The following is a 141,487-nucleotide window of genomic DNA, read 5'->3' as shown; positions in this document are numbered from 1 at the left end:
GATTAATGACAGAGGACTACTCTAAAAGGATAAAGGGATTTATATGAACAACTCTCTTAATCACAGAGGGACAGTAAAACTGAAAATAATGTTAAGGACATGCTAGCATGGCATATGATTTACAATGGTAGATAAGCAATAAAAGCAGTTAATACAAAAGTGAAGCTGAAGCCAGTAGCTCACCCTGTAATCCCAGCTACTCAGGAGGCTAGATCCGAGAATCACAGTTCAAAGCCAGTCCAGGCAGAAAAGTCTGGGAGATTCTTATCTCCAATTAGCCAGTAAAATCCAGAAGTAGGGGTGTGACTCAAGTGGTAGAGCGCCAGCCTTGAGTCAAACAGTTAAGCAAGAGCGTGAGGCACTAAGTTCAAGTCCTAGTATTAGGAGAGTTAAGATCTATTTCATGGCATTTCTAACCCCCATTTTTCATTTATTAAAAATGTTGGTTATAGACATGGTGCTGCAGCTCAAGTGTAAGAGAGCTAGCCTTGAGCTGAAGGGCTCAGGGACAGCGCCCAGGCCCAGAGTTCAAGACCCATGACTGAAAAAAAAAAAAAAAAGTTGATTATAAAACAGCAGCATCACATTTAAGCCAAGGATACACATTTAGCTTCGCCTGGTGAATCCAGGAAAGAAGAATCTAAACATGTGTAAGATAGCTGGTATGTGTGAGGTTGGGCATGACTGTAGTCCCAGCTATTCAGGAGGCTGAGACAGAAGGAGCATTTGAGCCCAGCATTTGGAGTCAGCCTGGGCAAGTTAGCAAGATCCGGTCTTGCTAACAAAAATAACAAACTTTTACTAAATCCTGAAAAAGTTTTCAAATCAGTCTTTCTGCTGGGCACTGATGATGGCTCACGCCTGTAATCCCAGCTACTCAGGAAGCTGAGATGAGGATTGAGGTTTAGAACCAGCCTGAAAAGGAAAGTTTACGGTACTCTTGTCTGCAATTAACCCCTAGAAGTGGAGCTGTGGCCCAAGTGGTACAGCACTAGCCTTGATCAAAAAAACTCAGGGATATCATCCAGGCCATGAGTTTGAGCCCCAGTACCAGTAATGAATGAATGAATCAATCAATCAATGAGTCTTCCAATATAACTGGATTTTCTAGCCTTCAAAAGATGAATGTAATGATTACAAATTAATGTTATTTTCTCAGATGCAAACATTATTAGATTTTTCACTAGTTGGTTTTGCTGTTATTTCAAATTAGGAATCCAGTCAGGCAAGCGGGTATGTTTTTTCTAGGGGACAATCTACTAAGATAAACCAACATTCATATCTGATAGTTTCTGGTAACTTACATCATCAACAGGAGACATTCACATTTTAAAATTGTACAGGTTGGCATGAGAGACGTGTGCTTGCTGAGGGAATTCATAAGCCCCCTGGGGGAAATTTTTACTTATTTTGTATTTCCAATGTGCACAGGAACTATTATTTTGGCCCATTTGTAAATAACAGGAACAAAAAGGCCAAGAGTTCCAAGGACTGAAACGAGAAGGAAGGTCCACAGAAACATCCGATCCAGAACTTGGGCTATGAATTTCCAGTCTTCTACTACCTGTGGCAAAAGTAAATAAAAGCACGTTAAATGCATAAATACAAATTGCGCCCATGTTCCAAATGGCATCGCACCGAGTTAGAACGTGAATCTGTGCTCAGGGTTCAGGGGCAGAGAACTATGTTGGCTCAAGCTTTAAAGACCCCTTAGAATTTCGTATTCTCCTGTCAGGGTGTAACTTTCATACTGTTGTTCTTTTGTGCCAGTCCTGGGCTTGAACTCTGGGCCTGGGCGCCGTCCCTGGGCTCCTTTGGCTCAAGGCTAGCGCTCTACCACTTGAGCCACAGCTTCACTTCCTGATTTTTCGGGGACGAATTGGAGTCTCACGGACTTCCCTACCCGGGCTGGCTTCGAACCGAAATCCTCAGATCTCAGCCTCCTGAGTAGCTGTGAGGACAGGCGTGAGCCACCACCGGGGCCTAACACCGGCCTCACCCTAAGGCCCGCTTCCTCTCCCCCGCCAGAAGCTCCTCCTCCCCCACCAGAAGCTCCGCCTCCCCACCAGAAGCTCCTCCTCCCCACCGGAAGCTCCACCTCCCCCGCCAGAAGCTCCTCCTCCCCACCGGAAGCTCCGCCTCTCCACCAGAAGCTCCTCCTCCCCCGCTGGAAGCTCCGCCTCTCCACCAGAAGCTCCGCCTCCCCCACCAGAAGTTCCTCTCCCCCTCTGGAAGCTCCGCCTCCCCCACCAGAAGCTCCTCCTCCCCCGCCGGAAGCTCCTCCTCCCCCACCAGAAGCTCCTCCTCCCCCACTAGAAGCTCCGCCTCCCCCACCAGAAGCTCCTCCTCTGCTGGAAGCTCCGCCTCCCCGCCAGAAGCTCCTCCTCCCCCGCTGGAAGCTCCGCCTCCCCCACCAGAAGCTCCTCCTCCCCCACTAGAAGCTCCGCCTCCCCCACCAGAAGCTCCGCCTCTGCTGGAAGCTCCGCCTCCCCACCAGAAGCTCCTCCTCCCCGGCTGGAAGCTCCGCCTCTCCACCAGAAGCTCTTCCTCCCCCACCGGAAGCTCCTCCTCCCCCACCGGAAGCTTCTCCTCCCCCACCGGAAGCGGATGTGCCCGCAGCCACCGACCTCGCGGACAGCGTTCTCCTTGACGACTTGTCTGGTGATGAACCGGATGGCGTCCAGGGCGGCTTCCAGGGCGTTTCCGGGGGCCCCGCGGCGGCGGCCGGCGTGGCGGGCGTCGGGCCGGGCGCGGAAGCGGTCGGCGTGGCTGCGCATGCACAGCACGCGGGGGAGCCGGTGCAGGAACACCCTGCGCACCCAGGGCGCCATGGCGGTGTGCGTGGAGGCCGAGCGGTGGTGGATGTTGATGGCGAAGACGGTGACCATGATGGAGAGGGTGACGAAGATCATGGTGAAGACCAGGTACTCGCCGATCAGGGGGATGACCTTGGAGGAGGAGGGGATGATCTCCTCGATGACCAGCAGGAAGACGGTGAGCGACACGAGCACCGACGTGCACAGGCTGATCTTCTCGCCGCCGTGCGAGGGCAGGTAGAAGACGACGACGGTGAGGAAGGAGAGGCCGATGCAGGGCGCGATGAGGAAGAGCGTGTAGAAGAGCGGCAGCCGCCGGATGACCAGCGCGAAGGTGACGCTCGGGTAGGCGCAGCAGCCGTCCCTGCGCGTCCCCGCGCGCCCCGTGGCGCTCACGATCTCCCACTCGCCGTTGTCGAAGAAGTCCGTCCTGTCCACGTCCGGGTCCTCCAGGACCAGGTCCACCTGCGAGCCGTCGTAGGTCCACGAGCCGAACTTCATGGAGCAGTTTTGCCGGTCGAAGGGGAAGAAGGTGACGTCGATGGTGCAGGAGCTCTTGTAGTTGGCCGGCTGCGTCCAGGTGACGCGGCCGTCGTGCCGCACCACCGTCTTCGTGCTGGCCCCTTCGAAGCGGCCGTCCGCACTAACACACACACACACACACAACGGTGAGAAACCTCATTAACACACACACACACAACGGTGAGCAGCCTATCAACACACACACACACAACGGTGAGCAGCCTTATCAACACACACAACGGTGAGCAGCCTCATAACACACACATACACACACACAACGGTGAGAAACCTCATCAACGCACACACACACACCAGTGAGCAGCCTCGTAACACACACACACACACATGCACTAACAGTGAACAACCCCATGCATTTTACCTAAAAGTACGCCTAGCCACATGCTGGTGACTAGTATCTGTCATCCTAGCCACTCAAGAGGCTGAGGTGTGAGGATTGCCATTCGAGGCCAGCCCCAGGAGACAAATCTGGGAGATTCTTATTTCTCATGAACCAGAAATGGAGCTGTGGCTCAAGTGGTAGAGCGCTAGCCTTGAGTTTAAAAGCTCAGGGGCCAGGCCCTGATTTCAAGCTCCACAATTGACAAAGAAAAAAAAAGTATGACCTCAACTAAAAATCAAATCCTCCCCCAAAAAAAAATCTGGAGGAAAAGGATAATCAGGTACTTCATACTGCCTTAAAGGGAAGCCCTGCCCTCATTGGTGAATGGACACATGGGCCAGGCATGTGACCCCGTGAGGCCCAATCACAGAGGCTCCTATGGGCACCGCCCTGCTCCTTGGTACCAGTTCACTGCCTATGGGGGCTGACAGGAGAGGCTGCCTCTAATTCCCACCAGTCATCTCTCCTTCCTTAGAACTTTCTGCACTTCTCAAATCTTTGGGTAATTCCACAAGTCATAGAACATTTTTATGATTAAAAAAAATAACTTGGGGCCGGGCGCTGGTGGCTCACGCCTGTAATCCTAGCTACTCAGGAGGCTGAGATCTGAGAATCGCGGTTCAAAGCCAGCCCGGGCAGGAGAGACCGTGAGACTCCTATCTCCAATAAACCACCAGAAAACCGGAAGTGGTGCTGTAGCTCAAGTGGTAGAGCGCTAGCCTTGAGCTGAAGAGCTGAGGGACAGCGCCCAGGCCCAGAGTTCAAGCCCCACGACCGACCAAAAAAAATAAATAAATAACTTGGTAAGTATTTGTTTTGGGTTTTGCTTTTGTCTTTTTGTGGGGGCAAGGAGGGATGCAGAAAGGGAGGGAGGGTGAACAAATGCAATCATCCTATTCAGTCTGTACTATGTGGAAAATGAACTTGAGGGTAGGGAAGGGTGGGGAAAACTGAGGGGACAGTGAAGGAAGGGGTAACATTGTCCAAAGAAGAGATGTATGCATTACCTGACAACACCTTAATAAAATTATATATATATATATATATTTAAATACACCAGAGCTGGGCACCAGTGGCTCATGCCTGTAATCCTAGCTACTCAAGAAGCTAAAGATTGTAGTTCAACCACCAGAAAACTAGAAGTGGTACTATGGCTCAAGTGGTAGAGCATGAGCCTTGAGCTGAATTGCTCAGGGACAGCGCCCAGGCCTAGAGCTCAAGCCCCATGACTGACCAAAAAAAAAAAAAGATCTTTCATGCGATTGTTTCTAACATATTTATAAGATTATAGGGCCTGGGAAGGTGGTTCAGTGGCAGAGTGCTTGCCTTACATGCCTGAGGTCCTGGGTTCGATTCCTCAGCACCACATAAGCAAAAAGAAAAAAGCCAGAAGTGATGCTGTGGCTCAAGTGGCAGAGCGCTAGCGTTGAGCTGAAGAGCTGAGGGACAGTGCCCAGGCCCAGAGTTCAGGCCCCATGACTGACCAAAAAAAAAAAAAAAAAGCAGTACCTCATAGGAATGCAAGTTTTCTTCTGGAAACTCAAAATTGTATTGAGAATATAACTTACTTATCAAACAAAACGATGTCGGGGATCCAGAGGGAGTCAGAAGGGACGCGGATGACTTTTATTCCACCGTAGTCAGCAGGATTCCACCTCAACTTCGCATCTACCCATTCCTTTGAAATGAAGAAATAAACCCCAATTCCAATAAAAAATAAAAATCAAAGAATAAAAAACTTTGTGTCAAACTCAGAGATTTTAGACATGAAATCAACTCCCGAGGCAACTACAGAAAGCCTACCTCCACTAGAGATAATGGAGAGAAAAGAGGAAGCTCTCAGAAAATATTAACTGAAACGGGGCATGGTGACACACCTGTAATCCCAGCACCCAAGGGCAATGCACACATGTATGGAATGTCACGGGGAATCCCATTCATTTGGACCCTTGATGTGCTAATAATTTAATGAAGTAATAATTACTAATTACATTCTTGCTCATCCATGAGCCAGGGCGGCCTATGAACCTCCACTCTACTGAGTTCCATTGTTTATTATACCCCATCTGCATAGCTCTCCTCCTAGCTCGTTCACCTTTGATCACGTTGGCCTGCTTATAACTTCTTAAAACACACTAGACACACTCCAGCCCCAGGGCCTTTGCACTTACACGCCCCCTTTCCAAACTTGGCCTGGCCATCAGTATGTTTTCTGACCAGTATTCTCCAAGCTTACCAGCTTCTAAGTTATAATGCCACCTAACTGTTCATTTTTCTCAAACTAGAATGAAGTTCTTTGAGGGCAGGCTTTTTTCTTGGCAGGGGGATTGGGGGGTGGGTGCGGGGAGCAGGTAGGAGTCAGTTGGCCTTGAACTCAGGGCCTGGGCCCTGTCCCTGAGCTCTTTTTGCTCAAGGCTCTACCACTTTGAGCCACAACTCCACTTCCAATTTTCTGGTGGTTCATTGGAGATAAAGAGTCTCACTGACTTTCCTGCCTAGGTTGGCTTCAAACCATGATCCTCAGATCTCAGCCTCCTGAGTAGTTAGGATTACAGGTGTGAGCCACCAGTGCTTGGCCACACACACATTTTAAATACAACATTAACTGTATGAATACAAGCACTCCAGCTACGCTCATCTCCCTACATTCTGTCCATCCACACCGACCTCTCCTGGGCCTTTGTGCTGAGGGGCCTTAATAAGTCAGCTGGGGATCCATTTTTTTTTGGGGGGGGGTCCGGTCGTGGGGCTTGAACCCTGAGCCTGGGCGCTGTCCCTCAGCTCTTCAGCTCCAGGCTAGCACTCTACCACTTGAGCCACAGCGCCACTTCCGTCTTTTTGCTTATGTGGTGCTGAGGAATCGAACCCAGGGCCTCAGGCATGCAAGGCAAGCGCTCTACCACTGAGCCACCTTCCCAGCCCCTGGGAATCCATTTGAATGTTGTACATACCTGTTTCAACCAGACATTTGTGGTCAGTAACTGATTTTTCTCATCCTACAAAATAAGAATAAGGTTGATTATATTTCAGTCCCAGGAGCAATAATTCTGTCAGTACAAATATTGACACCTCTATGTAAGTAAGTGGCATGTGGCCATGGCCTTGCCTCTGCCCTCTGCCCTCTATGCCAGCTCACCAGAACAGTCCTCTGGTACAGGCTTCTAATGCTAACCATCAACCCAGTTCCACCAACAGGCCGAGTCTCCCATACACACCTATGAGTGTATTCCATTGGTGTGTGTGTGTGTGTGTGTGTGTGTGTGTGTGTAGGGGAAGTTGCTCTGGTCCTGGGGTTTGAACTGACCCTGAACTTTTGTGTGCAAGGCTAGCACTCTACCACTTGAGCCACAGCTCCACTTCTGGTTTTTGGTGGTTCATTAGAGATAAGAGTTGCATGGACTTTCCTTCCTGGAATGGCATTTCAACTGCGATTCTCAGATCTCAGCCTCTGGAGTAGCTGGGATTACAGGTGAGCTACCGGCACCCAGCTTTGAATGCTATATATGTGTGTGTGTGTGTGTGTGTGTGTGTATATATAGGCTGGTGAGGTAGTTCACTAATAGAGTACCTGCCTGGCCTACCTGCCTCAGTACAAGTCCTGAGATCGAGTCTCAGCACTGAGAAACAAACGTGAGTATATGAAAATAGTTGACTATTCCAGAAATCCAGCATGGAAATAAACATTAACATCAGAAAAGGAAGAAACCAGTTTATAAAATCTTGTTGTTTTTACAATAAAAAAAAACATTAAAAAAAAAAAGATGTTGTGCAGGGCTGAGAATATGGCTTAGTGCTTAGTGCTAGAGTGCTTGCCTAGCATGCATAAAGCCCTGGGTTTAAAAAAAAAAAATAGGGGCTGGGAAGGTGGCTCAGTGGTAGAGCGCTTGCCTTGCATGCATGAGGCCCTGGGTTCGATTCCTCAGCACCCCATAAGCAAAAAAAGAAAAAAGCCAGAAGTGGTGCTGTAGCTCAAGTGGTAGAGCACTAGCCTTGAGCTGAAGAGCTGAGGGACAGCGCCCAGGCCCAGAGTTCAGGCCCCATGACTGGACCGAAAAAAAAAAAATCTTCTTGTTGTTTGCCAGTCCTGCGGCTTGAATTCAGGGTCTGAGCTTTGTGCCTGAGCCTCTCTGTGCTCAAGGCTAGCATTCTACCACTTGAGCCACAGCACCACTTCTGGCTTTTTCTGAGTAGTTTACTGGAAATTAGTCTCACCGACTTTCCTGCCCAAGCTGGCTTGGAACCGCAACCCTCAGATCTCAGCCTCCTGAGTAGCTGGGATGACAGGTGTGAGCCATAGGCACCCCGCAGAAATGCCTTCTTGACAATCCTGGTGCCAGTGGTTCATGTCCACAGCTATCCTAGCTACTCAGGAGGCTGGGATCTGAAGCTCCAGATACAAAGCCAGCCACGCAGGCCAATCTGAGAGATGCTTATCGCCAGTAAACCATCAAAAAGCCAGAAGTGGAGGTATAGCTTTGAGAAACACTTTATGGGAACCCAAGGGCTGTGGGCTAAGTCCCAGAGCTTGTTTTTTGTTTGTTGTTGTTTTTTTGGGTCTGGTTGTGGGCCTGAACTCTGGGCCTGGGCACTGTCCCTCAGCTCTTCAGCTTAACGCTAGCGCTCTACCACTTGAGCCACAGCGCCACTTCCAGCTTTTTATTTTCTGTTTATGTGGTGCTGAGGAATGGAACCCAGGGCCTCAGGCATGCAAGGCAAGCGCTCTACCACTGAGCCACCTTCCCAGCCCAAGAGCTTGTTTTTCTTCATGAGCTACACATGGAAAAAAAAAAAATCTCTGAAATGCTTTAGGTATATCCTGAGAAAATATTTATTTATTCTATCTCCAGATTTTCTAAAACCTTTTGATCTTTTTTTTTTTTTTTTTGGTCAGTCGTGGGGCTTGAACTCTGGGCCTGGGCACTGTCCCTCAGCTCTTCAGCTCAAGGCGAGCGCTCTACCACTTGAGCCACCACACCACTTCTGGTTTTCTGGTGGTTCATTGGAGATAAAGAGTCTCAGGGACTTTCCTGGCCCAGGCTGGCTTTGAACTGTGGTCCTCAGATCTCAACCTCCTGAGTAGCTAGGATTACAGGCATGAGCCACTGATGCTTTTGATCATATTTTTAACCAATAAAAGGAGAAACCTCACCAGGCACCAGTGGCTCATGCTTGTAATCCTGCTGCTCCTCAGGAGGCTGAGATCTGAGGATCGCCATTCAAAGCCAGCCCAGGAAGGAAAGTCCATGAGACTCTTATCTCCAATAAACCACCAGAAAGCCGGAACTGGCACTGTGGCTCAGATTGGTAGAGTGCTAGCCTTGAGGAGGAGCAAAGCTCAGGGACAGTGCCCAGGCCTTGCTGCATTCAACCCCAACACCGAGACAACAGGAGAGACTTCAACATACGTCTCAATGTCTTTAAACTCACTGAAGATAAACCTCTTGCGTTACTGAATAAGATCAAACAATTTCTAGAATATACCACAGTGTATAACCGCAGCTCACTGGGGTAGGGTAATTCTTCCCTGGTGAGCTGCTTGGGGAAAGTGGTACCAGCTGGAGCCTAGCACAGTTCCTGGCTGGCAAGGGACACCTCTACACTGCTGTGAACCACAACCCGGCCACAGACACACTTACCACATCCACTAACTGAGAGATGCCTAGGCCAAACTTGATTTTTATTTTGTCATTCAGCTGCTCCACAGGACGAACCCATCTTTCGTAGTCTTGAAATAAATCCTTAAACAAACGGTCTTCGTGTTTCGCCACCATGGAAGGCGCCGCTAATCCTATAGATCAAATATTTACAAGTTAATAGGCTGGCTTTCTCAGGCCCTGAGAGACATATGTGTTTTCTCTCCTATGTGGAAGTTAAATGTAATTTATAACTATAGATGTTAACCTATACAGGCTCAGATGCATATATAGCCACATATTAACTAAAACATGGTAGACATGGGAGAATTCCAATGGGATAACTTTTTTTTTTTGCCAGTCCTGGGGCTTGAACTCAGGGCCTGGGTACTGTCCCTGAGCTTCTTTTGCTCAAGGCTAGTGCGTTACCATTTGCACCACAGCACCGCTTCCAGCTTTTTCTGTGTATGTGGTACCGAGGAATCGAACCCAGGGCTTCAAGCATGCTAGGCAAGCACTCTACCACTAAGCCACCTTCCCAGCCCTGGTGTAACTCTTTTGAACAACAAACTTAAGAGTCTTAACGAAATGAATACCAGGAAGCTGGACCATGATATATCAGGAGGGAATGTGGTCGGGGGAGGCGGTGAGGAAGTTGGGGAGAACACAGTCACCATACTCAATGCGCCTGTGTGAAAAGGAGCCTAGGAAAATGAACAGGACAGGTAGAGTTGGGAGAAATGGGGGAGAAGGATGGAAGGGTGACATTGATCAAGACGTATAGTGCTCCTAAGCTGATATGCTGAATTGAAGCCCCTTTGAAAACCACTTAGTGATGAAATTACAATTAAAAATGAAAAGAGGTTGGAGGCGTGGTTCAGTTGGTGGAGTGCTAGCCAATGAGGGAAAGCATCAGTTCCAGTCCCAGTCTTGGGCCAAAAAAGAAAAGAAAAAAAAAAAATACAAATACTGAGACTTAAAAATTTCTATTTTATTAGTGAACTAATTAAAATGTAGACTATGGGGGTGGGAAGGTGGCTCAGTGGTAGAGCGCTTGCCTTGCATGCCTGAGGCCCTGGGTTCCATTCCTCAGCGCCACATAAGCAAAAAGAAAAAAGCTGGAAGTGGCGCTGTGGCTCAAGTGGTAGAGCGCTAGCCTTGAGCTGAAGAGCTGAGGGACAGCGCCCAGACCCAGTGTTCAGGCCCCATGACCAGACCCAAAAATAAATAAATAAATAAAATAAAATAAAATGTAGACTATTTTTTGCTTGTCTTTTTTTTTGTTCACAGACAATATGACCATCTATGTCAAAAAACCATAATCTATGAAAAAAAGCTGTAAGAACTAATCAGTGTATGTAACAAGGTTTCAGGCTACAAGATCAACGTACAAAAATAAGTTCCTTTTTTTTTTTCCAGTCAAACTCAGGGCCTGTAGTATTAGTAAGCTGGTAATAAATTATTTCAATGTCCAATTAAATTTAGACTATTATTAATGCAGCTTTTCTTTTTTTTTTTCAGCTCGAGGCTAGCACTCTACCACTTGAGCCACAGCGCCACTTCCGGCTTTTTTCTTTTTGCTTATGTGGTGCTGAGGAATCGAACCCAGGGCCTCAGGCAAGCGCTCTACCACTGAACCACCTTCCCAGCCCCTACTGTTTAATTTTTTTTTCAAATTAATTTTTTTTATTGTAAAGATACTATACAGAGGGTTACAGTTACATGAGTGAGGTAATGAGTACACTTCCTCTTGAACATTGTTACCCCCTCCATTGTTTTCCCCCTACCATCCCCTCCCTCCCTACCTTCCCCAAGGTTTTTTTTTTTTTTGATTGTGATTAAGTGATTACATAATTTCCGGAATTTCACAGTATTGTGGAATAATGATGCTCTTAATGCAGCTTTTAAGATGAACTGTTCAGCCAGGTGGGGGCCGGTGGCTCATGCCTGTGATCCTAGCTACTCAGAAGGCTGAGATCTAAGAGTCGAGATTCAAAGCCAGCCTGAGCAAGAATGTCCATGAGACTCTTCAATTAACCACAAGAAAACTGGAAGTGGTGTTATGGTTCAAGTGGTAGAGCGCTCACCTGGAGCTGAAGAGCTGAGGGACAGCGCCCAGGCCCAGAGTTCATGCCCCACAACTGACAAAATAAAATAAAATGAATTAACCAGGCATGGTAGCTCACATCTGTAATCCTAGCTACTCAGGAGGCTGAGATCTGAGGACTGCGGTTCAAAGCCAGCCAGAGCAGGAAACTATGATACTCTTATCTCCAATCAACTACTCAAAAAAAAACAGAAGTGGGGCTGTAGTTCAAGTGGTAGAGCACTCACCTTGAGCAAAAAACGCTTAGGGACAGTACCCAGGCCCTGAGTTCAAGCCCCCATACTGGCTAAATAAATAGCATCAAATAAAAATTTAAAGGCAGGCTGGGCACTGGTGGCTCATGCCTATAATAATACTAGCTATTTAGGAGGCTGAGATCTGAGAATCGTGGTTAAAGCCAGCCCAGGAAGGAAAGTCCATGAGACTCTTATTTCCAATAAACCACCAGAAAACCGTAAGTGGTGCTGTGGCTCAGGTGATAGAGTGCTTGCCTTGTGCTCAGGGACAGCACCCAAGCCCTGAATTCAAGCCCAGGAGCAGCACACACACAAAAAAAGCTTAGGGGCTGAGTGTGGCTCAGTAGTAGAGAGCTTGCCTAGCATGCATGAAGCCCTGGGTTTGATTCCACAGCACCACATACACAGAAAAAGCCAGAAGTGGTGCTGTGGCTCCAATGGTAGAATGCTAACCTTGAGCAAATGAAGCTCAGGGACAGTGCCCAGGCCCTGAGTTCAATCCCCAGGACTGGCAAAAAAAAAAAAAAAAATAGAGGGAGAAACTGAGCACTTGCCTAGGATCCCAAGGTCCTACGTTCAATTCCAAGCACTGAAAAATAGTTTAAAGGGATTTTTATGTAGTACAGGGATTTATAAAGTACTATGACTTTATGGCTATACGTGTCTGAAGCACAGGACATTACCAAGGGCAGTCAGCAGGGACCAGATGGGAACATACTGATGTGATTTGGGAGAATGGGGTGACAGGAGATGGGAAAGAGGCAGGAGGCTTATGTCTGTCATCCTAGCTACTCAGGAGGCTGAGATCTGAGGATCGCAGTTCCAAGCCAGCCTGGGCAGCAAAGTCCATAAGACTCTTACCTCTAATTAACCACCAGGAAACCAGAAGTGAAACTGTGGCTCAAGTGGTAGAATGCTAGCCTTGAGCAGAAAAGCTCAGGAAGAGCAGCCAGGCCCAGAGCTCAAGGCCCATGACCAACAAAAGAAAAAAGAAAAAAGAAGAAGATCCATCGAATTAAGGTTGGAAAACCAACAGATACTATACCAGAATCTAAGCATTCCTGGTATAAATAATTTTCCTCTTCTAGTCTCCTTGTATCTTTTTAACTTAACAGAAAGTGACTTTTGTTCTTTTTGTTTAAATAAAAAAAAATCCTCTTTGATACCATGCTAGGAAGGCTATTTTAAGCAATAGCAAGATAAAGCAGTGAGCTCTTCCCTAATAAGAGGAAATGAATGTGACCCGCAGCCAGCATCTTCAACCTGACACCTACATCTGCTCACTGATCATCACTGAGCTATGACAGCTGGAATGCAGGATTGTTTCCCCCCACTTCAGGATTTTCATTTTAGTTGATATTGATTTTTACCACAGAATGATAAGATAAAGTTACACTGTAACCGAACTGTCTTACTAAACTTAATTTAACATCTTGTTCTGACTCTCAAATAAAAAGGTGACCTAAGGTGGTGCTAAATTTATGTCTGGTCAATAGTTCCCAAGAAGGGAGAGAAAAAGAAAAGTTTAAGCATCATCAAATCCAGGAAATGTAGAGTTCACTGTCTTAATTTGGGATCACAGATCTCTCCCCCAAGCAATAAATATGCTTACAAACCAGAACATTTACCATGCCAGGAAATAAAACACCCAATGGCCCACAAAGGTGCAAATAAATGTCCTTGTTAAGCCACTTTCTGCTTTAGAACCGACCAATTATAAACAAACAAAGCTGGGCACTGGTGGCTCATGCTGATAATCCTAGCTACTCGGGAGGCTGAGCTCTAAGGATCACAGTTCCAAGCCAGCCCGGGCAGGAAAGTCTGTGAGATTCTTACCTCCAATTAATCACACAAAAAGCCAGAAGTGGAGATGTGGCTAAAGTGGTAGAGCTCCAATCTCAAGCCAAAAAGCTAAGGGACAGCTCAAAGCCCAGAGTTTGAGCGTCAGTTACCAGAGGTAGGAAAGGAAGGGTAGAATGAAGGAAGAGAGAAAGGGAGGAAGGGGTGGGCTTATTAGACAGTAGTACACATTTGTTTGGGCTTCCTTTCATGTGGCATGGTGGTGAAATTCAGTGGTAGAGTGTTTGCCTAGCATGCATGAAGCCCTGGGTTCAATTCCTCACTACCACATACACAGAAAAAGTCAGACGTGGCGCTGTGGTTCAAGTGGTTGAGTGCCAGCCTTGAGCAAAAGAAGCTCAGGGACAGTGTCCAGGCCAGTGCTCAGCATAAGACTGAGTTCAAAGCCCTGTACCTCCTTTGCCCCACACCCACAAAAGTCCCCCTCTTCTGATAATTGGACACCTCAGAGTTAAGAAACTCAGACACATGTTTCACAAATCAGACTCACAGTCTAGCTCATAGAGCATATTTAGCATTTGCTAGGAAATCAAAGCATCTTTAGTTTCAAAATAAATTGTGTGGAAAAGTGTAAGGACATATAAAAAGCTGGCCAATGGGCGCCAGTGGCTCACGCCTGTCATCCTAACTACTCAGGAGGTTGAGATCTGAGGATTGCGGTTCAAAGCCAGTCCAGGCAAGGAAAGTCCGTAAGACTCTTATTTCCAATGAACCACCAGAAAACCAGAAGTTGTGCTGTGGCTCAAAGTGGTAGAACTTTTTAGACTTGAGCAAAAGAGCTCAGGGACAATGCACAGGCCTTGAGTTCAAGCCCCATGACCAACAACAACAACAACAAAAAGCTGACCAAAGCAAAGCCAAGAGCCTCGTTGTATGTATTTCTACTAGCTTCTGGAAGAAAACAAGTTCAAAAAATGTCTCTCATCTCCCGTTTTCAATGAAGCATTTTATTTTTTCTTTCACTAAAGAACTCAGCCACTCTATATACTAAAAATAAAATGTCAAATGTCACCCAGCTAAGAAATATAACCAACTAATGAATATTTGATTTCCATAAATCAGTCACCGGTAGGTCAGTTTAAAAGACTTATATTATCTTAATGTACTAGTAAATTCTATTTTAGTACAGGCCAAATTGCCTTCTGGGCCTCTTTCCCCAGCTCCATGACCTTCTATCAGCAAAATAGATATAAATTTTGGCCGACAAGCCAAAAATTCTTTTTGCCTGGGAATTAGCTCACGCCTGTAATCCTAACTAGTTAGGAGGCTAAAATCTGAGGATCAAGGCTTAAAGCCTGCAGGAAAGTCCATGAGACTCTTAGCTCCAATTAACCAGCAAAAAAGCAAGAAGTGGAGCTGTACCAAATAATAGAACGCCATCCTTGAGCAAAAAAGCCATGCGAGAATACAAGACCCTGAGTTCAAGCCTCAGTATGACAACTAATTAACTAATTTATACACACACACACACACACACACACACACACACACACACACACACACAATCCAGCACTAGGGAAGCTGCAGCAGAATTTCAATTGAATGTGAGTTCAAGGCCAACCTTTGCTACATAGTGAAATCTTATCTTACAAAAACAAAAACAAAGAATCTAAGATGAATATGAAAAAATAAAATGTAAACAAAATGTAACGATTGAAAGGATATGTAATCATCTATGGCCTGTGTGTGTGTGTGTGTGTGTGTGTGTGTGTGTGTGTGTGTGTGTGTGTGTGTGTGTCTACTGGGGCTTGAACTCAGGGTCTTGTGTTCTCGCATGGCTTTTTTGCTCAAGGCTGGTGCCTGACCACTTGAGCCACAGCTCCACTTCCAGTCTTGTTTTGTTTTGGCCAGTCCTCGGACTTGAACTCAGGGCTGGGAACTGTCCTAAGCTCAAGGTTAGTGCTCTATCACTGGAGCCACAGCGACACTCGTGGCTTTTTCTGTGTATGTGGTACTGTGGAATTGAGCCCAGGGCTTCATGCATGCTAGGCAAACTCTACCACTAAGCCTTATTCCCAGCCCATCCACTTCCAGTTTTTTTGCTGGTTAATTGAAGGTAAGAGTCTCATGGACTTTCCTGCCCAGGTTGGCTTCAAACCTCATTCCTCAGATCTCCCAAATAGCTGGGATTACAGGCATGAGCCACCAGTGTCCAGGCACCCTTCTGTGTTGATGGGAGAAATAAGGAATCAGCCAGATCAATTCACCTGCCCGAAAAAAACACAGCAAGTTTGTAGCGGTCTCCTAATACCACGGAGTACTGCCAGCCATCCACATTCAAAGGTGTACGTAAAAGCAAATTAACATTTAGGAACAACTGGGCAATGAGCTCACTTATTTAATATCATTCTTCAATACAATCACTTATTAAAGCACACGGGAAGGCTGGGCACCAGTGGCTCATACCTGTAATCCTAGCTGTTCAAATCTGAGGATCATGGTTCAAAGACAGCTTAGGCAGATAAATCTGAGAGATTCTTTTTTTTTTTTTTTGTCGGTCGTGGGGCTTGAACTCTGGGCCTGGGCGCTGTCCCTCAGCTCTTCAGCTCAAGGCGACCGCTCTACCACTTGAGCTACAGCGCCACTTCCGGTTTTCTGGCGGTTTATTGGAGATAGGAGTCTCACGGTCTCTCCTGCCCGGGCTGGCTTTGAACCGCGATCCTCAGATCTCAGCCTCCTGAGTAGCTAGGATTACAGGCGTGAGCCACCAGCGCCCGGCAAATCTGAGAGATTCTTATGTCACATTAACCAGCCAAAATCCAGAAGTGGAGGTGTTGCTCAAGTCATAGAGCACCAGCCTTAAGTGAAAATGCTTACAGAGAGCACCCAGGCCCTGTGTTCAAGCCCCAGGACCAGTATGAAAAAAATAAAAAACAAAAATTAAACAGTGTGGGGGCTGGGAAGGTGGCTCAGTGGTAGAGTGCTTGCCTTGCATGTTCGAGGCCCTGGGGTCGATTCCTCAGCACCACATAAGCAAAAAGAAAAAAGCCGGAAGTGGCGCTGTGGCTCAAGTGGTAGAGCGCTAGCCTTGAGCTGAAGAGCTGAGGGACAGCGCCCAGGCCCAGAGTTCAGGCCCCACTACCGGACCCCAAAAAAAAAAAAAAATTAAACAGTGTAAGAACAATAGTTCTAGCCAGGTGCCAGTGGCTTGTGTCTTGATCCTAGTTACTAAGGAAATAGATTGAGAGGACCTCCATCTCCAAAATAACCAGCAAAAAGTAGGACTGGAAGCCGGGCGCCGGTGGCTCACACCTGTCATCCTAGCTACTCAGGAGGCTGAGACCTGAAAGAAAAAAGAAAGAAACTGGGCACCCTGTCATGCCTGTCACCCTGGCTACTCAGGAGGCTGAGATCTGAGGATTGAGGTTCAATGCCAGCCCAGGCAGAAAAGTCCCCTTAAGCCTCTTATCTAAAATAAAATTCTCAAAAAAAGCTGGAAGTGGAGCTGTGGCTCAAAGTGGAAGAACACTAGCCTTGAGCAAGAGAGCTCAAGGACAGCACCCAGGCCCTAAGTTCAAGCCCCACAATTAAAAAAAAAAAAAAAAAAAAAAGATATGGCTGGGAAGGTGGCTCAGTGGTAGAGCGCTTGCCTTGCATGCATGAGGCCCTGGGTTCGATTCCTCAGCACCACATAAGCACAAAGAAAAAAGCCAGGAGTGGTGCTGTGGCTCAAATGATAGAGCGCTAGCCTTGAGCTGAAGAGCTGAGGGACAGCGGCCAGGCCCAGAGTTCAGGCCCCACAACTAGACCCAAAAAAAAAAAAAAAGATATAAGTATAATAAATGCTTCTTATAAAAGAAGTAGTCTCAGCCGGACACTGGTGGCTCATGCCTGTAATCTTAGCCACTCAGGAGGCTGAGATCTGAGGCTCACGGTTCAAAGCCAGCCAGGGAAGGAAAGGCTGTGAGACTCTTATCTCCAATAAACCACTCAGAAAACCAGAAGTGGTGCTGTGGCTCAAGTGGTAAGTGCTAGCCTTGAGCTGAAGAGCTGAGGGACAGTGCCCAGGCCCAGACTTCAAGCCCCATGACAAAAAAAAAAAAAAAGATTGAGGCTCAAAGCCAGCACAGGTAAGAAAGTCCATGAGACTACCATTGACAATTAATCAGTAAAAAAAGGTGAATATTGAGCTGTAGCTCAAGTACTACAGTGCCAGCCTTGAGCTGAAAAGCCAAGCAAATGTGAGTGGTCTTGAATTCAAGGCAAATACTATACCCCTTCACCCCCCCAAAAAAAAATCACCTTTTTGACAAGAATATGTCTTGGTTAAATCATCCTCCACTTTCTTTCTCTTCAGCCTACATTAAACAAAGCATCCTGCAATAACAATTACTACTTCCTAAAATCAGGAATCAGTTTAAAGAACACGAACCCAAGAAAAGCATCCCAAGATTTAAGAAATTCACTCAAAAGCCAGTGGCTCATGCCTGTAATCCTAGCTACACAGGAGGCTCAGACCTGAGGACTGCAGTTTGAAGGCAACCTGGATAGAAAAGTCCATGAGACTCTTAATCTCCAATTAACTACCAAAAAGCCAGACGTGGAATTGTGGCTCAAGTGATAAAGCGCCAGCCTTGAGCAAGAAACCCAAGAGACACCAACTGGCATTAAGACCCTGAGTTCCAGACCCACAACCTGCACTAAATAAAAAGTAAACATACCGCAAACAACAACAAAAACCTAACTTCACGCAGACCCTGAAATGCAGTAGAGCCAATTCTTTTCATATGGTTTATGGAATCTCACCCCCTGTCCCTCAAGCAAGCACACCACAATGGCAGGTCTCTAAATGATCCTCCTTTTCTTCTCTCTCCCTCCCTCCCCCCTCTTCCCCCCTTCTCCTCTCCCTCTCCCCCTCCCTCCCTCCCTCCCTCCCTCCTTCCCTATCTCTGTCTGTCTGTCTGTCTCTCTCTCTCTCTCTCTGAACTGGGGGAAGATCTGGTTCTAAGAGCCCTTGAAAGCTTGTTCTGAAGGTTTCCTTCTGTTGTTTCTATCCCAGTGAAGGCAGTCTATCTGGAACAGCAGCAGACTGGAAATGCCTTGGTGCCCAGGAGGGGCCCGGGGATGCGAGGGTGTCCACAGGGAGCCCGGGCAAGCCAGGAAAGTGGGATGCTCCTTCCCCATCGTCCAGGATGGCGAAGGTTTCTCAGATGCTGCCGGGAGGAGATGAGAAAGTAGGGGGCGGGGAGGCCCTAGGGGTGGAAGCGCAAGTCACAACCTCTCGTATTGAACGCAGGGAGTGTCTACACCCCAGGAACGATCGACGAAGTGGGGCCCGGCTGAGCGCACCCCAGGATGATCAACGAAGTGGGGGCCCGGCTGAGAGCGCCCCAGGAACGATCGACGAAGTGGGGGCCCGGCTGAGAGCACCCCAGGATGATCAACGAAGTGGGGGCCCGGCTGAGAGCGCCCCAGGAACGATCGACGAAGTGGGGGCCCGGCTGAGCGCACCCCAGAAACGATCAACGAAGTGGGGCCCGGCTGAGAGCACCCCAGAAACGATCAACGAAGTGGGGGCCCGGCTGAGAGCACCCCAGGATGATCAACGAAGTGGGGGCCCGGCTGAGCGCACCCGCATTGTCCCCTGGAAAGTTCAAGGGAAGTCCACACAAAGCCGTGAGAGGACCACGCTCGAGCCCCCGCCTCCCGCCCCTGGGGTCTCCCGCGCGCTCCGTCCCGCGCGCTCCGTCCCAGGCCTCCCCGAGCCCCGCCGCCGCCCCGGCTCACCTCCCGGCGCGCCGCCCCCCGCGCCCGCCGCGCCCCGGAGTCCGGCGACCAGCGGAACCAGGAGGAGCAGGCGGAGCGCGCGGCGCCCGGACCCCCGCGCCGCCATCGCCCGGCCCGCGCGGGAACGCCGACACCGGGAGACCGCACGCGACGGAGCCCGCCGGCCGCGCCTCAGCTCCGAGCGGCCGGGAGCGGACCGCGCCTCAGCCTCGCCTCCGGGCTCTGGGCAGGCGGGACCAGGGGGAGGAGATTGAGCCGCTCGGACACGCCCACTCCACACAGGCCCCGCCCAGTTTGCTTCTGGCCATGCCTCTGACCCAATCCTGCTTACCGCTAGACCCACCTGGCCCCGCCCCACCACTCTGGCCACGCCTCCACACCCTGCCCGGTCTTCATGCTCTCCTCTGACCCAACCCTTTCTGCTCATGGCCACGCCTTTTCTACACAGGGCCCGCCCAGCGCTCAGGCCCTGCCCAATCTACTTTGGCCCCGCCCGTTATCATGTCTCTTGCCAATCTTCATCTTCTATCCAACCATATCAGCTTCTGGACTACCCCAGCCTCTTTACCACAACCCATGGCCCCGCCCTATCACTCTGGCCCCGCCTCTGACCCAATCCTTTGTATTCCTGGACCCGCCTGGACCCGCCCATCATTCTGGCCTCGCCTCTGACCCGATCCTCTGTACTCCTAGACCCACGGCTATCACTCTGGCCCCGCCTTCAGGGCCCAATCCTGAGGGATGCAAATTTTGCTGCTGCTGTGGGTGTCATGATCTCCATCAGATCTATAGTCTAGACCAGCAAGGCGACCCCGGACAATTCACCCTCTCTGGGCCTGTTTTTCAAACCTTAAAACGAGGTAAAACCAGGCACAGGTGGCTCACGCCCGTCACTCTATCTACTCAGGAAGTTGAGATCTGAGGATCATGGTTCAAAGCCAGCCAGCCAGCCCAGGAAGACACATCTATGAGATTCTATCTCAAAGGAACCACCAAAGGAAGCCAGAATTGGAGCTTTTGTTCAAGTGGTAGAGCACCAACCTTGAGTATAAAAACTCAGGGATAGCACTAATGTGGAGTTCAAGTCTTAGGAACGGCACACACACACACACACACACACGCACGAGGTAGATCTAGATTAGCCACCTCAGAAGGGCAGCTGTGACTCCAGGTCTGACACTCGTTCACGATGCCATCCATGGATATGATGTGCAATTGCTTGAAACATGGGCAATGCCTACCATGTTGCCATCAATTAATGTGTGCAGGTATGAAGGCCTTCATCTGCCCCAGATGCTAAGCAACTCTGCTGGAGATTGATGCTGACTCCTGGAATTGGGTCTCAAATCCCACTGGACCTATACTGTAACTCATTTCCTCCGTCCATAATTGATTAGAAGGCTTCATTCGGTCGAATAGATTCAAGGCAAATTATGTTTAAACTTTTGTGACAGAGCGTGCCACAGAGTTTTCACAGAAAGTTATGGAGTTGACACCTTTAAAATTCATTATGATCATAAATTTCATTCCAACCTTCCAACTCCATAAATCTGTTAAAAAGCAAAATCTGGCTACAAAGAATCTCTATGGCACCAGAAGCTAACTAATTCAGGAGGCTGAGATCTGAGGATCACAGTTCAAAGGCAGCCCTGGCAGGAAAGTCCATGAGCTTCACCTCCAATTAACCATCAAAAAGTGGAGGTGTGGCTCAGAAACTGAGCACTAATCTTAAGGAGAAGCTAAGGGATAATGCTCTGATTTGAAGCCCCAGTACTGGCATGCACACGCCACACACACACACACACACACACACACACATTCTCAACAGCAAATTTCATCTAAGGCTCCAAATGCAGCCAGGAGAATGGAAACAAGATCCAATGAAATTGATCTGTTTAAGCAGGGCTTAACTAAGGGAACCACAGGGAAATTTTGCATAAGATGTTAACAAGGGGAGTCATTAATTAATTTCTGCACAGGAATGAAAAACAGCACTGAACCACAATACACTGCAAATTTGTATTGTGCTCTGAAGGTTTTATAGGCTGATAGGCACATACAATTCATCCTGAAGTGTTTGGGTGACATCAAAGGGTTTTTCATGAGCTGGGTGCCCGTGGCTTATGCCTGCAATCCTAGCTACTCAGGAGGCTGAGATCTGAGGATCAGGATTCAAAGCCAGCCTGGCAGGAAAGGCCATATCTCCAATAAACCATCAGAAAACCGGAAGTGGCACTGTAGCTTAAGTGGTAGAGCGTTCACCTTAAGTTGAAGAGCTGAGGGACAGCGCCCAGGCCCAGAGTTCAAGCCCCATGACCAAGAACTCAGGGACAGTGCCCAGGCCCTGAATTCAAGACCCAGTACCAAGAAAAAAAATATTATTTTCAAGAAAGGAGTTGAATAACCACTGAATGCCACGTAACTGTCAGTGGCAAAACTAGAATGAAATGAGCTCAGCCATGGCAAGCATCATCAGAACCCTGAGTGTCATATTCATAGTTACAAGAAAAGGGTTCTCTCTCCATAATTTAGAAAATTCAGTGAAAGACATAGTGTGTCATGTGTTTAGGTATTTTTCAAAGCCAAACAAATAATCCTCAACTGTTATATAAGCATTTTGGCAGGATTTTGCTCCCTTAAAGGGATTTGCTGATTGTCCACGGTGGCTAAGAGCAGTGGCCGCACCAGACTGGCATTTTCACACTGCTAGGAGACACTTACTGACCAAATGGCCATGTACACAGCTGCCATTGCTGGAACCGCGACGTACAAATCCCCAACGTGGAATCCGTCCATCAGGCTTCCAGGGATTTGACCATAGGAACAGCCTTGCAATCTTTGTTTGTCTAGGTTTTGTTTCTTGTGATAGACTCTTGCTGTAGAGCCCAGAATGGCTCAAATTTGCAAAGTCCTGCATGCTGGGATTGTAGGTATGTACCACTACACCCATACCAGAGTCTTCCTTCATCCCTCCCTCCCTCCCTCCCTCCCTCCCTTCCTTCCTTCCTTCCTTCCTTCCTTCCTTCCTTCCTTCCTTCCTTCCTTCCTTCCTTCCTTCCTTCCTTCCTTCCTTCCTACCTTGTGTATGCTGCTACTAGAGTTTGAACTCAAGGCCTGAGCACTATCTCTCAGCTTTTTCTTTCAAGGCTGGCACTCAACCACTTTGAGCCACAGCTCCGCTTCCAGCTTCTTGGTGGTTCATTGTAGATAAGAGTCTCAAAGACTTTCCTGCCCTGGCTGGCTTCAAACTTTGAACCTCAGATCTCAGCCTCCTGAGTAATTGACTGACATTCATATCAGAGTTTTAACAATACACATGCATGCAAATGCCATGATTTTCTGTGAAGATGGTTTGTTCGTGTTTTAGTGGAAGACTGAACAAAGATCCCAATGTAGCTTCAGCTAATGCTCTACCACTGACCTACACCCTGGCCCAATCCTTTCCTGTCCTCATTGAATCTGATCTTTTTTTTTTTTTGGTCGGTTGTGGGGCTTGAACTCTGGGCCTGGGCACTGTCCCTCAGCTCTTCAGCTCAAGGCTAGTGCTCTACCACTTGAGCCACAGCGCCACTTCTGGCTTTCTGGTGGTTAATTGGAGATAAAAGTCTCATGGACTTTCCTGCCTTTGAACCATGATGCTCAGATCTCAGCCTTCTATAAGTAGCTAGGATTACAGGTTTGAGCCATCAGTGCCCAGCTTTACTCATTTTTGTAAATAGTATTTTGGCATAGAAAGGAATTTATAGAGATTGGAGGTATGGCTCAGTTGGTAAATCGCTAGCCATTGAGTGCAAGTGGCAGGTACCAACTTCAAGTCCTGGTCTTGGACCTAAAAAATAAAGAAAAGATGCCTGTAATCCTAGCTACTTAGGAGGCTGAGATCTGAGGATTGCGGTTCAAAGCCAGCCTGGGCAGGAAAGTCCACAAGACTCTTATCTCTAATCAACCACCAGAAAACCGGAAGTGTCACTGCAACTCAAGTGGTAGAACTCTTGCCTTGAGCTGAAGATCTGAGGGACAGCACCCAGGCCCAGAGTTCAGGCCCCACAAATAAATAAATAAATAAAAATAAAGAATTTATAATTGTCATATTAACCTTGCTGAGTGATGGAGAATATAATAAGCTAAACCAAATAATATATATATATTTTCTTTTGCTGGTATTGGAGCTTGAATTCAGGAACTTACCCTATTGGTCAGCTTTATTTCTTTTATGGCTGACACTCATCGCTTGGGCCATAGCTTCAGGTCAGCTTTTGTGCTAGCTAAGTGGAAACAGTTTTGTCACTGGTATGCTCTCGCTGGCATTGATCCCCATCCTCACTTCTCAATTTCCTGAGTAGCCTTGATTACAAGGATGAGCACCCAACCCCAGCTGACAAATTTTTCTTTTTTCTTTCTTTCTTTTCTTTTCCTTTTTTGTCAGTCATGGGGCTTGAATTCTGGGTCTGGGCACCGTCCCTGAGCTCTTCAGCTCAAAGCAAGTACTCTACCACTTGAGCCACAGCACCACCTCCGTTTTTTCTGGTGATTCATTGGAGATAAGAGTCTCACAGACTTTCCTTTCCACGCTGGCTTTGAACCGCCATCCTCAGATCTCAGCCTCCTGAGTAGCTAGGATGACAGGCGTGAGCCATCGGTGCCCAATTTACTAATTTTTTTTTAACTATTAAAACTGACCTCACTGGACACTGGTAGCTCATGCCTGAGATTCTAGTAAACTCCGAAGGCTGAGATCTAAGGACCATGGTTCAAAGCCAGCTAGAGCAGGAAAGTCTCTGTGACTCTTACCTCCAATGAACTAGCAAAAAGCCAGAAGTAGAGCTGTGGCTCAAGTCATAGTGTGCTAGCCTTGAGTAAAAAAGCTCAGGGACAGAGCTGAGCCCCTGAGTTGAAGCCCCAGTACCAGAGCGTATGCATGCACTCGAGTGCATGAGCGTGCACACGCACACACATACACACACACACACATACACTCACGCTCTAAATCATACTAGCCACGCTCATCACATCTTGTAATTCCATCTTCTGATTGCCCCTGCATTGCTGGCACCAGCGAGGCAGCAGCTGTGTCTGTTTTATTCACTGATGTGTGCCCAGTCCATTGAACACATGCAACACACTAAAAATACTGGCTGGGTGAATAAATGAATATTAATTAGGTAGCCCAGATTTGGAGAGCCAGTGAACCAGAAAATGAGCTGTGGGGCCAGGGTTCCACATGGAGACTCTGCCTTGAAACCCACACCTCCCATTCGCTAAATTCAACATAAGCTCTTTCTAATCCTCATTAGCAATCAATCCCACAAGCCCTGAAAACCCTGCTGTAACAGAGATAAAGTCTGTGGATGCTTAGTACTCAGCCCAAGTGTTCTACAGGGCTAGCTATTATTACTTACATGGCAATTATTCGCTGGTATGAGTGTGTATATATGTACGTGTGTTGGTACTGGGGCTTGAACTCAGGGCCTGGGCACTGTCCCTGGGCTTTTTCACTCAAGGCTGATGCTTTACCATTAGAGCCACACCTCAATTTCTGGCTGTTTTGCAGTTTAATTGGAAATAAGAGTGTCATAGGCTTTTCTACCCAGGCTGGCTTCAAATCACCATTCTCAGATCTCAGCCTACTAGCTGCTGACCTTCTGATAACTTTTAGGAGTTATGAAACTCCCAAAGGAAAAATGGGTGGTACTCTGAAATTGAAATAGGGGGCAAGGGAGGGAAATTAGGAGATCGAAGAACAAGAAATAGTAGGAATTAAAAATAAAGATTGTCATCTGCAAGTGGTGAGGCCTGATGAGTTGTCTTTTTATTGATGTAGTTGTTGGCTTTTCTTTTCTCTAATGGGGTCAAACTGAGCTAAATTCAGAGCCAGCAGCATCTTTAAGTCTTCCATTCATCACTTCTGTTATAGTGTGGTAACAAATTCTGCTGTGAACCTTTAACTGCAAAGTTAATTAAAGATAAAAATGGATGCTTGGCGCTGGGCACCACTGACTCACGCCTATAATGCTAACCACTCAGAGGGATAAGATCTGAGGATCCTAGTTCAAAGCCAGCCTGGGCAGGAAAATCCATGAGAGTATTTTATCTCTAATTAACCACCAGAAAATCGGGAGTGGTGCTGTGGCTCAAAGTGGTAGAGGACTAGCCTTGAGCAAAAGAAGCTCAGGGACAATGACCAGGCCTTGAGTTCAAGCCCCAGTACTGGCAAAAAAAAAAAGCCAGGAGTGGAGCTGTGGCCCAAGAGGTAGAGAACTAGCCTTGAGCAAAAAAACAAAAACAAAAACAAAAAACATCAAAAAAAAAAACGATAAGGGATAATGCCCAGGCTCTGAGTTCAAACTCTAATACCAGTACCCAAAAAAAAAAAAAAAAAAAATAGGATGCTATTGATTTTACTGTTGAAATTAAATGCAATTTTCACAGATTAAAGGAAGGAGAACAAACTATTGATAAGGTATTAAAATTTAATTTTCAGAAGAATTTTTCAAAAAGGAAAGGTCTCTGCTGGGCGCTGATGGCTCACATCTGTAATCCTAGCTACTCAGGAGGCTGAGATCTGAGGATCATGGTTCAAAGCCAACCTGGGTAGGAAACTGTGAGATTCTCATCTCCAATGAGTCACCAGAAAACCAGAAGTGGTGCGGTGGCTCAAGTGGTAGACCACTCACTTTGAGCTGAGGAGCTCAGAGACAGCACCCAGGCCCTGAGTTCAAGAACCATGACTGACAAAAAAAAAGAAAAGAAAAAAGAAAAAGTCCCCTGTCAAAGATCTATTTCATTGGCTGCCATGAAAATACAAAAGTTCCAGCATATTTTAATAGACAGAGATTTGGAAAGAAAATTAACTGATCCTATTTTTATCAGATAAGAATAACTAAATAGATTGGGATTGGGGGGGAGGGGGGAGGCTGGGAAGGGATGTGAAGGGTAAACAAAGGAGGAGGCTGCAATGCTTGATAAGAAATGTACGCCATTATCCTGCCCATGTAACTGTAACTCCTCTGTACAGTATGTTCACAAATAAAATAAAATTAAATTAAAAAAAAAAGAATAACTAAATAGTAATGCATGAAGTCAGATATAAATTTGTAAGCCTTATGTAAGACTTGGCTGTCCTAATATAATTTAATAATGGTATGTATACCACAATGACTCTGCCCCAATCACTCACACAAAAAAAAAATAACAAGGAAATTCAGCTACAAAACAATCAATTGTAATATATCCTGGATAATTAGCTCTCATTAAACAACAAAGCCACAGCGCCACTTCCCGCTTTCTCTGTGTATGTGGTACTGAGGAACAGAATCCAGAACTTCATGCACACACACACACACACTCTACAAATATTATTTCCAAAAAAATTATTTCCACCTTCAGAAGGTACAATATATTATCCTGTATCCTCTAAATGTTGACATATTTCAGTTTTTATGTTTGTGCTTATCATGGACCAGTCCTGGGGCTTGAACCCTTCAGCATTTTTTTACTCAAGGCTGGTGTTCTGCCACTTGAGCCACAGCTCCACCTGCAATTTTTTAGTGGTTAAATGGAGATAAGAGTCTCATGGATTCTGCCGGGCGCTGGTGGCTCACGCCTGTAATCCTAGTTACTCAGGAGGCTGAGATCTGAGGATCGCGGTTCAAAGCCAGCGCGGGCAGGAGAGACCGTGAGACTCCTATCTCCAATAAACCACCAGAAATCAGAAGTGGCGCTGTAGCTCAAGTGGTAGAGTGCTTGCCTTGAGCTGAAGAGCTGAGGGACAGCGCCCAGGCCCAGAGTTCAAGCCCCACGACCGACCAAAAAAAAAACAGAGTCTCATGGATTTTATTCTGCCTGGGCTGGCTTTGAACCATGATCCTCAGATCTCAGCAAGTAGCATAGCTGGGATTATAGACGTAAACCACCAGTGCCTGGTCATTGACAGCTTTATCTGAGCATGACAAATCCCACCATGGAAGAATTTTTCTTTTGAAGACAAATCTGGATTTCTGTAGCTAAAGTTCTTCAGAGATTTGCAAATTACAGCCAGGCATCACTTAACACCAGAAAAATGTTCTGCAAAGTTTGTCCTTGGATGCTCTCATTGTGAGACTGTTCAGAGTATTTACATAAGCTGGCATCTGTGACTTCACAGTGTGACACAGTCCGTGGGGTAAGCATCCAGGGCTCAGTCCATTGTTAACTAAAGTGTGGGCATCGGGGATGCCAGTGGATTGAATACACCAAAAGCTCAATATTAGCCAGCAGGTGCAGGCTGCCACCTGTCATCCCAGCTACTCAGGAGGCTGAAATCTGAGAATCTCTGATCAAAGCCAACCCAGGGAGGAAAGTGCATGAGGCTCTTTTTTTTTTTTTTTATCTGTCATAGGGCTTGAACTCTGGGCCTAGGTGCTGTCCCTGAACTCTTCTGCTCAAGGCTAGCACTCTACCACTTGAGCCACAGCTCCACTTCCGGTTTTCTGATGGTTAATGCTCAGGCTGGCTTTGAACCGTGAGCCTCAAATCTCAGCCTCCTGAGTAGCTAGGATTACAGGCATGAGCCACTGGCACCCGGCTGAGACTCTTATCTCCAATGAAGCACTCCCAAATCCTGAAAGTGGAGCTGTGGCTGAAGTGGTAGAGCACTAGCCTGGAGCCCAAAGCTCAGGGATAGCACCCAAGCCCTGAGTTCAAGCCCTAGGACTGGCACCAAAACAAAAGCAAAACCCTAGACATTTATATAAATAGAATTTGTAAGGAATATGTAAGTATTTGTGTTAAGTCAGTTGGGTCACATTTCTTATAAATTTAAATATGAAAAATAGGCCACTTGTAATATATTTATTTTGACATTACTGGAGGTTTGAACTCAGAGCCTCTTGCCTGCAAGTCAAGTATTCTACTACTTAAGCTATGAGACCAGCTCTGCTTTTACTTTTTGTTATTGGTGGTGGTCGTGGGGCTTGAACTCAGGGCCTGGGCACTGTCCCTGAGCTCTTTTACTCAAGGCTAGTGTTCTACCACTTTGAGCCACAGCACTACTTCCAGTTTTCTGGTGGTTTATTGGAGATCAGAGTCTCAGGCTGACTTTGAATAATGATCCTCAAATCTCAGCTTTCTGAGTAGCTAGGATGACAGGTGTGAGCCACTTGCACAACACATTTACTTAATTTTTAATAGTATCTCATGCTTTTTGCTGCCAGACATGAACAGCAACCCCTCTATCCAGGCATCCTGTGTAGTTAGGAACACAGGCATGAGTCACTACACAGAGCTTTTTTTTTTTTTTTTTAAATAAAGGTTCACAAAACACAATGGCAGGGGCTGGGAAGGTGGCTTTGCCTAGCATGCATGAAGCCCTGGGTTCAATTCCTCAGTACCAAATAAACAGAAAAAGCTGGAAGTGGTGGCTCAAGTGGTAGAGTGCCAGCCTTGAACAAAAGCTCAGGGACAATGCCCAAACCCTGATTTCAAGCCCCAGGACTGGCAAACAAACAAACAAACAAAAACACAATGGCAAATAGTTCTGTGCAACAGACAGAATTTAAATATTCTTGCCAAATATATAGCCTAAACCTGTGACTTTCTAGTCTAGACATGATAGATATTTATAGACACTGCAATACATACCTAGAGTGACTCCAAAGTACAAATTACATCAAGTATAGACCACAAATGTCCCCAGTGTTTACAACTCCACACCAGAAATGTCATCTTAGAATTTAACTCACTGATTACCATTTGTTTCCTAATTATTTCCAATATCAAGTAACATTATGAAATTATGATCTCAAAAGCACAAAAAAGCTAGGCATCCATGACTCACACCTGTAAATCCTAGCTACTCAGGAGACTGAGATATGAGGATTGCGATTCAAAGCCAGCCTGGGCAGAAAATTCTGGGCAGGAAATTCTCATCTCCAATGAGCCACCAGAAAACCAGAAGTGGTGCTGTGGCTCAAAGTAGTATAGCACTATAGCCTTGTGCAAAAAGAGCTCAGGGACAGTGCCCAGGTCTTGAATTCAAGTCCCACAACCAACCCAAAAATAAATTAAATAAAATTAATTTTGCTCCCACATATAATTTCTAAATTACCTGATAACATTTTCAGAGAAGATAAAACCAAAATGGAGCTGCTTTTCTAAGATGGGTTGAATCTTATGCCAATTATCCACTTCCCTGATTTATTTAGCTAAGGGTCTCTTTGTGACCTAGCTTCATTTCCCATGGAATCCTAAATGACATCCAAGTCTCTACATAAAAAATAAACGAGGCCAGATGAGCAATCTCTTAGCAAGACAAAAAAAAATTCTCTTGGAGGATTAATGTATGGCATTGATTGCTTCAGAGAATTCATTTTTCTTAATCTAATTCTAAACCACTTGACCCATGGGTCTTGAAATTGGAATTCTGCCAGGCATGGGGGTTCAAGTTTATAATCCTACTCAGGATACTGAGATCTAAAGGCCACAGTTCGAAGCCATGTCAGGCAGAAAAGTCCATGAGACTCTTATCTCCAATGAACCACCAAAAAGCTGAAAGTGGAGCTGTGGTTCCAGCGATACAGCTCCAGCCTTTAGTGAAAAAGCTAAGCGACAGCGTCCAAGTCCTGAGTTCAAACACTGATACCAGTGCCCGTGTGTGTGTGTGCACGCACGCATGCACGCACACACCACATGCACACACACAATGCAGATACTAAAATGAGAAAGTATTTATGACACAGAGGACAAAGAGCTATCTTAAGAAAAACTCATAAATATATTTTGGAAAAGTCAAGCACTGGGATACAGAAAAGGAGATAAAGAGTACCCACAAGAATGCAAATCAACACAGCCTGGCAGAAACGGAGTGGCATCTGACCTGGGTTTGCCCCTATGTGGAATGTTCAGTGTTAGAGTTCTTCTCTACCCAGAATATCTCTCTCCCCTCTCCCCTTCCCCCTACCCCGTCCCTCTCTTCTTCTCCTCTCCCCATTCCCTCCTCCTCCCCCTCCCCGTCTCCCCTCTCCTCCCTACTCTTCTCCTTGGCTTCAGATGACTTCAACAGTAATAAGGCAGACACCTGAAAAAATGAGGAGCCATTAATAAGGATGAAGTAATGGCTTGCTTAGCAGAGCAGGCAGAAAGGTGGGGAGTTCAAGGTCTAGGCTACATGGCAAGTTCCAGGCCAGCCAGAGCTGCATAGGAAGCCCCTGTTCACCAAAAAAGAAAGAAAAAGAAAAAAATCGGAGTACTGGTAGCAAGCCAGTAATCCTAGCTACTCAGGAGGCTGAGATCTGAGGATTGAGGTTCAAAGCCAGCCTGGGCCAGAAAGTCCTGGAGAGTGTTATCTCCAGTTCACCAGCAAAAAGCTAGAAGTGGAGATGTGGTTCAAGTAGTAGACTTGAGAGTTAAAAGCTAAGGGGAATGTGAGGCCCTGAATTCAAGTCCCAGGCACCAAATAAAACAAACAAGCAAAGGGGTATGATTCAAATGGTAGAGCACTTGTAGCACAAGGTCCTGAGCTCAAACTCTAGTACTAAAGAAAAAAAAAAAGAAATACTGATCCTTAGAACTACCAAGCACTGGTGGCTCACACCTATAATCCCAGCTACTTAGCAGGCTGAGGATCAAGGTTCAAAATCAGCCCACGCAGAAAAGTCCATGAGACTCTTAGCTCCAATTAACCACCAAAAAGCTGGAAGCTCAGCTGTGGCTCAAGTGGTAGAGTGCCAGCCTTGAGCAAAAAACTCTCAGTCCCTGAGTTCAAGCTCCAGGACAAACACAAACCAACCAACCAATGTGTCTTCTGAGTGGATTGTAACTAGTGTGAATTGGACCCCACATTTTTCTTTGTTCTTTCTCCTTCCTCCTTATTTCATTAGCATCCTCAACCGTAACCATTTGCTCATCCTCATCCTTTATAAGTATCTTCCTAAATTATTTCTCCCTGCTTCTAGTCTTCTCCCACCTAATCCAACATCTGGACTCCCATTGTGTTTTTGCTTGTGCGTGTGCGTGTGTGTGTGTGTGTGTGTGTGTGTGTGTGTGTGTGTGTGTGTGTGTGCTGGTCCTAAGGTTTGAACTCAGGGCCTGAGCACTGTCCCGAGCTTTTGGTTCTCAAGGCTAGCCTTTTACCACTTGAGCCATAGCTCCACTTCCAGCTTTTTGGTAGCTAATTGGAAATAAGTATCTCAGCAGGGCCGGGCGCCGGTGGCTCATGCCTGTAATCCTAGCTACTAAGAAGGCTGAGATCTGAGGATTGTGGTCCAAAGGCAGCCCCGGAAGGAAAGTCCAAAGACTCTTACCTTTAATCAGCCACCAAAAAACTGGAAGTGGCACTGTGGCTCAAGTGGCAGAGTGTTTGCCTTGAGCTGAAAAGCTCAGGCACAGTGCCCAGGCCCAGAGTTCAAGCCCCACAACTGAAAAAAAAATTTTTTTTCATGTACTTTCTTGCCCAGGCTGGCTTTGCACTTTGAGCCTCAAATTTCAGCCTCCTGAGTAGCTAGGATGACAAGCTATCAGTAGCCCAGCTTCACTGTTTTAAGTGTTATACTAATTGCTTTCTCATTCAAAAATCTCAGTGGAGCCCAGTGCTAGTGGCTCATACCTGTCATCCTAGCTATTCAAGAGCCTGAGTTTTGAGGATCGAGTTTCAAAGCCAGCCCAGGCAGAAAATCCCCATGAGATTCTTATCTCCAATGAACCACTCAAAAACTGTAAGTGGTGTTATGGCTTAAGTGGTAGAGCACTTGCCTTAAGAACAAAGAGGCTCAGGGACAGCGCCCAGCCCAACTGACAAAAAACAAACAAAAACCTCAGTGAAATCTGCACTGGAGAACTGGATGGCACTGGGCTGTCACGGCCTCTCCTCTTCTGCCAGTCTGAGCTTGAGCTGTATAGACCCAGCCCATACAACTCTCTGCCTGTCTTCACAGCATTTCCTGTCCAGGCTGGCTTTGAACCATGGTCCTCAGACCTCAGCCTCCTGAGTAGCTAGGATTATAGATATGAGCTACCTGCACCTGGCCAAGAAATTCATCTACTGTATTTTTTCCCCCAGAATGTGAAATCTTTTTGTACTGCCAAAAAATAAAAATGCCTTTACAGAACTTCTGAAGTGCTAGACTATAGAAATTCCAGCTCTCTACTTATTTTCTGATTAAGAAAAACACCAGAAGTAAAAACCTGATTTTTTTTCCCCCTTTATGGCTTATTTTTAAAATCATGACTTGAAAGTCACCAAAATGAAACCATCTTAAGACTTTGATATTTTTTGACTCAGGATTTAAAACCAGATGCTGGGAGTTCTGGTGGCTTCTCCCTGGGATTATCCCAGCTACTCATAAACCTGAGATCTGTGGACCACAGTTCAAAGCCAGCCCAGATAGAAAAGTCCATGAGACATCTATCTCCAAGTAACCACCAAAAAGTTGGAAGTAGAGTTGTGGCTCAAGTGGTAGAGCACAAGCCTTGAGTGAAAAAGGTAAGGGATGTGCCCAGGCCCAGAGTTCAAGCTCCAGGACCAGCGCGCGCGCATGAGCATGTGCGCGCGCGCACACACACACACACACACACACACACACACACACACACACACACACACAGGATTTAAAAAATAAGCTATTTTGTTTCCAATTTAGTTGTCAAAGTAGTTTTGAACTGGTAGCACACACCTCCTTATGAGCGAGCACATTGACTCCCAGTGAGGCCTCTTTCGCCTGGAAACAGCTCTGTCACCCGGGTGAAAGTGTGCAACAGAACTTAGGAAAAATGGGGTACAGCAAATTCTAGGCTGAGCAGACAGCTCCACAATGGAAAAACATACCATAGCTCCCACCTACCTTTTTCTTTTCTACCCAGTATGAGTTTCACAAAAGGGTGACTGTTAATAACTGTCCTTTTTAAAAAAAATTACTTACTTTTGTAGGTCACAGGGCTTAAGCTTAGGTCCTGAGGGCTGTTCCTGGCTTTTCTGCTCAAGTCAGCCTTCTACCACTTTGAGCCACAGCTCCACTTTGTTTTTGAGTCCTGATTAGCGATAAGAATCTCACATTTTCCTGCTCCAGCTGGCTCCAAATTGTGAACCTCAGACCTTAGCCTCCTGAATGGCTGGGATTATAGGCATGAGGCACCAGCACCTGGCCATGAACAGAATTTCTGTACTAGGACTTGGCTATTGAATGCCTCTCCTGTTCAGAAGCTATGACCATAGATAGCTCAAGCAAGGACCACAGTGTCTCAATGTCCTGGTGCCTGGTGAATGGTTAGATCCTGGGCAGGAAATGGAGAGAAAGCCAGCAGGACTTAGGGGTCACTCCTCCTCCACCTGCCTTACTTTCAAGGGTAACAAGATTGAAGGAAGCTCCCTTCAAAATGTACAGTCAATCCTTATGAGAGCAAGCAGGGCCTGGTTGGGCAATGAGGGCAAAGGCCTCTCCCAAAGAGGTTCCATATTCCTCACCATGCCCCTGAGCAGACCTGTGTGCATAACCCTAAACACCCCATATCATAACCCTGAGCAGTACCCTGTGCACACCCCTACACACCCATAACCACAGCTCTGAGCAGTCATTTAAGCAGGCCCCCAGGCATCATGTCATGGCCAGTTGTCCCTGGAAGAGTTGCATGTGAATAGCAGGTTGATTGAACCCCAGAGCTGTGCTCAGGCAAGTGGGGGGGGGGGAGCATGAGAGGGATCAAAGGATGCATGTGGAGCTGGTGCAGGCGCGGGGAGCCTCTGATTGGGCCTGGGGATGCTATGGCCGCAGGCTCTCCAATGATCTTGCCATATAACTCTCCAAGAGACCTTATTCACCCCTGCACCACGTGCCCCAGGTGGTGCCCTCCTTTGGGACCCCTTCTGTCTGGCAGGAACCTTTTCCTTCCATAAACTTTAGCTGTTTTCTGTAGGTCTGAGGATTCATTCTATGAGACTATGGAGACCAAGGACCTGATCCAGGAGTTGCAGTTTTTCAGTATCACTCACTCAGACTATCAACTTGAGGATTTGCCTCCTCATAGAAATGTCTTTATAGGCTGCCACATGTGGCTCATGCCTGTAATCCCAACTACCCAGGAGGCTGTGATGTGGGGATCATGGTTCAAAGACAGCCAGGGGCAGAAAATTCTTAAGACTCTCATCCCTAAATAACCAGAAAAAAGGCAGTAGGGAAAGTATGGCTCAAGTGGTAGCGCATCAACTGAGAGCAAGACAGCTAAGAATGCAAGAAACTTTGTTCAGAAGGGATACACATGTACATATATTATATATGTGTACATGTGTATGTTTTTTTTTAAATTCTTGCCAGTCTTGGGGCTTGAACTCAGAGCCTGGACACACTGTCCTTGAGCTTTTTTTTTTTTTTTTTTTTGTCATTCCATCTCCAGTCTACCTTCCCTGCCATGGAGATGGCTTTTACTGCCTGTAATGCCAGTGAAAATTTGGGCATTTGTCTTTTTTTTTTTTTGTCAGTTGTGGGGCTTGAACTCTGGGCCTGGGCACTGTCCCTCAGCTCTTCAGCTCAAGGCCAGCACTCTACCACTTGAGCCACAGCACCACTTCCGGTTTTTCTGGTGATTTACTGGAGAGTCTCAAGGTCTTTCCTGCCTAGGCTGGCTTTGAACTTCAATCCTCAGATCTCAGCCTTCTGAATAGCTAGGATTATAGGCCTGAGCCCCTGGCACCTGGCTGTCCTTGAGCTTTTTTTTGCTTAAGGCTTGAACTCTATCACTTGAGCCACAGCGCCACTTCTGGCCCTTTCTGTGTATGTGGTACTGAGGAATCTGACTCAGGGCTTCATGTATGCTAAGCAAGCACTCTGCCACTAAGCCACATTCCTAGGCCTGTGAGACTCTTTTTTTATTTTTTGGTCAGTCGTGGGGCTTGAACTCTGGGCTTGGGCGCTGTCCCTGTGCTCTTCAGCTCAAGGCGAGTGCCCTACTGCTTGAGCCACAGTACCACTTCCAGTTTTCTAGTGGTTTATTGGAGATAAGAGTCTCACGGACTTTCCTGCCCAGGCTGGCTTTGAACCACGATCCTCAGATCTATCTCAGCCTCCTGAGTAGGTAGGATTACAGGCGTGAGCCACTGGCGTCCTGCTTTTTTTTTTAATTGTGAAAATACCGTACAGAGGGGTTACAATTACATGGGCAAGATTGTGAGACTCTTATCTCCAATAAACTACTCAGAAAAATCTGGAAGTGGTGCTGTGGCTTAAGTGGTAGAATGTGAGCTGTGAGCAAAAGAAGCCCAGGAACAGAGCCTAGGCCCAGAGTTTTCAAGCCTCAGGACTGGCAAAAAACAAAAACAAAAAACCAAGCTGGAGATGTTGCTTAGGGGTAAACCTTTGGCATAAGGCCCTAGGTTCAAAAACCCCACACTGGGCTTCATGCCCAGATAGTTGAGCTCAGTAGGTCTGGGGTGGAACACTCCATCTGCAATTCTAGCCAAGCCCTTGCTGCTGCAGAGGCTGCTGCTCTGTGCGCCAGACTCTTAAGCAGCACTGGTCACGAGAGAACCTAATTGGCCAAGTGAGCAAAATTCAGCTGTGGGGCTCTCTTTGGCCCTGGTCCCACTTGCTCTCCACACCTCTAACCCCCACATCCATCTTCTTTGTGGCTTAGGCCACGGCGCACAGCAGCCTTGGTGCCAGCAGCCAGGGCCCAGCAACCTCTCATACATCCATGCTGTTTGCTAGGCCTACGTGCTGTTCTCAGCCAACCTTGGCAAGTAGGACAGGGATGGGCAATTGTTCCAGAAGGGGGAAACACGCACGCTGTGGAAGCGCCAGCCACAGTGCACCTGACACACGCAGCCAATCCCAGGCTCTTCCAATGCTGGGGCCGGAACTAATGGTTATCCGACGTTTCTCTTCACTACTCCCATTCCATTCTTTCCAAGTTTTATTCCAAAAAAAATAAGGTGAAAGAATAAGGTGTCCATAAAGAATAAATCATCATTTACAATTAGTAATCAACTAGACAAAACATCAAGGCCCCAACTGGGGGCACCATGTCCTGTTTGCCCAACGCCCAAGTCTGAACGGCCGCCGGGCGGAAGATGCTATTTTAACCCAGAAGTAGAATGTGACAGAGGCACAGACCCCAGTCCTCTATTTATCCTTTTCCTTTTGCTCCTTCTCCTTCTTCTCCCGCTCAGCCTTAGCTTCCTCTTCCTCGTGTTTTTTGATCAGCTGTTCCACCTCCTTTTGTTTGAGAACTCTGATCACCGTCTTCCCATGCTCCCTGGTGAGCGTGGCAATTTCCACTGGAAACAAGCACACACATCACGTGACACACACATCACAGGCCACAAAGCTGTCTACTCACCTTACGCTGAGCCTTAACTACTCTGCGTGTTTATGATTAATATGACTCATATTCCCTTAGGTACCTTTATTTCAGTCTGGGACTTGAACTCAGGGCCTGGGTGTTGTCCCTGAGCTTCTTTTGCTTAAGGCTAGTGCTCTATCAGGAGTCACAGCTCCTTCTGGCTTTTTGGTGGTTCATTAGCGATAAGAATCCCACTGCGCCGGGCGCCGGTGGCTCACACCTGTAATCCTAGCTACTCAGGAGGCTGAGATCTGAGGATCGCGGTTCAAAGCCAGCCCGGGCAGGAGAGACCGTGAGACTCCTATCTCCAATAAACCACTAGAAAACCGGAAGTGGCGCTGTAGCTCAAGTGGTAGAGCGCTAGCCTTGAGCTGAAGAGCTAAAGGACAGCGCCCAGGCCCAGAGTTCAAGCCCCACGACCGACAAAAAAAAAAGAATCCCACTGTCTTTCCTGCCTGGGCTGGCTTCTGTGATCCCCAGATCTCAGTCTTCTGAGTAAGATTACAGGTGTAAACCATTGGGTCCTGGTTTCATAACATCTTTTCCATTTCTACCTCAATATTTTCTCCTCACCCATGCCAACTTTCTCAGCAGCCATTCTCTCTCTCCCTTAGATGTGTAGTCAGCAGCAGCTCTTTCACAGACTTGTTGTGAGCAGTGCTGACAGAAGGAACCCTCATCTCCTTGATGGAACCCACCCATGCTTCGCCAAACCTTCTCCCAGTAATGACACTTAACCCTTCATGGGCTTTTCAGACCAGTGGCAAGAAAGGAAGTTTCCAGGGCTATGGGCAAGAAAAATCACCTGAAACCTGCGAGGGAGGGATTTCTGGTGTGGGGAAACAGAATGGGGGCCTCCTTCATGGAAGAGGGAAACTTTTTGTTTGTTTGTCCAAGACCAGGACTCAAACTTGGTATCTGATGCTTTTGTTCACTGGGTGGTGCACCACCACCTGAGCCACAACCCCAACCCCAAGTAGACAACTTTTTTTGTCAGTCATAGGGCTTGAATTTGGGGCCTGGGAACTATACCTAAGCTCTAAGCTCTTTTGGCTCAAGGCTAACACTCTACCACTTTGAGCCACAGTGCTGCTTCTGGTTTTCTGGTGGCTAATTGGAGATAAGAGCGTCATAGACTTACTTCCAGCTTTTTTCTTTTTGCTTATGTGGTGCTGAGGAATCGAACCCAGGGCCTCAGGCAAGCGCTCTACCACTGAGCCACCTTCCCAGCCCCAAGAGCGTCATAGACTTTCCTGCCCACACTCGCTCTGAACTGAGATTCTTCTAAAAAAATAACTTTTGATCCTGGGAGTGAAGTAACTCTCCACTAACCCATCTGTTCATTAACCTCAACCTTCTGTGCGTTACATGAGATCATGATTTAAACTGAATACTACTTAACATAAGAGATGAGCAGGGGCTGGGACTGTGGCTTAGTGGTAGTACTTGCCTAACATGAATGAGGCCCTAAGTTCAATTCCTTTGTACTACATAAAAAAAAAATAAAAGTTTTTAAAAAAGAGATGAGCAGGCTGGGCACTGGTGGCTCACCCATCATCCTAGCTACTGAGGAGGCTGAGATCTGAGGATTGCGATTTAAAGCCAGCCCATGCAGGCAAGTCCATAAGACTCTTCTCTCCAATTAGCCACCAAAAAGTGGAGCTGTGGGGCTGGGAAAGTGGCTCAGTGATAGAGTGCTTGCCTTGCATGCATGAGGCCCTGGGTTCGATTCCTTAGCACCACATTAGCAGAAAAAGCCGAAAGTGGGGCTGTGGCTCAAATGGTAGAGCACTAGCCTTGAGCTGAAGAGCTGAGGGGCAGGGCCCAGGCCCACAGGCTCAGGCCCCACGACCAACCAAAAATAGTAGAGCTATGGCTCAAAGTGGTAGAATGCTACTCTTGAGAGAAAGAGCTCAAGGACAGCATCTAGTCCCCAAGTTCAAGCCCTATAATGAGAGGGGGGGAGGGGGTATATGTAGTAAAGCAGGGAAGTTTCTGAGGACTCATGGTGAATGTTCCATCTTGGACAGGATGAAGTATATATGGCCTACACATAGATACACAGCCATGCATTCTTTGTCACACACACAGAAGCATAGGTTGATACAAAGTCTTGATTATCTACTACCTGGGACAGGGTCTCTAGGCTTTTGCTCACCAGTACTAACGGAATTCAGGTTCAAGTCCTAAGCTGTCCACAGGGTACTGGACTGTGGTTATACAAGTTTATCAGGGCTCCACTTAACCTCACTTAGGGAGCAGGTGCAGTGCCACATGGCTCATAAGCGCTGCTACAGTGGAGAAGGGCAACACGGCAGACAGAGCTCCGTGCACTTGATAACTCTCACTACATCATTGGTTCCCTGGCTGATCTACTGGGAGAGGGCAAGACAGTGGGAGTTACCTTTTTCAGCAGACAGTTTACTAACATCCATGGTCTTATTCAGCACTTTGATGGCCAAAGCAAGTGCCGACTTCAAAGTCATTTCCCCCTCTTTGTAGTCTTGTTTTAACATTGACACAGCTGCCTAGAAAACAAGGAATCAACACAGAGATTTTTCTTCAACTTTTGCATATGTTAAGTAACAGATCTGTCTAAAAGAACAACACATAAGCCGGGCGCCGGTGGCTCACGCCTGTAATCCTACTCAGAAGGCTGAGATCTGAGGATCATGGTTCAAAGCCAGCCCAGGCAGGAAAGTCTATGAGACTCTTATCTCCAATAAACCACTAGAAAACTGGAAGTGGCGCTGTGGCTCAAGCAGTAGAGCGCTTGCCTCGAGCTGAGGAGCATAGGGACAGTGCCCAAGCTCAGAGTGCAAGCCCCACGACCGACCAAAAAAAAAAACCAAAAAACAACACCTGTTCAATGTGTATCCAATGAAACCAGGAAAACTGAGAGAAGGAAGGTTGGGGAATGACGGGGAGAATGAAGGGTGACATCGATGAAGACACAGTATATTCATAAACTGATTTGATGAGTGGTAACTCCTTTGTACAACTACTTAACACAGTGAAAATATAATTAAAAACAAAACAAAACATGCCAGGCACCGGTGGCTCACCTCTGTAATCCTAGCTCATGAGGCTGAGATCTGAGGATCGTGGATCAAAGCCAGCCCAGGAAGGAAAGGCTATGAGACTCTTATCGCCAATAAACCACCAGAAAACCGGAAGTGGTGCTGTGGCTCAAATGGCAGAGTGCTTGCCTTGAGCTGAAGAGCGGAGGGACAGCACCCAGGCCCAGAGTTCAAGTCCCACAACTGACAAAAAAAAAAAAAAAGACAAATGCCTACTTTTTCACTGGCATTGCAGGCAGTAAAAGCCGTCTTCATGGTAGGGAAGGTAGACTGGAGATGGAGTGAAATGGGGCATGGATACTCTGTGAAGGAAAGCTTTTGTGTGCAGATACTGAGGTGGAACTTGGGGCCAGAGCACTGTCCCTGAGTGTTTGTGTTTACTATTTGAGCCACAGTTCTACTTCCAGCTTTTTTGAGTGGTTCATTGGCGATAAGAGCCTCAAGGACTTCCTGCCCAGGCTGGCTTTGAACCATGATCCTTAAATCTCAGTCTTCTGAGTAGTCAGGAAGACAGGTGTGAGCCACAGGCATCCAGTACAACAGAAACCAGATACTGTCCACGGCATGGAAGCTGTGTAGCGATGATCACTGCTGGTCACACCATCTCTACTCGGGTTTCAGGGCGGCAGACATACTCACAGCACTGTTATTTCCAATGCATGTGGCTTTCCAGCCCCCGTAGTTCCCACTGGGGTCACTCTGATACAGCTGGAAGCCATAGTGCTTGTCCCAGCCGATGTAGAGCAGTGAGACACCAAAGGGACGCTTGCCTGAAGAAAAGGGAAAGAAGCTGAACACCAGCAACCTGAATTCAGTGTCCCATTAGCCACCCGAGCTCAGCTGGTGTGGCTAATGCCTCCACTGTGAAGTTAAGCTGCCTGAGCAGCTTTGTGCTCACAGACTCCACCTGTTTCTGGGATGCAGACCCAGCCAGAAGGACACGAGGACACAGCAGCTCAGAGCTGAATCACACTATGATGAAGAAACAATCTGTTTCCAGATATAGAGAACGTTACTTTGGCCTTTCAATTTCCTATTAATAAACTATATGGTGATTCACATGTGGGAAGAGATTTGTGGGGCCTGAACTCTGGGCCTGGGCGCTGTCCCTCAGCATTTCAGCTCAAGGCTAGCGCTCTACCACTCAAGCCACAGCGCCACTTCCAAGCCTTTTCTGTTTATGTGGTGTTGAGGAATCAAACCCAGGGCTTCATGCATGCAAGGCAAGCGCTCTACCACTGAGCCACCTTCCCAGCCTTCTTTTCACTGTCTTAAAGAGGTTATTATTCCTCAATTTTTTTTGTGCCAATCATGGGGTTTGAACTCAGGACTTAAGTGATGTCCCTTTGCTTTATTGCTCAAGGCTAGTGCTCTACCACATGAGCCACAGCTCCACTTCAGGCTTTTTGGTGCATAACTGGAGAGAAGAGTCTCACAGACTTTCCTTCCCTAGCTGACTTGAAACTCTGATACTCAGATCTCAGCCTTCTGAGTAGCTAGGATTACAGATGTGAGCCACCATGTTTGGCTGTTTGTGGTGTTTACAACAGTATTTCTAAGAAGCTTAGTACCTCCAAACTGTGTGTAAGCCTGTTTGATATCACATAGTGCTGTAACCAACTGCTCACAAGGAATCGGCTCTTGATACTGTAATAAATACCTAGGATAAAGAGAACAGTACGTGAGTATTTTCTAAAATACACACACCTAAGGAATATGCCCTCTGAAAACAAATCTGTCATAAGGACAGCCGAATGGTCACTTGGAACTTGAGCAAATATCTACATGTTCCAGTATCCTTACAATAAATAATAGTTTTTTGTTGTTGTTGTTGTTGTTTTTGGTTGTGGGGCCTGAACTGTGGGCCTGGGTGCTATCCCTGAGCACTTCAGCTCAAGACTGGCGCTCTACCACTTGAGCCACAGCACCACTTCTGGCTTTTTCTGCTTATGTGGTGTTGAGGAATAGAACCCAGGGCCTCATGCATGCAAGGCAAGCACTCTACCACTGAGCCACCTTCCCAGCCCTATTTTATTAATTTTAAGCTTTTTTTTAAAAAATCATACTTAAGTAGTTGTCCAGAGAGGTTACTACCCAGCAAATCGTTTTATTAATTACAATGCAACTTCATCAGTGTAAGAACACTGATCAGTAAATAACATTTTAAGTTTATGAAAAAAATTCAAATCAACAGGATTTTAAATCAGTTTTATCCCCATAAAAAAAAATGAGTTCTTTCTCTCATAACAGCTGGTGTCACACCATCAGTCACGCTGCTGCATCCATACCTTTGAGCGATGAGCCTCAGTTCGTTGGTCAGAACATTAGCATCAGAGGTGATGCCGGCCACACTGCACGCCATGTCCCTGGGAGGCGAGAGGACTGATGTTTAACAGGGAAGGGGTTAATAGGGGGTCAATGTCAAGAAGTATAGGAACTATTAGGATTTCACCAAACTTGTTTTACAGAAGCAGCTAAAATCCCAAGTTTTATCTTGTGTGTGTGTTCCAATCTAGACATCATCCACTGTCACAAAGCCTAGTGAAGCCTGTGGGCTGCTGAGCAGGCTCCAAAGAGTCTCCGTACATAAGTGCCAAAGGCTCCAGTGACCAGCTAATGACCAGCTTTCCCCTGCTGGCCAATGAAGGTGGGATTTTCCAACTTTCCATTAACTGCAAAGTTTGTACACCCAAACAGGACAGAAATCCTGTACGACTGGGGGTAGTTGGCCTATGCCCAAACTTCCAACAGCTCTCTTCTTTGGTAAAGATTTGGTGTAATTCTACATTTCTAAACAGCCTTTCTAAATACTTCAAGGGCCTGCTATATGCCAGGCAGTCATTACATTCATTTTTACCGTATTTAGACTTAAAAAAAAAAAATCACCCTGAGAATCTGTAAGGCCCTAAGTCAATAGCCAGCATAAGCTTACATAGCATATATTGGGGAAGCCCAAATCTGAACTCAAATTTAAGGTTCACCAGGTGCTGGTGGCTCACGCCTGTAATCCTAGCTACTCAGGAGGCTGAGTTCTGAGGATCACGGTTCAAAGCCAGCCTGGACATGGAAGTCCATGAGACTTGTATCTCCAATAAACTACTAAAAAGAAAAAAAAGAAAAAAAAAAGAAAAGAAAAAAAAAAGCCAAAGTGGAACTATGGCTCCAAGTGGTAGAGCAATAGCCTTAAGCAAAAGAAACTCAGGTACAACACCCAGTCCCTGAGTTCAAGTCCCAGAACCGGCACACAAAAAAAACCACAAAACAAACAAAAAAGTAGGAAGTGAAGATGTGTCTCAAGTAGTAGAGGGCCAGCCTTAAGTGAGAGAGTTAAGGAGACAGCCCTGAGTTCAAACACTAGTACTGCCATAAAAAAAAAAAAAAAAAGTCTAAGCTTTTATCAGTACACATATCACAAAATCACAATAATGTGATTTTTGTGGCTTACTGGTAGAGTGCTTGCCTAGCATGCATGAAATCCTGCATTCGATTCCTTAGTACCACATGCACAGAAAAAGCCAGAAGTGGTGCTGTGGCTCAAGTGCTAGCCTTAAGCAAAAGAAGCTCAGGGATAGTGCCCAGGCCCTGAGTTCAAACCCCAGGACTGGCAAAAAGGAAAAAAAAAAAAAAAAAACTACATACTTCCATTATAATAAATACTCTGAATAAGTAAAAAAGGAGTAACACAGAATACCGAGCCTCAGTTTTCAAGCAAAATAAAAGCAGAACAAGTTTTCACAAGTAACAATAAACTGCTCAATTCCACCTTGTCACCCACAAGAACCCTGCCCAAGCATGCAGATGCCATGTTTGGGAGAGAGTAAAACAGTTAAAATTCCTTCCCACCTCTCACTTACTCATTGAGTTTGTAAATTTTTTCGGAAAAAAAGACTTCATCAAGAAGCTTGTGGATGTTGCGTCTCTCTGCAGCAAGCAAAACACCATCATTTGCCAAAATTCCCAAGCAGGTGCCTGCATGTCCAATGGCTTCCATGGCATATTCAACTTGATATAAGCGACCTGCAAAACACAGCAGTGAGAAGCCTGGGCTCCTCAGTGCTCCTGCTCCACTGTCCAGAGAAAGCCAGCACGGCTCCAGCCACAGTCCCATTTAGTTTCCTTATGCATGAGAATGACACTAACATCCCCCAAAATGTGTATAGATTTCCCTTCACAAAAGTCTAACACTTTAGCTGGGAACTGGTGGATCACCCTATAATTCTAGCTACTTAGGAGGCTGAGATCTGAGGATGAAGGTTCAAAGTCCAGGGCAGGCAAGTCCATGAGTCTCTTTATCTCCAATTAACCACCAGAAAGACAGAAGTGGTGCTGTGGCTCAAGTGGTAAAGTGCTGGCTTGAGCTGAAGAGCTCATGCCCACAGTTCAAGCCCCATGACCAAAGAAGGAAAGAAAGAGAGAGAGAAAGAGAGAGAGAGAAAGGAAGGAAGGAAGGAAGGAAGGAAGGAAGGAAAGAAGGAAGGAAGGAGGGGAGGGGAGGGAGGGGAGGGGAGGGAAGGGGAGGGGAGGGAAGGAAGGAAGGAAGGAAGGAAAGTACTTTAGGCACATAAAGCACTTTTAATTTTTTTACCTTCTGGAGAAAATATAGTGGTTCTGGAATCATATCTTCGAGACTGCAAAAGAAAAAGCATACAAGTATTGCTACATACTGAATACCAACTTGTACAAGCCCACAGATCTTCTAAGTCACAAAGCGTATCTTGGGGCACAGAGTTCAGCCTGGGGGAGGAAGCTGATAAGGAAGAAGACATCATTCCTGTTTCTTCTTCCTTCCAATCCAATTTTCTCATGCAAGTCTGTTTGCTGAATACAGCAATATTACTCATTAGGAAAAGTTTATGTGTAATATCAACTCACCATTGTTTCTTAACTTTACAAAATTCCTGCAAAAAAAAAACAAAAACAGAACCATCAAAATAAAATTCACACACAAACAAAATATAATTCACAATTATTTTCTGGTTCAGGATAACCCACTTCTAATCCCAGCTACTTGGGAAAGGGAAGAATAGAGTATCATAGTTGAAGGCCAGTTTGGATAAAAGTCTAAGACCTTTTCTGAAAACTAAGGCAAAAAGGGCTTGGGGCGTGGCTCAAGTGGTAGACAGAACATAGCACTAGGCCCAGGACCAGCACCAAGACCAAAAAGTGTTTCCTGACTTCATTCAGCTGACTTTTAACTCAGCACCTGAAAAGTGCCAGGAAGCATGCTCCATGGTAGAACATGAAGACATAGGTAAATCCAATCCTTACACAGATTGTATCTCTTTCCTTTTAGGTCTGAGACTGGACTTAGAACTCAGTATCTGACTCTCATTGGTTAGCGCCCTACCAACTGAGCCACACCTCCAATCCCCAGGCACAGATTATAAAGTACTATGGAAAGAGGCATCCATTGTGTGTGAGGTGGAAGAGGGATGGAGAAAAATCAAGGAGCTCTTTTTTGAGAAACTGATACAAGAAACGAGAAGACGAGAGACACAGGAACAAGCTGAGAACCCTCAGGTACACAAGAAACAGGGGGAAAGAAAAGCAAAGGATACCCCAGCCAGAGGAGCACGTGGGACCCAGCTCAGGGGGCACGAAGCACGCCCACGGCTGGAGTTTGACGAAGGGTGCTAAGCTTGGGGAAGGGGGCGGGGAGGTGGACACAGGCGACATCAACTGGAGCAGCCTTTCTTGGTTCAGCAAAAAAAAAAAAAAAAAAGACAATCCTGAGGGCCGGGGCTATGGATCCTCCCAAAATTGGGAGGACCAAGAATCAAGCCTGGAGAGGTAAACACCAGTGTGCCCAGCTTGGTTGAAACCATCCAACCAACCACCCACCCACCCAACCAACCAACCAACCGAGGGCTGGAGGCCTGGCAGGGCTGGATGGAGGCCTGGCAGGGCTGGATGGAGGCCTGGCAGGGCTGGATGGAGGCCTGGCAGGGCTGGATGGAGGCCTGGCAGGGCTGGATGGAGGCCTGGCAGGGCTGGATGGAGGCCTGGCAGGGCTGGGCAGAGCGCTGGCCCAGGAGCGAAAACGTCAGGTAACGGAGTTCGAGTCCGGATGGGGGCCAAACAACAACTGAATTTCATCTCTAAATGTGAGGGGCCCCCGTCCGGCCCCAGGGCCGTCGGGACAGAGGAGAGGCAGGCGGGGTGGGGAGGGCGGGGGGGGACGGAGGGGGACGGGGAGGCCCGCGTGGGGACAAGCACGCTCCCGTCCCCACGCCCGGCCCCATCTCGGATCCACCGGCGTCTCCAGCGCCGGCGTCCCCGCCGCGGAGCCGGCCCCGCGCGGGCCGGGAAGGACGGCGGCCGGCGGGGCCCAGCGCAGGCCCGGCCGTCCCCGAGGCCGAGGCCGGTGCGGAGTCATGGCGCGCGGGACGCGCCGCGGGCCGGCTCGCGCCCCCGGGGGGGGACAGCCACCACGCCCCGCGGAGCCCCCCAGACACCCGCCACCGAGACGCTCACCCAAAGGGACGACGGCTGAGGACCGGAGACCCGGGCGGCGACCGCTGCGCTGCTCCGCTCGGGAGGAACCACTACGGCTGCCGGACGACCCGCGACAAAGATGGCCGTCGCGCACGCGCAGAAGCGCCGGTGGGCGTGGCGGCGGAACACGGAAGTGGGCGTGGGGGCGGGGCCGGCGGCGCCGGGCACCCGGGAACCGGCGCGGGGGGGGGGGGGGGGAAATCGCCCGGGGCGGCGCATGCGCGGGGCCGGGCGGGCGCGGGGTGCGTGCTGTGGCCCTGGACGCGGGGCGCCGGGAGAGGAGGAGTCGGGAGTTCAGTTGATCTTAGGTGTTGGCAGAGCTGAGGGCCGGGCCAGCGCTGTCCCACGGAGCTGAACCCTCATTCGCGTTTGTCTTCCCTGTGAGGACCGAGTGGAATCCCAGCCTGCGCCCTGCCCCGGGCCTGGCCCCGCCGAGGCCCGCGCCCTGCCCGGAGCTCAGGCCCCACCGAGGCCCGCGCCCTGCCCCGAGCTCAGGCCCGACCCCACCGAGGCCCGCGCCCTGCCCCGAGCTCAGGCCCCACCGAGGCCCGCGCCCTGCCCCGAGCTCAGGCCCGGCCCCACCGAGGCCCACGCCCTGCCCCGCTGCGCCCTGCCCGGAGCTCAGGCCCCACCGAGGCCCGCGCCCTGCCCCCAGCTCGGGCCTGGCACCCGCTGAGGTCCGCGTCCTTCGTTATTTTGTGCTGGGCCCTGCGTCTTGAATGCGGGGGCCTTGAACTTGGTCTCCCTCCCCGCCACCCCCCCCAGCACACACATGCACACACGCATGTGCACGCACACACATGCACACACGCATGTGTACGCACATACATGCGCGCATGTGCACACACGTATGCGTGCACACATGCATGCGTACACGTGCACACACATACACACGTGCACACACATGCGCACACACTTATGCATATGCGCACACGTGCACACACGTGCACACGTGTGCGTACGCGCATACAGGCGCACACGTACACACGTGCACGCACACACGCACGCGCGCATATGCACACGCACACAGCGCAGCTGAAGCTCTACTGCTTGAACTACGCCTCCGGTTCTGGCTTTTGTGCCAGGAGAGTCTCTTGGATTTACCTGTCCGTGGACGTCCTCACCATATGACACAGGACTCCAGGCTTCACACTCAGGGAGACCAAAGGAGGACGGCTCTTAGGAGAGGGACACAAAGGCCCCACGCCTATGTGCTTCTGATCGTGTAAAATAGTATGGATTGATGCTCGACCAGAAATGTACTCATTGCCTTTCTCATGCAACTGTAATCCCTCTGCACGGCATCTTTATGATTAAAAAAAAAAAGATTTTCTTTTCAGGTTCTAAGCAAAACAAAACAATATTTATTGAAATGAACTCCAGGAAATGCAAAGAAGTGGATTTTTTTTCTTTGTTGCTTTTTTTTTCTTTTCTTTTGAACTCAGGGCCTGGGCACTGTCCCTGAGCTGCTTTTGCTCAAGGCTAGCACTCTACTACCTGAGCCACAGCACCACTTCTGGCTTTTTTCTGTGTATGTGGTACAGAGGACTTGAACCCAGGGCTTCATGCATGCTTAGCAAGCACTTTACCACTAAGCCAGATTCCCAGCCCATCTTTTTGTCCTGTTGATTTCTCTGTCTTGGGAGTGGTGGGGTGGAGAAACGGCACAGAGGGATGAAGGGTGGACAAATGCAGCAGTGGTTCTCACTGGACACTGTGGAAAGTGAACTACACAACTGTGGGAAGTGAGTTGGAAAAACAGGAGAGATCGAGGGAAGGGGGGATATGGTCCAAAAAGAAATGTAATCCTTTTTGGGCACTGGTGGCTCACACCTGTACTCCTAGCTACTCAGGAGGCTGAGATCTGAAGATTGCAGTTCAAAGCCAACCCAGGCAGGAAAGTTCGTGAGACTCTTATCTCCAATGAACCACCAGAAAACCAGAAGTGGTGCTGTGGATCAAGTGGTAGAGCGTTAGCTCAAGCTGAAGATTTGAGTTCAAGCCCTACCACTGACAAAAAAAACAAAAAAAAAGGGAAGCAACGTTCTCCTTGCTTGACTTATGTAACTAACCCTTGTGTCCATCACCTTTATAGTAACAAGAAAAACAATTTTTTTTTTGTCAGTCATGGGGCTTGAACTCTGGGCCTGGGCACTGTCCCTCAGCTCTTCAGCTCAAGATTAGCACTCTACCACTTGAGCCACAGTACCACTTCTGGTTTTCTAGGTTTATTGGGGATGAGTCTCACGGACTTTCGTGCCCAGGCTGGCTTTGAACCATGATCCCCAGATCTCGGCCTCCTGAGTAGCTAGGATTACAGGCGTGAGCCACCAGTGACTGGCTAAAAAAAGTTTTAAAACTTGGTCCTCACAGCCTCTTGCCCATCATTTGTTAAGTATATAAAACAATCATGACTAGGCTCACTTTTGTGTGTGTTCATTTTGGTCTCTGCTTCTGAATGTTATTTCCCTTGTTAGTATCAAAATGCAGTATTTTATTTTTGCTGAACTGGCCATGTTTGTTCAATACCTACCTCTCCTTTCCAATCTTTTTTTTTTTTTTAATTTTTTTTTTTTGGGTCCGGCCGTGGGGCCTGAACTCGGCCTGGGTGCTGTCCCTCAGCTCTTCAGCTCAAGGCTAGTGCTCTACCACTTGAGCCATAGCACCACTTCCGGCTTTTTTCTTATGTGGTACTGAGGAATCGAACCCAGGGCCTCTGGCATGCAAGGCAAGTGCTCTACCACTGAGCCACCTTCCCAGCCCTCCAATCTTATTTTTATTTGTGCCAGTTCTGGGGCTTGAACACAGGGCATGGCTGCTGTTCCTGAGCATTTGTGCTCAAGGCTGGCACTTTGCCACTTGAGCCACTTCTGGCTTTTTTGGTGGTTAATTGGCTATAAATAGTTTTACAGGCTTTCCTTCCCTGGGCTGGCTTCTAACCATGATCCTCAGATTGCAGCCTCCTGAGTAACTAGGATGACAAACATGAGCCACTGACACCGGGGCTCTACTTCGTTGTTTTTTGTTTTTGTTTTCTGGTAGTTTATTGGAGATAAGAATCTCATGGAGGGCTGGGAAGGTGGCTCAGTGGTAGAGCGCTTGCCTTGCATGCCAGAGGCCCTGGGGTCGATTCCTCAGCACCACATAAGCAAAAAGAAAAAAGCCGGAAGTGGTGCTGTGACTCAAGTGGTAGAGCGCTAGCCTTGAGCTGAAGAGCTGAGGGACAGCGCCCAGGCCCAGAGTTCAGACCCCACGACCAGGCCCCCCCCCCCCCCCAAAAAAAAAGAATCTCATGGACTTTTCTGTCAGGACTCGCTTCAAACCACCATCATATCTCAGCTTCCTGAATAGCTAGGATTACAGGTGTGAGCTACCTGGCTTGGCATAGTCTCATGAAGTCTTTACAACTAATCATGAGACAAGTACCTTGATCTTACAGAAAAAGAGACTGAGGCATTAGAAATATTAAAAAGGTACAATGCAAGTAGAGTCAGAGAGATGTAATTTTGGAAAGTATAGACAGGCTGGCAGGCAGAATCATTACTTACAGAATCATCGCTATTCATACATATCCAATAGGTAACTATGGACAGGGTGTTTGAGTACTTAGGCTTCCAGTGTTATCTACAAAGAATGGGTAGTTCAAACTATAAGAATGAATAGCATGTAGCTGGACATCAGTGGCTCATGCCTGTCATCCTAGCTAGTCAGGAGGCTGAGATCTGAGGATTTCAGTTTGAAAAAAAAAAGAAAATGAATAGCATGTCATAGTACACACCTATAATCCCTGCTACTCTGCAGTCTAAAGCAGAATGATCACTTGAGCCCAAGACTTTGAGTCTAGCTCAAATAATTTAGACTTCCTGTTTCAAACGAAATACAACAAAACCCTAAATATAAGCAAACAGCCATTTACTAAATTATACTGAGAGCTGTTAAGAGGAATCAGTGAAGGAAACACAGTGGTATAATTTAAACCAATTATAAAGATAGTTTTACTGACTTTATATATTCATACACACATACACATATATTACAGAAAATGAAAAATATCTGGTAGGGGCATGTTGGATGTGCCTGTAGTACCAGTAGTGGATGCTAGGCTAGGAATATGAGACCAGTCTGGGCAATGTAGTGAAACCATGTCTCAAAAAAAAAATAAAATCAGCAGAGGGACCTTTCTGGGATCAGCCTGCAAACTTTTCCTTTGGTGCCAGTCCTGCTGGGGCTTGAGCTCAGGGCATGGTTGCTGTCCCTGAGTTTTTGTGCCCAAGGCTAGTGCTCTACCAGTTGAGCCACAGCTCCATTTCTGTCCTTTTTGCTGGTTAAATAGAGATAAGAGTCTCAGGGACTTTCCTGTCCAGGCTGGCTTCAAACTGTGATCCAGCTTGAAAATTTCTTCTATTTAGGCAGCTTTCCCTTGCTTATAGTGGAAGCATCTGTCTTTGGAGTTCCAGAGTCTGAGTCTGCTTCCATCTCAAGTTTTGTTTGTTTTTTTGTGCCAGTACTGGGGCTTGGACTCAGGGCCTCATGTTCTTATTTGGCTTTCTCTCCCAAGGTTGGCATTCTACCAACTTGAACCATAGCTCCACTTCTGGCTTTTTGGTGGTTAATGAGAAATAAGCATCCCAAGGACTTTGAACTACAATCCTCAGATCTCAGCCTCCTGAGTAATTAGGAGTACAGATGTGAGTCACTAGCACCCAAGTTATACTCAAGTTATACTCAAGGTTTAGCAGTAATCATGAGAGATGACTTGAAGATCTTAGAGGTTTTATGTGCTCCATGAATATTCACAATGAATCTTCCCTATCGATGTAGGGGAAAAAGTTCCTTCACAAATTTTGACTCGGTCCTACTGAGGTTTGTGTATGTGTGTGCTGGTATTGGAACTCAAGGCCTGGGTACTGTGCCTTAGCTTTTTCACTCAAGGTTGGCACTCTATGTCCAGCTTTTTGCTGGTTAGTTGGGGATAAAAGTCTCTTGGATATGTCTGCTTAGGCTGCCTTCCAACCAAGATCCTCCTATCTCAGCCTCCAGAGTAACTGGGATAGTAGCTGAGATTACAGGAGTGAGCCCTGCAGCCCAGCACCCACTGAGTGTTTTGTTGTTGTTGTGTTTGTTTGATCATCCAATTTAATGTGAACTTTGATCCAGTCCTGGAGGGGGGAGCCCAGATTCATAAGACTTGGCGGTCTGAAACCAGATCTCTTCTACAGCTTGCTGGCCTATATCAAACATCAGTTGCAAGTGCTTCCACCCTGTTTTGGCCGTGATCATGAGGTATTCTTCATTCTCTGGGTGCAGCTGGCAGGAGTGGGCAGCCATAACGAGGGACTGGCTGAAGCGGCTGCAGACAAGGAGGTACAAAGCAGCCCGCTCCACGGCCGTCAGGGGGATGACACTCTCAAACCCAGCGAGCACATGGCCTCCCACGTGCAGGGGGTCCTGGCTCTCGATCATCATGTACATGATGGTGATGGCTGCTTCGAACACGTAGTACCCGAAGCTCATGTCATCAAAATCCAAGACGCCCGAGACTTGGTACGGGGTATCGCCGAAGGGCACTCTGCTGGCCTCCACTAGAATGTTGTGATCATTCAGGTCGCCATGATTAAGACCTGCCGGTGGAGCAAGCATACGAGAACAGTTCAGTTCACTCTCTTCCGTCCCCCCCCCCCCCCACACACACCTTTTTTTCTTAGTGCCGGTTGTACAGCTTGAACTCAGGGCCTGGGCACTGTCCCTGAGCTCTGTTGCTCAAGGCTAGTGCTCTACCATTTTGAGCCACACAGCACCACTTCCCATTTTCTGGTGATTCATTGGAGGTAAGACTCTTAGGATCTTCACTGTCCCGAGCAGATTTCCAACCATAGATCCTCAGTTCTCAGCCTCCTGAGTGGCTGGGATGACAGGTAGGAGCCACTAGCACCCAGTGGCACTTTTGGGTTTTTTGATCTTTTTTTTTTTTTTTTGTCGGTCGTGGGGCTTGAACTCTGGGCCTGGGCGCTGTCCCTCAGCTCTTCAGCTCAAGGCGAGCGCTCTACCACTTGAGCTACAGCGCCACTTCTGGTTTTCTGGTGGTTTATTGGAGACAGGAGTCTCAAGGTCTTTCCTGCCCGGGCTGGCTTTGAACCGAGATCCTCAGATCTCAGCCTCCTGAGTAGCTAGGATTACAGGTGACTAGGTTTTTTGATCATTAACTGGAGATAAGAGTCTTAAGGAAGCTGCTCACGCCTATCATCCCGGCTACTCAAGAGGCTGAGATCTGAGGATCCTGGTTCAAAGCCAGTCTGGGCAGGAATAGTCTGTGAGACTCTCATCTTCAATAAACTACTCAAAAAACTCAGAAATGGTGCTGTGGCTCAAGTGGAAGAGCGTTAGCCTTGAGCACAAAGAGGCTCAGAGACAGTGCCCAGGCCCTGAGTTCAAGCCCCAGAACTAGCAAAAAGGAAAGAAGAAAGAAAGAGAGAGAAAGAAAGAAAAAGTATTAAGGATAGCTTTCCCTCAATGGCAAACTCACACTCTCGAAAATGACTTAATCTGGGGAGGATTTCCTGCTTGAACAGCTGGATGACTTGCTCGACAATCTCCCGGTTTCGGTTGTGGCCCAGGGCATCCACAAATTTCTCCAGAAGAGGAATATTCTTCAGATTCCAGATGAAATTCTCCCGGTGGAGGAGACTCAGTTTGGGGTGATGAAATGTCTAAAGCAAAAGGAAGAAACAGCTTCTTGATAAGACATTCAAAGCCACCGCCATTGGGATCTGCTGGGGGCTTAACTCTCCACTTCAACACCAGCTTCTCTCAAGGACATTGACCTACCCTATTTATAATAGGGCAAATGCAACCAGGCATGGTAGGGCATACCTGTAATTCCAGCACTCTGGAGACAGAGGTGGCTTAGGCTACTTAATGAGCCTTAATGTCTCACTCCAGGACCTTTAGCCACTCCTACTCTACTTCTACCTCTTCTGGTTACTCAACTCTAACCACATTTGGCCACCTGCTGGAGAAGCCTCAGGGCCTGGCCCTGGTGGTTCTGTCTCCCGTATCTGCCTAGTTAATGTCCTGCATTTCCACCAGGCCTTTTATTCAAAACTGCCTCTCCTGCAGCGGGTGCTGGGCGCCGGTGGCTCACGCCTGTAATCCTAGCTATTCAGGAGGCTGAGATCTGAGGATCACAGTTCAAAGCCAGCCCACACAAGAAAGTCTATGAGAGTCTCATCTCCAGTGAACCACCAGAAAACTGGAAGTGGCACTGTGGCTTAAGTGGTAGCGTAATAGCCTTGAGCTGAAGAGTTCAGGGACAGAGCCCAAACCCAGAGTTCAAGCTCCACGACCTCCACGACGACCACCACCACCACCAACAAAAACCCACAAAAAAACAAAACTGCCTCCATGCAAGGACTTCCTAATCATTCCAATTAAAATTCCAGCCATTGGCCAGAGCCCAGTGCTCACACCTCTAATCCTAGTTATTAGGAGGCTGAGGTCTGAGGATCGTGGTTCGAAGCCAGCCTAGGCAGGAAAGTCCATGAGACCTTTTTTTTCTTTTTGCCAGTCCCGGGGCTTGTACTCTAGGTCCCAGCTTCTTTTTGCTAAAGGGTACCCTCTACCACTTGAGCAACAGTACCACTTCTGGCTTTTTCTGTGTATGTGGTACTGGGGAATCAAACCCTAGGGCTTCATACATGCTAGGCAAGCACTCTACCACTAAGCCACAGACTCTTTGTATTTTTATTTTTGTCAGTCGTGGGTTTTGAATTCTGGGCCTGGGCACTGTCCTTGAGCTCTTCAGCTCAAGGCAAGTGCTCTACCACTTGAGCCACAACGCCACTTCCAGTTTTCTGTTGGTTAGTTAGAGATAAGAATCTCATGGACTTTCTTTTTTTTTGTTTTTTTGTTCTTTTTGGGTCCGGTCATGGGGCCTGAACTCTGAGCTGGGCACTGTCCCTCAGCTCTTCAGCTCAAGGCTAGTGCTCTACCACTTGAGCCACAGCACCACTTTCTGCTTATGTGGTGCTGAGGAATCGAACCCAGAGCCTCATGCATGCAAGGCAAGCGCTCTACCACTGAGCCACCTTCCCAGCCCTCATGGACTTTCTTACCCGGGCTTACCATGATCCTCAGATCTCAGCCTCTTGAGTAGCTAGGATTTACAGGCATGAGCCACCAGCACCCGGCTAGTTTTTATTTTTTTATTGTTGGTTGTGGCTCTTGAACTCAGGGCCTAGGCACTGTTCCTGAGCCTCTTTGTGCCCAAGGTTAGGACTCTATACCACTTGAGCCACTGGGCCACTTCTGGTTTTGAGTGGTTAATTGGAGGTAAGAGTCTCATGAGGGGGGCTGGGAAGGTGGCTCAGTGGTAGAGTGCTTGCCTTGCATGCCTGAGGCCCTGGGTTCTATTCCTCAGCACCACGTAAGCAAAAAGAAAAAAAGCCAGACGTGGCCCTGTGGCTTAAGTGGTAGAGCACTAGCCTTGAGCTGAAGAGCTGAGGGACAGCGCCCAGGCCCAGAGTTCAGGCCCCACGACCGGACCCCCAAAAAAAAATAAATAAAAAGAGTCTCATGAGGACTTTTCTGTGGGAGCTGGCTTTGAACCTCAATCCTCAGATCTTAGCCTCCTTGAATAGCTATGATTACAGGCGTGAGCTGCTGGTGCCCAGCTAGCCCCAGACTCTTATCTCCAATGAGCCATCAGAAAGCTAGATGTGGTGCTATGGCTCAATATGGTAGAGTACTAGCCTTGAGAAAAAGAGCTCAGGGACAGTGCCCAGGCACTGAATTCAAGCCCAAGCACTAGCAACAACAACAACAAAAAGAATGAGTCAATAAACAAAAATCCTTCCTAAACCAAAAGGATCCCGAATCTTACCTCCAACGTTTTATCCAACTTGGCAGCTAGTCTTCCAATTTCATACAACAACGGGGGGCCAACAGGAACCTCGGCAATGGGTCTGCCCGGGAGATACGTCATCAGCCTCACCAAGTGGTTTTTGATTCCAGATCCACTGTCTAGACACACAAAATGACATATTCTGTCAACTCTCTTGATCAGTTTTGGGGCTTGAAACTCAGGCCCCACTTCTGGTTTTCAGGTGGTTAATTAGAGATAAGAGTCTCATGGCCTTTCCTGTCCAGTCTGGCTTTGAACTGTGATCGTCAGATCTCAGCCTCCGGAGTAGCCAGGATTACAGGCATGAGCCACTGGTGCCCAGCTAGGAGTGTGATTTCTACCTGTGGTCAAAATGCAGCCATGTGATTGGACAAGAGCTGTCCTGGTGAGCCAGTGGGCTCTTACCAATGGACATGAGGGACGTGGTGCTGTCTCCTTTTGTGCGGCACACAGAGGCAGTAGGGAAGCCAGCTGCTTTGAGGAACATGATGATCTCATTCTGCATTTCAATCAGCTCGGCGTTCTTGCTGCATTCCGTGTTGCTGATTTTGAGGACATACTCCAGGGGCCTGTCCGCACCATCTTTGGGGCGTGAAATGTGAACGTGGAAGTTCTGGTCATCATAGCTGGGAAGTGGCTGGATCTTGGACACTTTGAACCCAAACACAGACTCTACCAGCGCAGAGGCCTGTGGCTCGGTGAACGTGGGCTTGGCGAGGGCCGGGGACGGGTGCGCATCTCCACTTGACATTATACCTGGCAGAAAACAAACGAGAAGCAGAAAAGGAGGCAGAGAAGAAAGGGACTGGTTTAAATGCATTTTCTCAAGACACCAGTGTTTCTCTATACTACTTTTTGTTGTTGGTGGTGGTGGTGGTCATGGGACTTGAACTCAGGGCCTAGGCACTGTCCCTGAGCTCTTCAGCTCAAGGTGTGCACTCTTAACACTTGAGCCACAGCGCTACTTCTGGCATACACTGATTGATGATTGATTGATTGATTTAGTGGGTTGTGGACTTGGTGCTAATGCTCTATCACTTGAGCCACAACTCCACTTCTGGCTTTTTTTTCCCTGATTAACTAAATGTAAGAGTCTCATGGACTTTCCTGCCTGGCTGGCTTTGAACCATGACCCTCAAATCTCAGCCTGAGTAGATAGGATTACAGAGGTGAACCATCCGTGCCCAGCTTTTATTTATTTATTTATTTTTGTTTTGGTCCTGGGGTTGAACTCAGGGCCTGGGTGTTGATACCTGAGCTTTTTTGCTCAAGGTTAGCATTCTACCACTTGAATTACAGCTAAGATTACAAACAAGGGCCACTGATGCCTGGATTGTTGTTTCCTTTTTGACAATAATTTCCCACCCTTAATTTTAACCACAGCATTTGTTGTTTTCAGAAGCAAAATTAAGCTGCCCAGCCTTTGTTGACTAAAGATATTGTTACAAAGTCTAAAGGTTTTAAAACCATTTTTGCACCTGCAATATATGGGAACCAGTATATCCTGTCCAACTGTTTGGGACTTAAGACTTTTAAAGGAATTTTAGCCAGGTGTTACTGGCTTACACCTGTAATCCTATCTACTCTCAAGGCTGAAATCTGAGGATCACCATTTGAAGCCAGGCTAGGCAGGAAAATTCCAAGAGACTCTTATCTCCAGTTAACCATTAGAAAAGTAAAAGTGGTGCTACGGCTCAAAATGGTAGAGTGCTAGCCCTGAGCAAAAAAGCTCAGGGATAGCACGTAGGCCCTAAATTCACGCCCCATGACCAACAAAAATAAATAAATATAAACTGGTGTAAGGCCTGGATTCAGATTGTAAGATGAACTGAAGTATTAACTCCTAGAGGAAAGCCTGAAATTAAATTTCACTTCCCAAGTGCTAAGGATATGAGAACAATTTTGAATTTGATACAAATTATTGGTGTGTGTTGTGTGTGTGTGTACACGTGTGCACACGCGTGTGCATGCACTAATACTGAAGCTTTAACTTAGGGGCCTGGGGACTCTCATTTAGCTTTCTTGTTCATGGCTAGTGTTCTACCACCTGAGCCATGCCTCCAGTCTGGCATTTTGCTGGTTAATTAGGATGGATTCTCAAGGACTTTTCTGCCCCTAGCTGGCTTCAAATCCCTTTCCTCCAGGTCTTAGCCTTTTCAGTAGCTGGGGCTACAGGTATGAGCCATCAAAGCCTCATTGAATGATTAGCTGGTAAAGTTGAAAGGAACAGAAGTTAATCTCTCTCTGATTCAGAACATTTTCCTTATGTGGAGCTTTAGAAAAGCCCTGTTTTTGCCAGGCACTTGTGGCTAACACCTGTAATCCCAGCAACTCAGGAGATCTGAAGATCCTAGTTTGAAGCTAGCTCAGACAGGAAAATCCTTGAGATTCCATCTCCAATTTATCAGCAAACTGCCAAGACTCTTATCTCCAATAAGACAGCAAATAGCCAGAAATGGAGCTGTGGCTTAGCCTTGAGCAAAATAGCTCAGGGACAGTGCCTGAGTTCAAGCCCCAGGCCTGCATTGTTAGCAAAGACAATAAAATATGACCAACCAAAAAGTTGCCAAGGGGGAGAAGTATGTTATACTTAAGTTTCACTGCGGTTCCCAGACCACTGAAACTTTGATTAACCATTCTATAATAGATTATCCTCTAAATGTCTTTTCAAGCTCTGATAACAAACTGCTCAAATTCTCTTTGGGGGCTCTAACAGGCCTTCCCCTCCACCCCTTGTACCTAAAGGACTCTAAGTCATACAATCCGAGACACAGAATAGATCTGCTCTTGAAAGTAAACAAATACACAGGAAGAAACAGCAAACACAATCTCTGGGCAAAGCTTGGAATCCTAGCTAGTCAGAAGGCTGAGATCAAGGTTCAAAGACAGCCTGGGGGGAACAAATCTGTGAGACTATTATCTCCAGGCAACCAGCAAAAAGCCTGGAGCTGTGGCTCAAGTAGTAGCAAAAAAGCAAATCAAGGGCTGGGAAGGTGGCTCAGTGGTAGAGCGCTTGCCTTGCATGCATGAGGCCCTGAGTTCAATTCCCCAGCACCACATAAGAAAAAAGGAAAAAAAGCCGGAAGTAGCGCTGTGGCTCAAGTGGTAGAGCTCTAGCCTTGAGCTGAAGAGCTGAGGGACAGCGCCCAGGCCCAGAGTTCAGGCCCCACGACCAGACCCCCTCCCCCCCCCAAAAAAAAGCAAATCAAGAGCATGAGGCCCTGAGTTCAAGTCCTAATACTGGCACAAGTGCGCCCGTGCACACACATACACAATATGGCAAGAGGAGGAAGGATCCAAATCCTACAGGTTTGCTGGTTTTTATTTCTTGCTCTTGAAAAACCCTCAGGAACCAAGAATTTCCAACTTCAAGGTTGGTGTCAGAGCTCGCGATCTTTGATCTTTGTCCCGCTCTCAGAGCTGGGGGGCGGGGGGTGGGGGAGGGGGGTCGGACCTTCACCTCTGCACTTGGTGCCACAGATGGAACCAGAACCCCTCAACATTCTTCCCTCTCTCCCCAGGGCCAGTGAACGACCTGCAGCTCGGCACCTCTCTCAAGCTACCTTTCTTCTGCAATCTTCTGCTCCGTGCATTCAAGGCTGGGGAACGCGAATCGAACGCTCCACGCCTGGCCCATGAGGACCCCAAGGTTGTCTGCACCCCAACACTCCAGGGCCATCCGACTCCTCCAGGTGGGGCTCAGGGGCGGATCTGCAGGGACTCTAACCTCTCCGGGGGCTGGGCCCGCCCGCCTCTCCAGTCCCAGGCTTTCCTTCTGGGGTCCCAGCCCCGCCACTGACTGCAGCGAGGGGGACGGGGCCCCAGGTCCTCCGCGGTTGTGGGGTGCAGCGGGGTGCTGGAGGAGACCCGAGGCTCTCTGCAAGCCTCCCGGCTCTCGGGGACGTCCCCCACCCCGCGGGACCCGGAGGTCGCCTCTGCCTCCCCCTGCTGTGCCCGGCTCACCCGCCACGGTCCGACGTCCAGGTCCGAACCCGCGGTGCGCCGCGCAGCGATCCACCCGCCGCCGCGCACTCAGGTAGAGTAGGAGGGGCCGCGCCCAGCCCCGCCAGCGGCGACTTCTGATTGGCTCCTCCCAGCTCCGCGCCACCCAATCAGCGCGCACTACTGCAGGCCAGGTTTGGCTTTAACGCCCCGGACTTTGCCCAGCCCCACCCCCAGCGGCTCTAAAGAGAAATTCAGAGGTGAGGTTTCTCATTGGCTTACTGCAACCGAAGCCCCACCTTTGCTGGGCTAGTACCCCAATCAGAATCCGGATACCTCGTGCGTGATTGAAACTCTTGCCTTTCGATTGACTGCGCGAAACTTCACTCGCCGGCAAGTAGCCATTTAGAATTCTTGGGGCCCATGAGTGGCACCTCTCGGTTCCGCCCCATCCACACCAGAGGTGGCGGCGACTTGGACCTTCTTGGCCTTGTAAAGTGTCCAAGTGTCCCAGCGTGGAACTCTGTGTCCTGGCTTTATTCCTACTCTCCCGTGTCTTGGAGGACACCTTCGGAAAGGGCGGCCCCGAGGACCTGGGCTCTGGGGCGCCCGAGTTAGAATGAGCGTAATTGTCAAGGGCGCTTTCCAGCCAAGCAGGACCTCTTGATTGACAGGTCAGAGCTGTCTGGACTGCGGGAATTCTGCTTGACAGATCAGAACGCTCTTTCTACTGCGTGGTTTGATTGACAGGTCAGAACGCTGGCTCTAAGGCCTGGGCTCTGATAGTGTGGTTTGATTGACTGATCGGAACGCTCTCTACGGCGTGGATTCTGGACACCCATCACTGGTGGCCTGCAATTTGGTCTCTATTTTGTGTCGGTGTTTCCACATTGCACCTGCTCTTTTTTTCCCCTCTGTAAGGACACAGCAGGCTATCTACAGTCACGATTATATATGGACTTGGATGATTTTCCCAGCCTCCATCAGCCACCTGCCTTACGTGGTGGCTGTCTGTCATTTCAGCATTGGGGAGGAGGCTAAGGCAGGAGTATCTGAAGTTTGAGGCCACCCTGAGCCACAAAGCAGTACCTCCTCTCAAAGAGTGTTTATGAAAGGCTGGGAATGTGGCTTAGTGGTAGAGTGCTTGCCTACCAAGCATGAAGCCCTAGGTTCGATTCCTCAGTACCATATAAACAGAAAAAGTCTGAAGTGGTGCTGTGGCTCAAGTGGTAGAAGCTCAGGGACAGTGCCCAGGCCCAGAGCTCATGCCCCAGGACTGGCAAAAAAAAAACCCAAAAAGGTATATGTAGCCCCACCACACACACACATACCTCTTGAACCTTTTAAATCATTTCTGCACTTTGCATATGGTTCTTCTCTGCTTCACAAATAGCAGGGCTGGGGCTGGGAAGGTGGCTCAGTGGTAGAGTGCTTGCCTTGCATGCATTAGGCCCTGGGTTCGATTCCTCAGCACCACATAAGCAAAAAGCAAAAAACCAGAAGTGGCGCTGTGGCTCAAGTGGTAGAGCGCTAGCCTTGAGCTGAAGAGCTGAGGGACAGTGCCCAGGCCCAGAGTTCAGGCCCCATGACCGGACCCCTCCACCCCCCAAAGAAGGGCTGTCTTTCTGCAGCCCCAGGGATGACATATTGAATTCCCTCCTTTAGGTCTTCAGGTAACGCTGACAGCCCAGGCAGCGCCTGAATTCTCCCCACTTTCCCACACTATTCCACTTCTATTCATGCTTTTTCAATGAGGATTAAAGAAATTTTAGAGAAAGGACTAGACTCCCAACTGTCTCCTTTGGCATGCATTGGTACTCCCTGGAACTTCTTCACAAATATTGTACTTTTGTCAGGTGTGGTGGTGCATGCCTATAATCCCAACTATGGGAGATACGAGTCAAAATGAACACCTGGAGGCACAAACACATTTTGTCTGACAGGTGGGTTTAATGGGAAGTGAGGACAGAGGAACGGACCGAATGGTCAGTGAATAGTCCGACTTAATGTACTTAAATCGAAGTAGAACCAGGTAACTTGAGGGGTGGGAAGGATGGTATAGGTGACATTGATCAAAATGCATTAAACTTATAAATTGACATACTGAATTGAAACCCATTTGTGCAACTACATTTTTTGTTAATGCCTTTCTTGGGGAGGCAGTACTAGGGCTTGATCTCAGTGTCTAGGTGCTGCCAAGCTTTTATGTTCAAGGCCAGTGTTCTACCTCTTGATCCACAGCTCCACTTCACTTTTTGCTGGCTAATTGGAAGCAAGGGTCTCAGGACTTTCTTGCTGGGCTGGCTTCAAACTGATAACCTCAGATCTCAGCCTCCAGAGTGAGCCACCAGTGCCTAAGGCTGGCCAATTAAGAAAGGATCCTGCCTTAGGCAACGTTAATCTCACTCAATTAGCGGAGGGAACCGAACAGTCCTTAATTTAGCTCAGCCTTTGCTTCCCCATGTTTTCCCACACCAGTGTCAAACTTCTACACTCACTGCCCAGGAACAAAAGGAAGCGAGAGGCCTGGGTACCATGGAGGGCTGTGTGCGTCACACATCCTGCAAATAGACTGTCTGCACATTCAGACAACCAGGAGAAATTTCTGGATGCCATTTCATTTCTTTACAGCTTCCAATGGTTTCTTTTTTAATTACAAAAAAGTATTTTGTGGGACCCTGGTGGCTCATGCCTATAATCCTAGCCATTCAGGAGGTCAAGATTTAAGGATTGTGGTTTTCCCAGGTGGGAAAGTCCATTGGTTAATCTCCAGTTAACCATCAAGAAACCCGGAAGTGGACCAGCGGATCAAAGTTGTAGAGCATTAGCCTCGAGCATAAAAGTTCAGGGACAGCAGTGAAGCCCTGAGTTCAAGCCCCAAAGCCCATGACCAACCAAAAAAAAAAAAAAGGCAGCAGGGAGGAGGGAGGGAAAGTGGGAGAAAAGGGAGGAGGTAACAATGATCAACAAGAAATGTACTCAATTAATTATGTAACTGTAACCCCTCCCTATGACATCACCCTTACAATAAAATTAAAAAAGTCATACCCAGTAAGATGTGATAATACAATTCTCTTTATTAAAAATAATTTACAGCATCAGTAACATATACACAATTGTCATCAACTAAACTTTGCCTCCAATATATTTCTGTACAATACTTAACATTATCGAACTTCAAACTGTTACACTGTTTTGTTGGCTTTAAATAAGAGACAACAATTCATAGTTACTTTAGAGAGATACAGAGATGGTTCAGAGCCACAGACTACATACGAAATGGATGGCAACATGGGCACAGTGGCCCTGAAGGGACAAGAAACAAAGGCCACATGTATCTCCTCCCTTTCCACATCCAAGCAAACTAAGCCAGATCACCTTCCAGTGACTGCTAAACCTAAGGTCAAAGGCAAGGGGACATGTAAGTTCCCCGACGTCCAGAGCTCCTGCTTTTATCATTTACCATGGAAAAGCCTAAAGCACCCAACACTGTGACCCATGATATGACGGGATGCGCTTTCAGCTTCTACAATCCCTGCCACCTGGATGAAGGAGTTCTGCCACCTCATTCAAGTGTCAGCATGGAAACAGGACACAATGATGACCGTCATATTGGGAAGGAGTACTGTGTAAGTAATACAGACAATTCAGCGGCTGGGTGACACTGCCACCCATTTCATTTCATTTTACTTCATTTCATTTCATAGGAGTAGCAAACCCTAAAGGTTTAAATATGGTATTCAGCATATTTGTGTGTGTTGGTTCTGGGGCTTGAGCCACATCTCTACCTCTGGCTTTTTGGTGGTTCAGTAGAGATAAAAGTCTCCCAGACTTTCTTGCCTGGGCTGGTTTTGAATTGCGATCCTCAGACCTCAGCTCCTGAGTAGCTAGGATTACAGGTATGAGCCACTGCACCTGGCATACTTTCTTTTTTTTTTTTGGGTCCGGTCGTGGGCCTGAACTTTGGGCCTGGGCGCTGTCCCTCAGCTCTTCAGCTCAAGGCTAGCGCTCTACCACTTGAGCCCCAGCGCCACTTCCGGCTTTTTTCTTTCTGCTTATGTGGTGTGAGGAATCGAACCCAGGGCCTCTGGCATGCAAGGCAAGCGCTCTACCACTGAGCCACCTTCCCAGCCCCTGGCATACTTTCTTAAAAGGTAAAAATTGCTTCTATTGGTAATGACCTTTTGGGCTGCACTTGAAGTTCATAATTCTGATCTGTTTCTCCGTGTGCCTGTTGGACTTCCTTTTTACGTCAGGTTATTATTTTCCTATATCATGAAATCATCCAGCTCCAAGTCAACAAAAGGAGCGAAGTAAGACAAAAACAAAGAAAAAACAAACTGCCTGTTTTTGTGGCATATGACTGGAGGCACAGTTAGAAGGCATCCACATTGGGAAAAATGCTTGGACTCTCCTTTCCTAGTTAAAGCCAGGCTTCTCTGCTTTAGTTCATTTATGAGCAAGACATTAAACAGACTATGTTTCTGCAACACGAGACTTGCTTGTATGATGACGACTGGGTTAGGCAGACTGGAATGTCAATGGCTGTGTGGATCAACTGATTATCACACTGTCGTACCATTACCCACCATCTACAAACAGCATGCCTTCAAAACCATACAGGTATTTTCTCCCCTCAACACACTGTGCAATTACCATTTCTTTAAAGCATATCAGCTTATAATACTCTCCATCCCTAGCTCATGTGTCCAAAGTTAAAATATGCCCAGCATCCAACAAGAGCACAATACGATGAGAGTGCGAGAGAAAATATTGATGAAAAGACTTGAAGGACAATTGTTTTGTCAAACTTACTGTCTAGCCGGGCGCTGGTGGCTCACGCCTGTAATCCTAGCTACTCAGGAGGCTGAGATCTGAGAATCGCAGTTCAAAGCCAGCCCGGGCAGGAGAGACCGTGAGACTCCTATCTCCAATAAACCACCAGAAAACCAGAAGTGGCGCTGTGGCTCAAGTGGTAGAGCACTAGCCTTGAGCTGAAGAGCTGAGGGACAGCGCCCAGGCCTAGAGTTCAAGCCCCACGACCGACAAAAAAAAAAAAAAAAAAAACTTACTGTCTAAATACATATTTGCGAAATATTTTCAAATGACGGCACAAGTGATTATGTGCATATTCTCAGTGTCCTTCACTTCCTGGTTTGTGAGTATCTGCATTTTAGCACAAAACAAGTAATTTCTTATTCTGTGCATTGAAAGCTACCTCTGAATTGCAGCAACTATGAAAGCTCCACATGGTAAAGATCATTCTAAATGGCCTTTTGCTACTAATAAGCTAATTTCTTAGAAAAGTATAGGACCTTCTGAGATGATCAAATCTTGTTTTATGAAAGGATGCCCACACTGTCAGGATGCTGCTGTGGCGTGGGATCAGACTCGCACAGGGCTCGGCCCTGAACAGAAGCAACTTCACTGCTCTCTGGCCAGCTGTGGTCAGCCCTAAGCAAACTGCCAACAGCCATGAATCCCAGACAGGAAATCAGCTCACATCACTGAGAGAGTACATTTTTTTTAAATGCGTAGGGGCAAGCACCCATATCATGAGGTGTGGACTGAGAAATCTCAGAGGAATCAGGTAAGCATTGAAAGACTCAGGTTCTCCTCCAGCATCCACCAAAGGGGGGTGGGGGAGAACTCAGTGATAATTAAATCAGGTTACAGAAGTTACAGCATCACAAGAAATGAGCAAAATAAGCTAAAGCAATGAACAGGATGTGGCCTGTGCCCCTTGGGGTGCCACCATGCCATCAGCGAGCACTCAGGGCAGCATCCTGTTCATACTTTAGCACATGTCTCTCTCTCTCTCACACACACACACACACACACACACACACACACACACGACCATGGTCCATCTTCAGATGTGGAGGGACTGGCTGCACGGCACAGAAGATGGCGCCCTGGAACAGACTCAAACCGGTGGAGTTAGGCCCGGGGAAACCTGGCTCTGGACAAGTTAGGAATGCCCACTGTGCTCAGCTCCATTCTGCCAAAGAATTCATACACTCAAGTCCATCTATGTAAATCACATTCCAACTTCCACAACTTCCCAGTCTAATCAGGCTTCTATTTCATTCTGTAAGCAACGGGACAGCAGTACAGCTTTACAGGTGCAAAACAAAACAGACAACTTCAGGAAGGTTACTCATATAAGAATTTCCAACACAAGGTCCAATTCTGCCTTTTATTTACAAAATGGTCTGATAAAATACCCCCACCCATACTTACAGGCTCTTCCACAACACACATCACACGTTGATTTCAGCAGTGTTAATAGCACCATTCGTATAGTATTTAAAAAGATCGCTTTTCAGTCACTATATTGATCACAATCACTTACGTCCAGGATGAGTCACCAGGACACTGGACCTGCTGTGGCGCCGTAGCAAGGACCCCTGGGGCCGGCATGAAAGACTGTCTGCAGTTACCATCACCCGCGCCTGGCATGGCGGGGAGAAGATACTAGGAGAATCTCCGTGCCACAAAGTTTAATAATCCTCCATGTTTGAACAAGGTTATTTCCACATCATTTTCAAATGAAGCAATCACGCTGAATACCTTTCCAGTGCTTGTCTTGGAACAAAGAACATATATATGAGTGTCAAGATTTCCAAGGTACAGTAATCATTTGTCTTCATAAACATGATCATGATCTGGCCCTATTTTGCCCGACTTTCCTGAGTGTAATTTCAACTTTGATTGCCTATAACCTTTCTATGGTTTGAAAACCACCCAAGGTGTCTCACAATGGGTGTTTCATCCCTGATCCTAGAGAGCAAGTATCATGTGACCTAGAAAACACTACCAAAGGGTTAGCTTTGGGCCAATCAATGATAAGCACTCATTACATCAATGCCACCATCCATCCATCTCCTCCTTTTCCCTGATGCTGGCTAAGAGTCTCCATGCACCCTCCTCACGGCCTGAGCACACAGAGAATGCTGGCTAGACGCACACTTAGATTAAGGCCAGAGGAAGCAAAGCAACGTACACTACCAATGGTGCACATGACTGACATTGCTATGCAGTTACCACTGCTTCTTCCTCAGTCTCACCCAGCCCGCCCTCAGAGGACCAAAGCATGACTGTGCATGCAAGAATTTCCGAGGTACCTTCATGTTCAATGCCATTCCAGGAGATAGCTCTTCAGGAAACGTCAAGGAGAAGGTCTCCCTGCCAGACAGCCCCAGGGAGTCTGCATTCTCTCCTGGAAGGAACTCCAGTGGGGCTATGCCCATCCCAACCAGATGATCTTTGTGGATTTTTTCATAACTTTCAGCCAAAACAGCTTTCACACCCTGTAACCAATGTGCATTTTACTTCTTCCACTTCTGAAAGTTGATTTAAGCATTTTACTTTCTCCAAACCCTTCTGACACACTGTACCACTCTGTACGCTGGCAGTATGGCAGGTACTTACAGAAGCCGAGCCCACCACACAGAGCTCCCTAAGAGGCCCTTCCTTTGGCTGTCAGGGCCCTGGGGATTGCCTTTGAGCCCTAGTGGGTGTGATATACATGGCCACTGGAACCCTCTCTTGAATGCCACTTCAAGAACACTAGAGGGGATCAGATGAGCAAATTCTTTAAATACTTAGAAGAAGAAGCAGGTGCTAGACTTCACAGGAATGTTGAGCATGTAGAAGGGTTTGCTCAAGTTCTGTCACTAGACGGTGGTTCCCTCCCTTGTTTCCCAGTTTCCACACTAAATCACAGCTCTGTGAGGTCCATCCATGAGACACATCCACAGAGGAGGTCTGGCAAGGATTTCTTGTGGTATAACAGGGTCAAAGAAGGGAGAGACTGTCTCCTGTTCTCAATGCAGAAAATAGGAAGTGAAGCCTCAATATGGTGGAAGCTATCTGCAGCTTTAACTGGGCACTGTTCTTGAGCTTCTTTTGCTCAAGGCTAGCACTCTCTCAGCTGAGCCACAGCCCCACTTCTGGCTTCAAATTGCAATCCAAAGACTTATCTCAGCCTCCTGAGTAGCTAGAATGACAGGTATGTGCCGCTTGGCACATAAATCAGTTCTTAAGAAAAGTCTAAATGAGTCAGGTGCCAGTGACTTACGCCTGTCATCCTAACTACTCAGGACGGGGAGATCTGAGGATCAGGGCTTAAAGCCAGCTCAGGCATGAAAAGTCTGTTCAGACTCTTATCTCAGACTCTTAACTCTTAAGCTGTGCCTTAAGTGGTAGAGCACTTGCCTTGAGCTGAAGAGCTCAGGGACAATGCCCAGGCCCAGAGTTCAAGTCCCATGACCCACCAAAAATCAAAAAAGAGAAAAAAGGGGGCTGGGAAGGTGGCTCAGTGGTAGAGTGCTTGCCTTGCATGCATGAGACCCTGGGTTTGATTCCTCAGCACCACATAAACAGAAAAAGCCAGAAGTGGAGCTGTGGCTCAAGTGGTAGAGCGCTAGCCTTGAGCTGAAGAGCTGAGGGACAGCACCCAGGCCCAGAGTTCAGGCCCTGTGACTGGCAAAAAAGAAAAAGAAAAAAAAAAAAGAAAAAAAGTCTAAATGACTAGGCTGTCAAGAGCAAAACTCCACTGTAAATGAACAGAAGGTTTTAAAGTTAAAGGAGCCTAGTCCAATAATTAATGAAATACTTAGAATTACTATCTCAGAAAGATAATACCTGGCTTATAATTCCTGAGAACTGACTTTTTAGGGAAGAGACAACGCCTCCTAAAAGAAGGTGGCAGAGGCCTGCACTCTACTTCTTGTGCATGTGGAATGTCAGCAAGTGCAGATGCGCACCACCCCTACCACAAAAAGGAAATAAACAACAACAACAACAAAAAAAAAAAAAAACAAGCAGTCTAAAGAGAAGCATCTTCTGCTAGACAACTGGCAGCAGAATCTCTTTGGAGGTGAGAAAGGTAAGACTCAGCGCATCACCTAAGTCTCTTAGCTGCTAATGGAACAAATCAGAGAAAATACAACAAAACCAGGCAAGCAAAACTATGAATGGGCACAAATAATGACTATAATGCAATTCCTCTTTCTGGGGCTGAGAAGGTGGCTCAGTGGTAGAGCGTTTGCCTTGCATGCATGAGGCCCTGGGTTCGATTCCTCAGCACCACATAAGCAAAAAAGAAAAAAGCTGGAAGTGGCGCTGTGGCTCAAGTGGTAGAGCGCTAGCCTTGAGCTGAAGAGAGTTCAGGCCCCATGACCGGAACCCCCCCCCCCCCCAAAAAAAAGAATTCCTCTTTCTGGGGGCTGGGAAGGTGGCTCAGTGGTAGAGTGCTTGCCTTGCATGCCTGACGCCCTGGGTTCGATTCCTCAGCACCACATAAGCAAAAAGAAAAAAGCCGGAAGTGGTGCTGTGGCTCAAGTGGTAGAGCGCTAGCCTTGAGCTGAAGAGCTGAGGGACAGCGCCCAGGCCCAGAGTTCAGGCCCCATGACCAGAACCAAAAAAGAAAAAGAAAAAAAAAGAATTCCTCTTTCTGTCTCTCACATACTGAGGATGACTAGGCTATGGCAGAGAAATGCTGAAACCAGCCCCATGCCCCGCCCTGCCTGGCCCTGGTCCTATTTCCCACTATTTCCTTGGGTCATCAGTGGTCAGTTTGCTTGCAGGACCTGTCCTTCCAGTGGCAGAGAAACTAGTAAACTGAAGCACATGCCCCAGGGAAAGTCCTTGGCTTGACTTGTGCAACCAACTCCTAAAGGTGTCATGCATACAGTTGCATGCATGCATCTCATACATAAACTTAAAACTGTGGGCCGGCAGCCTTGTGTGTGCCAGCCTGCCACTGCTGCTCTGAACTCCCAACTCACTGAGCCCTGCAGAGCCAGAATTTCTTCAACCACGAGCCACTCAGCTCGGCTGCTGTTTTCATAACGATGGGCTTTCTATTAAACTCCTTGTTACTTTACTTCTGTGTCTTTATTTAATTCTGTGCTTGAGACTCCAAGAATCTAGAATTAGAATATCTGCCCGCACAGCTACTACTGGTAATGAAATGAATTCTCACCTAAGACTTACAGATGTAACTATGCGAGTACAAGGATTATTTAACATTACTGAACTGAAACTCTCAATTATGAGGTCCAAATAATTGCAAAAAAATTCAAATAAGCAAAGTAAACTCTGACATGATGTTCCTGACAGAGGAAGAAGGCAATTTCTTTGAAGTTGTGAAGATAATCAACCTCCCCTACCCTGGCCCTTTTTGATAGCACCAAGTAGTTGTGCAGGGAGGCTTCACTGCGACGTGTCACATGTGAACCTTGCTCAGACCCACTCCTATTGTCCCTCTCCCCACTCCTCATTGTAAGAAAATGAATGTGAAGACATACCAGTAAATACGGTCCTTTGGCGGCCCAATCTCTTGAATTCCCCGAACCATACTTCTTTCCTGCTAAAATAATCAGTGGGATACCTTCTTTTTGGTACAGTTCCGCAGCTTCAAATACATCCATCTATGGAGGTAAGCAGACACACAAATCCTTAGCACAAATGCAGATCGCCAGAACCAGGCATGCCCCAATCACCAAGCGCCTGCCTTACCGTGTGTCCTGATGGAAAATGGATTGTTTTGGGAGCTGGCTTTCCAATAAATTTATTAAAAAGCTTGATGTTTGCAAAAGTGCCTCTTGTCATCACGGCATCATTGCCTCTCCGGGCTCCGTAAGAGTTGAATTCACGAGGGGTAAGGCTACAAGAAAGGCAGGGAAGTGTTTGTTGTAAGTGGGAAGTAACCACACATTACTGAATTGTAAAACCTATCTGAACACTTCTTTATTGCTATGGAAACTTGCCCCAGGTCTCCAGCCCAGGACCACTGGGGCCTCTTAGACATGCCCTACTCACTTATTCACAGAGCCAGCTTGTAGATTTTTACCTTTTACCTGAAAGCTCTATCACAAAGTCACACCCTCAGTTAACTCCTTGGAAAGTATTAGGTGCTCAAATTAATATCTAAGTACAATTCACATGCATTCAGTTATTTGAAGCCTCTTATAAAACCTTTATGTTTCATTTCCATTTTTCCTTCCTTTTAGTTTATCTAAAGAAATTATAAAAAGCCAGGTGTTGGTAGCTCATGCCTGTAATCCTAGCTACTCAGGAGGAGGAGATCTGAGGACCACAGTTCAAAGTCAGCCCAGGCAAGTAAGTCCATGAAGTTCCTCTCTAATAAGCCACTCAGAAAACAGGAAGTGGTGCTGTGGCTCAAGTGGTAGAGCACTTGGCTTGAGCTGAAGAGCTGAGGGACAGTGACCAGGCTGAGTTTAAGCCCCACAACAGACCAAAAAAAAAAAAAAGAGAGAAAAATAATAACAATAATGAAAAAAGCAACATAGAAAAAGCCAGAAGTGGCACTATGGTTCAAGTGGTAGACTGCTAGCCTTGAGCACAGAGAGGCTCAGGGACAGTACCCAGGCCATGAGCTTAACCCCCAGGACTGGCAAAAAAATAATAAAAATAGCAAGCCAGGTGCCAGTGGCTCATACCTGTAATTCTAGTTATTTGGGAGGCTGAGGTTGGAAGATCATAGTTTGAAGACAGCTAGGGCAGAAAAAGTCCAGGAGACTCTGATCTCCAATTAAACAGTAAAAAGACAAAAGTGGAACTGTGGCTCACATTTTAGAGAGGACCTTTGAGAAAAAAGCTCAGGCACAGTAACAAGACCCTGAGTTCAAGCCCCAGGATTGGCACCAAGAAAAAAAAACCCAAACTGAAAAATAAAAATTTTGCTTCTAGGGCTGGGAAGATGGCTCAGTGGTAGAGCGCTTGCCTTGCATGCCTGAGGCCCTGGGTTCGATTCCTCAGCACCACATAAGCAAAAAGAAAAAAGCCAGAGTGGCGCTGTGGCTCAAGTGGTAGAGCGCTAGCTTTGAGCAGAAGAGCTGAGGGACAGCGCCCAGGCCCAGAGTTCAGGCCCCACGACCGGACCCAAAAAAAAAAAAAAAAAAAAAAAAAAAAAAAACCTGCTTCTAAAATCAGTGGTTTATCTAGACTCAACTCATTTTTTTTGGTTGTGGGGCTTGAACTCTCAGCCTGGGTGCTGTCCCTCGGTTCTTCAGCTCAAGGCTAGCACTTTACCACTTGAGCCACAGAGCCACTTCAATTTTCTGGTGGTTTATTGGAGATAAGAGTCTTACAGACTTTGCTGCTCAGGCTGGCTTTGAACCCACGATCCTCAGATCTCAGCCTCCTGAGTAGCTAGGATGACAGGTATGAGAGACCAGTGCCAGGCTAACTTTTTTTTTTTTGAGATAAGGCCTTACTATGAAGGCAGGCTGGTCTCAAACTTACCAGCCTCCTGCCTCTGCCTCACAAATGCTGGAATTATAGGCAAGAGCCAACATATAACTCAATTTAAATAGCAATTTAAATTTCTGAACTTATAAGCAAAGACAGGTCCAATGGGTGCCCTCTAGTGCCTCCTTAGTGATATGTACTAACAAACAAATGTGGGAGACAGCGTGTGCCACTGTGGAAGGATGGCAGGCAGTGCTGGTTCACCCCTGCTTGCAGAGAGGGCCAGATCAGGCAAGCAGACACGTACCCTCTGTTTGTCAAGTACTTGGCAGCTGCACTGCTCCGTGCGATGCTCCCAGCAGGCGATATGTGATCGGTTGTGACACAGTCCCCCAAATACAGCAAGACGTGAGCATTCTTGATAGGCCGGATGGCAGCAGGCTCTTTGGTCTACAAGGAAAAAGTTCAAAGAACTCTGAGCTCTGCACAAGGGTGTTTAATCTGTGATGATCTTTTAAGAAATCAAGGAACAGTAGTACTTACAAGCTTATCAAAAAACGAGGGACATCTGATATAAGTTGACTTCAAGTCCCACGGGAACAAAACGGAGTCGGGGGCTTCTAGAGAATTCCACCGCTTGTTTCCCGTCTGCAAATATGATTCAGGCAGATAAACCCAAGAAAAGGTAAAAAGTCACAAAAATGACTTAGGAAGACTCTAGGTAAGACTGAAATATTAGGTTGCCTCATCTACTTAGAGGGCTAAGGTAGTGCATTCTATTATCTACATCGTTAACATTCATACCTACTCCGGAGGTTGTGATCTGAAGATCACAGTTAAAGGAAGAGCAGGTAAAAAGTCACTGAGACTTTGGTTGTGGGACTTGAACTTGGGGCCTGGGCACATTCCCTGTACTTTTTGCTCAAGGCTAGGGTTCTACCACTTTGAGGCACAGTGCCATTTCCAGTTTTCTGATGGTTCATTGGAGATGAGAGTCTCTCAGACTTTTTTGCACAGGCTGCTAACTTGTCAATCTGAGCCTGGTGTGGTGGTTCATCTGAGCCCTTGGAGACTGAGGCTGGAGGATGATAAGGTTAAAACCAGCTTAGATTATAAAATGACACTATATACTGAAATGAAAAAGAAAAAAAAATCAAAACTCCTACAATCTACTTTGCAAAATTGACACAACTGTTTTATGCAAATTATCCCAATTAAGTCTTTTCCATGGGTCTTTACTTTTTTTTGTTTTCCCTGTCAGTTGTGGGGTTTGAACTCAGGGCCTGGGCACTGTTCCTGAGCATTTCTGCTTAAGGCTAGTGCTCTGCCACTTTGAGCCACAGCGCCACTTCTGGTTTTCTGGTGGTTCACGGAGATAAGAGTCTCACAGAGACTTTTCAGCCTGGGCTGGCTTTGAACCATGATCCTTAGATTTCAGCCTCCCAAGCAGCTAGGATTACAGGCATGAGCCACAGTGCCTGGCTGGTCTTTTTAACATGGTGTGCTATTTACCTATTTTCTTGATAGCACACTGTGTGAAGTTTGTGTTTTGTTCAATGATGTACTAGAACACGTTAGAGGCATCTGGCACATAGTATGACTTTAAGTGTTTGCTAAGTAGGTGCTTTTTTTGCCTTCATATTTCCAGTTTTAAAAACTAAAACTTTGAGCTAGGTGCCAGTGGGTCCTGCCTGTAATCCTAGCTATACAGGAGCTGAGAGCGAATGACCACAGTTTGAAGCCAGACCAGGTAGAGAAATCCAAGAGACTTTCATTTCCAACTAACCACTACAAAGCTGGAAGTAGAGGTTTACAAAGTGCTAGCCCTGAGTGACAAAGCCAAGGGAGAATTTGAAGCTGAGCTAAAGCCCAGTAATGGTACACAAGCACACCCACACCTATCTCTTGAAAAGATCATTGATTTCTAGAAAGGCAAAGTGCATAGGCACAAAATTGGTGAGACCAAGATTTCAAGGTTTGCTGTTACTTCCTGTGAGGGAAATTTCTATGAAGTGTGCCCTCTACTTAGTCATAGCACCCAGTAAGGAAAGTGAATGACATCGATTCTAATACACTAAGCCATTCTCTTTGTATTTAGCAATTCCAGATACAAAGTGCTATTACTAAGACCCATGTATCCAAACTAATGTCATTTAACTTTTTATTCTATCCAGAAAGATTCATGATAAAAAAGAAACCACCTACAACATTCTTAAGCTCTTGAAGAAACAGGCCAGGCTCTTACCTCTATCTTCCCTTTCAGTGCTTTAAACATGGACAAAATAACATGTTCTTCTTCTATCCGTTGAACCTCTTCTCGACTAGGCCAAATATCACGCAGGTAAACATCCTTGCCAGTAGGGTCAGTCCCTGGTTAAGAGTTTGACGTGATATTGAGTGTCAGAATACTTTCCTTCAAAATGCTTATGCCATTTCAAAGACATACAACAGAACCAAGGAAAGGCTCAACATCATGTACAGGCAGCAGTCACCACAACAGGTATCTGCTTTATGTCCTTCATTGGGATGTAGAAATTAATGAGAAAACTAAGAACTTCTGGGGGAAAAGTGTGCGTGAGTGTATGATCTATTTACATACACAGATATTAAAAAAATATATATTTATATATGGGAGCATACCTAAAGGCTCTGTCTGGAAATCTATGTTCACTGTGCCTGCCAGGGCATAGGCCACCACCAGTGGGGGAGAGGCAAGGTAATTGGCACGGACGCAATCACAAAGACGGCCTTCAAAATTTTTGTTTCCGGATAAAACTCCACAGGTAACCAAATCACCCTGAAAAACACAACACAAACAAAAACGCCACACACATAAATATACTTGATTCACAAGCTCATACAAACCTGGATAATCCCATGTAAGCAATCTCAGTATTATAGTTCTGTGAATAAGATAAGCAAAGCATACCACTAAGTTTTAGGTACAGAAACTACAAATCCTACACATAGCTAATAATTCCTTTCATTAATAAGGAATCATTCCAGAAACGTAGAAATGTTCTTCAAGTCATGGAGACTCAGAGTTTAGTCTTTCCAAGAGGCGCAATAACTAGAGAAACATAAGCGCATCACTATGTATTTTTGTAATCTAACAAGACAGTCTACAAGCTGTGCTCCATGCTAGGCGATCACACTTTACCTGTTTCACTGCATTTAGAACCGCTTCTGATAAGGGCGCTGTGTTCCCCACACAGGTTGAACATCCATAGCCAACTATTTCAAATCTGTGTTTTCAAAAAGGACATGATTACAGAGCACAACGATGAGATTACTCCAAGACTGTTCATGGCATACAGATTATTAACCTACATCAGGTGTATACTAATTTCACCATATGCTTAGAATTAGCATGCTGAAACACTCACAGGCCAACTATGTGTATTACATCACTCAAGGGAATTCTTCAAATACAACATACTAAGAACATAATACAACCTTCTAAAAATAATCGTGCCCAGGTGCTGGTGGCTCACACCTGTAATCCTTGCTACTCAGGAGGCTGAGATCTGAGGGTCGTGGTTTGAAGCTGCCCTGAGCAGGGAAGTCCCTAAGACTCTTATCTCCAATATAACAATCAAAAAGTCAGAAGTAGAGCAGTAGTTCAAGTGGTAAGAGTGCTTGCCTTGAGCAAAAAAGCTCAGGGACGGGACAGTGCACAGACTCTGAGTCCAAACCCCAGGACCAGCATTAAAAAGAGAAAAAAGAAAAATCTTTCTATATTAAATCATTTTTTTTTTTTTTTTGGTGAGTCTTGGGCTTGAACTCAGGGCCTGAACTGTCCCTGGGCTTCTTTTTGCTCAAGGCTAGCAATCTACCACTTGAGCCACAATGCCACTTCTAGCTTTTTCTGTTTATATGGTACTGAGAAATCAAACCCAGGGCTTCATGTGTCTTAGGCAAGCACTTTACTACTAAGCCATATTCCCAGCCTCAAACATATTCTATTTTAAGCAAACCCAAAGGCCTTGTTTAATATGCAAAGTACCCAAGTATTGGCTGGAACAATTCCATCAAAGACTCCCCAAAAAAACAAAACAAAGTAGGCACTGTAATAAAAGTGAATGTTGCTGGGCATTGGTGGCTCATGCCTGTAATCCTAGCTACTCAGGAGGCTGAGATCTGAGGATCGAGGTTCAAAGCCAGCTCAGGCAAGAAACTCTGTGAGATTCTTATCTCCAATAAAACACTCAGAAAAATGGAAGTGGCATTGTGGCTCAAGTGGTAAAGCACTCATCTTGAGATGAAGAGCTGAGGGCAGCGCCCAGACCGAGTTCAAGCCTCATGACCAACAACAACAAAAAGTGAATGTTACCTTTTTCTACTCATTAAGCCTAAGAAGATACCCTACCTAAAATTCCAATACAAAACATTGTAAGCAAAATCTAAACTACCTTTAGCTGCAGTTCAAAAAGCAAAAAACAAACAAAAAAACCCCCTAAAATTTATCAAGTTTTCAAAGAAGCTAATAATTTATGTAAGAAAATATGTTCCAAAATATATACTGAAAATATAATTAGCACCATCAATTCATTTTTCTGGTCGTGGGGCCTGAACTCTGGGCCTGGGTGCTGTCCCTGAGCTCTTCAGCTCAAGGCTAGCACTCTACCACTTGAACTACAGTGCCACTTGCAGCTTTTTCTGCTTATGTGGAGGAGGAATTGAACCCAGGGCCTCATGCTTGCAAGGCAAGCATTCTACCTTAACCACCGTCCCAGCTCCAATCAATTTTTGACTATGTTAACAAATACAAGCCAGGCACCTATTATACCTATAATCCTAGCTACCCAGGAAGCTGAATTTGTGTGTGCACGTGCATATGTGTGCACACGCACACAAAACACACACACCGAAATGTACATTGCTTTCTCTACATTCAAGGGACAATTCAACTCATGTATTATAGACAATCTTACAAAATCCCAATTAAGACAGTTTAGTGTTAATAAAAGCAGCCAGAAGGTTTTCTTCTTGTCTGAGCTGTACAGAATGCATGAGGAGTAAGTGCTCCGAGACACCACTCAGACACTGAGGCTATGGTTCAGTGTTTATTTCATTGTCTGTCATGTGTCTTCTCTAAGGATCCTGAAGTGAGAGATCATATAAATCCGACTGCCAGGTCCCTACAGGGCCTCGCACACTTCTGATAGTGAAGAGGCCTCAGAGACACCATGGAAATGGCAAAGTACTCCCACCACAGCATGCTACTTCTTTTCATCTTCTCTTGGTTTATGAAAGGCCTGTTAGGCAGCATAGAACCAATGTCAATAGCAGTCATGTGAAGCCACTTACCCCAGCTTACTAAGATAGGGCAGCACACCACTTGAGCTGAGGTAGTGAGTCACCATGCCACTGCCTGGAGACACGCTTGTTCTTATGTATGGCTTCACACGCAGCCCAGCTTCCACAGCCTTCTTAGCCAAAAGACCTGCGCCACCAACAAACAGGACTGATTAGAGAGTGACTTCCTTTCTTCACGTTGGGAGTAGAAAGCAGAAAGGAGAAAGGTCTATTGACCAGACTGGATGCTATGCCCAAAGCCTTAAACATATCTTCATCATTTTGTCTACTTTCAACAACAGATTCACCTCATTTAAAACAACTTGAAATTATAGTAGATGTGTGCTAACCATTATGTCAGAAAACAAGGACGTGTACACACAACAAAGACACTGTTGACTGGGATATGAAGCCAGACACTAGTGGCTCACACCTATCACCCTAGCTACTCAGGAGGCTGAGATCTGAGAGCAGGGCTCAAAACCAGCCCAGGGAAAGAAATTCTGTGAGTGACACCCCCCTTTTTTTTTCAGTTGGGAGGCTTGAACTCAGGGCCTGGTTGCTGTCCCTAAGCCTCTTTGTGCTCAATCACTTAAGCTTCAGCTTTCAGTTTTTGAGTGGTTAATAGGAGATAAGAGTCTCCCAGGAACCTTTCTGCCCAGGCCAGCTTTAAGCCATGCTCCTCACAGATCTCAGCTTCCTGGGTAGCTAAGATTACAGGCGTGAGCCACCAACACCTGGCTCTGTGAGACTCTCACCGCCAATGAACTACCAGAAAACCAGAAGTGGCGCTGAGGCTCAAAGTGGTAGAGTGCTAGCCTTAAGTGAAAAAGCTCAGGGACAGCGCCCAGGCCCCAAGTTCAGGCTCCACAACCAATAAAACCAAACCAAACCAAACATGTAGCCCCCAAGGCACTGCTTACCTGCAGCAAGCATGACAGAAGGGTTGCAGTTATTGGTGCAGCTGATGACAGCCGCAATGACCACCGACCCATGAGACAGCTTATACTCGCTTCCTTCATAATCAATGGACATGACGTCATTTTGTTTCTCAGCAGCAATTTGGAAGCCTCTAAATCCAACCTACCAATGTGCATATGAAGAGAAGATAAGTAGTGCGGGCTTGTATAGGAAATGCAGGTAGAAAACAAGCAGATACCTGACATGGGAGAATGGCCTTTTGCTGCTGTTTCTTTTTTTTTTTTTTTTAAAGGAGGTGGAATTTGTCTTTTTTATTTATTTATTTTTTCTTATGTGGTGCTGGGGAATCGAACCCAGGGCCTCATGCATGCAAGGCAAGCACTCTACCACTGAGCCACCTTCCCAGCCCCTTGCTGCTGTTTCTGAGCCACACAGAAAGTCCTGACACTCAGTAGTCCTGACTCAGCAAAAGCCTAGTCGGATCGGAGTCTCGTAGTTTCACACAAAACCTTCACCCCTGAATCCAGCCAGCTGCTCAGAACCCACACCTTACTTGGTCCATCCCTGCCTACAGTGACTCTCATGACACAGTACAGACTATTCCTATCTGAAGATCTCTTCCAAAGCAATCCTATCCGCAGCAGAAGTGAACCACGGTGGGCCACGGGTCAACAGGTGCTGAGAGGGTAAGAGCTACACAGCAGTCTCTGCTCTGCTTTATTTCTGTATGACTTTTACATTTTCAAAATAAAATGCCAAGAGCCAGGCACTGGTGGCTCATACCCAGAGGAAGTTGAGCTCTGGGGATCCAGGTTCAAATCCAGCCCAGGCAGGAAAGTCTGTGAGATTCTTATTTCTAGTTAATCAGCAAAAAGCTGGAAATGAAGCTATGGTTCAAGTGGTAGAGTGCTAGTCTTGAGCAAAAGAAGCTCAGGAACAGCATCCAGGCCCTGAGTTCAAGCCCCAGGATCTGCACTAACAAGCAAGAGGGGGGGGGGGGGGGGGGGGAAAGCCAAGAAATTATAAAAAGAAATAGTCTGAAAAGAAAGCTGACTTTTAGAACATAGAAAGTGGTAAGATTAGGGGCATGATCCTTAAGTAGGGACACAACCTCCCAAAAAGCAGTCGCTTCCTGCTCAGTCGCTTCCTGCTCGGATCAGTGTGCCAGTGATGAGGATCAGTGTGCCAGTGTGTGTGTGTGGGGGGGGGGCCTCACAGGCCTCTAGGGCAGAACTGCCTAACTTGGCTCTCTGTTGCCCAGCGCAAGAGCCACAGCCACCCAATACTGTGCAGCACTTGATATCAGACTACTCGGACTGAGAAACTATTAATTGTAGTTAATTTAAAATTTAACCTAAGTAGCTGGGTGCCAGTGGCTCATGCTTGTAATCCTTGCTAATCAGGAGGCTGAGAACTGAGGATCACAGTTCAAACCCAGCCCAGGCAGCAAAGTCCATGAGACTCTTCAATAAACCATCAGAAAACTGGAAGTGACACTGTGGCTCAAGTGGTAGAGAGCTCGCCTTGAGCTGAAGCGCTGAGGGGCAGCGCCCAGGCCCAGAGGTCAAGCCCCATGAGTGATCCCCCCCACAAAAAAATGTTAAGTCGACACAATCCCCAGAGTTCCACCTCATAGTGGAACTGGGAATAAGGCCCATCAATGACTGACCTGTCCAGCAGATAGAAGGGTGAAAAAAAAGGCTACTTTGTGCGTCAGAGCTATAAAAATTACGGCAGAAGACTGATTTACAAAGACTTAACACAAGCATGCTCAAACACAAACAACAAAAGGACTCACCTTTTCATTTAGGCAAGCCTGGAAATCACTTTTCATATCCGTCACTGCGACTCTGTCCTGAGGTCTTTTGGGACCACTGACAGTTGGAACAATTGAGTTTAGGTTAATCTGTATCACCTAGAAAAAGATAACAGAAAGAGAAGGAATGAAATTTCTCCATGCAGATTCCCATTCAAACAGTTCTTTCTAAAAGCACAGTGAATATATTCAGATTCAATGCAGTGTTTGAATGGTAAAACAAACCTGTTATAAGTTTGTGAATGATACCATGAAAACACCAAACTAAGAGATCAGTGTACAATCAAGCTACACCACCAACTGTAAGACCCAGATGAAATCTGACTCCCCCAACATAAACACTGCAGGCAAGTGTGCACACTGTGGGACTGAAGTCAAATCAACAGAGGGTGCTGTCAGGACACAGAAGGAAAAGGCTTGCCTTTTTCTGAAAGAGCCCAATTGCTTCTACTTTTCTTTAATGGAGCCGGCAACCCTGGTCTTTGCCTCAGTCTATACTAACAAGTTTCTTTGAAACCAAAAATCTGATCGTTCTGATGGATTTAAGCCTATTTCTTTATAGGGCCAGGGTTGGGTTTTTCCTTTTGATATTATTTATTTTTATCAGTCATGGGGCTTGAACTTTAGGCCTGGAAGTTGTCCCTGAGCTCTACAGCCCCAGGCTAGCACTCTACCACTTGAGCCACAGCGCCACTTCCAGTTTTCTGGTGGTTCATTAAAGATAAGAGTCTCACAGACGTTTCTGTCCGAGCTGGCTTTGAACTGTGATCCTCAGATCTCAGCCTCTTGAGGAGCTAGAATTACAGGCATGAGCCACAAGCACCTGGCTCGGTAATTTTTGTTGCTGTTGGTGGTGGTGGTGTGTGTATGTGTGTGTGTGTGTGTGTGTTTAACAGACATGATTTTGCTTTGTAGACCAGGTTGATTTAAACTTACAATGCCACAGGCTCCCAAGCGCTTGCATTACAGGTGTGCACCACAATACTTGGTGAGATTTCTTTTTTTTTTTTTTGGTCAGTCGTGGGGCCTGAACTCAAGAAGTGGTGCTATGTCTCAAGTGGTAGAGTGCTAGCCTTGAGCTGAAGAGCTGAGGGACAGTGCCCAGGCCCAGAGTTAAAGCCCCACAACTGACAAAAAAAAAAAAAAAAGAGGGGCTGGGAAGGTGGCTCAGTGGTAGAGCACTTGCCTTGCATGCATGAGGCCCTGGGTTCGATTCCTCAGCACCACATAAGCAGAAAAAAAAGCCGGAAGTGGCGCTGTGGCTCAAGTGGTAGAGCGGCTAGCCTTGAGCTGAAGAGCTGAGGGACAGCGCCCAGGCCCAGAGTTCAGGCCCCACGATCGGACCAAAAAAAAAAAAAAAGAAAGAAAGAAAGAACTGCTTTGATTATAAAAGAAGTTTAAGGCCATGTAACTGTAGCTTTTTAATGATGGACTGGGGAAAAAAGTGTCATAAATCTGATGTAGGAATCATTAAAACTGAAATTTGGGAATACAGGGGGAATGTTGTAGTACTTGGTATCTACCACAAAATAAAATTTAAATTTCATAAAGTATTATAAAATTACAGCCACAGAAGTCTATATAGTGGCCTAGATGGGTAGTCAAGAGCAGAGCACCTGCCTAGCAAGTGTGAGGCTCTGGGTCCAATCTCAGTATTGTCAAAAATAAAACAAGTAAAACAGCATGGTGATGGGGAGGCAGCTGATTAGAAACTGTCTTGCCATGAATGGTGGATCCAGGAAGGTGAACCACTCAGCCTCGAGGAGGTAAGATCAAGAGAATCTCAGTCCAAGGACAGCCTGTCAGACAGTTTCCGGCCAACAATTTGTTGGGCATAGCGGCTCATGCTTGTAATCTCAGTCATGTGGGAGGCACAGGTAAGTAGGTCACAGTACAATATCAGCCCTGGGAAAAACACAAGACCCAGGCTGGGTGCTGTGGCTCACACTTGTAATCCTGTTCAGGAAGCGGAGATCTAAGGGTTGCAGTTCATTAAGCAGCAAAAAGCTGGAAGTTGATCCTGAACAGAGTTCCAAGGCCACAACAAATTGGAGAGAGACTCAATAAATGGGACTACATTAATATAAGAAGTTTTTGCACAGATAAAGAAATAGCAACCAAACTAGAATGAAAGCCAACTAATTGGGAAAAAATATTTACCAAAATATATCAGACAAGGGTCTCATATCCATTATATACAGGGAACTCAAGAAACTAACCCCTCACAAATCTAACAAACCAATCATTAAAGGGGCAAGGGAGCTAAAGAGAGACTTCTCAGAAGAAGAGATAAAAACAGCAAAGAAACACATGAGGAAATGTTCATCATCCCTGGCTGTAAAGGAAATGCAAATAAAAACAACCATGAGATAGCACCTTACCCCATCAGAATGGCACACATCCTAAAGTCCGCCAATGACAAATGCAGAAAAAAAGGAGGGGATACAGAAAAAAAGGAACCCTACAGCATTGCTGGTGGGAATGTACACTTATTAAACCACTTTGGAAAGTGGTCTGGAGGTACCTCAGAAAGCTAAATATAGACCTCCTCCCCTATGACCCAGTCATACCACTCCTAGGCATCTACCCTGAACAACAGGAGCCAGAATGCAAGGACACATGCATCTCCATGTTTGTTGCAGCACTGTTCACAATAGCCAAGATATGGAAACAATCTAGATGAGTGGATAAAAAAATTGTGGTACCGATATACAATGGAATATTATGCAGCCATTAGAAAGGACAAAATAATGGCATTTGCAGGGAAATGGATGGAACTAGAGCAAATTATTTTAAACAAGATAAGCCAAGAACAGAGACAAACGGCACATGGTCTCCCTGTTATATGGATGCTAAAACCAAAATGCAAAGAGATATGACAAAGTAAACAGGACTCCAGAAACAAAGGAAAGCCACTCCTTTTGTTGTTGCTAAATGACTTCATGTTCTTGACTGTATATATATTTGCATATATATATATATATATATATATATATGCACACAATGGAGGGAAGCCAGGAGGTGGGCGCAGAGTAAGTGGGAAACGGACCAACATACAACAAAGGGGCCCATCAGCTGCACTGGACATAGAAGAAAGAGAACTAAACAACCGAAAGACAGTGATGGGAAGGGAGGAATGACAGGGAAAGGCAACAGCTTACACTAAGCAAAAGGAAAGAAATGTAAACATCACCTGATGTGGAAGAGATAATTGTATTTCAAAGCTCATAGAATTCACAAACTTTATCGCCCATGATAATGACAATTTGCCTCATGAAGGTTAGAATGTGTTTGTGACTTTAAGTATCACTATCTCACAATACTGTGAAATTTGTGAACTTTTTGTAATCACCTAATCTCAATTAAAAGAAAAAAAAGTGAGAGCAGGGATGGGTTAGGAGCGATGGGTGACAATGCTGTCAGACACCTTGTATTCATACAGTTTTGTAGAATGGGAACTTCTTTGTACAACTACTTAGAAATAACTTTTTTTTAAAAATGTGCCAGGCACCGGTGGCTCCCACCTGTAATCCTAACTACTCAGGGGTTGAGATCTGAGGATCTCGGTTCAAAGCCAGCCCGGGCAAGAGAGTCCGTGAGACTCTTATCTCCAACAAATCACCAGAAAACTGGAAGTGGTGCTATGGTTCAAGTGGTAGAGCGCTATCCTTGAGCTGCCTAGGCCCAGAGTTCAAGCCCCAGGACAAAAAAAAAAAAAAAAGTTTAAAAAAAATCTGGAAGTTGAACTGTGGTTCAAGTGGTGGAGGAGCAGTCTTGAGAAAAAAGCTTAAGGACATTGCCTAGGGCCCAAGTTCAAGCCCCAGGACTGACACTCACTCACATACTCAACACACACACACACTCACTCACACACCCCAAAAAACAAACACAAGGCTCAATCTGAAAAGCAAAAATAAAGGGCTGGAAGAGTGTGGCTCAAGTGGCTGAGTACTTGGCCCACAAGTGCTAGGTCCTGAGTTCAAACCCTAACCCTTAAAAAAAAAAAAAAAAAGAAACCTAAGAAGTCACTAATAAAATCAAAATAATGGATTACAAATAACAACTCTTAAGCAGTATCAAAAGCTAATTATTAAGTATTTACAATGTACCTAAAACTGGTCTATGAGGTACACATGAACATAGAGATAAAGAAACTGAGGCAAAAAGGTTAGATAAAACTGCCAAGTTACTCAGCTGGTGAGTGAGCCCGTGGCCCCAGGACCCAGACCCCAGGGCAGGTACCAGATCTCACACTCTGAGTCACCTCGAAGTGTGCTACTGGCACACACCTGTGAGTATTCAGGCTCAGAAGAACTCTGGTCATTCCTAAACAACTTCACAGCTTTCAGGTATTTTTCCACAGACTCAAGTTTGGTTTTGTCAAAACCTATAAAAGAAGAAACAATAATGAAGCAAGCGTGAATTTCTCTCTCCACACAGGAGTTTTGCATTTTACAGGGCCTATTCTTTCCAGAGCTTAATATGAACCATCATCCATTCTGCTATTTGATTAACTCATTTATAACAATGTGCCCCCAAACTGCAGAGTACAGAATGCATCTCTGAAGATATAGCTCTGATTAGAAAATAAACAGCTCAACGATAATATCTTCACACAAAAAGGAGGAACAAAAACATGGACTGGCTTTATGAAATATCAACAGTCAACAGGAGAATGGTCAAAGATCTTAGTCAACCAGGCTACAAAAACACCTTCAACTGGAACCTTCTACTGTTGTTAACAAAAGTATGTGCTTCTAACTCTTTGGAAAAGACTGATGTCCAAACTTCTGCCTGGTGGCTCCCTGGCTCATGGTTACAGCGGAGGACAGCTGAGAATGTACCTAAGTTCACTTCCATAAGGAAAATTCATCACTGACCCAGCACCACTGGCTTGTGTCAGAAATCCATACTATTCAAGAGGCTACAGTCTAGGGATCTCAGTTTAAAAGCCAGGGCAGGAATAGTCCATAAGACTCTTATTTTCAATGAAACACCAAAATGCTAGTAAAAGCAAAAGCTCAGGGACAGGGTCCAGGCTGAGAGTTCAAGTCCTAGTACTGGCAATGACTGGCGTACATGAGCACATGCACACAAAAAGAGACAAGAGTATTTCATAGTTGAGTGGAGAATGTGCTCAGAATGACTTCCACACTGGGGGGGGGGCAGGGAGGGAGGCAGGGATCCTTCACTGTGGGGGACAGGTCGGGTGAGGATTAATGGATCACAGGGGGCTGAGTTTTAAATCTGCAGACATCTGATGTCACTGTTTCAAAGAAAGCCATAGTATGAATATTAGATAATGACATTGTAATTTATTATATTGTCAGTCAGGCACACTGGATAGACAGTATGTTTGTTCCAATGATTGCACTCTCTCTTACCTGTATGTTCTAAGTGTTTCAATGTCACATTGTCAACAGGGAAAAAGCTGAGGATAGCACCATATTCTGGACACATGTTTGCTATGGTAGTTCGATCAACAACAGATAACTGTGAAACTCCACTTCCGAAAAACTCAACGAACTTTCCAGCCACTCCTACTTGTCTGAGGTGCTTTAGAGATAGGCAGAAAGACACAAAGTTAGCAATAACAGGAGGAACATGGATTTCCTAGAAACTATAAGATCCAATTTTTTTTTTTTGGAGGGGGTCAATCATGGGGCTTGAACCTTGGGCCTGGGCGCTGTCCTTCAGCTCTTCAGCTCAAGGTGAGCACTCTACCACTTGGGCCACAGCACCACTTCCGGTTTTCTGGTGGTTTATTGGAGATAAGAGTCTCATGGAGTTTCCTGCCTGGGCTGGCTCCGAACTGCGATCCTCAGTTCTCAGCCTCCTGAGTAGGACTCACAGGCATGAGCCACCAGCACCTGGCCAAGATCTAATTTTTAACTAATACCAAGGACAAGATCTTTCATTCTTCATATCAAATACTCTAGTTTCACAGGCATTTTGTAAGAGTTTTTAGTAGAGTTGTCCAATGTCATTGTTACTTGGGGCAAAAGTTCCAGAAGGTTGATTCATGTGTCAATGGCTGAGTCAGGGTACCCTAACTTGTCATATGTTCTCATTCAGTTGGAAACTTTTTCCTTTCTTAGCAGCCCCTCACACGAAGTTGCTCCAAACCACTGGTGGCCTCTTAGATTTAGTGAGTTAGTACTACTAATGATGAGACTGAAGTTATGCTAAAATGATACAACCATAAATTCTTCCAATTGCAGCTACAAGACAAAATATTTAAGACATCATTACCAATAAATTCCGTTTTGGCAAGACTTAACATGATTTTAAACTCTTTTTTTTTTCTTCCGGGTTTGTAGTGGGGTTGAAATCAGGGCCTGGGTACTATCCCTCAGCTCTTTTAGCCCCAGGCTAGCACTCTACCACTTTGAGCCACTGCACCACCTATGGTTTTCTGGTGGTTAATTGGAATTAAAGAGTCTCACGGACTTCCCTGCCCTAGCTGGCTTCAAACTGCAATCCTTAGATCTCAGTTTCCTGATTAAGAAGATTATAGTTACAAGGCGCAGGTGGCTCACACCTGTAATCCTAGCTACTGAGGAGGCTGAGATCTGAGGATCACCGTTCAAAGCCAGCCTGGGCAGGGAAGGAAAGTTCGTGAGACTCTAATCTCCAATAAGCCGCTAGAAAAACGGAAGTGGTGCTGTGGCTCAAGCGGTAGAGCACTCGCCTTGAGCTGAAGAGCACAAGGACAGTGCCCAAGCCCAGAGTTCAAGCCCCACGACTGACCAAAAAAAAAAGGATTATAAGCATGAGCCACCAGTGCCTGGTTTAAACCTACTGTACAAGATTACTCTCAGTAGCAAGTAATAAACACAAGTAATCATCTTTTCTAATTAGTAAAGAGGTCTCTAACTGACATGGGGAAGGTGCAAGTGAGGTAACAGAGGTAACAGAGAGAAACAACCCTCAACCAACGAGTAAAATTCAATCCCAACATTTTAGAGGCAGCTCAGAAACACTTTGCCCGAACTCATTTTTAAAGATGTAGAAACTCAAACATTAAAGATGTCCTTTTCTATTTGTGGTTTTATACTTTGAGGAAGAAAAACCTAGATCACATATACTAAGCCAAATGCTGTCTTCATATCATTAAGAGAATGGGACCTCAAAAGAAATAAGCTAGGCGCCGGTGGCTCACGCTGGTAATCCTAGCTACTCAGAAGGTTGAAATCTGAGCATAGTGGTTCAAAGCCAGCCCGGGCAAGAAAAGCCCAATTATCTCCAATTAACCAACAGAAAACCAGAAGTGGCACACATAATAGGTTAAAATTTTAATCAGCTAAATATCAGACAAAAACATCACTAAGGAAAAACCATCAGGAGAGGTTTAAAAACAGCATTAATTTTTAAAGGACATTGGAGGATATTTCTTTTCCTTTAGGAGTAGTCCTGCCATCAATTCTCACATTGACGTGATGATCTTTGGCATGACTTCCCAGATCAATCACTGCTCTGGGATGTCATTTTTTTTTTCCTACTTAAGAAGGAGGATCAGGGTGGGAGAGGAAGGGCAAGAGTTGGGGAGGTGGGGAAGAAAGGGATGATAGGGAAAAAATAAAGGAGGGTGTAACAATGCTAGATAGGAACAGACTCATTACCCTGCTCATGTAACTGTAACCCCTCTGTACAGTTTCTTGACAATAAAAAATATATATTAAGAAAGAAAAAGCCAGGTGCCGGTGGCTCACACCTATAATCCTAGCTATTTAGGAGGCTGAGATCTGAGGATCGTGGTTCAAAGCCAGCCCAGGCAGCAAATTTCGTGAGACTCTTATCTCCAATTAACCACCAGAAAACTGAAAGTGGCACTGTGGCTCAATTGGTAAAGCACTAGCCTTGAGCTGAAGAGCTGAAGGGCTGAAGGACAGCGCCCAAGCCTGGAGTTCAAGCCCCACAACCAACCAAAAAAAGGGAAGAAGGATCAATATTAACTGCTGAGAGGGATGTATTACCATTTTCTTGCCCGGTGGGATATCCTGAAAGCCTTCAGATCAATGATCTAACCAAAAATTCTGAGAAGCTGGGATCCTAATTGTAATTTTGTATGGAACACTTCCCACATGTAGTCATTTTTAAAATGGGATTTACAAGTCCCTCGAGCTCACACATTAAAGGCATGATGCTGATTTTAAAAGTTCAGAGCAAAGGGCTTCTACATGATACTTCAAAGAAAAGTTCAATCAATAGATAAAGTTGACATGTCTCTACGGTCCCTATTTTTGAAAGCATTATTTAATAGTGTACTGGTTTTGAAAGGGCAAATAATTCCATTAAATATTAAAGGAGTGGCAAAGACACTTTTGCAGAATATGGCATTTTAAAAATTCACATGATGGGCTGGGAAGGTGGCTCAGTGGTAGAGTGCTTGCCTTGCATGCCTGAGGCCCTGGGTTCGATTCCTCAGCACCACATAAGCAAAAAGAAAACAGCTGGAAGTGGCGCTGTGGCTCAAGTGGTAGAGCACTAGCCTTGAGCTGAAGAGCTGAGGGACAATGCCCAGGCCCAGAGTTCAGGCCCCACAACCGGACCAAAAACACACAAAAAAAATTCACATGGTGTCTAGTTATCTACTGAGTAAGTACTACAAAACAGTTCAGTGGACTTTGCTTGATTGCCTGAGTTAGTTCAGGCCCTTCAGCTTCTCAGAATTAAAATAGCAACAACCCCCATCTCAGAGGCTTATAATGGAATAGATGCATTGGCGCGTTAAATGAACAAAATCAATTTCTCATACTTACTACTAAAATTCAATGTTGTGCTCGCAGTTGCTATAACTATGGAAGCCCTAAACCCAAATCCTTGTTCTTCTGGCCCCTGCCCTTAGATAAAAGCAATGTCCTGTAAGTCACAAAAAGACCTCAGCTCACACTCACCTTTGTAATGCCAAGAACAACATCTATGGATGTCACGAAAGGATTGCACGAGCCAGCGAGCTCACACCCAACCACCTCTGGTAAAGTAAGAGACACGGGCAGGCCAAGCATGACCGCTTCTGTTTCAATGCCCCCCACTCCTGGAGACAGACAAGACAGTACATGAGCCGAAGGCACGGAGGAGGACTGAGTCAGCTCCGCAACCCTCACACAGAGCCATCACTGCTCATACTGCGTGTCTTGAACCCATGCCTTCCCAAAGAGACTCTTCACATGAATCAAAAATTAATGCTTTTATCCTTATTAAAATTTCTAAACACATAGTATATATAGGGTATAGATTAGGCATTTTTGTACTCTGCTCACAACACAGATATGGTTGGGTGCTAGTAGCTCACATCTATAATCCTAGCTACTCAGGATGCTGAGATGTGAGGATCGTGGTTCCAAGCTCGCCCTAGTGGGAAAGTCCATGAAAATCTTACCTCCAATTGACTACCACCCTATCACCACCACCACCATCACCCCCCAAAAAACCCACACAAATAGAAATGGAGCTGTGGGTTAAACGGTAGAGTGCCAAACTTCTGGAAGAAAAGCTAAGGAACAGTGCCTAGGCCTTGAGCTCAAGTCCTAGTACCGGCATCAAAAAGACAGGTATGAGGGCTGGGAAAGTGGCTCAGTGGTAGAGCGCTTGCCTTGCATGCTCAAGGCCCTGGGTTCGATTCCTCAGCACCACATAAGCAAAAAGAAAAAAGCCAGAAGTGGCGCTGTGGCTCAAGTGGTAGAGCACTAGCCTTGAGCTGAAGAGCTGAGGGACAGTGCCCAGGCCCAGAGTTCAGGCCCCACGACCGGACCAAAAAAAAAAAGATTTAAAAAAAAAAAAAAAAAAAAAGACAGGTATGAATATTGTCCAGTTCACTTTAAGCTTAGTCTAATATAAACAAAAATTAACTATTATAACACTGTAAAAGAGTAAGCAAAGGTGGGTGCTGGTGATTTATGCCTGCTATCCTAGCTACTAAGGAGCCTGAGATTTGAGGATCATGGTTCAAAGCCAGCTCAGGCAAGAAAGTCCATAAGACTCTTGTCTCCAATTAAACACCAGAAAACCAGAAGTGGCACTGTGGCTCAAAATGGTAGAGCACTAGCTTTGAGCGAAAAAGCTCGGGAATAGCACCCAAGCCCTGAGTTCAAGCCCCACAACTGACAAAATAAAATAAAATAAAAAGAGTAAGGCTGGGCACTGGTGGCTCACACCTGTAATCCTAGCTACTCAGAGGCTGAGATCTAAGGATCATAGTTCAAAGCCAGCCCGGGCAGGAAAGTCTGTGAGACTCTTATCTCCAATAAACCACCAGAAAACCATAAGTGGCGCAGTGGCTCAAGTGGCAGAGCACTAGCCTTGAGCTGAAGAGCTCAGGGAGAGCACCCAGGCCCAGAGTTCAAGCCCTATAACTAACAACAACAACAAAAAAAGAGTAAGGAAGAATAGATCCTCAACTCAAGTGAGAAGTAAAGGCTCCCAGGAGGCCATAAGCACATCTGGAGACAGGATTAATAGTGGCCGCATTCCAACAGCAGGATAAAGGAGTGCTTGTGGAAAGAACACCACAGCCCATTCAGGGAAATAGAGTATGAGCCTCTACAATGGGTATGGGTGAAAGCACGTATGCAGGGTGCATGTGTTCCCCACAAACACTCTACCACACACCCGACACTTGAATTAAGCGTTGTTGCTGTTATGATTGATGAAGTAACAGAGCTTCAAAGAGGCTACATAGACTGTCCACTTATTCCTCAATAATGTTCTAGACTTTGGGTCCCTACAGAAATGAATACACAGAGTTGTTTACTTACCCCACCCAAGAATCCCCAAACCATTGACCATGGTGATGTGAGAGTCTGTGCCAACTACGCTGTCAGGGAAGAGGAAGCCCTTGTCTTCACAAACCACTCGTGACAGGCATTCTAAGTTCACTTGGTGAGCAACTCCAGTTCCAGGTGGTATGACAGCCACATTCTTGAACACTCGTGAGCTCCACTGCAAATTGTAATGATCAGAAACACTGGGTATGAGTTTGTTACCCAGATACAAATACTGACACTAATATAAATATAACATTGGCAATATATATTAAGTATACATACAATGTATTTATATAGACAATATACGCTTATATAGACACTAAAATGTTAAAAATAATCAATATAGCCAATTTAAAGTTTATAATACATCCTAAAATGGAAAACATATACTCAAGAAGGCTGAGATTGGAGGATTGTTGTTTAAAGCCAGCCTGAGCAGGAAAAGTCCATGAGACTCTTCAACTTAACCACCAAAAATTCTGCAAGTACACTGGGCGCTAGTGGCTCACACCTGTAATCCTAGCTACTCAGGAGGCTGAGATCTGAGGATCATGGTTCAAAGCCAGCCTGGGCAGGAAAAGTCCATGAGACTCTTATCTCCAATAAACCACTCAGAAAACCAGAAGTGGTGCTGTGGCTCAAGTGGTAGAGCGCTAGCCTTGAGCTGAGGGACGGCACCCAGGCCCAAAGTTCAAGCCCCATCACTGACCAAAAAAAAAAAATCTGCGAGTAGAGCTGTGGCTCAAGTAATAGAGTGAAAAGGCTAAGGAACAGAGTCCAGGCCCTAAATTCAAGCCCTAGTTCTTACATTCATACACACACACACACACACACACACACACACACACACACACACACACACACACACACACACACACAACCAACATGTATACTGAGCCTATGCCTTTCATTTTGTTAACTATTAAATTAGATCAAAAGAACCTGTTCAAATAGTCCATATAAATGGTAGTACTCAGCTCTTCCAGCTTCTTGGGAGCAGGAAGGTGAGCGGTGGAACTCCAGGCTCATCTGAAAGAAGCCAGGATTTTCCCCTTTTACACATAGGAGATGGGGGAAGACATAGGAGTGCTTCCAGTAAGATTTAAAAAGCCTTTAAAACCCCAAATCTACACATAAAACTGTGCCATGTCAATACAAATCCATCTCTTTTACCTTAAAAAACTGAAGTCTCTCTCGATTTCTGCCAAATTCAACTTCTTGATTTTTTAACACTGCTTCAGGTCTAAAAGAAGAAAAGAAAAGAAGAAAACATGTGTATCAGAACAAAGGCCTACCTTGCTAAGACTTGACCCTTATGCATGAATAGACAAGTATTAAAAATCATGGGAAGGACAATTTACTAAATTTCTTTTTGAACAGGAAGCTCTTTCTGATTTACACAATACCTAGACAGCCACAGAAAGGAGTTATTTCACCAGGTATAACAAAGCCAGTTCATGCAAGTGCCAACCAGTTAGAACTATACTAACACACACTGTTGTGAGAACAGAGCTGAGATGGTAATACAAGTAAAATGGCAAACTGTGTTGCAATTTTTGCTGCTAGCAATAGCAAAGTATTCTGGGTACTAAGTAAGCACAGTCTCACCCACTTGTTTCATAAGGAACAGATACAGAATAACTGCTTCACAGTCTATACAACACAGTACATCCATGTGAAATCATTGCAACAGATATTGGACAAGAGAATGCTAACTTCCTTCACTGAAAAACAAGCTGGCACTAATGAATACCAACAGAAAGCATTCATACTCAGGCACTGGTTGCAAATGAAAAGGACACAGGATGGGTGTGTTCTCGATCTGTGAAGAAAATGTTCCTGAGGTTCGGCTTAGCTCTCCAGAATCGCACGGTCCTCGGCAGGGAGTCTGGCCTCGACACGGAGGAGGCTTCCTGGGTGCTCGCAGTGGAGAGAGCTTTCCTGACTTCTGTAGGTCACCACCTCCAGGATTGGGTGCATTTTGTATTGCACTGTTACCCCAAAAGGAAACAAAATAAAAAACATTTACAAGTGACAGAAACTTGGCTCTTCAACGAACACTACCTGGGAGTAACTGGTGTTCCAAGGCTCACATCCATCAGTTAGTCCAGATGCCAACAGTAAATTCAAAGCACAGGACCACAGTGTAAACCCCTCGGGTTCTCATGTATGTCAGTACTATTCAGCTACTCCAGAGCACATGGAAAAATGCTGATTCAGGGGCTGGGAAGCTGGCTCAGTGGTAGAGTGCTCGCCCTGCATGAATGAGGCACTGGATTCGATTCCTCAGCACCATGTAAGCAGAAAAAGCTGGAAGTGGTGCTATGGCTCAAGTGGCAGAGTGCTAGCCTTGAGCTGAAGAGCTCAGTGGTAGCACCCAGGCCCAGAGTTCAGGCCCCACGACAGAGGGGAAAAAAAAAAGAAAAGAAAAGAAAAAAATGCTGATTCATACCAATGGCAATCAGTCTTCTGTAGCTTACCCCTGGTGAAAGGCCCCAGAAATACTAAAAACTAAGTTGGGAGATGGCGGCTCACACCTGTAATGCTAGCTACTCAGGGAGGCTTTGATCTGAGGATCACAGTTCAAAACCAATCTGGGCAGAAAAGTATGTGATAATCTTATCTCCAACTAACCAGCAAAAAGCTGAAAGTAAAAAGGTGTAGCTCAAGTGGTAGAGCACCAACCTTCAGCATAAAAGCCCAAGCCTGTGGGTGCAGGTGGCTCACGTCTGTAATCCTAGCTACTCAGGAGGCTAAGATCTGAGAATCACGGTTCAAAGCCAGCCTGGATAGGAAAGTCCATGAGACTCTTATCTCCAATAAACCACTCAGAAAACCCAAAGTGGCATTGTGGCTCAAGTGGTAGAGTGCTAGCCTTGAGCTCAAGAGCTGAGGGACAGCACCCACTGAGGCCCAGAGTTCAAGGCCCATGACCGACAAAAAAAAAAGCTACAAGCCCAAGCACTAGTACAAGCAAAAAACAAAAAACTTTTTTCAGTGGAAAGAATGTAAGAGCTTTCGTAAATGCATGGTTTTTGTTGTTTTTGTTTCTGTTTTTGTCAGTCATAGGGCTTAAACTCTGTACCTGGGCACTGTCCCTGAGTTCTTCAGCTCAAAGTTAGGGCTCTACCACTTCAGCCATCATGCCACTTCTGGTTTTCTGATGGTTAATTGGAGATAAAAGAGTCTCACTGATTTTCCTGCCCAGGTTGGATTTTTTTTTTGTCGGTCATGGGGCTTGAACTCTGGGCCTGGGCGCTGTCCCTAAGCTCTTCAGCTCAAGGCGAGCGCTCTACCACTTGAGCTACAGCGCCACTTCCGGTTTTCTAGTGATTTATTGGAGATAGGAGTCTCTCGGTCTTTCCTGCCCGGGCTGGCTTTGAACCGCGATTCTCAGATCTCAGCCTCCTGAGTAGCTAGGATGACAGGCGTGAGCCACTAGGGCCCAGCTTAAATGCATGGTTTTTAACCACCAATTTAAGACAAATCTTTAGGGCTGGAGAAGTGGCTCAAATGGTAGAGTTCCAGTTTATCCCCAGTATCTCAAATGAAAGAAAAAACTTAATTCAGATATTGACTCAAAACACAGCTCCTGAGACTGTCCACTTTTATCAAATATGGTGGCAGAAATACACAAATATGAAACCAGTTTTAAACTCAGATTGAGTCCAGAAAGTCTCACTAACCTAAACCTTTCCACCAATTTTCCATGACCCTAGTCAGTACCCATGCAGGGTGTCCCGAGGGCGAGCCTGCCTCTGTGCCCTTCCTGTACACTAGCCACTTCCACACCCTGAGAGATAGTACCATTTGCTGAAGTCTATCTGTAAAGAGTGGTCAGCCGTGAGGTCAGTTGGACAAGCAGGGTGCACTTTCTTAGGGTCTCCGCCAAGGGTTTTCACTGCTTCTCGCATAGCAGCAAAATCCACCATAGCTGGTATTCCACTGAAAAATAAGTATCAAGTAACAGTTACACAGTTGCTGGTATAGAAGCTTATTATAAAATGGCTAACATAGTGGCACTGTGGCTCAAGTGGTAGAGTGCTAGCCTTGAGCAGAAGAGCTGAGGGACAGCGCCCAGGCCCAGAGTTCAAGCCCCACAACGGACAAAAAAAGAAAATGGCTAACATGTACACACTCATTTTAATTTTTAAAAAGTACCTCTTCTTAGTTTGGATTATTTGTTGTTGAGAGGGAAATTACTGGGATTTGAACTCAAGGCCTCACACTTAAGGCAGGTAATTCTACTGCATAAGCCATATATCAAGACCTTTACATGTTATTTAGCACTTTATCTTGCATTTTTGCTTTGGCCAGCCTAAACCATAATTTTCTGACCTACACATATCACAAAGTAGGGTTACAGAAGCATATCACCGAACTTGACTTATTTTGCTGGGATAGGGTCTCACTAAGTTTTTGTCTGGGCTGCTCTCAAAGTATATGTAGTCCTTTAAATTTAATCTCCCAAGTAGCGGGGATTACGGCGTAAGATACCAAGCCTGACTTCATTTGTATTCATTTCTGATCATGTACTTATGCTCTAAAGGAGGATGGACTCTGGTGTAATGAAAATTAACATGAAATATTATCTGAGAACTTGAGTACTCTGGGGTGAATGTCCCCCAAATAACAAAACATATCATCTTTATTTATCTTTTTTTTTTTTTTATTCTTCTTAAGCAATCATACAAAGGGGTTTCAGTGTGACAGTCTGTGAGTATAATGCATCTTGATCACTGTCTTCCCCCATCTCTCACCCCTCGTTACCTGGTTCCATTTTCACATATGTAATGGAATATTATAGCTGCATTCACTTCTTCTTCATTTCTCTACTCATCTAACCCCAAAGACATGATTTCTGTAAATGTAAGTAATCATCGAAGGACTGCCTGCAGAAATCTTTCCTTTTGTGTTCAAGTTTTTCCTACTGTTTTGCTTTTCTTCCTTTGAGACAAGATCTTACTACAAAGCCTTATCCTCCTTATCCTCCTGTCTCAGGGTCCTGAGTGCCCTCCACCCCACCCCACCCTGCTCCTCCCCATTCCTGCTTGCCTTCCAGTTTCTGAAGCTCTTTCCCTTTTTTCCTAGGTGGAGGCTCTTTTCCCCAAATGCTTGTATGTTGCCTCAAAGATACCCACCCTTGTTTTCCACTCTACATACACCTCTCCATACATACAGCTTACTACACAGCAAGGATGAGCAGCCTTCAGTGTCGAGCTGTTGCCATACCATAGCTCAAATACCAATTGCAGAATACTCCCTGAACTATTACAGTGGCAGCATTATGGACACATGGAGCAGGGCACATGAACCAGACTCTGATGGGAGACGGGACTGGCTACCCAACCCCAGGCGCCTTCAAAACCTAGCTTATGCTGAACTCTTCTAATAAATAATCTCTGGACACCCAGATCAGACAGTCTTCCAAGACCCTTTGTACTTTATCCTACATGGGATGGAAGCCATGTGGGTGTGGAAAAATGGTGTGACCCACTCAGCATTTTTAACTAGGCCCACCATCTACTGTGTAAAGAGTAGACTGCAGATGTAAACGTGGAAGCAAGGATACCAGGTAAGAGACCACTGCAGCAGTTACCATCTAGGCAAGAGCAAAAAGAGCAGGGAACCCTGGTTCATGCCTTTAATTCCAGCTACATACAAGATGGAGATAAGGGAAAATCACAGCTTGAGACCAGCCAAGACAAAAAGTTAGAGCCCATCTCAAAAAACAGGTCAAAGCTGGGCGCTGGTGGCTCACACCTGTAATCCTAGCTACTAGGAGGCTGAGATCTGAGGATCTCTGTTCAAAGCCAGCCCGGGCAGGAGAGACCATGAGACTCCTATCTCCAATAAACCACCAGAAAACAGGAAGTGGCGCTGTAGCTCTAGTGGTAGAGTGCTCGCCTTGAGCTGAAGAACTGAGGGACAGCGCCCAGGCCCAGAGTTCAAGCCCCACGACCGACAAAAAAAAAACAAAAAAAAACAGGTCAAGGGCTGGGAAGGTGGCTCAGTGGTAGAGCACTAGCTTTGCAGGCATGAGGCCCTGGGTTCGATTCCTTAGCACCACATAAGCAAAAAGAAAAAAGCTGGAAGTGGCGCTGTGGCTCAAGTGGTAGAGCGCTAGCCTTGAACTGAAGAGCTGAGGGACAGCGCTCAGGCCGAGTTCAGGCCCCACAACCAGACCAAAAAAAAAAAAACAGGTCAATAGCCGGCTACTGGTGGCTCATACCTGTAATCTTAGCTACTAAAAAGGCTGAATATCTGAGGATCACGGTTCAAAGCCAGACTGGGCAGGAAAGTCTGTGAGACTCTTATCGCCAATAAACCACCAGAAAGCCAGAAGTGGTGCTGTGACTCAAGCGGTAGAGCACTAAGCAACAGCATCCAGACCCAGAGTTCAAGCCCCATGACCAACAAAAAAAACCCAAACAAACAGAAAACAGGCCAAGAGTGGTGGCACATGCCTGTATTTCTTTTTTTTTTTTATATTGTTATAAATAAATAAATAAACCTAAGATGGCCCCTTTTGTTTACTTGCTGAAACTATGGAATAGTCTTTGGACAAGCCACAAATAACGGATTCTATGAAGGCCTGTTGACATGTCTGTATTTCAAACTCCACAGATGTTAGATGGCCCTGGGACAAAAATGAAGATATCTTACCCTAAAGATAACTAAAACAAAAAAGGTGTGGGCATGGCTTAAGTATCAAAGTACCTGCCTAGCATGTTGTGGGTTCAATCCCCAAACACCAGTACAGCCACAAAGAGAAAGAAAAAAAAGGGAATCAAGAGAGATGAAAATGGAGCTAGAACCAGTGTGACAGTGATAAAGATGATTAGAAATATTTGGAGGGGGTAGAGGCTGCAATGCTTGGTAAGAAATGTACTCATGATCTTGCCCATGTAATTGTAACCCCTCTGTACAGTATTTTCATAATAAAAAAAAGAAAGAAAAAAAAAAGAAATATTTGGAGAGGTAACACTGACAAAATTGCTACCTGTCTGGTTACAGGGTATTAAGAGAAGGACCAAGATGATTCCCTAGATTTCCGGCACAGAAGACTTAGAAGGACAGCTAATATGTGTGAGCTGACTATGACGAGACCGGGGTTTGAGAAAGTTGGTGTCTGTGGGGATGGCCACAGACCATGGAGGAGAAGGCGCTTCAATGTCACAGACACAGCTACCTATTCTCAGTGCAATGCTTTTATTCATAAAGCGCGACTCCTCTCAACTGACATATGAGCCAAAATCAAACATTAGGGATTATATTTTTCAAAGACATCATGAGATTCATTCATGAACGATGAATGCATCACTCACGTGAAATCCTGGAGAAGGACACGGGCAGGGAAAAGGGGCACTTCAACATTGCGCTGTTTGGTTTTCCAGTCTAAAATGTTCATGACATCTTCCCTTTTCATGAAAAAGCCATCACAGTTTCGCACAGCAGCTTCCAACAGGACCCGTATTGAGTAAGGCAGAACATCTGGTTTAAGAGAAAATGTTACAATTAGGAAGAGGTTATTTACATGTATCTATGCATTGTAAAAATTACAACAGCGGGAGAGAGCAAAGGAAGGGGGGACATTGCCCCCCAAAAGAAGTATACTCATTACTTGACTTAGGAAGTGGTAACCCCTCTGTACAACACCTTAATAAAAAAAAAATTGTATTTTAGAAATTATAATAGCAGCCAGGCGCTGGTGGCTCACGCCTGTAATCCTAGCTACTCAGGAGGCTGAGATCTAAGGATCGTGGTTCAAAGCCAGCCCAGGCAGGAAAGTCTGTGAAACTCTTATCTCCAATAAACACTCAGAAAACCGGAAGTGGCACTGTAGCTCAAGTGGTAGAGCTCTAGCCTTGAGCTGAAGAGCTGAGGGACAGCGCCCAGGCCCAGAGTTCAAGCCCCACGACCGACAAAAAAAAAGAAATTATAATAGCAAAGAGATAAAAAGGCTCTATTCTCCCATTCATTTTTGGATAAAAAAAAAAATGTGGTACCTGCCAGGTGTTGGTGGCTCGTGCCTGTCATCCTAGCTACTCAGGAGGCTGAGATCTGAGGATTTCTGTTTGAAGCCCCCCTAGGCATTAAGTTTCCCCGAGACTCCAATTAACTACCAGAAAACCAGAAATTGAGCTGTGGCTCAAAGTGGTAGAGTGCTAGCCTTGAGCAAAAGAACTCAGGGACAGTGTCCAGGTCCTGAGTTCGAGCCCCAGGACCAGTTAAAAAAAAGTGGTACCTAAACACAGTGAAATTTTACACAGCCATTAGTAAGAATATTATATTGTTTGCAGGGAAACGGATGGACCTAGAACAAATCACGTTAAGTTTGGTAAGTCAAGTTCAGAGATACTCTCATTTGCAGAAGCTAGATCTAAACACAATAGGACATGATAAATTATATAGTATTCTAGGCATTAACACAGAGTGAAACCAAAGAACATTCTTAGGGGACAAACAAAGGCACAATGCCTATGTGTCTCTGATCATATAAAATAATATTTATTGAAATAAAAAAAAATTCAGCTGGGAATGTGGCTTGGTGATAGAGTGTTTGCCTAGCATGCATGAAGCCCTGGGATTGGTTCCTCAGTATCACATACATAGAAAAAGCCACAAGTGGTGCTGTGGCTCAAATAGTAGAGCGCTAGCCTTGAGCAAAAGAAACAGGGACAATGCCCAGCCTGAGTTTAAGCCCCAGGACTGCCCGCCCCCCCTGCCCCCAATCACTTTTTAGCTGGTCAACATGGAATATAATGCCACTCATGATTTCATTTTGACTTTCCTGTTCCCAAAGCCAATAAAAAGACAGAGTTAAAAACTTATAGGCTGGGGGCTGGGAAGGTGGCTCAATGGTAGAGTGCTTGCCTTGCATGTATGAGGCCCTGGGTTTGATTCCTCAGCACCACATAAGCAAAAAGAAAAAAGCTGGAAGTGGCGCTGTGGCTCAAGTGGTAGAGCGCTAGCCTTGAGCTGAAGAGCTGAGGGACAGCGCCCAGGCCCAGAGTTCAGGCCCCATGACTGGACCCAAAAAAAAAAAAAAAGAGGAGGCAACAATGCTTGATAAGAAATGTATTCGTTATCTTGCCCATGTAATTGTAACTCCTTTGTATGGTATTCTCACAAAAAAAAAAAAAAAAGTAATAGAGTGGTACACAATAGTCAAAGTAAATTACATGCTTGTTTTGAACAATCAAAAATCACAATGAAAACCCTTACTGTATATAATTAATATATCCTTCAAAAGGATAATCATTTTCCATGAAAAATATGAAGCTGCACAGTACAACAATCTTTCACTACATGGACTTGATGGGATTTATAGTGATAATAAACAATTTATGAGAAAATAAACTGTACTATTTGTGGGTGGAGATTGGAGGGGAAACTGGGAGAAAGCAAGGGAAAGGGTAACACTGTCCAAATGTACTCTTTACCTGACTTGTCACTGTAACCCCTTTGTAATTTATAATAATAATTTTAAAAAAACTATCGATGAGGTATATGGAAGAGTGTAAAAGATTGGTATCAAACTTTCTAAAGTCCAAAACTGAAAAAGAAAAAAAATCAAGAAAAAGCAGTAGAAGCAAGACTAATAATATGGAAAAAATTACTAAAGACAACAGCTAAGAAAACTGGGGAGGCCGGGTGCAGGTGGCTCACACCTGTCATCCTAGCTACTTAGGAGGCTGAGATCTGAGGATCACAGTTCAAAGCCAACCCGGGCAGGAAAGTCTGTAAGACTCTTATCCCCAATTAACCACCAGAAAACCAGAAGGGGCGCTGTGGCTCAACTGGTAGAGCACTAGCTTTGAGCTGAGCAGCTCAGAGACAGTGCCCAGGCCCAGAGTTCAAGCCCTACAACTGACAAAAACAAAAGCAAAAACAAAAACCTGGGGGGTTGGACAAGAGGCTGATGTTTTGGCTATATTTCTGGTGGTATGTTTGTTTGGTGTGATTTTTTTTTTTTTATAAAATACCTCCTACTGTTAGTTTCCCCTGTGTGCCTTTATTTCTAATGTTCTTTGTTCTATATAAATTGTCAAATTTATTATTTTTTTTCATTTTTTAATTGTGAAAATACCATACAGAGGGGTAACATTTACATGAGCAAGGTAATGAGTACATTTCTTTTTTTTCTTTTTTTGGTGTGATTTTTGAGACTGAGTCTCCCTACATAGCCCAGGTTGGCCTCAAATTCATAATCCTCCTGCCTCAGCTTCCTGAGCTGGGATTACAAGTGTGTGTGCACCACCATGTGCAGCTTGGTCCAAGTTTTTAGCTCTTATCTTTTGAAAATTAAAAGGCAATCATCAAATAAGAACGGTATGAAAACAACAAACAGAAACTAGACATTTTTCATTAAGAAGCACTATTACAAACCTACTAAATGTGGGCTATACAGACCTGTAATCCTAGTTACCCAGGAGGTAGGAAAGGGTATGGAGTTTGAGGCTGGCCCAAACAAAAGCCTGGGACCCTAACCTGAAAAATAAACTAAAATGCAAAAGGTCTGAGGCGAATCCCACAAAACACGGTGTCTACCTAGCAAATGTAAGGCCAAGCAAGAACAGATGAACCAGTACCACCAGAACAGATGAACAAAAAAACTCTAAAATTGCAATGATAATGATAGAGACCTACTGAAAAGAAAGATGCAAATTAATACATGCCACGAAAACAACCACCTAATCTCCTATTCACCCCTTTGTAGCCAAGTCTCCAAGATGGCACCAGCAAAATTCTCACTTCCCACTATTTCGCTGAATCTGCTCTGAATTAGTTCTACTTGGGCAACTAGTGAGAGTATGGCAGAGAAGACAACGTGACATCCAAGGCCAGGATAGAGAAGCAACCGGGACTCAGTCTTCTCCTCTTGGCCTACTCGCTCTCCCTGAAGAGCCAGCAGCTCCTTCCTATGAGGCGATCAAGCATAGTTGCCCACACATGGCAGAACAGAGGCCTTTCCACAATCAGCAAGCAAGCACCAAACTGCCTGCCAGCTGCATGAACCCAGGTTAGGTCGGCAAGCGACTGGAGCTCAGCTACCAGGTGTGTGAAGTGACCTCACGCAGGATGGTGAGCCAGAATGAATGACTCAACTAGATCTCTGTGGAATTCCTGACAGAAATTGAGATAATAAATACTTCAGCTGCACAACTTTTGGGCTGCTGTGCAGTTACTAAGCTCCTCTAATAAAATCCAGCATTACTTTTTTAGGACCCATTCAAGAGCAAGTACTGGGTCAGCTACTTTCTGTCATGTGACTTAAGCCCAGCAGTAGATGTTCAGTATGACTGTAATAGGAGGACTGCTGGCAAATGTGCTAGCATGGCCACAGATGCTTGTGGTTCTAGCGAGCTCTCTCTAACGATATTAGCTCTAAATCCATTCTGGAACAGGTACAAAGTTCAGGACAGTCCTTAATCTCTTTCTTCCTTCCTATGTTCCCCACAGCTACCTACAAAGACACCATCTTGGCTGTTTTGCTTTTTCAGCGGATACACCCCAGATCTATTTCTTGCCTCAAGAATTTGCTTACTTTCTAATTCCATAAGTTTATCGGTCACATTTTGCACATCTGTACCTTGCCCTTTCCAAGTGTAAAATGCAATCATTTTTTAAAGTAGATTGGCCAAGTTGTGCCACCACATTACGAGTCAGTTTGGAATGCTTCCACCCACTCCACAGCCCCCTCACGCCCTCGCACTGCTAACACTCAGCTTCTCTCTTGCGATCCCAGAAAATCAGTGCACCCTCTGCCTACCAGGTCCCTTGTATGATTCAACCTTTGCATGAAGGTCCCTGGCTTTTTTCACTGAGCATGCTTTGAAAGACTCAGAGCATCCTCATATATGCCAAGGTAGGTAGCTAGGTACAGATAAGTTGGAGCATATTCAGTAATCTCTTTCAATTTTTTTTTTTTTGGGTCCGGTTGTGGGGCCTGAATTCTGGGACTGGGCGCTGTCCCTCAGCTCTTCAGCTCAAGGCTAGCGCTCTACCACTTGAGCCACAGCGCCACTTCTAGCTTTTTTCTTTTTGCTTATGTGGTGCTGAACCCAGGGCCTCAGGCATGCAAGGCAAGCGCTCTACCACTAAGCCACCTTTCCAGCCCCCTCTTTCAATTTTTGAATAATACTCCATTATATACTAAATTGTGCCTATCCACTGACCCTCTAGAAGGACCTTTAGACTGTTGCTAATTTTCACTATGATGAATAATACTCCATAAGATCACTGCTTATAAATCTTGTGTGGGTGTCTTCATTTCTTTTGGAAGACTTTTTGGGTCACACTGTAAGTATGTGTGTATGTGCACGCGTGTGCGCTGGTGCTAGGACTTGAACTCACACTGTAAGTGTGTGTGTATGTGTGCTGGTGCTAGGGCTTGAACTCAGGGCCTGGTCATTCTCCTATAACTATTTCACTCAACACTGGTGCTCCACTACTTGAACCACACCTCCATTTCCAGTTTCTTTTGCTGATTAATTACAGATAAAGAGTTTCACAGACTTTCCTACTCAGCTGGGCTTTGGACCTTGATCCTCTAATCTCAGCTTCCTGAGTAGTTAAAAATTACAGGCGTAAGCAAGCCAACAGTACTGGGCCCTTTCAGTATTTTTATTTTTGCCAGTCCTGGGGCTTGAACTCAGGGCCTGGACACTGTCCCTGAGCTAGTACTCTACCTCTGAGCCATAGCGCCATTTCTGACTTTTTCTGTTTATGTAGCACTGCGGAATTGAACCCAGGGCTTCATGCATGCTAGGCAAGCAATCCACCACTAACTCACTTTCCCAGCCTGACCTTTCAGTTTTTCAGAAACTGCTGAATTGTTTTCCAGTGTGTGTGTTTTCCAGTTGTGGGGCTGGAACTCTGGGCCTGGATGCTGTCCCTCAGCTCTTCACCTCAAGGCTAGCGCTTGAGGCACAGCACCACTTCCAATTTTCTGGTGGTTAATTGGAGATCAGAGTCTCATGGACATTATTGCCTGGACTGGCTTTGAACCTCAATCCTCAGATCTCAGCCTCCTGAGTAGCTAGGATTACAGGCATGAGCCACCAGCACCCAGTTCAGCTATCTTTTTGATCAGCAACTCAGTGGAAGAGTTAACAAGTGGCTCCTGCTCTCAGAAAAAGACATCCAGGATCCTGGCACTGCAGACCCCATTAGTCTGGACTAAATGGATGCTATTAGCTGGGTGCTGGTGGCTCACCTGCAATCCTAGCTACTCAGAAGGCTGAGATTTGAAAATCGAGATTCAGAACCAGGCCGAGCAGATAAATCTGTAAGACCCCAATTAACCAGCAAAAAGCCAAAGTGGAGGGGCAGCCCAAGTGGTAGAATACAAACCTTGAGGGAAAAAGCCAAGCCAGAGTATAAGACCCTGAGTTCAAGTCCAAGTACCCATACCAAACAAATTAACAAAACAAAAACAAAAAGAAAAAGCAAAGCTGAGTGCTGGTACCTCACGCCTATAAACCTAAGTATTCAGGAGGCTGAGATTTAAGGATTGGGGTTTGAAGCCAGTCCAGCCAGGAAAGTCACTCAACTGGTGGTACCTCTGGTTCCTGTAAGCTCTGGTCTAACAGTTTTTCACAAGCATAGGTTTTCAATTCACAAAGTGGGCTCATGCCTCTCATCCACTCATAGCAGGCAATAATGCCTAGTAGTGTGGGTAATCGTGTAGATAATGATAAGCAAAATCTTAACAAATTCTAGTAGTGTTCTTACTGCTACATTAAGCTGGGAAGACACTGGTACTGGGGGGGGGGGGGGGGGGGTGTTGGTCCTGGAAGCAGAAGACAACGATGGGAGTGTCCTCACTTAGAAGATGAATAAATCCCCCATGTGAGTATCAGGACTATTACAGGTTCATCAACCAGCATTAGAAAACTAAGTAAGACAGAAACACTCAAACTGTGGAAGCACAGTTACTCCTTACCTGCTAAAAGCCTTAAAGAGATGGAGGTAACTCTGGAGTCCAGATTGGGAAAAGAAGGCTCATGCCTATAAGTCTAGCTACTCAGGAGGCTAAGATCTGAGGACCATGGTTTGAAGCCACACACACACACCGAAGTCGGACACACACATACACACACACACACACACACACACACACACACACACACACACACACACACACACACGCGCGCACACCTTAGCTATTCAGGAGGTGGAGATCTGAAGTCGGAGGTTTGAGCCAATCTGGGCAGACAAATCTGTGAGACTCTTACTCAAGATCCTGCTGGAACTAAACCAAACCAAACAACCAAACCAAAACTCTCCTAAAATATTGAGGTTTCCCTTCAGAGGTGGCAAGGCAGAATGTTTTGTTTTTCTGCAGTACTGGCTAGAGATGGAACACAAGACCTTGATAGGCAAACAAACCTTGATAGGGCCTTAATAGATCGTGACAGGCAAACACTGTATCACTGAGCTATGCTTTCAGCCCTTATTTGTCTTTTGTTTTTTGAGATAAGGTCTCACTATGAAGCAAAAGCAGGCTTTGATCTAGCTATATAATCCAGGCTATCAACTGAACTCTTGATACCCCGTCTCTGCCTTCTAAATGCTGGGATTATAGGTGTGTACCACCATGCTTAGCTGCAAGTAGGACTAGACACAAAGTTCTGGCTCCATTTCAGGAGAGGGCAGTATGGTAGTTAGGAAAGCAGCCCAGAAGAGAAAAGGGGTATATGAGATGACCTGACATAAAGGGGGTCTGGGAAGTATAGCTGTGGCTCAAGTGGGAGAGTACTAGTCTTGAGTGGAAAAGCTCAAGGACAGTGACCAGGCCCTGAGTTTACGCCCCAGGACGGACACAAAAAGAAAGAAGAGGAGAGGGGAGGGGAAGGAAAAAAGGAAAAAGGGAAGGACAGAGGGAGGGGAAGGGGGGAAGAAAAGAAGAAAAAGAAGAAAAGAGAGGAAAGGAGGGAAGGGAAGGAGGAAGGGGGGAAGGAGACAGACAAAAACGAGTCTGGGCTTTACACTAGGGTAAAAACAGCTACCCTCTAAATGAACATTTACTATCTCCCCCTTGCAACTTGTTCATTCATGTCTCCATGATGTATGTCTTTTACTTCTCCAGGACTAACCACCCTCTATCATATCCTTTGTTCAAGAGCAATATGACCCACAGTATAACCCCTGCTTTCACTGTATTTGATGTCGGTATAATTTGTGGAGGAGAAGGGGAAAAACAAGTCGTTTAAATAAGGATACAGGTGGACCCGTTGCAACAATGAGAAGTACAAGTCGTTATGTCGAAAACGAACTTTATAACTTTGGTGGGGGGGGGGCCACGGGGATGATTGGGGGGGGAGGATGGGAAGGGATGGGAAGGGGAAACAAAGGAGGAGGCTACAATGCTTGATAAGAAATATACTCATTATCTTGCACATGTAATTGTAACCCCTCTGTACAGTATTTTCACAATAAAAATAAATACAAATTTTAAAAAAAGAACAATATGAGACTCTGCTCCTATTCCTGACAACAGAGATGATAGGTAGAGGCTCAAATGCTGAAAATGACTTTCAGACTCAAAACCTGCATTTCAAGTCAGGGTGGTAGAATATTAAGCTGGGCAGCTCCACAGCGCTGAAAAGGCACTGCCCAGGAGGGAACCAAGAAGGATCAAAATGTAACCAACAGATCTGGGAGCGTGGTTTAGTGGGAAAGTGCTCACCTAGCAGGCATGAAGCCCTGGGTTCAATGCCTCAGTGCCACACACACAGAAAAAGCCAGAAGCAGCCCTGTGGCTCAAGTGGTGGAGTGCTAGCCGTAAGCAAAAGAAGCTGAGGGACAGTGCCCAGGCTCTGAGTTCAAGCCCCAGGACTGGCAAAAACAAAACAAAACGTATGTTTTATCTATGATATGTCCACCCCCACACCATGAGTCTAAATTTGGGAAGCAAAAAGATGGCAGTAAAAAACAAATCAAGAAATGTGTGCAAGCCTCTCCCAACCCCTTCTCTCCCTTTTCTTTTTCCAACTATAAAAGATACAAGGCTAAAACAACCACATTAGGGGCTGGGAAGGTGGCTCAGTGGTAGAGCGCTTGCCTTGCATGCCTGAGGCCCTGGGTTCGATTCCTCAGCAGCACATAAGCAGAAAAAGCCAGGAGTGGAACTGTGGCTCAAGTGGTAGAGTGCTAGCCTTGAGCTGAAGAGCTGAGGGACAGCGCCCAGGCCCAGAGTTCAGGCCCCATGACTGTCAAAAAAAAAACAAAAAACAAAAACAAAAAAAAAAACCAACCACATCACCTTCTGTAAGGTGTATGTGGTCACTGACATTCTACTGGAGGATTTCTTGTTTTGCCCTTCCTGTTCGGAAGACACAATACATATTCCTCAGCCAAAAGAATAAAAGCTAGGGCTGGGAAGGTGGCTCAGTGGTAGAGCGCTTGCCTTGCATGCTTGAGGCCCTGGGTTCAATTTCCCAGCACCACATAAGCAAAAAGAAAAAAAGCCGGAAGTAGTGCTATGGCTCAAGTGGTAGAGCGCTAGCTTTGAGCTGAAGAGCTGAGGGACAGCGCCCAGGCCCAGAGTTCAGGCCCCACGACCGGACCCCCCCCCCCAAAAAAAAAAGAATAAAAGCCAGGGCTGGGAAGGTGGCTCAGTGGTAGAGTGCTTGCCTCGCATGTTTGAAGCCCTGGGTTCTATTCTCAGCACCACATAAGCAGAAAAAAATGGAAGTGGCACTGTGGTTCAAGTGGTAGAGCACTAGCCTTAAGCTGAAGAGCTGAGGGACAGCACCCAGGCCCAATGTTCAGGCCCCAACACCGACAAAAAAAAAAAAAAGAAAAGAAAAAAGAATAAAAGCCAAATGAAGCATGGTGGCACACTCATAATCCCAGCACTCAGGAAGTAGAGGAAGAAGGATTCAAATTTTAGGCCAATCTGGGCCACATATTCAAAGTCTCAAAAACCCATGACCTAGGTAGGGGATGTAGTTCAGTGGTAGAGCAAGTTTTTGAGTTCTAATCAGGAAAAAAAGAAAAAGAAAAATGGAAGCCAGGTACTGATAGTTCAAGTGTGTAACCTTAGCTATTCTGAGATCTGAGGATCCTGGTTTGAAGCCAGCCTGGGCAGGAAAAGTCATAAGACTCATTAACCAGAAGTGAAGCTGTGGCTCAAGTGGTAGAGTGGCAGCCTTAGGCAAAAGAAGCTAAGGAATGTCACCTAGCCCGTACGTTCAAGCCTCAGGACTGGGACAAAAAAAAAAAAGGGAATAGGAAAATCTATATCCTAACTAAAATTGATGATACACAGTCTGAGCTTGTTCATCTTAGACTCCTACCTATGTCAAAAACATGACTCAAAAAAAAAAAACAAACATGACTCCCTGTTTGTCAAAGTCATGTGCAGCCGTTTCTCAGTCTTGCATAGCTGTGGGCATTCCTTACAGGTTGGTGCTTAGAAAAGTAGTGCTCAGCCAGGCACTGATGGCGCATGCCTGTACTCCCTGCTACTCAGGAGGCTGAGATCTGAGGATTAAGATCTGATGCCAGTCCAGCATGAAAATCTATGAAACTCTTATCCCCAACTAAGCGCCAAAAAAGCCCAAAGTGGAGTTGTGGTTCAAATGGTAGAGGGAAAGCCTTGAGCAAAAAAGCTCAGAAATAGCACCAGGCCCTGAACTCAAACCCCATGACTAGCACCACACAAACAACAAATAAACAAGAAAAACTGGGTTGGGATGTAGCTCAATAGCAAAGCACTTCCCTAGTAAGCTCAAAGTCCTGGGTTCAATCTCCAGTGTCAAAAAAGACAAGACCAGCCAGGTGCTGGTGGCTCACGCCTGTAATCCTAGCTACTCAGGAGGCTGAGATCGGAGGATCATGGTTCAAAGCCAGCCTGGGCAGGAAAACCACCAGAAAACCAGAAGTGGCGCAGTGGCTCAAGTGGTAGAGCGCTAGCCTTGAGGTGAAGAGCTGAGGGACAGAGCTCAGGCTGAATTCAAGCCCCACAACCACCAAAAAAAAAAAAAAAAAGGAAAAAGAAAAGTTAAACAAAAAATGGTTCTCAATTATCTTCCCTTCCCAACCTACATAGGATGGAATGCATTCCCCTCAATACCAGTATTCTTTCTGGCTGTGATTCTCAACCTGACAGGCATCAGAAGGTGAAACAGGCAGTGAGTACTGTGGCCTGGATCTTGGTGGTGACCTAAGCAGCATCTTCTTGGAAACACATCTGGGACACCACTCAACCCAGTCCTTCCAAACATGTAACAAGAACCTTTTGTTTTGATGCTAAACAATCAAAATGATTCTTCCTTTGAAACTCAATTCTTTTTTTCAAATGCTATCCCCCTTAATTATAAAGAAATAAATAACTATTGGGCTGGGAAGGTGGCTTAGTGGTAGAGCGCTTGCCTTGCATGCATGAGGCCCTGGGTTCGATTCCTCAGCACCACATAAGCAAAAAGAACAAAGCCGGAAGTGGTGCTGTGGCTCAAGTGGTAGAGCGCTAGCCTTGAGCTGAAGAGCTGAGGGACAGCGCCCAGGCCCAGACTTCAGGCCCACGACTGGACTCAAAAAAAAGAAAAAAAGAAAAAAGCCCGAAGTGGCGCTGTGGCTCAAGTGGTAGAGCGCTAACCTTGAGCTGAAGCTCTGAGGGACAGCACCCAGGCCCAGAGTTCAGGCCCATGACTGGACCAAAAAAAAAAAACAAGAAATAAATAACTATTGACAAACCTCTTATGATAATCACTGTATTAAAAAAACAAAACAGGATATTGACTACACACACACACAAAAATAGAAGTTTTAAGGCTGGGAAGGTGGCTCAATGGTAGAGTGCTTGCCTTGCATGCATGAGGCCCTGGGTTCAATTCCTCAGCACCACATAAGCAGAAAAAGCCAGAAGTGGCACAAGTGGTAGAGCGCTAGCTTTAAGCTGAAGAGCTGAGGGACAGCCAAGCCCCATGACCAACCAAAAAAAAAAAGATGTTTTATGTTTATTACACTCATAAAATTCCAGTAACTCTGAGAGTATGCACAGATCATTCTGCAGTTTCACAGATACTCATGTCACCTTATTTCCCATCATCAATAACTCTTTCTAATGCATTTTAGTTGTTTTTGACTCCCTACAAATTCCCTGAATTGGGAAATATAGGTCATCTTCAAACTGGCATGTTTCTACAAATTACTAACACAGGAAGTATTTGTACCTAAGTTCAAGATCACCTTGATAGTGGAGGTGTAGCTCAAGTGGTAAAGCACTTGCTTTGCAAGCATGAGACCCAGGGTTCAAGCCCCAGTACTCCTGCCCCCTAACACCCATCTTTATATGTGCTTTTTCTACTTACTAACCTATGAAATTTGAGGTTTAAAAAACCCTTCCAGGCAAGGTTCACTAGATATCTGGGAGAAGGAAGACAAAAGACTTTATTGTGTGTGTGCCAGGGCTTGAATTTAGGACCTGGGCACTGTCCCTGAGCGTCCTCCCACCCCCCCCACCCCGCCCCCCGGACTGTCAATCTACCACTTGAGCCACAGTTTCACTTGCAGCTTTTAGTGGTTAACTGGACATATGAGCCTCAACAGGCTATCTTGCCCCAGCTGGCTTCAAACCATGATCCTTAGATCTCAGCCCCAAAGTAGCTAGGATTGTAAGTGTGAGCCACCATCGCCTAGCAAAGACCTTTCTTTCTTCTTCTTTCTTTTCTTCCATTCATCCCGCTTGGACTCAGAGCCTGGGCACTATCCCTGAGCTCAGTTCTGCTCAACACTGTGCTCTACCACTTTGAGCCACCATGCCACTTCTGGTTTTCTGGTGACTAACTGGAGATGAGAGTCTCATGGATTTACCTGCCTGATCTGGCTTTGAACTGAGATCTTCAGATCCCAACCTCCTGAGTAGCTAGGATTAAGGCATGAGCCGACAGATCATATGATTTCTTTTTTTTTTTTTGGTCGGCCGTGGGGCTTGAACTCTGGGCCTGGGCGCTGTCCCTCCGCTCTTCAGCTCAAGGCGAGCGCTCTACCACTTGAGCTACAGTGCCACTTCCGGTTTTCTGGTGGTTTATTGGAGATAGGAGTCTCACGGTCTCTCCTGCCCAGGCTGGCTTTGAACCTCGATCCTCAGATCTCAGCCTCCTGAGTAGCTAGGATTACAGGCGTGAGCCACCAGCGCCCGGCTAGATCATATGATTTCTTGGACCTCGACAATACTGACCACTAAAAGATATCTCTGAATGCACAGACACACAAATACTATACATATAAGTTTATAATATTTAAATTCATAAAAACATATAGAAAGCTACTCATGACATTAAGATCTAAGGACTCTAGTTAAAAGCCAGCCCAGGCATACAAATCTGAGACTCCTATCTCCAATTAACCAGAAAAAAAAGGAAGTGGAGGTGGCTCAAGTGGTAGAGTATACCACCAGTCTTTCATGAAAAAGCTTAAGTGAGAATGAAAGGCCCTGGGTTCAAGCCACAGTTCTGGCACAAGCAAGAGCATACATACGCGTACACACATACACAGACATATATACACACACTAACTGTAGGACTGTTTGCTTGAAGAGTAAGAGAAACAATTACATAGAAGTATGAATAATAAGGTTTTCTTTTAAGGTTATTCATTTCTCTGGGGAAAAATATTATGGTTTAACTTAAAATTTTTCTTTTTTGATTCAAGACTAGGACTTAAACTTGGCACCTGATGCTTTCACTCACTGGCTGGTGCTCTACCAAATGAGCCACACCTCCAATGCCTAAGTTAGGACTTTTAAATGAGAAATAAGTGGATAAGCTTGTATCAAAAAAAGTTGGCAAGGATATGTGCAGGTACACCTGTTTCAACATGGTGGAAATAAATTTCAAAGGTCCTTCTAGCTCAGGCTGACAGTTACTAGACACTAAATAAACCCAAGAAAAGGCAAAGCTACATTACCATACTTGGCGCCTCCAAGTTTAGGTACATTGAAGAACTTCTTAGGTGATCTGTCATCTAATGTTTCAATAAGGTACTCAAAGGCATATCCTGGAAAAAAAAAAATCATGCTTTATTAAACACAGCTACGAAGTATATTAACTCAAAGTAAAGACACCTGGAAACTTGTCCAAGAGAACTTGCTGCAAATCGGTGAAATTAAAAGTACATATAAGAGGCTGGGAAGGTGGCTCAGTGGTAGAGTGCTTGCCTTGAATGCATGAGGCCTTGGGTTCAATTCCTTAGCAACACATATGCAGAAAAATCTAGAAGTGGCACTCTGGCTCAAGTGGTAGAGTGCTATCCTTGAGCGGAATGCTGAGGGACAGAGCCCAGACCCAGAGTTCAGGCCCCAGGACCAGCAAAACAAAAACAAAAACAAAAAAAACTGTGGCTCCTTCAGTGAAAAAGTTATGGGCCAGTAACCACACCGAGTTTAAGCCTCAGTACTAGTATACACACACATCACATATGGCCAAATGTCCACCATATTAGGACAGTATAGTTCTGAACCATGACTTTGTGTATGTATGTGTGCGAGTGTGTAATGGTACCAGGGCTTGAACTCATCTCTTAACTTTGTCACTAAAAGCTAGTGCTCTACCACTTGAGTCATAACCCCACTTCTAGCTTTTTGCTGGTTAACCAGACTAGTTGGGTTCAAATTGAGATCTCAGTCTTCAGAGTGGCTAGGATTACAAGCCTGAGCCACCCAGTCCCTAGCTGAACTACAACTTGTCAAGTAAAAAGTGGTAATAATCCACTAGTACAATATATTTAAATGCACGAGAAGAGACAATAATGATAATCTAAACAATATACATGGCATGGCTTAAAGATATCCCCTGAAAATTGAGTAAGGACAGACAGAACAATTGAGATAACAATGTTAGGATTAAAAAATAATAATCTATCGATTTTTACAGAGCACTGAAGAACAGACCAAAACAAACAGGTTCTCAGGTCTCAAAATTGAACATTAAAAAAAGTAAAAGCAAATTCTCCTCACGAGATAGGGGTCTCATTTGAATGTGTCCCTGCTCCTAAGGGGAGGTAGGGAGACCTTGAGTTTGAAAAGAACATTCCAATCTTTTGTGCAGATCTGCAGTGGGTGGGCAGGACCCTCAACTCAACATTGGTTAGCACTTTCATCCAAAATGAGAAGAGATGAGCTTACTCCACTCTCGAGAGCGGACAGGGGTGGTTTCTGGGTTTGTTGGGGGAAAGAGTGAGGGACAGAGAGGTAAATGGAGGCGGCTGAACGCTGCCAATAAACGATCTGGGCAGCCGGCGGCTGAACGCTCAGCCTTAATGGGCGCCTCACTTCGCTTTCCAGAGGCACAGACAGAGGGAGGGGCTGCAGACTGCTCCGTGCAATCCACAAATAACGGCCTTACGCCCAAACAAGGGGCCACAGCCCCCACCACACCCCCACGGCTGACATCCGGGGTGCGGGCGGGCAGAGGAAGATGGTGGGCATTCTCCCTGTCCCTGTGGTGACTGACACGAGCCGGAGTCGGGGGCATCAAGCGGCGACCCCCGGGGGGTCGAGGACAGAGGCGGAGGCCAGGCTCCCGCGGCCCAGCATTCTCAAGAAGAGTTCGAACCCTAAAGGCCTCAGCGCCCTGAGGGGAGCCCGAACCCCCCCAAGGCCCGGGATGCTGAGTGAGGCCCAGCGCCCTGAGGGCAGCCCGAACCCCAAAGGCCTGGGAGCCCAGTGGGGCTCGGCGCCCTGAGGGGAGCCCGAACCCCAACACTGAACCCCAAAGGACCGGGTGAACGAGTGAGGCCCAGCGCCTTCAGGGAAACCCGAACCTAAAGGCCTAGGCGCCCAGTGCGGCCCGGCACCCCGAGGGGAGCCCGGACCCCAGGCCGCGGCGCCCCGAGGGGAGCCCGGACCCCAGGCCGCGGCGCCCCGCGGGGAGCCCGGACCCCAGGCCGCGGCGCCCCGAGGGGAGCCCGGACCCCAGGCCGCGGCGCCCCGAGGGGAGCCCGGACCCCAGGCCGCAGCGCCCCGAGGGGAGCCCGGACCCCGACGCTGAAGCCCGACCCCCAAAGGCTCGGGCGCCGAGTGCGGCCCGGCGCCCTGCGGGGAGCCCGGACCCTCACGCTGAGCCCCGGAGGCCCGAGCGCGGCCCGGCGCCCTGCGGGGAGCCCGGACCCCCAAGGCCCCGCGCCCGCCAGGCCGCTGCTGCCGAGGGACCCACGCAGGCAGCCCCGCACCGACCTGCACCGGGGGCGTCCATGGCTGGGGACCATATTCCCCCGCGGGGAGGGCGGCGGGAGGAGGGGACCGGGCCGGGAGGACGGGAGGAGGGAGGCGGGCGGACCGGCGAGGGTGGACGGAAGGCAGCAGTCTCGTGCGAAACACCGCGAGAGCTGTTAGAACGGGTCCCAGGTCGGCGTTCGCGGGATTTGACGCCTTACTCCCGCGAGATCTTCAGACCAGGGGAAACAAAGAAAGGGAGGGGGCGGAACCCAAGCGGTGCCTTGCGCAGTCGCAGCAGCTCAGAAGGGGCGGGGCGGGGGCGCTTCGAGGGGCGGGGCTCTGTGGGCGTGGCGCCGGGCGTCACTAGCTCCGCCCCCGGGCGCCTCCCGCCAGAGTCTCCGGGTTCTGAGAAAGAGTGGCGGCGCGTCCGGGCAGAGTCTTCCGGACTGAGGGTCTCGGAACCCGAACTCCTAGGAAGAACGGCTAAGGAGGACAGGATTCTCTGAGCCAGGCCGCAGGCTAAGCAGGGGTTTGTGGGGTCGCCCTGATGAGCGCAGAGAAGGCGCTGGAGGAAGTGTTGAAGGCGTGATTTTTTTTGTCTGTGGTGGGGCTTGAACTCGCGGCGGGGGTGCAACGCAGGAGGGAGGGGCCTCAGGAATCAGGCGTGAGCCCAGAGCATGCTTTTTCCTAAATATTGTCGTTATTTATTCATGTATTTAGTGCTGGTCCTGGGGCTTGAACTCGGGGCCTGGGCGCCGCCCCTGAGCTTTTCCACTCCAGGCTGGTGCTCTACCACTTGAGCCACAGCTCCACTCCTGGCTTCTTGGCAGAGATAAGAGTCTCATGGACTTTCCTGCCCTGGATTCACACTGCGAGTGTGAGGCCCTGGGTTCAAACCCCAGTACCAGCACAAGGGGGAAAACAAAACAAAAAAAATTACCTGCACTTTGCATGTTTCTTCCCACTCTTACCAATCTCCAGTTTACTTTTCGCTCCCAGAAAGGCCTGGGGTCCTGGACAGTGGAACCACTGCTTGCTTACATCACATTTCTCAATCCCAGCTTTGCCCGCAGCATTCCTGGTACTGACCCATTAGAACTTCCTCATGGAAGAGTGTTTGTCTTCTGAAATTCCAGACTATATCTTTCTCCCTAGGGTGCCCTATCTTAAATCTCCTCGGCTTGCCCCTTCCTCCATCCATCCATTAAATGTTCAAATGTTCAAGGCATAAATATGCTTCAGAGCCAGGTGCTGGTGGCTCACAACTGTCACTCTAGCTATTCAAGAGGCTAAGGTCTGAGGATGACTGTTCAAAGCCAGCTTGGCCAGGAAAGTCTGTGAGACTCTTACCTCCAATTGATCACAGAAAAAGCAGGAAGTGGAAATGTGGCTCAAGTGGAAGACTGCTAACCTTGAGCAAAAATGCTCAGGGATAGCACCCAGACCCTGAGCTCAAGCCCCAGGACAGGCAAATAAGTAAATAAATAAAAGCTTAGGGACAGGGCCCACGTTCTGAGTTCAAGCCCTAAGACCAGCACTAAATAAATAAGCTTCAGGGCTCAGGCCTGGCTCCTCTTCATTTCCCCTAGTCCAGTGCACCCTCCCCACCTTTGGCTGGAGATATTAGTCCATATGTTTATTCTTCTTAGCCTACCTGACATCCAAAACCACCTAAATCCAGAGGTGTAACCTGCCTGGCACCTGCTGGGAACTGCCAACATCCCATGGGCACCCCAGATACAAAATCTGACTGTTGCTGGGCACTGGTGGCTCACGTCTGTTATTCTAGCTGCTCAAGGAGGCTGAGGTCTAAGGATTATGCTTCAAAGCCAGCCTGGGCAGGAAGATCTGTGAGACTCTTACCTCCAATTAACCAAAAACTGGAAGTGGTGCTGTGTCTCAAAGTGGCACTATCCTTGAGCTGAAGAGCTGAGGGACAACGTACCCAGGCCCAGAGTTCAAACCCCACAATCAACGAAAAACAAACATACAGAGTCTCACCGTTTGCCCTAAAACACACAGTCAATTTTGTATTGCATCCATCAGTGCTCTGCCACTTGACCGCTGCCCAAGCCATGGACCGTTTTCCATGTGTTCACCTTTTTTTTTTTTTTCGTTGGTGCCCAGGCCAGGCACTGTCCCTCAGCTCTTCAGCTCACAGCTAGCGATTTGCCACTTGAGCCACAGAGCCACTTTCGACTTTTTCTGCTTATGTGGTGCTGAGGAATCAAACCCAGGGCCTCATGCATTCAAGGCAAGCGCTCTACCACTGAACCACCTTCCCAGCCCTCACCTTCTTTCCTTAATACCACACAAGCCCTGTGCCCCAACTTAGAAATTCCACTATTTCTTCACCTTTCTGGCTAGTACTCTGCTGCCACCCAGGGCTAGTTGACTGCCACTGCCTTCTCAAAAAGACTAGCCTGGCTGGGTGCCCAGGGCTCACACCTGTCATCCCAGCTACTCCAGAGGCTGAGATCTGAGGATCTCAGTTAGAAGCCAGTACTCTTGGGGCTGGGAAGGTGGCTCAGTGGTAGAGCGCTTGCCTTGCATGCTCGAGGCCCTGGGTTTGATTCCTCAGCACCACATAAGTAAAAAGAGAAAAGCTGGAAGTGGCACTGTGGCTCAAGTGGTAGAGCGCTAGCCTGGAGCTGAAGAGCTGAGGGACAGCGCCCAGGCCCAGAGTTCAGGCCAGCAATCTCCAATGAGCCAGCAAAAACCCAGAAGTGGAGCTGTGGTTCAAATGATAGAGCCCCAGGCTTGGTCAAAAAAGGGAAGTAAGAATATGAGGCCCTGAGTTCAAGTCCTAATACCATCACACATCCAACAACAAAAAAAGACACAAGGACTCTCATCATCTGTTTGTTTGTTTGTTCTGGTTCTGGGGCTCAAGCTCCAGGCCTGGGCGCCACTGGAGCCACAGCTCTACTTCCCGCTTTTTTGGGGGTGGTTCCTTGAAGATAAGAGTCTCATGAACTGTTTTTCCCAGACTGGCTATGAACTGCAATCCTCCAATCTCAGCCTCCTGAATAGCTCAGATTATAGGTGGGAATTGTTGGTTCCGGGTACAATCTGTTTTAAGATAATGCAACTAACATTGAAAAGGATGAAGTAACTCCCCCTAACTCAGCCACTGAGTTAGGGTTTTAACTCTGATCAAATGGATGCATGAGCTGTTGTTTAACTTTGACAATCTGGTGTTTACCGCAACTGTTCATTCACACCCTTCCACACACTGACGTTTTAGGGAGTACAATTTCTCTATACCTCTGTGCAATATGGCAGTTTCTGTTCTCTGTGTGTGTGTGTGTGTGTGTGTGTGTGTGTGTGTGTGCGCATGTGCACGCGCTGTTCCTAGGATTTGAACTCAGAAGCTGTCCCTCAGCTTCTTTTGCTCAAGGCTATTCTCCACCACTTGAGCCACAGTTCCACTTCCAGCTTTTTGGGTGGTTCATTAGAAGGAAGAGTCACAGACTTTTCTGCCCAGACTGGCTTCAAAACACGATCCTCAGATCTCAGCGTCCTGAGTAGCTGGGATGGCAGACGTGAGCCACCAGTGCCCAGCTACTTTCTGTTCTTTTCTGGAACATTCTGCCGTGCAATGCACCACTCCAGCCTTCATTCTGGTTTGTTTGGGTGGTGGATTTTATCTTTCAATGCTAGGAAATCGCTTGTTGCCAGGATAGCCTGGCTATCCTCCAACTGTGTTCCTCCTGCTTCTGCCTCCTGAGGGCTGAGATTACAGGTATGCTTTAAAATGCCCAGTTTCAGGGCTGGGAAGGTGGCTCAGTGGTAGAGCGCTTGCCTTGCCTGCCTGAGGCCCTGGATTCGATTCCTCAGCACCACATAAGCAAAAAGAAAAAAAAAAATGCCCAGTTTCAGTTTGTTTGTTTTTTTCCTACAGGAAGTCTGTGATCATCTCTCTACCCTAGTCTAAGTTGAAAACATAATGAAATGATTCCCTACCTGCTTTTTTTTCTTTCTTCCTTTCTTCCTCTTTTCTTCCCTTTGTCTCTTCCTTCTTTCTTCCCTCCCTTCCTTCTTTCTTCCCTCTTACTTAGTTCAGGGGCTTGGACTCAAGGTCTCACTCTCTTGCTTAGCTTTTTCTGCTCAAGGCTGATGCTCTACCACTTGAACCACACCTCTACTTCCAGCATTTTGTTGGTTAGTGGGAGATAGGAGTCTCATAGGCTTTCCTGTCTGGGCTGGCTTGGAACTGTGATCCTCAAACCTCAGCCTCTTGAGTAACTAGGATGACAGGTGTAAGCCTGGCTACTTTTAGCTTCTGAATCATGCCATGGCCTGTTCTTTATGAGAACCTCCTCTTGTTATATGAGCAAATAAATCCCCTTTATAGAGAGTTCAGAAGATTTATAGGAGTCATTAGTTCAATCTGACCTCGGCAATAGGTCCTAACAGACCAGACTAAAAATGAAGTCACTCATGTTACAGATTGACACTAGCAGGAAATAGTTCCAAGAGGTCTTGACAGGGGAGGGGGATAAGGGACAGGGGAGGGTTAAGGGGTGGGGTCAGAGAGGGGGTGTAGCCAGGGTAATGTAGGATCCTGACTAAGAGGTACAATGTGTCCATAGCCTGAAGCAGGCCCGTTATGGGTAACTAGATAAGAAAGTCCCTTCTGCTTTAACTGGATAAGAAAGCAAATTTAAACCTGCCAACTCCATTTTGTTCTGCATTTGCTTTCTTCAGCCCCTTTTCTAACTCTTAAGTTTTTCTGTTCAGCTCATCAATACTCTATATATAGGTAGATATACTCTATATACATGTAGATATAGATATAGGTAGATATAGGTGTGTGTGTGTGTGTGTGTGTGTGTGTGTGTGTGTGTGTGTGTGTGTGTTGGGGCTAGGAATTGAACTCAGGGCCTCGATGTTGTTGCTTAGCTTTTTCACTCAAAGCTTCTGGCTTTTTGGTGGTTTATTGGAAATAAGAGTCTCATGGAGAGCTGGGAAGGGGCTCAGTGGTAGAGTGCTTGCCTTGCATGCATAAGGCCCTGGGTTCAATTCCTCAGCACCACATAAGCAGAAAAAGCCAGGAGTGGCGCTGTGGCTCAAGTGGTAGAGCACTAGTCTTGAGCTGAAGAGCTGAGGGACAGCGCCCAGGCCCAGAGTTCAGGCCCACGACTGACAAAAAAAAAAAAATAATAATCTTAAAAAATAAAAATTTAGGGGCCGGGAAGGTGGCTCAGTGGTAGAGCGCTTGCCTTGCATGCCTGAGGCCCTGGGTTCGATTCCTCAGCACATAAGCAAAATAGAAAAAAGCCGGAAGTGGCGCTGTGGCTCAAGTGGTAGAGCGCTAGCCTTGAGCTGAAGAGCTGAGGGACAGTGCCCAGGCCCAGAGTTCTGGCTCCACGACCCAAAAAAAAAAGAAAAATTTAAAAAAGTGTCTCATGGACTTGCCTGCCTGGGTTGGCTTTGAACCACAGTCCTCAGATCTTAGCCTCCTGAGTGGCTAGGATTACAGGTGTGAGCCACCAGCACCTGGCTCCAGTTCTACGTTTTGTTAGTTAATTAGAGAGTCTTGAGGACTTTTCTTCTTGGGTTGTCTTTGAACCTTGATCCTCTAGATCTCAGACTCCTGAGTGACTAGGCTAACAGGTGTGAGCTACCAGTACTATGCTTCAAAAATCAAGTTGTTGTTGTTGTTTTGCGAATCCTGGGGCTTGAACTCAGGGCCTGGGCACTGTCCCTGAGCTTCTTTTGCTCAAGAGTAGCACTCTACCACTTGAGCCACAGCTCTACTTCTGGCTTTTTCTGTGTATGTGGTACTGAGGAATTGAAGCCAGAGCTTCATGCATGCTAGGCAAGCACTCTACCATGAAGCCACCTTCCCAGCCCAAGGACTCAGTTCTGATGAGATTAAAAGGCAAAAACTTGGGCACCTAAGCCCAGAAGGATCTTCCAGATGCCCAGAGGGCTATGCCAGGAGCCAGGACAAATGTTCTGAATAGAGAGGGAGAGGGAAGGGCACGGAAATCTGGAAGCAATTTGGGAAGCTGTGGAAAGCATATTCCATTTAACTTAAATATTTCACAAATACTTTGAAGCCAGGCGGTGGTGACTTCACCTGGCATCCTAGCTACTCAGGAAGCTAAGATCTGAGGATCGCGGTTCAAAGCCAGCCCAGGCAGGAAAGTCCATGAGACTCTTATCTCCAATAAACCACCAGAAAACTGGAAGTGGCGCTGTGGCTCAAGTGGTAGAGCACTAGCCTTGAGCTGAAGAGCTGAGGGACAGCGCCCAGGCCCAGAGTTCAAGCCCTATGACGGACACACACAGAGACACAGACACACACAGACACACACACACACACACACACACACACACACACACTCAGAAAAACCACCTTTGAAATACCAGAGAGAATGTGAGAACCACCTAGGTTTGTTGTTCTTGTTGTTGGCAGTCCTGGGGTTTGAACTCAGGACCTCATGATTGCTAGCCAGATGCTCTAGCCCTCTAGCCATACCTTCTTCAGCCTGGCCTGCCTAGTTGAAGGCTTTAAGTTCTGCTGGAATTCCCACAGTGAGTTAACCAATGACACAATAGCCAGAGCAGGAATCAGAAACCAGATTTGGGGGTGATCTGTACCCTCACTGCTCTGAGGACTTTCCCCTGCTGTTCTTCTGCAGGTGAGTGATTTGTGTCCCCCCAAATGTCTGGGAGATCCAGGAGTTACAGCCTTGGGTTGCTGTGTGGGTCAGTGGCTGGCAGGGGGCAGCAGCACAAAGCATTGTTCCCTTGGAGACACAGAATGGGGATGGAAGATCTAACTGTAACACAGATGCAGAATTTAACAACCGCAGGGCACGAAGTTCCCAGCTGAACCCTCCAGCAGGGCCATAACAGACAACATTCCATTTCACCTGCACCATGCTCAGATGGCCCTTTCAAAGCAGCATCCTGGCAGGCTTGGTAGATACTTATCCACAACACTGCAGTGACTTGTCTTTCAGATCTGAGGTTGAGCCCTGCCTTTGCCAGCTGTTCATCTAAAGCCAATCAAGCTAAACAAAGAAAAAAAAACTGACTTTTCTAGGCGTCCTGAGCCTGTCTTCCAACAAACTGCTCTTCCCCTGCTGAGATGATATCTATCATCCTTAAGGTAAGGAGTCGTGACACATGCCTGTAATACCAGCTGTCCGAGCAGAGGTGAGGGAATACCTTGAGTCCAGGCTGGTGAGATCATCAGCTTTGGTGACACAGTGAGGCTTCATCTCACACAGAGCAAGTTGGGGGCCAGTGGCTCATACCTGTGATCCTATTCTGACCTGGGTTCCAGTCCTGACTTTGCTCTGTGTCTTGGGAAAGTCATTTACCCTCTCTGAACTTCTCTTTTCTTTTTACTTTTTTTTCCCCCAGGGATTGATACCAAGATTTGAACTCATGGCTTCAGGATCCTGTTTGGCTTATTTTACAGGTCTGGCTCTAGTTTGGCATTTTGCCTGCCCAGCCCCTTCTTGTGTCTACAAAGACTGAGTAGGGAGCTCAGATAATGACTTTGTATGTGTGCACGCGCGCACGCACGTGTGCATGCACACACACACGTGTGTGCACACACTAGTCCTGGCTTGAACTCAGGGCCTGGGTGATGTCCCTGAGCTTGTTTTGCTCAGGACTAGCCCTCTACCACTTGAGCCACAGCTCCACTTTTGGCTTTTTGCTGATGCATTAGAGATGTAAGAGTGTCAAGGACTTTCCTACCCAGGCTAGCCTCAAATTGCAATCCTCTGGTCTCAGCCTCCTGAGTAGCTAGGATGACAGGCACTCCATTACAATACTTTTATGTTGAGAAACTGAACCACTAAGGTGTGAAGCTAAACAAACAAAAAAAAAGATGTCACCCAGGTACCCGTGGCTCATGATTGTCATCCCAGCTACTTAGGAGGCTGAGATCAGAGGACTGCAATTCAAAGCTACTCAGTCCCTGCGATTCTTATCTCTAATAAACTACCAAAAAAGCCAGAAGTGGCACTGTGGCTCAAAGTGGTCCAGGGCTAGCATTGAGCAAAGAAGCTTAGGGACAGCACCCAGGCCTTGAGTTCAAGCCCCAGGCCTGCAGCAGGGGTGGGGGGTAAGGGGGGCAGGGGGAAGGGGGGTGGCGGGGGGCGGAGAGGAACCAGATGCCAGGTGGCCCCAATGCCAGAGGGCTCAAATGTCCGGGTGGAGAGTTTGGACTTTGGCCTTTGGTTCTTGGACTGAAGGATTGGACAGGAAAGTAACTGCAATAAAAGTTGGTGTCTGGAAACCCAGCAGGCACAGGGAGGGTATTGAGTGTAATCCCAGCCAAATGGGGTGGAAGTGGGGAGGGGGTAGGAAAGGGAGGGGGGAACTCAGCTCCCATCCTTTCCCTGCAGCTCGGGTGGGTTTCCCAGAATCCTCTCTGTGTGTCATGACCACGTCACCATGTACCCAGAGACAAAGCTGGGGCTCAAACCCAGGGCTTGGAGCTCTTGCTTGGATTTTTCACCCCAAACTGGGGCTCTTCCACTTGCACTATACCTCCACTTCTAGCTTTTTGCTGATGTATGAGAGAAAAGAGTCTCAAAGACCTCCCCCCCCCCCCCCCCCCCCCCCCGCCTCCCGCAGCCTGGTTCTGAACCTCTGAGCCTGAGTCCTCAGGTCTCAGGCTCCCCGAGTAGCTGAGATTACAGGTCTGTGCATCAGCATCTGGTGAAGACCCAACTTCCTGCTTTAGTAACATACAGAGATATTCTGGCTCCTGACAACAGGAGAGAAAAAGCGTGAGCTCCTGGGGCCTCTGTGCTAGCCAAGGTTTATCCTCCCTGGAGCTGTGGAGCTCTCTGCCACAGAGATTTCTAGAGCCTTCTCTGTCTAGGTTCTGCTTTTGCTCAGCTTGAAAAATGTTCCGCCTTCCACCCTCTCAGCCCCCTATAACCACACCCACAGCAAGGGCAAACCTTTCTACTTGGAACACTTTTTTTTTGGTATGTTCTGGTACCACTTGAGCAACAACTTCTACCACTTGAGCCACAACTTCATGCTGGGTTTTTGCTGGTTCATGGGAGGTAAGAGTTGCCTAGACTTTTCTGCCTGGGTTGGCTTGGAACCGCAATCCTCAGATCTCGGCCTCCTTGAGTAGCTAGGATTACAGATGTGAGCACCAGTGCCTGGCTCTAGTTTTGTGTTCTGAGATCACACTGAATAAGTAGTCTCCAGTGTCCACTGCAAGGCTGAGAGGTGACAGTTTTACATCAAAAGCAAGGCCGTGTACAGGCGAGAGAGCAGAGAATCGGGTATCTGTGGCCCACACCTTTCATCCTAGCTACCCAGGAGGCTGAGATCTAAGGATCACAGTTCAAAGCCAGCCTGGGCACGAAAGTCTGTCAGACTCTTATCTTCAAAGCAGTTGTGGCTCAAGTGGTAGAGCACCAGCCTTGAGGAAAACAAAAGGCTCAGGGACAGCTCTCAGGCCCTGAGTTCCAACTGCAGTACTTGCACAGAAACAAAAAACAGACAAAAGAATAAAATTCAAAAGAGATTGAGGGCTGAGGGCAGCTGCTCCCAAATCCTGGTGGAAGGATGAAGCCATTTTCCATGCTTTAGCAAGACAAGAGGCTGAGCTCATCTGCAAATCCCAGGCCACTGAGAATCTGGAAAGATCAATTAATTCAGAATGGGGTTTATCTCTAGCCTGTTAAATCGGCTACTGGAGGAAATCTCCACCAGCAATCTTGGGCTGAAATCATCTTTATGTCGTGATTGAACCCAGGACCGGCTTGCAGTGACCAGCAGCTAGCTAGTCAGTCTCATTATCCCACTTTTTTTTTTTTTTTTTTTTTTTTTGAGTCCGGTCGTGGGGCCTGAACTCTGGGCCTGGGCGCTGTCCCTCAGCTCTTCAGCTCAAGGCTAGCGCTCTACCATTTGAGCCACAGTGCCACTTCCGGCTTTTTGCTTATGTGGTGCTGAGGAATCGAACCCAGGGCCTCAGGCATGCAAGGCAAGTACTCTACCACTGAGCCACCTTCCCAGCCCCTCATTATCCCACTTTTGAATCAAGGGCCTCTAAAGGTCAAATACCTACTTCCCTGTCCCCTGCCCCCCCAACCCAGCCCAAGTGAATTCATACCTTCTGTAGCTATTATTTGCAGATTCATAGGCTCCTTAAAATCTTTGTCAAAGTCAGTTGCCAGTGGCTCATGCCTATTATCCCAGCTACTCAGGAGGCTGAGATCTGAGGATTCAAAGCCAGCCTGGGCAGGAAAGTTTGTGAGACTCTTATCTCCAGCAAACTAACAAAAAGCCAGAAGTAGCAGGCACTGGTGGCTCATGCCTATAATCCTAGCTAGAGCCTAGATCTAGATCTCAGGAGGCTGAGATCTGAGGATCATGGTTCAAAGCCAGCCTGGGCAGGAAAGTCCATGAGACTCTTTTTTTTTTGGTCAGTCGAGGGGCTTGAACTCTGGGCCTGAGTGCTATCCCTCAGCTCTTCAGCTCAAGGCTAGCGCTCTACCACTTGAGCCACAGCATCACTTCTGGTTTTCTGGTGCTTTATTGGAGATAAAGAGTTTCACGGACTGTCCTGCTCAATCCTCACATCTCAGCCTCCTGAGTAGCTAGAATTACAGGCGTGAGCCACCGGCGCCCAGCCTCCATGAGACCCTTATCTCCAATTAACCACCAGAAAACCAGAAGTGGCACTGTGGTTCAAGTGGTAGAGTGCTAGCCTTGAGCTGAAAAGCTCAGGGACAGTGCCCAGGCCCAGAGTTCAAGCCTCACAACCTATTAAAAAAAAAAAAAGCCAGAAGTAGAGCTACGGCTCAAGTGGTAGAGGGCTAGACTTGAAAACAAAGGCTCAGGGCTCTGAGTTCAAGCCCCAAGACAGGTGCCCGTGTGCGCACACATGCACACATGTGTGTACGTGCAAGCATGCACACACACACACAAACTTTGTCATACACCAGGTGGCTCACGCCTATAATCCTAGCTACTCAGAAAGCTGATCTCTGAGATCAGTGTTCCAAACCAGCCTAGGCAGGAAAGTCCATGAGAATCTTATCTCCACATAACCCAGAAAAGCTGGAGGTGGAAGTGTGACTTAAGTGGAAAAGCTAAAGGGCAGCACCCAGCCCCTGAGTTCAAACCCCAGCACTGGTGTGTGTGTGTCTGTGTGTATGTGTGTCTGTGTCTGTGTCTATCAGTGATCTCAAAAGCCCAACTCAGCCAGGTGGGTCACACCTGTCATCCTAGCTCCTCAGGAGGCTGAGATCTGAGGATGGTGGTTCGAAGCCAGCCCAGGCAGAAAAGTCCTCATGAGACTTTTATCTCCAATGAACTACTCAGAAAATTTAAGTAGCACTGTGGCTCAAAGTGGTAAAGTGCTAGTCTTGAGCAAAAGAGCTCAGGGACAGCACCCAAGCCCTGTGTTCAAGCTTCATGACCAACAAAAAACATCATGACCAACAAAAAACAACAAAAAGCCCAATTCATCTAGTGACTGTTTGGAAAACCTAATTAAGGAGTTTCATTCTCATTTTGGTTTTATGTATGAACTGAATGTCAATGAATTTGGTAAAGAAAAAAAAAAACAAAAAAACAATGAGAGGCTGGGAAGGTGGCTCAGCAGTAGAGTGCTTGCCCCTCATGCAAAAAAACAATGAAAGGCACCAGTAGTTCACACCTGTAATCCCAGCTACTCAAGAAGCTGAGATCTGAGGATCATGGTTCAAAGCCAGCTTAGGTAGGAAAGTCTGTAAGACTGTTACCTCTCATGAACCACTACCACCACCAACAAAAAAGCCAGAACCGGAGCTGTGGCTCAAGTCATAGAGTGCTAGCCTTGAGCAAACAACAACAAAAACCAAAAAGCCTAAGGGACAATACCCAGGACCTGAGATCAAGTCTCAGTACCTCCCCTCTTCACCCCCTACCTCCTGTAAATTGATCCCAGAAGGAGAGCTTGTTTACTCGCAAGACCTTTTGGTTTTCTTTTTAAAAAATAGTTGCTTTATTTGTTTTTGTGTATGAGGTACTGAGGAATCAAACCCAGGGTCTCAGCATGCTCGGCAAGCATTCTACCCACCAAGCCGCGTTCCCAGCCTGAGCTTTCGGTTTTCTGTTTTGCATAAATATTATGGACTGTACACAGCTGGGAACCGGGCTTGGGAAGGCTCCCTTCTCCCGGGAAGGCCGTGGTGGGGCCGCTGAAGGGTAAAGCCATTCCTGGCAGGGTGAAGCACTAGCAATTTACACAGATATGGCAGAGGGCAGGACAAAGCCAGCACACCAGCCGATCCCTCCATGGCCCTGGGACTTGAACTCTGAGCCTGGGTGCTGTCCCTTGGCTTTCTCTGCTGCTCAAGGCTGTTCCTCAACCACTTGAGCCACAGCTTCACTTCCAGGGCTTTTTTCTGGTTCAGTGGAGATCAGAGTTTTATAGACTTTCCTGCCAGGGCTGCTGTTGAACTGCAATCTTCAGATCTCAGCCTCCTGCGTAGCTGGGATTACAGGAGTGAGCCACCAGCCTGGGGCTCTCATTTACGTTTAAGCACAGGAGGGGATGTGAGGCATAAATGGTTAAGAAGCTCACTGGAGATTGCACACTATAAGATTTCGAGGCCTGGGAAGGTGGCTCAGTGGTCGAGTGCTTGCCTGGCACGCATGAGGCCCTGGGTTCAATTCTTCAGCACCACATAAGCAGAAATAGCCAGAAGTGGCACCATGGCTCAAGTGGTAGAGCGCTAGCCTTGAGCTGAAGAGCTGAGGGACAGCGCCCAGGCCCAGAGTTCAGGCCCCACGACCGACCAAAAAGAAAAAAAAAAGATTTCAATGCAGACATCTTGATGCCCTGTTGCTACAGTGAGCATCTCTCTAGCCCAGCCCCTCCCCCCACAAAGACACCCCCAATCTGCCTTGCCCATCAACCCCGGGTGGCAGAAAGGCTTGGGCAAGCTTTGCTGCTGGAGAGGAAGGCAGGAGGATGGATTTCAGTCCTGACGGTATTAATTGGCAGTCTCTGCTGGACATCTGAAGGGACCTGGCCTTTATTATTTGCATATTCATGTTGTGGTTGTATATATTAGCTTGGGATGCTTGGCTGAAATGCCTTTGCTCTGCTTTGGGATTTGCAGCGAGAGTTCTACTATAAAGCAAGTGAAAGGGACATTCTAAAGGTATTGGTTTCAGCCTGGGAATATCTTTGTCTTTTATTGGTGGTGGTGGTCATGGTGCTTGAACTCTGGACCTGGGTGCTGCTCAAGGCTGGCCCTCTACTACTTGAGCCACAAGCACTACTTCTGGTTTTCTGGTGGTTCATCAGAGATAAGAGTCTCCCAGACTTTCCTTCCTGGGTTGGCTTTGAACCACAATCCTCAGATCTCAGTCTTCTGAGTAGCCAGGATGACAGGTGTGAGCCATCAGTGCCTGGCTGTTTGTTTTGTGTTTTTGTTTTGTTTTGTGTCAGTATTTAGGCTTGAACTCAGGACCTGGGTACTATTTCTTTTGTGTGTGTGTGTGTGTGTGTGTGTGTGTGAGAGAGAGAGAGAGAGAGAGAGAGAGAGAGAGAGAGAGAGAGAGAGAGAGTCATGGGGCTTGAACTCTGGGCCTGGGCGCTGTCCCTCAGCTCTTCAGCTCAAGGCAAGCACTCTACCACTTGAGCCACAGCGCCACTTTTGGTTTTCTGAGTGGTTTGTTGGGGATAAGAGTCTCACTCTCACAGAGTTTCCTGCTCAGGCTGGCTCTGAACTGGGATCCTCAGATCTCAGCCTCCTGAGTAGCTAAGATTACAGGCGTGAGCCACCAACGCCTGGCCTGGGTATTATTTCTTAGCTTTTTTTCTTTTTTTTCCAGTTCTGGGGCTTGAATTCAGGGACTGGGCACTGTCCCTGAGCTTCTTTTGTTCAAGCCTAGCACTCTACCACTTGAACCACCGCGCCACTTCTGGTTTTTCTGTGTATGTGGTACTGAGGAATCGAACCCAGGGCTTCATACATGGTAGGCAAGCACTCTGCCAGTAAGCCACATTCTCAGCCCTATCTCTTAGCTTAAAATTTTTTTTTTTAAATTTAAAGCTGGTGCTCTACCACTTGAACCACACCTCCACATTTGGCTTTTTACTGGTTCATGGGAGATAAGATTCTCCCAGATTGCTCTGCCCGAGGCTGGCTTCAAATCTAGAAGTCTCAGATCTCAGCTTCCTGAGTAGCTAGGACTTCAGGCGTGAGAGCTGGATGCCCAGCTTAAGGCCAGTCTCATTTGTTAGCAGAAGTCCCGCCCCCTCCTGTCACTCATCAGTGCCCCACTCCCCGTGTTTCTCGGGACAGAACGTGAACCCTTGTCTCTCCGTGAGTCTGTGAGGCCCCCATCTCTCCAGGGGCAGGAAGAGTGACTGCTGGACTGCTTGTCTGCCCAGCCCACCCTTGCCACGTGCCCTGGGCGTGGGAGCTCATAGGGAGAAGCCATCGATCCTCACAGCCACATTTCCTGGGAGCAGCTGCATCCACGCCGGCCCACGCCAAGCTGAGGACAGCCTGGCCTGGGTCTGCTGCTGTGTGGCTCTGTGTTTCATTGTCACCTGTGCCCAGCTGACACTGTCCTTAGCCATCCAGCCTTCCATACCTGGCCTCAGCCATCCAGCCCAAAGCGTCTCAGGCACTGGAATGCAGGAGAGCTTGCTGAAGGTTCCACATATGCAAGGCCTGAGATTCTGCCTTTTTTTTTTTTTTTAATTGGTCGTGGTGCCTGAACTCTGGGCCTGGGTGCTGTCCCTCCGCTCTTCAGCTCAAGGCTAGCGCTCTACCACTTGAACCACAGTACCACTTCTGGTTTTCTGGTGGGTTTATTGGAGATAAGAGTCTCAAAGACTTTCCTGCACAGGCTGGCTTTGAACCGGGATCCTCAGAAGTCAGCCTCTTGAGTAGATAGGATGAAAGACATGAGCCACTGCTGCCCAGCTATCATTATCATTATTATTATCATCATCATCATCACTATTACTATTTTGGTGCCAGTCCTGGGACTTGAACTCAGGACCTAGGTACTTGTCCCTGAGCTCTTTTGCTCAAGGCTAATGTTCTACTACTTGAACTACAACTCCACTTCCAGTTTTCTGGTGGTTCATTGAAGATAAGTCTTGTGGACTTTCTGGCCCAGGCTGGCTTAGAACCGGGATCCTCAGATGTCAGCCTCTTGAGTAGCTAGGATGAAAGATGTAAGTCACTGCTTTTTTGATTGCTATTTTGATTGTTTGTGTCAATACTGGGGCTTGAACTCAGGGTCTTGCACTCTTGCTTGGCTTTTTTCACTCAAGGCAAGTGCTCTACTACTTGAGCCACACCTCCACTTCTGGCTTTTGGGTGATTCATTGGAGATAAGAGTCTGAAAGACTTTCCTGCCCAGGCTGGCTTTGAACCAAATTCTCAGATCTCAGCTTCTTGAGCAGCTGGGATTATAGGCGTGAGCCACCTGGCTGGTCTCTGTATCATAGCTGAGCCCTGGGCAAAGGACCATGCCAGTTTATACCCTGGCCTGTTGTGTCCTGGGGGCACCTCTCTCTGCTCTGGCCACAAGCACTGGGCAGCCAGAGGCCTGGTAGCTAAGCTGGGCCCAGGGGAAGCTGGAATCAGGGAGTCAATTAAGTTTCCATGGACACAAGGCACTGGAATTCGGGCGCCTGCTCCCTCCCGCCTGGAATGGGTTAGTTTGACCTTCTACATTGATTAACGAGGTCGTTGTGTAATGCTTTGTTTAAAGGGACGGTTTCTGGACTGGCAGCGCTGCCTGCCTGCTCCCCAGAGCTCCGTTCTGCCCAGTGTTCCCTGCACGTCCAGGGCTGCTAGGTTATTCCCAACGACCAGGACATTTTTTGCCCCCTCTGAGATGCTCAGGGACAATGCCCCTCACCTGTCCAGGCCAGTTCACCAAGAGAGGGGAAGAGATACCAATCTGCACTCAGAAGGCAGAAGGAGGCTGCGATGTGGGTTTCTAGGGGAAGAGCTATCTTCCGCATAGAAGCAACAGCAAGTGCAAAGGCCCTGGGGTAGTGAGTTGTAAGCTTGGTATGATCAGAGTCCAGCCAGGAGGCGGAAGGACACTGAGTGCAGAAAGAATAAAAGCCTCCAAGGAAATGGGTTCCAGAAGCATGCAGCAATCCTATTATGTAATCAGAGGCGCTTGATGGGCTGGTAGACAGGAAGCCCTGTCAGTACTGACATCTGCTGCCAGAGGGCCTGGGGTACCGGGTGCTCTCTTGTTAGGGTGTGAGGATGGCACCTCCTTGTGGTGCAAAGTGGAACCCCTGTGTCCTGGGACCCCCCCCTCCCCCCCACCAGGGCCCGGGCAGCCAGTTGGAAATAGGAAAGGAGTTAAAAGTGAGTAAAGAAGGTCGGTATGGTGAAGCACACGTGTAATCCCTGCTACAGGGAGAGAGAGAGGTCAGGAGGATTGTGGTTTGAGGCCAGCTCAGGCCAAAAGTTATCAAGAACCTCCCTTGCCCCCACGCATACAGCCACGTGCTGGTGGGTTCATGCCTCAGCTACTCAGGAAGCTGAGATAGGAGATTACAGTTCAAAGCCAGCCCAGACAGGAAGAAAGTCTGTGAGACTCTAATCTCCCAGGAACCAGTAAAAAGATCAAAGCTGTGGCTCACATGGTTAAGCACCAAGCTTGAGCAGAAAAATGCTAAAGGGTAGTGCCCAGGCCCTGAGTTCCAGCCTCAGTATTGGTGTAATACACATAAAAGTTTTCAAGAAGCCGGGCGCTGGTGGCTCACGCCTGTAATCCTAGCTACTCAGGAGGCTGAGATCTGAGGATCGCGGTTCAAAGCCATCCCGGGCAGGAGAGACCATGAAACTCCTATCTCCAATAAACCACCAGAAAACCGGAAGTGGCACTGTAGCTCAAGTGGTAGAGCACTCGCCTTGAGCTGAAGAGCTGAGGGACAGCACCCAGGCCCAGAGTTCAAGCCCCACGACCGACAAAAAAAAAAAAGTTTTCAAGACCCCATCTTAGTCACAAGCCTGGTGTGGTGGTACATGTCTGAGATCAGCCTGGCATGAGAGATCCTATCTGAAAAAGGACGGAAGCCAGCAGGACTGGGAGAATGGCCCAAGTAGAAGAGTACCTGCTTTGCAAGCATCAGACTCTGAGTTCAAAGCTCATGACTGCCAATAAATAAATATAAGCAAATATTTATTATATGTCATGTTTATTCTAACCAATTCACCGGTTGGGAGCGCAGGCAATCTGGTTCTAGACTTCTCAACATTTTATTTATTTGTTTGTTTGTTTTTGTCGGTCGTGGGGCCTGAACTCTGGGCCTGGGTGCTGTCCCTGAGCTCTTCAGCTCAACCCTAGTGCTTTACCACTTGAGCCACAGCCCTACTTCTGGCTTTTTCTGCTTATGTGGTGCTGAGGAATCGAACCCAGGACCTCAAGCATGCAAGGCAAGCGCTCTACCACTGAGCCACCTTCCCAGCCCATCATTTTTAATTTTTTGTATCAGTTCTGGGACTTGAAAGCTCAGAGCCTTGGGTTCTGTCCTTCAGCTTTTTCATTCAAGGCTGGCACTCTACTACGTGAGCCATACTTCCACTTGCAGGCTTTGGGTGGTTCATCGGAGATAAGAGTCTCATCGAAGCTGGGGACTGGTGACTGACGCCTATAATCCCAGCTATTCAGGACTGAGATCTGAGGATCACGGTTTGAAGCCAGCTGGGGGAAGAATAGACTGTGAGACTCAGAAAAGGCCAGAAGCAGAGCTGTACTCAAGTAGTAGAGCACATGCCTTGAGCACAAAGAGGCTCAGGGAAAAAGGTTCATGGAATTTCCCAGCTAAGATGGCTCTGAACCATGAACCTCACATCTCAACCTCCTGAGTAGCAGAGATTACAGGCCTGAGCCACCAGCACCTGCCTGGCTTCTGAGCTGACATTTCTCTGACCTTCTCCCTTTTGCAGTTGAGTTCCATTAGAGGTTCTTCTCTTTCTAACAACCGTGAAGGACTACAGTGTCACAGAGGACTAGGGACAAAGTGTCCCCGGCTGGCATGAGACCCTCTTCTGTCCTGGCCTTTGGCTTCAGGCTTTGGGGGTCCGGCTGGGCATGTCTCCCTGGGACTGGCCACAAGCATGCATTACCCCACTCCTCCATTTTGCTTTGCTGGCCTCTCTAACCTCATCTGGAAAGAATAAAGGCACAAAAGAAAAGATTGAGGGCCCCTAACGCAAACCACGTGTGGAGCGGAAGGGAAATGGATGGGATTTACAGGACATTCTGGTGTCGATTTCAAGCAGCCACGTGTGGTTAGAGAGCTAGGGCGGGTGTTTTCCGGAAAAAGGGACTTTTAGGGTCAGATGGGCCCCAGGACCACGCCTGGATCTACTGGCAGAAAGAGGCTCTGACCTGCTTCTGAGTCTCTGCAGATGCGCTGCATGCATGGACAAAGACATTTTAGAAATTACAGCCGACTGGGCACCGTGGCTCATGCCTGTAGTCCTGGCTACTCAGGAGGCTGAGATGTGAGGATCATGATTTGAAGCTAGTCCAGGCAGGAAAGTCTGTGAGACTCTGATCTCTAATCAACCACCAAAAAAAATTAAATAAAATGCAGAAGTAGAGCTGTGGCTCAAATGGTAGAGCATCAGACTTGAGTAAAAACGTGTGGGGACAGTACCCCAGGCCTTGAGTTCAAGTCCCTGTATATACACTCTGTCTCTGTCTGCCTGTCTCTCTCTCTCTCACACACACACACACACAGACACACACACACAGAGGTCTCTTGGATTTATCTGTCTGGGCTGACTTCAGACTGTGATTTTCAGATCTCAGCCTCCTGAGTAGCTGAGTGGCGTGAGCCACTGCACCCAACTACCCATTGTACACCGCTCTCATTGTATGCCTTTGCATTTGAGATGTGCGGTACTTGCTTTGTGCATTCTTTCTTTCCCCTGCTTAGCATCCGTCTCTCTGCCCACACTGCATTTCATGAGGACTGAGGGAGAGAGAAGAGGGAGGGAAGGAAGGAGGGAGAGAGAGCCCTTGGGAGGCTCTTAGCAGCCCTGCAAGGACCATAAATTCAAAAGGTTGCAACAGACATTTCCTTGGCTGTCAGTTCCAGCTCTATGATTTCAAAAGCCTTCTTCACACGCACCAATTGCATTTGGTAAATCATCCAGTGTACCAGGTCACAGCATTACTGGGAAAATGACAGCTCTGCGCCTCCTTCCTCTCCTAGCTGGAGAGCCTGTGTTGTAAATTCCTCCACGCAGGGGCCTCGCATGAGAAGAAGGGGAAGCAGTGGGGTTCATTTCTTTTTTTCTTTTTTTTTTTTTTTGGTCCGGTCGTGGGGCCTGAACTCTGGGCCTGGGCGCTGTCCCTCAGCTCTTCAGCTCAAGGCCAGTGCTCTACCACTTGAGCCACAGCGCCACTTCCGGCTTTTTTCTTTTTGCTTATGTGGTGCTGAGGAATCGAACCCAGGGCCTCATGCATGCAAGACAAGCGCTCTACCACTGAGCCACCTTCCCAGCCCCAGTGGGGTTCATTTCTTGTCTTTTTCTTTTTCTTGTTGTTCCTGGAACTTGAACACAGGACCTGCGCACTGTCTCTGAGCTCTTTTGTTCAAGGCTACCTACCATTCTACCACTTTGAGTCACGGTTCCACATCTGGTTTTTTTTTTTTTTGGTTTTTGGTTTTTGTGGTTTTTTTTTTTTTTTTCTAGTGGTTTATTGGAGATAAGAGTCTCAGGGACTTTCCTGCCCAGGCTGGCTTTGAACCACGATCCTCAGATCTCAGCCTCCTGAGTAGCTAGGATTACAGATGTGCCACCAGCGCCCAGCTGTTAAATTTCATTTCATTTCATAATGATTCTTTTTGTTTTTCCTGTCGGTCGTGGGGCTTGAACTCTGGGCCTGGGCGCTGTCCCTCTGCTCTTCAGCTCAAGGCTAGCGCTCTACCACTTGAGCGACAGCACCACTTCTGGTTTTCTGAGTGGTTCACTGGAGATAAGAGTCTCACAGATTTACCTGCCAGGCTGGTTTTGAACCATGATCCTCAGCTCTTAGCCTCCTGAGTATAGGATGACAGGCGTGAGCTACCAGCGCCCAACTTAATCATTCTTTTTAATTTTAGTATTTTTCTTCTTGGCAGTAAGTTGGGTTTTGAAGTCTCAGGCCTCATGTTTGCTAGGCAGGTATTCTACTACTTGAGCCATGCCTCTGGCCCTTTTCACGTCAGTTCTTTCTTAGCTGGGGCCTTGTACTGTTTGCCCCAGGGCTGGCCTAGACTGTAATCCTCCCATCTACACCTCCTATCTAAACCTGTCTACACTTCCTATCTACACTACTAGCTGGGATCTCAGGCAAACATCTTGACACTTGGATTCCTTGTTGAGATGGAGCTTTCACTCACTTGTTTTGCCCAAGTTGTTATACTCTAGCCTCCAATCACAATCCTCTGAATGTCTGCCTCCCAAGTGATAGTTAAATTTAAATAGCCACATGCAGTTAGTGGCACTCATGCTGGACACGGGGATTCTAGAATTGTGCTAATCATAATGTTATTTTAACAAATAAATAAAAGCAGCTGTGTGGGCTAGGAATGTGGCTTAGTGCTTTTCTAGCATGCATGAAGTCCTGGGTTTGATTCCTCAGTACCACATACACAGAAAAAACAGAAAGTGGTATTGTAGCTCAAGTGGTAGAGTACTAGCAAAAGAAGCTCAGGGACAGTCCCTAGACCCTGAGTTCAAGCCCTAGGAGGAAAAAAGAACAATGGAGAGAAAGAGATTATAAATTGTCCGACCTTTCAAATAGAATTCCCTCCACACTCAGTTAGACAATTGGAATTTTACTTTGGACTCAAAGCTAACAGATTGTGTGTGTGTGTGTGTGTGTGTGTGTGTGTGTGTGTGTGTGTGTGTGTGAGTGTGTGTGTGTGTGTGTGTGTGTGTGTGTTGGTCCTGGGGCTTGAACTCAGAGCCTGGGTGCTGTCTCTGAGCTTCTTTTGCTCAAGGCTGGTGCTCTATCACTTAAGCCATAGTTCCACTTCCCTTTTTTTTTTTTTTTTTGTCAGTGATGGGGCCTGAACTCTGGGCCTGGGTGCTATCCCTCAGCTCTTCAGCTCAACCCTAGTGCTCTTAGCACTTGAGCCATAGCGCCACTTCCAGCTTTTTTCTTTTTGCTTATGTGGTGCTGAGGAATCAAACCCAGGGCCTCATTCATGCAAGGCAAGCACTCTACCACTGAGCCATCTTCCCAGCCCTCCATATTTTATTTCTTTATTTTTTAAATGTGTGTGGTTAATTGAAGATAAAGAGTCTTACGAAGCTGGGCACTGGTGGCTGATGCTTGTAATCCTACCTACTTAAGAGGCTGAGATCTGAGGATCATAGTTCAAAGTCAGTCTGGGCAGGAAAGTCCCTGAGACTCTTATCTCCAATAAACCACTCAGAAAACAGCAAGTGGTGCTGTAGCTCAAGTGGTAGAGCACTAGCCTTGAGCTGAAGAGCTGAGGGACAGCACCCAGGCCCAGAGTTCAAGCCCCATGAGCAACAACAACAACAAAAACCCAAAAAAAGCCGTGATCCTCAGATCTCAGCCTCTTGAGTAGCTAGGATTACAGGCGTGAGCCATGACACTCTGCTAACAGCTTTGACTGCTGTGTTTTTTCTTTACCTGATCTATGCAGGTGGTAGTGATGTGGCCACCAGCCCCGGCCCTCTGCATGTGCCGCTCTGCGCCCTGACATCAGTCATCTCAGGGCCACCTTCTGGAACAGCTGTTGGAGTTCTTTAAGCCGGGACACCATTGCTAACTTTGATTGTTTTTTTTCCCCCCTAACAGACCATGTTCTGGTGTCATGAAATGCATGCTGCATACTGATGCAATTTAATGTTCAAGCTAGCTAGGAGAATGTTTTATTTATGGGGGAACTTTACATCTCCTGCTAGGGAGATAAAGTGCATGCAGAATGATCCCTCTCATGTCTGGATTTGATGAGAAGCCAGCTGCTCTGCCCATGCCCCATGGGGGTGAAAATCGAGAGGGAAGTGAGGAGCAGGGCAGGGAAAGGAGGTTTTCGACTTGCTAACCTGTGGAAAGATGTCTGTTCTTTTTTTTCCCCCCCAAGATGGGGATTTGAACTCAGTAACTGATGCTTTCATTCATTGGCTGGTGCTCTACCACCTGAGCCACACCTCCCACCCCACGCCTGATGACAAGAGGGATCAGGAGTCACTCTTCTGGAATCATACTTTTGTTGTTGGTGGTGGTGGTGGTGGTTGTCTGGCTTGAACTCTGGGCCTGGGCGCTGTCCCTCAGCTCTTCAGCTCAAGGCTAGCGCTCTACCACTTGAGCCACAGCGCCACTTGCAGTTTTCTGGTGGTTTATTGGAGATAAGAGTTTCACCAACTTTTCCTGCCCAGGCTGGGCTCTGAACCATGCTGCTTAGATCTCAGCCTCCTGAGTAGCAAGGGTTACAGGAGGGAATCACCAGTGCCTTGTTTTTTTAAGCTCTAAAGAGACTGTAGATAATCATAATTCTTTGAGGGAGGGAGGTCTTAGTACTCATACCGCTTGTCCTTATCAGCCTGAACCTTCGTGTCAATCAACAAACATTGAGCTATACATTGTTTTAGGTCCTGAGGCATATATATATATATATATATATATACATATACATATACATATACATATACATATACATATACATACATGAATGAAATCAGGGACCTTGTCCTTAAGGAGTTTGAGTTCCAGTTTTGAGCAGGGAAAATTTCAGGAACTGAGAAGGAACTGGGTGTAGTGGTACCTAGCGATCATCCCAGATACTCAAGAGGCAAGAGAATGGGAAGATAGGGGCTGGGAAGGTGGCTCAGTGGTAGAGCACTTGCCTTGCATGCCTGAGTCCCTGGGTTCGATTCCTCAGCACCACATAAGCAAAAAGAAAAAAGCCGGAAGTGGCGCTGTGGCTCAAGTGGTAGAGCGCTAGCCTTGAGCTGAAGAGCTGAGGGACAGCGCCCAGGCCCAGAGTTCAAGCCCCACGACCGGACCCAAAAAAAAAAAAAAGTTTGAAGCCAGCCTGGGCAAAGAGCTAGTGAGATCCCATCTCCACCAATAACTCAGTCCTTGTGGGTCATACCAGTAATTCCAATTATTCAGGAGGTAGAGATAGGATGAGCAAAGCCCAAGGCTGGCCCCAGGAAAATTATCTCAAGACTCTGAGAAATAACTAAAGCAAAAAAATAAAAATAGCCAGGCTCATACCTGTAATCCCAGCTACTCAGGAGGCTGAGATCTGAGGATCGTGGTTCAAAGCCAGCCCAGGCAGGAAAGTTCATGAGACTCTCATCTCCAATGAACCACCAAAAAGCCAGAAGTGGAGCCTATGGCTCAAATGGTAGAGTGGAAAAAGCTAAGGGACAATGTCCAAGCCCTGAGTTCGAGCCCCAGTAGTGGTACAAACACAAACAAAAGAAAATGCCCAGTAGGAAGTTGTATGACTTTGGAGCTGTTGGGAAATGGTCTGGAGATGGCAGCGGCAGCCACAGGGACAGAGCCAGTGCCTAGAAGGACACAGCAAGCATCAAAAAGAAGCCATGGAAAATGATCCTGGCACAGCACAACTGGAGGCCCGGGCTGGTCCTTCATGCCATGAGTATCCTGAAGCCAGACGCTGGTGGCTCCCACCTGCCATCCTATCTACTCAGGAGGCTGAGATCGGAGGATCCTGGTTTGAAGCCAACCTGGGCAGGAAAGTCCATGAGACTCTTACCTCCAAAGAACCAGCAGAAAGCCAGAAGTGGAACTGTGGCTCAAGTGGTAGAGCACTAGCCTTAAGTGAGAAAGCCAAGCAAAAGTACAAGGCCAGGCTGGGAAGGTGGCATTCTGGTAGAGCGCTTGCCTTGCATGCATGAGGTCCTGGGTTCGATTCCTCAGCACCACATAAGCAGAAAAAAGCCGGAAGTGGCGCTGTGGCTCAAGTGGTAGAGTGCTAGCCTTGAGCTGAAGAGCTGAGGGACAGCGCCCAGGCCCAGAGTTCAGGCCTCATGACCAACAAAAAAAAGTACAAGGCCCTGAACTCAAGACCCAATAAGGTGTGTGTGTGTGTGGAGGGAGAGAGAGAGAGAGAGGCCACCCATCCCATTCCCATCCTCCATGCTCCAGCCAACGCACCTGTGTTTAAGTATGGTCACCTGAACACTTAAGTATCTGAGATCCTCATAATCTGAGGGACAAATCCAAATTCCACAGCCGGAGTGGCCTCAGGCTCCTGCCCACCTCTCCTTGTAACAGTCTTCAGGTCTTGGGGTGTCAGGGCCTCCCCGCCCCGCCACCCCTGGCTTCCTATCTGCTCCCTGCTCTGCCTGTGACACCATTTCTGTCTCCCGCTCATGGTGCTTGGGTCTCTTTGTGTGTGTGTCAGTCCTGGGGCTTGGACTCAGGGCCTGGGCACTGTCCCTGAGCTTCTTTTGCTCAAGGCTAGCACTCTACCACTTGAGCCACAGCGCCACTTACTGGCTTTTTCTGTGTATGTGGTACTGAGGAATCGAACCTGGGGCTTCATGCATGCGAGGCGAGCGCTCTACCACTGAGCCACCCTCCCAGGCCCCAGCCCCTGTGTCCTGGGCGCAGCCTGGCCTGTGTCCACGGGGCCTGGGCCCAGCCGCGCCTGTGCAGAGCGCAGAGTTCGCCTGCCAGGGTCTGCATCGGGGGCCTGGGGTAACTGGGTGACCGTGGGCAGGATGGGGGGACCCGGAGGTGACTGTGGCTGGAGTACTGTGTTCACTGTGACCCACTGCCCAGTGCAGGACCTGGCCATCGCGGGGCCCCAGAAACACACAGCCCTAGTGCTCAGGCCTGTTATCCCAGCTGCTCGGAAGGCTGAGATCGGAGGATCCCAATTCAAAGACAGCCCACCACAGAAAGTCTATGAGACTCCTATTTCCAATTAACCACCAAGAGAGCCAGAAGTCCAGCTGTGGCTCAAGTGGTAGAGCTCCAGCCTTGAGTGAAAAAGCCAAGGAGAGAGTGAGGCCCTGAGTTCAAGGCTCATAGCAACACATCCCCCCCCCCCCCGCCCCACCCCCACAGCCCCCTTTGCCATACAAGGTAACGTTTACAGGGTCTGGCAATTAGGGTGTAAACATCTGGGACACCATAGCCACCTGGCCCTTTAATCTCTGCCATCAAGGTATCACCCCTTGGGCTGGGAAGGTGGCTTAGTGGTAGAGCGCTTGCCTTACATGCCTGAGGCCCTGGGTTCGATTCCTCAGCACCACATAAGAAAAAAGCCCGAAGTGGCGTTGTAGCTCAAGAGGTAGAGCGCTAGCCTTGAGCTGAAGAGCTGAGGGACAGTGCCCAGGCCCAGAGTTCAGGCCCCACAACCGGACCCAAAAAAAAAAAAGATATCACCCCTTGCCGGGTGCTGGTGGCTCACACCTGTAATCCTAACTATTCAGAAGCTTGAGATATGAGGATTGGAACTAGCCTGGGCAGGAAAGTCCAGAAGATTTTTTGTTGTTGTTGTTGGTCCTGGGGCTTGAACTCTGGGCCTGGGCGCTGTCCCTCAGCTCTTCAGCTCAAGGCGAGCGCTCTACCACTTGAGCCACAGCGCCACTTCCAGTTTTCCAGTGGTTCATTGGAGATAAGAGTTTCACAGACTTTCCTTCCCAGGCTGGGTTTGAACTGTGATCCTCAGATCTCAGCCTCCTGAGTAGCTAGGATGACAGGCCAGAGTCCCACCCTCTCCTCCCAGCCAAGAAATTCTTATCTCCAATGAGTCACCAAAAAAGCTGGAAGTGGAGCTGTGATTCAAGTGGGAGAGTACCAGCCTTGAGTGAAAAGCTCAGGGACCTCACCCAGGCCCTGAGTTCAAGCCCCAGGAGACACACACACAATCACCGCTAGCTGAGCGGTGTGCAGGACTTATCCCACATCTCTGATCAGTGTTAGAGAGAGACTGCGTTCTGAGAATTGGGATCAGAGAGAACAAGGGGAATTTCACAAAGCCATGCTCCTCCCCCAAATCTCAGCTTTTCTGTTGACAAAATGGCAGGGCAGGCAGGGTGGAGAGCATCTGGAGGGAGAGCCGAGGGGTGCTGGGTGACTTGTTTCCAGCAGTTACTCAGCAGCTCACGCATATGCCGGCCACACAGGCCGCCCAGCACAGCCTTTCTCCAACAATGAGCTATATTCCGGGTGGCAGCTTCATATACTGTTTCAAAAAAAAAGAAAAGAAAAGAAAAAAGAATTGCTGGATGAAGAGTTAATGGACAGGGCTGGGAAGGTGGCTCAGTGGTAGAGCGCTTGCCTTGCATGCCTGAGGCCCTGGGTTCAATTCCTCAGCACCACATAAGCAAAAAGAAAAAAAGCTGGAAGTGGTGCTGTGGCTCAAGTGGTAGAGCACTAGCCTTGAGCTGAAGAGCTGAGGGACAGCGCCCAGGCCCAGGCCCAGAGTTCAAGCCCCACGACTGGACCCAAAAAAAAAAAAAAAAAGAGTTAATGGACAGAGCCAAGGCCTAGAGTTCAAGCCCCACGACCATCAAAAAAAAAAAAAAAAAATCACCAGTAGCTCATACCTTGTCATCCTAAGTACTCAGGAGGCTGAGATCTTAGGATTGAGGTTTGAAGCCAGCCCAGGGAAGAAAGTCTGTGAGTCTCTCTCTCTCTTTCTCTCTCTTTTTTTTTTTTTGGTTGGTCTTGGGACTTGAACTCAGGGCCTAAGCATTGTCCCTGAGCTGTTATGCCCAACGCTAGCATTCTACCACTTTGAGCCACAGCACCACTTCTGGTTTTCTGGTAGTTTACTGGAACTAAGAGTCTCAAAGACTTTCCTGCCTGGGTTGGCGTTGAAGCACGGTTATCAGATTTCAGCCTCCTGAGTAGGTAGCTAGGATGATAGAAGTGAGCCACCAGCGTGCAGCTTAAAATACCTGTTTGTTTGTTTATTGTCGGTGGTGGGGCTTGAACTCAGGACCTGGGCATGGTCCCTGAGCTTTTCTGCTCAAGGACTCTACCACTTCAAGCCACAATGCCACTTTCCCTACAAGTCTTTTATCTCACCCAAAAAGCCAGAAATCAGAACTTGGGGCTCAACTGGTCGATTGTCAGCCTTGAGTGAAAAAGCTAAGGACAGCATCCAGGCCCTGATTTCAATCCCCTAGATCCAGCACAAAGGAAACAATCCTTCCCACACAGCCCCTGTGATTGTTCCAAGACAGCACACCTGCATTTTCCACACCAGTGCCTCCTTCCATCCTTCCTGAAGGGGGAAGAAGCGGAGGCTGGTGTGTGGAGGCTGGTGGGTGGAGGCTGGTGGGTGGAGGCCGTGTGCGGAGGCTAGCAAGCAACTGGCTGGCTCACGATTGAAGGCCCACATCATGTCATCCCTGGCCTGCTGCAGTCTTGTCTCCCACATCTGGATGCACTTAGAAAGTGGGCCGGAAGGCCTCAGCAGGGGCCCCTCAGGCCCAGCTGCCTGCCAGCTGCCTGCTTGCTGCCCCCCCCCCCCCCCCCCCCGCCCTGCTGCTGCTGAGTCTGACTCAGCAGGCTAGGATCCCTGAGAACAGCTCACACTGGCTGCCGCCAACCAGAGCCCCTGATACCCACGGGGGTGTGGGGGGGGGGGGATGCTGTGGGACCCTGGCTCTTCAGTACCTGACTTCTGGAGCTCTGTGGGGAGGATCGGCTGTGGGGCGAGCAGAGGGTTCACCACTGTGCATTCAAAATTAAGCCTTCCACACACACTGGCAGCTCACACCTGTCGTCCCAGAGACTCAGGAGGCTGAGATCTGAGGATCACAGTTCAAAGCCAGCCTGGGCAGGAAAGACCCTGGGACTCTTATCTCCCATGAATTACCAAGAGGCCAACGTGGAGGTGAGACTCAAGTACTAGAGTGAAGAAGCCAAGAGAGAGCCCCAGGCTCTGAGTTCAAGCCCTGGTACCAGCACAAAAATACAACAAAATCATTGTAAAATAAGAGGTTGTTATGAGGCTAGAAATCTGTCAGTGTTGGTGAAGGCTGCGGTGTATAGCAGGCCTCAGTCAATCTCAATAAATGTGACTCTACTTCTTCCTGCGCAGTAAGCATGTCAAGTCTCAGTTTTTGTGTGTGTGTGTGTCAGTCCTGGGGCTTGAACCCAGGGCCTGGGCACTGTCTCTGAGCTCTTTTGGCTCAAGACTAGCTCTATCACTTTAAGCCACAGCGCCACTTCTGGTTTTCTGGTGGTTCATTGGACTTTCCTGCCCGGGCTGGCTTTGAACCATGGCCTCAGATCTCAGCCTCCTGAGGAGCTG

The 141,487-nt window shown here is 47.0% G+C and overlaps 4 protein-coding genes across 5 annotated transcripts; all 4 read right to left on the bottom strand.

Moving 5' to 3' along the window:
* Nucleotides 1-1,073: 1,073 nt before the first annotated feature.
* Chrna5 (cholinergic receptor nicotinic alpha 5 subunit) lies at nt 1,074-19,407 on the bottom strand. Of its 2 annotated transcripts, none has more exons than XM_042697714.1 (6): nt 19,302-19,407; nt 9,375-9,526; nt 6,690-6,734; nt 5,307-5,416; nt 2,628-3,459; nt 1,074-1,564 (listed from the first exon to the last, which is right to left on the bottom strand). In XM_042697714.1, the coding sequence occupies exons 1-6, from the start codon at nt 19,405-19,407 to the stop codon at nt 1,406-1,408; spliced, it is 1,404 nt and encodes a 467-aa protein (XP_042553648.1). In that variant the 3' UTR covers nt 1,074-1,405. The 2 variants fall into 2 exon arrangements, with proteins under 2 accessions (XP_042553648.1, XP_042553649.1); XM_042697715.1 differs by having other exon boundaries at nt 3,282-3,459.
* A 16,751-nt stretch (nt 19,408-36,158) lies between these two features.
* Psma4 (proteasome 20S subunit alpha 4) lies at nt 36,159-46,259 on the bottom strand. Its single transcript, XM_042697727.1, has 9 exons — nt 46,160-46,259; nt 44,558-44,583; nt 44,271-44,313; nt 43,540-43,702; nt 41,974-42,051; nt 41,257-41,345; nt 40,325-40,455; nt 39,010-39,133; nt 36,159-36,540 (listed from the first exon to the last, which is right to left on the bottom strand). The coding sequence occupies exons 2-9, from the start codon at nt 44,558-44,560 to the stop codon at nt 36,386-36,388; spliced, it is 786 nt and encodes a 261-aa protein (XP_042553661.1). The 5' UTR covers nt 44,561-44,583; nt 46,160-46,259; the 3' UTR covers nt 36,159-36,385.
* Nucleotides 46,260-51,306: 5,047 nt separating this feature from the next.
* On the bottom strand, nt 51,307-59,182 carry Hykk (hydroxylysine kinase). Its single transcript, XM_042697719.1, has 5 exons — nt 59,043-59,182; nt 55,485-55,835; nt 55,059-55,198; nt 52,704-52,887; nt 51,307-51,801 (listed from the first exon to the last, which is right to left on the bottom strand). The coding sequence occupies exons 2-5, from the start codon at nt 55,828-55,830 to the stop codon at nt 51,317-51,319; spliced, it is 1,155 nt and encodes a 384-aa protein (XP_042553653.1). The 5' UTR covers nt 55,831-55,835; nt 59,043-59,182; the 3' UTR covers nt 51,307-51,316.
* Nucleotides 59,183-65,201: 6,019 nt separating this feature from the next.
* On the bottom strand, nt 65,202-113,336 carry Ireb2 (iron responsive element binding protein 2). Its single transcript, XM_042697711.1, has 22 exons — nt 113,233-113,336; nt 110,967-111,056; nt 97,373-97,538; nt 93,852-93,989; nt 91,817-92,035; nt 91,218-91,287; nt 90,036-90,219; nt 88,176-88,315; nt 84,663-84,834; nt 83,568-83,665; nt 79,261-79,377; nt 77,465-77,624; nt 76,554-76,689; nt 74,404-74,488; nt 73,884-74,040; nt 73,489-73,613; nt 71,787-71,891; nt 71,551-71,693; nt 69,549-69,696; nt 69,338-69,460; nt 66,149-66,334; nt 65,202-65,609 (listed from the first exon to the last, which is right to left on the bottom strand). Exons 1-22 carry the CDS (start codon nt 113,249-113,251, stop codon nt 65,499-65,501), a joined length of 2,892 nt encoding a protein of 963 aa, XP_042553645.1. The 5' UTR covers nt 113,252-113,336; the 3' UTR covers nt 65,202-65,498.
* Nucleotides 113,337-141,487: the final 28,151 nt, after the last annotated feature.

The sequence above is a fragment of the Dipodomys spectabilis genome, unplaced genomic scaffold (assembly GCF_019054845.1).
Source record: "Dipodomys spectabilis isolate Male_0828 unplaced genomic scaffold, ASM1905484v1 ptg000228l, whole genome shotgun sequence".
NCBI lineage: Eukaryota > Metazoa > Chordata > Mammalia > Rodentia > Heteromyidae > Dipodomys > Dipodomys spectabilis.
This window is presented reverse-complemented; position numbering and strand designations above follow the sequence as displayed.

What these genes read in the sequence shown, in the direction of transcription:
- Chrna5 (XM_042697714.1), bottom strand. Translation starts at nt 19,407, where the DNA reads ATGGCGGCGCGGGGGTCCGGGCGCCGCGCGCTCCGCCTGCTCCTCCTG. An exon ending in CAAATGTCTGGTTGAAACAG is followed by an intron (nt 5,417 to 6,689) that starts GTATGTACAACA and finishes TTCATTTCAAAG; the next exon opens with GAATGGGTAGATGCGAAGTT. An exon ending in AGGAGAACGCTGTCCGCGAG is followed by an intron (nt 1,565 to 2,627) that starts GTCGGTGGCTGC and finishes CTTTTGCCACAG; the next exon opens with GTAGTAGAAGACTGGAAATT.
- Psma4 (XM_042697727.1), bottom strand. An exon ending in GGCTTACACACAGTTTGGAG is followed by an intron (nt 40,456 to 41,256) that starts GTACTAAGCTTC and finishes CCTTTTCTTCAG; the next exon opens with GCAAGCGTCCCTTTGGTGTC. An exon ending in GCATTGGAAATAACAGTGCT is followed by an intron (nt 39,134 to 40,324) that starts GTGAGTATGTCT and finishes CTTGTTTTCTAG; the next exon opens with GCAGCTGTGTCAATGTTAAA.
- Hykk (XM_042697719.1), bottom strand. Translation starts at nt 55,830, where the DNA reads ATGTCAAGTGGAGATGCGCACCCGTCCCCGGCCCTCGCCAAGCCCACG. An exon ending in AGTTGGATAAAACGTTGGAG is followed by an intron (nt 52,888 to 55,058) that starts GTAAGATTCGGG and finishes CTTTTGCTTTAG; the next exon opens with ACATTTCATCACCCCAAACT. An exon ending in ATTAAGTCATTTTCGAGAGT is followed by an intron (nt 51,802 to 52,703) that starts GTGAGTTTGCCA and finishes CTCCACCGGCAG; the next exon opens with GTCTTAATCATGGCGACCTG.
- Ireb2 (XM_042697711.1), bottom strand. An exon ending in TTTGGGGATTCTTGGGTGGG is followed by an intron (nt 88,316 to 90,035) that starts GTAAGTAAACAA and finishes GTCTGTCTCCAG; the next exon opens with GAGTGGGGGGCATTGAAACA. An exon ending in TTGTTCTTGGCATTACAAAG is followed by an intron (nt 84,835 to 88,175) that starts GTGAGTGTGAGC and finishes CTATCTCTAAAG; the next exon opens with CACCTCAGACAAGTAGGAGT.